Genomic DNA, 144179 nt, shown 5'->3' with positions numbered 1-144179 from the left:
AAAGAAGGAGAAGAGTTATTTTACGGCCCAGTAAATCTACCCACACGAGGCTGACGGATCTGAGTACCTTCGAATGCTACCGGACTGAGCCAGGATGGAACCTGCCAAGTTGGGGCCAGAAAGGCAGCGCCTCAAATGTCTGAGCCACTCAACCCGGCATTCTATACTACAAACCAGTCAACTCTTAATTTTCGCTTGTCATCATTTGTGTAGATTTTGGTTTCTGGCAAGCATCACCAGAAAATATAATACCTTATACTGGAATTTTGAAAACGCAATAGTATTCAACACATTCAACAAATAACTTAAAAAACGCTCTGTAACAATTCGATTGCGTCCAGAAGTGAGCATACAATCGTTCTATTTTTAGAACCGAGAATAATGTTAAGTTACCTCCGAAGAGTATATGGACGATCATTTCCATTTGCTGGCGACAGAAAAGGTTATCGTCAATTGCTAAAAGGTCAAATCGCTTTATACGGCCGGCGGAAAGATAAAATCCCTCCTCTCAGAGACCTTCACCACGGACATTGGCTTCACAACTACCTACTCAATGAAAGCTAACGACTGCCCTTTGCTTCTCCTGCCTCTCTCATCCATAATCAAGTAGACGAATTGTTAAGAACAAATTAGAATAAAGTTTCATAAACTACTGTCTAAAATTAGCTTCCCAGCAAGATAAAGGAGCAGACTCCGTACTCAACCTTGACCCAAGATGCGATGTTAAAAGAAATGCTGAAATACACAATTTGAGTCGACTCTGCCGTCACCAACGGTGAATCCAAGATGGGTGAGCCAACACAATCCCTCATATTAGTCATAAAGTCATTTCGAGACGAAATATCTGAGATAGATGTATAAAACTCAAAGTGCATCAGATTCTATCTTCAATAAAGTTTTCATAACTGGTGCATACTGTTTAATTCTTGTGTTAGCAGAATCTGATTACATGATACGGTAAAGTAAACTCGTGTCCTCATCTCGAGGTAGTGCAACTCTTTTCGGGCACACGCCCCATGGAGGCGAGCTGCATGTATCATTTCAAGCACGTACAAGCCTTCCGCCTCTGTTGTTAGTGTGATTAGCTACCACCTCCGGAGGCCCCGGTTCGATTCACGGCTCTGCCACGAAATTTGAAAACTGGTACGATGGCTGGAACGGGGTCCCTTCAGTCTCAGGAGGTCAACTGATTAGACGTGGGTCGATTCCCACCTCACCCATTCAGGAAGTGGTTTTCCGTGGTTTCCCCCACTTCTCCTCCAGGCAAATGCTGGGATGGTACCTAACTTAAGGCCACGGCCGCTTCCTTCCCTCTTCCTTGCCTATCCGTTCCAATATACCCATCACCCCGCGTCTGCATAGCAGGTGAGGCCGCCTGGGCGAGGTACTGTACTTGTCATCCTCCCCAGTTGTATCCCCGACCCAGAGTCTGAAGCTCCAGGACACTGCCCTTGAGGCGGTAGAGGTGGGATCCCTCGCCGAGTTCAAGGGAAAAACCGACCCTGGAGGGTAAACAGATGAACTACTAGAAGAAGAAGAAGACGTTTTATTCATTGTTCTTTCACTTATGTTTTTATGTTTGCATTGTGCTGCTCCATTGTAAATGGATTTTTTATTGCGGAACTCTGTAATTTGGCTTCTCGCTGTTTTGGTTTCCCAAATAAATAAATAAATAAATAAATAAATAAATAAATAAATAAATAAATAAATAAATAAATAAATAAATAAATAAATAAATAAATGTACCATTTTAACCACCTTTCTTAAATCTCTGGCCGTACCGGGAATCGAACCCGGGCCACCAAGCACGGCAACTAAGAGTGCCCGCTAAGGAAGCGCATATTTATTAAAATAACAATCTGCCTTTAAGAATTGATTTTCTTTATTTGTACTGCTTTTACGTCGTATCGGCTCGGACAGGTCTTTTGGCGACGATGGGACAGGACAGGGCTAGGAGTGGGAAGGAAGCAACCGTGGACTTAATGAAGGTACAGCCTCAGCATTTGCTTGGTGTGAAAACGGGAAACCACGTAAAACCATATTTGAGACTGTCGACAGTTCCGCGTTCACCATCTCCGGAATAAAAGCAAACATTACAATAGTCGAAATTGCTAGGAAGGTCGCCTAGATGGCACCACTCAAGGAGGCCTGCAAACTCTGTAGCTGAGGCCGTAGGCTACCAGGTCTGCTCCTAGCAGAAAAAAAACCTCTTTAGATAACGCAGAAAGAGGGAATTTTGATAGGGCCGAAATGTTTAAAACCGAGCTGTGAATTTCCTCAGTCTTCAAAAATCAACTGACCTCAGCCGAGATTGAATCTGTGCCATTAAGCAAACGAAGACAGCTCTCTTTCTACTCGGCTGTCACAGGAACAAACAATCAAATTAACAAGTCGTCAATTTTCATTAATAAAGGGTTGGTAGACTTTTTCCTAGTGCCAAGGCCAATACCAATCAATAACACATCAGTTTACTTAACAGCACCTCGGTCTGCCTGTCACGACAATCAAATATTTTCGCAACATAAAGCGAACTTACTCACTACTTCTTTCCTTCCTGATGGCAACCCTATGTGGGGGAACGTATTCACTATTGTGTGTTTCTGAAGAGGTTGGTGGTGTGATTGTAGTATGCAAACTACAAGAAATAAATTTCATAATGAATCCGTATTGTCAAGACTCACAAGATAGAAGGTCTTAATGGTTGAGTGACCCCTTTACAATACAGTACAATGTTCTCTTTTTTACTTTTTTTTTTAAAGGACATGTTTCGTAATTTCTTTGTGAGACATCTTCAGCCTAAAATATGATGATGATGATAAACACATGAAATTCTTAACACTGAAAAACAATGAAATATCCTAAAATGTGAGTCAAGCTGACTCAATCTGTCGTATGTAAATAGTTTTAGAAACAGTTAATGTTGTTTAAAATTGTCTTAAGACCAATTACTAAATTATGAAAGCCCCATTGAGTTTTGACACTCAAAATAAAAATTACTATGATGATCACAGTGTTCTAAAACCGGAAGTAAATCTTGAAATTAGGTCGATGGCATCTCAAGTTGGAAGCTTGAATAACACTGTATTGTAAAGGTGGAGTCACTCAATCATTGTCCGACTCATTGCCTGAACTGGCCCCGGGTTCGATTCCCGGCCGGGCCGGGGATTTTAACCGTCATTGGTTAATTCCAATGGCCCGGGGGCTGGGTGTTTGTGCTGTCCCCAACATCCCTGCAACTCACACACCACTAACCTACACATGGCAGATGCCGCCCATCCTCATCGAAGAGTCTGCCTTACAAGGGCTGCACTCGGCTAGAAATAGCGAAATTATTATTACACTAAATCATTAAGACCTTCCATCTTGTTGTAGTATGTAAATGTTAACATGTATTAAGACTATCACCCTTATACTTTCTACGGGCTAAGACACACTTTGTTCAGTTGCTGGATCCTGCACCTCGATGCGTACTTGCGGGGTGATTCATATGAATATCTCACAGCCTGTTTCAAGTCATCTGACCGGGTCAGGAATGGAATGAATGAATAAATGAATGAATGAATGAATGAAAGAATGAATGAAGCTCCCATGTAGCAGCGAGGACAGAAACTGTGTCGGCTGCCGAGGCCTGTCGCACTCCTCTGGGGCAATGATTAATGACTGACAGATGAAATGAAATGATACTGGAGATTGTTGCTGGAATGAACGACGATAGGAAAACCTGAGTACAAGGAGAGAAAAATGTCCCACCTCCGGGATTTGAACCATAGAACCCAGCGGTGTAAGCGCATTGCTGCTTGAGCCACGGAGACTCATCAGTGATTCACTTACAATACCCTAGAAACACCAACACTTACTTATGGGCGCAAGACTTAGAATACTTATAGAAGACACGTTAAAATGCCTGGAATAAATATCACCAGCAGAAGCATTCTTAATAGTAAAATGCCTGGGTCCGCCTCTGTTGTGTTCTGGTTAGCGTGGTCAGCTGCCACCCCCAGAGGGCCGGGTGCTATTTCGTGGCAGAGCCAGGAATCGAACCCGGGCCTCCGGGGGTGGCAGCTAATCACACTAACCACCACACCACAGAGGCGGTCAGGCAGTTTCTAACAAACGAATACACAGGGCCAGTGTCTGAAAAAATGTCCCTAGCCCACTCCATACATCACCATTAATAACATCGAACTGAAAGGCATCCTTTTTAATAGTTTAAATCCTATAGTCTAATAGAAACACACATGTACCGAGCTAGCTATCTACGCGGTGCCAATCGTTTTCATTCGGTAGATGATGAGTTCGAACTCCCCTGTCAAAAGCTCACCAGGTAACCTCAAGGCCACGGCCGGCCCAAGCGTTTTTCTTTTTTTTGCTAGTGGCTTTACGTCGCACCGACACACATAGGTCTTATGGCGACCATGGGACAGGAAAGGCTTAGGGGTTGGAAGGAACCGGCCGTGACCTTAATTAAGGTACAGCCCCAGTATTTGCCTGGTGTGAAAAAGGGAAACCACAAAAAATCATCTTCAGGGCTGCTGACAGTGGGATTCGAACCCACTATCTCTCGGATGCAAGCTCACAGCCGCGCGCTCCTAACCGCACGGGCAACTCGCCCGGTAGGACCGAGTGTATCAGACTAGTGATGGAATAATCGAATACAAAATAATCGCTCATTAGATTATTCGATTGTATTTCCCATTCGATTATTTTTCGGTTATTCATTCGAATGAATGAGGCAATCGTATAGTGAACATTTTTTTCCATCCGATTATTTTTTCGAATAAGGCAATCGAATAGTGAACTTTTGCATTCAATTTTTTTTTCGATTATTCATTCGAAGCTCCATTCGAAACAATTAGGCAATGGAATAGTGAACTTTTCCATTCGATTATTTTTTGATTATTCATTCGAAACTCCATTCGAAACAATTAGGCAATCGAATAGTGAACTTTTCCTCTCGATTAATTTTCAATTATTCACTCGAAACTCCATTCGAAACAATTAGGCAATCGAATAGCGAACTTTTCCATTCGATTATTTCTTCTATTATTCATTCAGAACTGCATTCGAATGAATGAGGCAACTGAACAGTGAATGTTTTCGAAATAATCGAATGGAAAGAGATGTTAGTAAGACAGTTAATTCGCTCATTTAGTTTCAACATTTGGAGATACATTACGAAAAAGGCGTAATTCTATTTTTCTAATAAGAGTTCATCTATTCGGCTTATTTCAATTGATTATCCATCCGACATACTTAAACCGAAAAACTGATTCCTGACGCATCCGAATATTCTACGCGATACAACTGAATGATATTTGAAACTCATTCGATTATTAAAAGTATTCAATTATTCCATCACTATATCAGACTTCTTCTCCAATTATTTCTATGTTACGAACACCGAGAAAACTATGGTTTTCCTGGAGAAGCACCATTCTGCGAAGAATTAATTATAGAACAGAGGCGGCACGAATTTGTGAATAGTAACGTTTCGCAACTGCGCTGATAAATTAAACATAAAATACGTTTTAAAAATGAGGTAAAATAAAATTTTTGACGCAGAATGTTAGATGTTGTCAGCTAGTTATGAGCAAGTAATGAGGAGTGATCCAGCCCCTTGGGTAGCCCAATGCGTGAGTCTGCACTTGGAATGGCTCCCCAGAGACTTGCAAGTCCACAGAATATATTAAATGTATTTTGTGAATGTACCGCTACCATTAATGTCCCGTGTGCTATTGTAGGCGTGGTCCGTCATTAGGTAACTAATGTTATTTGCCTGATATAATGGCTCGCAGGCACGAACATAAGACCGAAGGAAAAACGTATTCTCGTGAGAATGGAAGAACTGTCATGAAAAGAGAAATGACTCCCTAAAACATTATTTAATGAACCCCGGATTCTACTTTTTAGAATGTTTGTGGAGAGTAACTTAGAAGATGGATAGCAGACAATGTTATGAATGTAAATGGGATAAAAAGTTAAGTTGTACGTTTCACCATCAAGAAAAGTCTGATTGGTTTTAATCATTGTGTTGATGGGGTGATAGTACCTCATGGGAAACACTGGGTTTTTTTAAATTGGCTTTACGACGCGCCGACACAGATAGGTCTTATGGCGATGATGGGATAGAAAATGCCTAGGAATGGGAAGGAAGCGGCCGTGGCCTTAATTAAGGTACAGCCCCAGCATTTGCCTGGAGTGAAAATGGGAAACAACGGAAAACCATCTTCAGGGATGCCGACAGTGGGGCTCGAACCCACTATCGCCCGGATGCGAGCTCACAGCTGCGCGCCCTTAACCGCACGGCCAATTCGTCCGGTAGGGGAACACTGTAAATACGAAGGTGTTAATACAAGGAATGATCAATAGGGGTAAACATATTAACGCGGTTATTAAGAATGGTTACAGATCTCTTCACGTGGTTATGAGAGTATTTAGGGATTGTAGGAATGTTGTAAAGGAGAGGGCGTATAAGTCTCTAGTAAGACCGCAGTTAGAGTACGGCTCTAGTGTATGGGACCCTCACCACGACTACTTGATACGAGAACAGGGAAAAATTCGGAGCAAAGCAGCACGGTTTGTTCTAGGTGACTTCCGACCAAGAAGTAGTATTACGAAAATGATGCAAACTTTGTGCCGGCAAGACTTGGGAGTAAGGAGACGAGCTGCTCGACTATGTGGTATGTTTCGAGCTGTCAGTGGAGAGCTGGAGTGGAATGACATTAGAAGACGCATAAACTTGAGTGGAGCTTTTAAAAGTGGGAATTCAAGAAGACAGATTGGGGCAAATATTCATTTATAGGACAAGGAGTAAGGGATTGGAATAAATTATCAAGGAAAATGTTCGATAAATTTCGAAGTTCCTTGAGAATGTTTAATAGGTTGACAACTGATAGGGGATCCGTCACCTTGGCGACAACCCTAAATGCAGATCATTGATGGATTGAATGATTAATTGATTGATTGATTGATTGATTGATTGATTGATGTACTGTAATCTGTATGTGTGCATGGGTGGTACAGTTATGAAAGTGATGATAATGGGGATTGTTTTACGGGACAAATCATTGAAGTAATATGGCATAAGTATCACAACAGAGCCGAGTTTGAAGTCTAGACTCCATATAAAAATAATAACCGAACGCCTATACATTAATCACGTCATGACTGGAAGTTTACATCGTAAATAATTTGAGCAATATTTATGGAATGAGAGATAATACATACTTTACAGGATTATTAATAAATCCGATCATTGAACTCTACATCATGTACACCACACGACTACACTTTGAAGAATTCCATATAAGTAGTACAACTTCATGTTAGAGTTCAAGAGGAACTGTGAAAATCCTTGACCTTGGAAATGAGAGCCAATGTCACGTCAAGATCACAAGAATAGCTCAAAGCAACACGTCTCGCACACAGTCCCAGTTTTATTTACATGTAACACAACCGCAACTGACCACAGACAAGGAAATGTCCTTTAACCTGGGAAGTAGTCATGGATCTTATGTTAGTTCAACATCCCACCTCATCATTACGATGGAGGAATCCTAATAGCTATATCGAGGAAGTGATTTCTCAATCATAATCATTTTATATTATCCTACAGACAAGTTCACAGACTTTCCTTTCATTAGTGATTAAAGGGGGCACACAATGGCCTCGGAAAGTTTTCTCAGAACCTACTGAAGTTCGGCGATTTGTACTGACCATTTATGAATGTCTTGGCCCGTAACCGAAAGGACTGATTTTTTAAAAAAGTTTTTAATTCGTGATTTTTGTGAATATCTATATTTTTAAATATACTCAGGTTTCTGTCAGACTATTAGCTCATGGTTCCCACGACCGATCCAGTATAAGAATACAAAGAACTTCAACCAATCAACAGCTGTCTAGCGCAACAATTCCATCGTTTTCGGTTCATCACGATCATTTTCTTGTACCTAGATGAACTTGTTTATAAATAAATAAATAAATAAATAAATAAATAAATGTCTGTGAGGTCATCAGCCCAGAGGCTGGTAGGATCCTCAAATAGCACCACCAAAGGTTATGCGGTTATAAGGAAACCGCAAAAACCAATGGCAGCACCAAAATGAGGCGTACTAGGCAAGACGAGGAGTGAGGTAGTTTTCCATTGCTTTCCTCACTGGGTCAGAAAGTGCTATTGCAGCACGACTGACCCTATGAGCAACACCTTTCATAACACTCAGATGCACTAGTCGTGCTCTGAATGTCAATACTCAGCACCACCCATACCCCAGCAGCGTCCATAATGTCACAGCCATGGGTGAGACTGGGACTTCGGTGGAAGCTACACTTTGCTCTGGCCTGTGCCAAGGGATGGATACAGAAGTACTGTATCCATCAAGAAATGGCAGCAGGCAACAATAAATAAATAAATAAATAAATAAATAAATAAATAAATAAATAAATAAATAAATAAATAAATAAATAAATAAATAAATAAATAAATAAATAAATAAATAGGCCTATTTCAGAAAGGGGAACTTAGAGCACATTCAGTAATACGCTTGTCCACAGTCCAGACAATCAACAGGACCCAATTATTGTGTTAATCTGATGACGACACCGACATATTGAGAGACAGCCACACAGAGTTTAAATCCAAAATAATATATATATATATATATATATATATATATATATATATATATATATATATATATACAGTACAAATGTATTCTACACTGGTTACAAAGTGGAATCGGTATATATACACGTGCTGAAAGTTGTGTTCTCTGTACAGGTTATAGTATTTACGTACTTTCTTTCTTTCTTTCTTAACCAGTTTACCCTCCAGGGTTGGTTTTCTCTCGGACTCAGCGAGGGACTCCACCTCTACCGCCTCAAGGGCAGTGTCCTGGAGCGTGAGACTTTGGGTCGGGGATACAACTGGGCAGGAGGACCCGTGCTCGCCCAGGCGGTCTCGCCTGCTACGCTGAACATGGGCCTTGTGGCGGAGGGGTGGGGGGGGGGAGATTGGAAGGGATAGAGGAAGAGGGAAGGAAGCGGCTAGGGCCTTAGGTTAGGTACCATCCCAGCATTTGCCTGGCGGAGAAATGGGAAAACCACTTCGAGGATGACTGAGACGGGATTCAAACCCCACTCTACTCAGTTGACTTAACGAGGCTGAGTGGATTCCGTTCCAACCCTCACACCACTTTTAAAATGTCGTGGCAGAGCCAGGAATCGAAACCGGGCCTCCTAGCATATGTCACCATTCACACGAAACAGACAGCGGTATACATAAATGATACAAATATCCTAAATTTAAAAGGTGGAATTATTCTTTACGTTGATGATACAGTACAAATGTATTCTACACTGGTTACAAAGTCGACTCGGTAATCAATATGCAAAGAAGACATAATAGCAATAAACAAGTGACTCATAATCGATAAATTAACTACGAATGTCAATAAAACTAAATATATGATAATAAATAAGCTGAGTATAAAAACTGTTAATCATTCAAAGATATATATTAATAACACAAGGTTATCAGTGTATGTGCATTAGTGTTACTAAGGAGAGACCTATTCCATAACAGCGCTTGTGTGCGAGTGATACTAAAGGTTGTTGGAAACATAAAACTATACTGACCAACCTAAACAAAGTTAAGTTACCTTAAGTTCTATACACTTACAATATTTCTCGATTTAATGAACTGAATTACATTAGTTTAAAAATGCTGAGTTTGTAAACAAACGTGCGTGTCAGTATTTCATTTAATTTGCTGAGTTCGTAAAAAAAAAAAAAACGTACACTGATGTAAACAACGCGATGGACCCAGTTCACCACTTTATAAACGTGATTATATAATACGATTAGTTCCATTTAAAACACAGAAATAGGCAATGTCGATCACTTTAAATATTTGGGTCTAATAATAGATCAAGATCTAAGGTGGGTAGAGCATGTTGATCAATATGTGAAAAAGACAGCTCCGGTATCTGGGCTTAGTCCACAGAAAAGTTCTACTCACAGTATTATTACTCACTCATTCACAGTCACCTAAACGTAGTTTGGTCTCGTTGCAGAAAAACATGAACTTCATGAACTTATGGTAATACAAAATAGAGCAATCAGAAATATCTATAATCTTCCTTTCGACACACACACACTCTCGAGTTCTATACGCTAATAGTAAAATTATGCCTTCATCTACGTGCACTGCTTTTAGATCATCAATATTAATTCACAAAATTAAACTAAACAGTGTCCTGCACGATAGTAACTACACTTTAAATTCAGACATTCATGATTACAACACATAACAAACAGGTGACATACAGCAGCTCTCTTTCAAATACACTCATATTAGAATGGAAACTGTTGTTTTAAGTTCTCAACCATTCAATCATATACTGTAATCATCTTCCAAGAGATGTAAAATCAATTTCTAAGCTGTCATCTTTCAAACTGAAATTAAAGAAATCAGTCCTAAGTAAGTAGACGAATGCTTTGAGAAGACTTTTTGTAATTGTAACGTAAAGGAAATATTGGAATATTTAGAGTAACGTTCATTATAAGAAATGTATTTATTTACAGTCAATGTATACATATTATATTAATTTTAGACGCTAAACAAACTGTATTGTATAATTCCTGTATGTGAGCCTTTGGCTCGTTGGAATGAATTAATAAAGATTTTTTTTTTTTTTTAATGTCCGCATGCAGACTTAAAGAATTTAAGAATTCCTGACGGCAGCTGGAAGTGAATTCCAAAGCCGTGACCCAGCCACAACGAAGAATCTATTAGACATTAAAGAGTGGGCGACGGGAAGAGCAAGGAAAGTGCCAGATCTAGTGTTATAATTATGGAATGAGGATAATAAATGGAATTTTGAAGAGATTTATTTGGATAGAGTTCGATATATCAACGTAACTATATGAATCTCTTGTCGCCTGCCGGGTTTCATCCAGGAAAGAGCTCTGTAGCTAGGGGTTGTGTGAGCATCATAACTCAAGTTGAAAGAAAATTGAAGACCAGAGTCGAACCGACCATCTCCCGAATGCGAGCCAACAGCTACACGGCCCAAACCGCGCAGCCAACTCGCTCGGTCCAAAGGATTAAAGATTCCGTAAAACTCTTACAGCAGTTTTAAAAAAACCCACTGATTAAGCCCACATGAAACTAATCTGACGACTAAGTGCGCTGGCTTTCTGTACCCATGCAGCGGGTTCGATCAGGGCTACAGGTATGCCCTGTAGTATTTGAAGATTCTCAAATACGCCAGACTCCAGAGGGTAAATATACCGACACGTAAAATAATTAATGTGGGGCAAAATTCTGGCACCACGGCGTCTCCGAAAACTGTACAATTGTTACTCAATGCCTGAAAGAAGGGTGTGAGGTTATGAATTCAGTTCAAAGTACGAATAACACCACGTTTTATAGCGAATGCCACAGAATGACTGATAGGTGGCTTCCAGCGTGTGTCAGGTGTAAGGCACGGAAGTTGAGTAGTGGGTTTTATTAGTCTTTTATTGCCTTTTTCGGTGTTTCTTGGATGTTTGGTCCTAGTTTAGGTTTCTTTTCGGTCTAAACGGCTTATATTGCGCCTTCACCTTGTTTCGACTACATTTTTACTAGCCATTCTCAATTAGAAGTGGCTGTCTGTCCGAGGCGGTAAAAGCGTGCTCGGTTCGATCGGAAGGACGTGGGTTCGAATCCCCATCAGGAATTCGTAAACTTTAAGAAACGAGATTTCCACTTCCGGAGGTGCACATGGCCCTGAGGTTCACGCAGCCTACACCAAAAACGAGTACCAGGTTAATTCCTGAGGGTAAAGGCATCCGGGCGTGGAGCTAACCAGTCTACCCCATCAAGTGCCGAGGTTACGGATAGTAGAAGCCTTTATATTCCACCCCTCCAAGGGCCTTCATGGACTGTACGGAGATGACTTTGCTTTGCTTTTATTCTCAATTCATCCATCACCTCTTAAACATAATTTCTCTAGTAAATACATATATTTGAAACGAAACGAAATGAAAAAATGAAACAAACTAGTTCTTGCAAAAAAAAAGCAACAGAAGTATCAAATTATGTGCAAGATACGTGAAATATTGAGAAAAGAAAATTTTGATGTGTGTGTGTTTGAAGAGGAAGATTTAACTTGCTTCAAGTATGAACGCTAAGCATCCGTTGATGTGGAGAGACGTTTCTCGATGATTCTCAACGTGCTGTCTGAAAACAGACGATCCTTTACAGCTAAGAACCTGGAGATGAATACTGTCATATATAGCTGAGCCAACTGACGTAAGGTCTCTGAATTCCAATTTCTGTAACCCCAGTGTGGTTGAGCCAAATATGATTCAAGTTATACTAACTTCAATGTCTTTCTACAGGTTGTGGGTTAACTGAATTCATTCCAGGAGGAAAAAATATATATTTCATACTAAATTCTTTAACAAACCCGTAATTCCTTTCTTTAAATTTTGTTAATCTAAAAATATAAACTGCCTGAAATAAGTAGTATTTCCCTCGTATACTTTTGCACTGTAGGCTAAGTTGCAAACCACCAGAATTTTGCATTTTTAAAATGTTATATTCCTTTAGTAAATACGTAATTGAAACCAAAATTATGAATGAATTTGGATCACACTTAACGTCCTTTTTGCCAGTCTTAGGTCCTTTTTCGGATGTTTTTAGTTATTTCTTTCTATAAGTCTTTTTAGGGACTTTATAGATCTTCAACTTTCGAGCTGGGCACAAGTGGAATACATTTATCTGGAAATTAGCAGTTCTTGAGTCTTTCAAATTAGATTATCAGCGATAACCAAATGCAGCAAGCAGTAAAATACTTGTTTCGATAATTTTTGTAGTTTAATATTCAACTTTCGAGCTAGGCACAAGTGGAATACATTTATCTGGAAATTAGGAATTCTTGGAGTTTTTCAAATTAGATTATCAGCGACAACCAAATGGAGCAAGCAGTAAAATACTTGTTTCGATAATTTTTGTAGTTTAATCTTCACATTTCGACCCCTTTGAAAGAATCATAAAAGGTGCGGAGTGGACCGAAGTACCAGTGTTGCCAACTTAGCGGATTCTCCGCTAATTCTGGCGGAATTAGAAGACTGTCGGAAGAGAAATATATCACTTAGCGGACAGCGGATTTTTTGTGGCGAAATTCCAGATTTATTATAGCGGAATTTAGTGTTTTATCCATTTTACTCTTTTTCTTAAATTTGTACTCCAGTCTGTCTTCGAGCTATTCTGAATTTCTTGTCAGGGGCTAGCAGTCACATGAGGAAAACATGTTATTTGGATTTGATGTTATGAGATCGTGGTATCATAAATCTGTAATGCGTGGGGAAAGAGTGGACGAATGACGACAGATAATGACTGTGAGAGAGTAGCATTTATATTTATGCTATGAAGAAGACCGTTTAATGAACTGGCCTGTTCTGTGTGTGACCCTTGAGTTAGTGGATTCACCTAGTTTGCACCTGGCAGTAAAACGCCTTCAAGGCGAATTGGCCGTACGGTTAGGGGGGCGCGGCTGTGAGTTTGCATCCGGGAGATAGTGGGTTCAAATCCCACTGTCGGCAGCCCTGAAGATGGATTTCCGTGGTTTCCCATTTTCACACCCGGCAAATGTTGGGGCTGTACCTAAATTAAGTCCACAGCCGCTTCCTTCCAACTCCTAGGCCTTTCCTATCCCATCGTCGCCATAAGACCTATCTGTGTCGGTGCGACGTAAAGCCACTAGCAAAATTTAAAAAAAAGACACATACTTGTACTATTATTGTTGTTATTATTATTATTGCTCATTATTTAAGATCGGATTTCTTGACGGAATTTTAGCGGATTTTTAGTAGTATTTAGCGGATATTGAAAATATAAGTTGGCAACACTGCGAAGGAGGTCTGTTTTGCGACGAACTTTGCTATACGGGAGTGAAAGCTGGGTTGACTCCGGATATCTTATTCATAAGTTAGAAGTATCAGACATGGAAGCCTGGTAACATAGCAGGTGGGGTGCGTGATGATGCGTGAGCTCCAAAGCAAGTCCATATATGGATTAAAACTGAAGAAGTTTTTACTTACTAAATAGTCTGGAGAGTTCTTTCCCATAAATCCAACATACCTGGAAAAAGAGAATTCCAAAATTAGAACCATGATTTTAGTATCAACAAAGAATACAGATGTAATACAGATTTATATTTAACTCTCCATCCAAGAGTGATGTACAGTGCTAGAAATAGGTAATGGCCTATCTCTTGTAGTCGCAAAAGTTAGTCCCATGGCGCACGTAACAAAAGGTGTTACAGCCACCACGTGGAGGTGATTTTACACTAAAGCTACGCATAATTTTGGTATACCCACTCCTACTAGCATGGTTAGCCTCTGTTGGAGAGACCTAGTAGTAACCCAGTACACTGTCTCCTGGTATGGGCGAGAACAATAATTTTGTTACTGTCATTGATCTGTCTCAGTCTTATCCTTGGCTTTGACAATATGAAAGTGACTGAGGTATGAGCGATGCTAGTGATGCCATTCCTTATGCAGCCAGTCCCTGCTAAGAATGGTGTGAAAATGTTGCTACTGCATGCATTTCAGTAGGCTTGGCAGACTGGTATGTATAGGCAAATACAGTAGAGACAATACGCGACACTCAGCGAGATATCGAGGGACAGCTGTTAGAGCTCTCTCTAGCGGATGGACCTGAGAACTACTGATTCTGTCATAAGGGCACGTGTATTTGTGTGTGGAGTTTTTGGTGTTATTTATGCGTTTTCTGTGAGTTGACATAATAAAATAGTAGCAGGCGTCATTCCTTGATATCTCCTCTCAGCATGAGGGGAAAGGTATGTGCTGTGTTTGGCTGCAGTAACTATGCAGTAGAGAAGAATGCGCGGTCTTTCTTTCGTTTACCTCGTGACAAGAAAATGTAAGTAATATTGTGTTTGCATATATATTCTTCCAGTGACAAAGATATTTTTATAGTACTTCATAATCTCCTGACCTGCTCGACCCATATTTTAACTGGCTTAAAATATAATACGCATATTTTATTGTATAGTGCAGCTGTTAACCTTCAATACCGATGTGTTGTTGTAGGTGTGATCTGTGGGTTTTGAAATCTCACAGAAGTGATTTGGATAAGGTATACAAGAAAGCAGGGACGTTACGCTTATATAAGAATTAAGAGGAAAATTGTCCTGCTTTTAAATGGTAATTCATTGCATCACGTGTATAAGGAATGTGCCGACATTTTTATTGACAAGTGTCTTAATGTGATGATAAAATGTTTTTTAAACGAGAAAAAAGACAAATATAACCGTAAACGTTCAGTCAGGAATACAAAAGCAAAAAAAGTAATGCATAAATGCAAGATCAAGCCATTTCACAGCAGTTCATTTCACATCTCGTTTATGTCTAATTTCAGTCTTTAAATAATAACCTTTTAAATAATTCTTCATTCATTTATCCAGAATTGCTTTAGCAACTTCGAAGTTCATATCTCAATAACACTTTCTTTCTAGACGTAATTTATTTATCCATTTTCGTATAAGCATTTCCATTGATACCTGAATTTAGCGCGAATTTTCAGGTCAAGTCACTAGGAGCGCCAGCGTCGAATTATCTCCCATTTTAACAAGGCTAAATACGTAAGTGTTGCGTATTCTCTCTTAGAGCTCTACGCAGATATACAAAATATTATCCACATCCGCTCCGCAGCCGCACTTCCTTCATCCGCACCCGCATCCGCGATTGGTTATCCGCGGATATTGTAAATATTTAACTACAGTATATTACACCCAAGGTATTGAAACGGATAGATCTGTTAACATAATAAAATAGGCCTGACACCTGGCACCAGAACCACTACAGTCACAGATTTATGAGAGATTTTCTCTTGCGACATCTACCGACATGCTGGCCCTTCTTCCTTCCTTCCTTCCATTAACTGCGGACAGGAGCCAGTTAGGCTTAGGTCATATTTACGGCTTTATGGTCTATCGCCATTCTCCCATAACACTGTTAACGATCTCCTAACCACAAACAAAAATAAGAGTATACCTGAGTGAAAAATCAATGAACTTCATTATTTTAGAAATTATCAGCAAAATTAACCGCAGTGCCATACAGTTTGCATCCGCTAAGACACTAACATCGCGGATATCCGCATCCATGTATGGCTCTGTGTATAGGAACTTCTGGCTCAATAAAGAAAGCAACGGGACTCTACCTTACTCCACATTTCCCTGTTACGCCTCTGCAGTGATGCCTAGGCCATCCATGACAGTTAATAGTGGAGATGTTGAGGATCCAACCAACCTTCGGGCTGAGGACCGAACGAACGAACGAACGAACGAACAAACAAACAAACAAACATACAGTAGCCTACATTAGCATAGTAATAACGATTTTCACATCCCATCATTACATTCTAAAACCGGCTAGTAAAATGCGAAGGCCAATCGTCACAACGAATGCTGAATAGATTAGATCTCGTCGAAAGATGTCAAAGTACCGTCTAGTAAGAAAGCGAGACACTGACAAGTCATTGGTTCAGCTCCTGAACCCCGAGGTCGAAGATTCGAACCTCGCCGCGACGGTGTCATTATTTATAAGGTACTTATTTTTCACCTAATATTCCACTATCACAAGATTTTACTATTACTAACAATTAAATTACCTTCTTAAGAACATTTAAGCTCTTTCGGGTTTTCCAATCGTAAAATTTTTGAAATCATCTTCTTGTCCACTTTTCACGTGCATTTCGATGCGAGTAGCGATCACGGTCGAAGGTGCTCAAATACGTCAGCCTCGTGTCGGTACATTCACTGGTACGTAAAGGAAACTCTTGCGCGACAAAATTCTGGCACCTCGGCGCCTCCGAAAACCGTAAAACAGAACATCAGTAGCACCTTCTATTTCTGAAACATTTAGGGTGCACGTTGGAGGTGATTCGACCAGTAAATATATATATTTGGACAATAATAATAATAATAATAATAATAATAATAATAATAATAATAATAATAATAATAATAATAATAATAAACTTGAACTGGCCTTGCAACTAACAAAATATACATATAACAAGAAATCCCCTTCATGGGGGGTCCAAAACTAAACATTATAAAACAGTGATTAAACCGAAAGCATTATACGCACCAGAAACACTAAACATGAATTTTAAAGGCCAGGTTATGTAGACGAAAAGTATCAACGAAATGTCACTGTAATATTTATCCCAAATGAAATATAATAATTCATTTTATTCAAATATAGTGTAAAATCGGCGGTAATTTAAGAAATAGTACGAAATATCTTACTTGCACGGGATAGTATGTATACATACTTTACTTCCTTACAACTATTTTTTTCTGCTACGTCGCAGCAGTTCCGTATGTATTTTGTTTGTCTAACACTTTCGTGTGTGATGTCTTTATTTGCTGAAGTTGTTTGAGTTAATTAGGTGTCGTTTTCTTCATGTTGCTCATTCGTTTTGTGTCCTAACTCATTCAATATTATTGGTCCAGGGATCATGCTATTTTGCTGTTTGAACTGCCCGCGCTAGTCATATGGACAAAGATAATGACAATTCACAGTCATAACACTCCCATTCATCGGTGCAAGTCCTGGACCTCAAGAAAGAAACAAAAGACGGCACGAGCAGCGGAATACACCATAAAGGAGTCCTGTCTGCGGCCCGTAAGTACGTATACATATTTCTCTAGTTACAACGGTATTTCTTAATTTACCGTGGATTTTTCACTTTATTAGCGTAAAAGCAATTATATATGTTCCATCTGGGACAAATATTACAGTGACATTTCGTGGATACCTTTGGTCTACATAACCAGATAATATACATCAAGAATGAAACACAACTAAGTAGAAAAAGTCTCGGATACTGTCCGAAAATAAGAATAATTTTTACGGCCATCTTCTCAGAATGAATTCTAATAGATTAACCAAACATCTTTGACTTCTTCCGTAAACGCAAAACAAAACCCAGCTCGTTTAAAGAAATGGAAAAAACCTAGTAGAATTAACAATTACTGAAAATCCACTATTTGATCGAACAGCTGAAATCATAACTAAAGACGAATATATGAGGCCCCATGGCTATCTCAGAAAGATCAGAAAGAATGAAGAAATACTGGGCACTAAGAAAAGAACAACGCACAGAGAAATGATTGATTCAACGTCTCCCAAAGAGGGTGAAACGAAAGGAGAATAATAATAATAATAATAATAATAATAATAATAATAATAATAATAATAATAATATGTTTAACGTCACGCTACCTACTTGTACGGTGCCGGAATTTTGCCCAACAAAAGTTTCTTAACATGCCGATGAATCTATCTACACGAGGCTGGCTGGCGTCTTTGAGCACCTTCAATTACCAATGAACTGAGAAAGGATAGAACTTGCGAACTTCATTTCTTTGTATGATCATAACGTAGGTCTGTAAAGAAATACTGTGAGACAACACACGAATACACAAGGATGCCTTAAGTGGCGACTCAACACTGACCCTGAGCTATGTCTGCTGCCGTTGTTTTCCTCGCCGTTCCCTTCTCTCCGAGCAGGCAGACATAGCCATGGGCATAAGCCAACACGCATGACTGTGCAAACTCACACATGGTAATGGATATGCATATTAAAGTTAGGAGATTCCCAAGCCTATTCGATCGTTCCGTCACTGCTATGTTGCCAGCATGTGGTTTAACCTTGAGCGAGGATAGCAGCAGGCAGATGCAAACTGATCGCCTACATAGGTCTGAGAATATACCAGGAAGAGAAAAAGATTTAAGAGGAGCCTTGATCCTGACACCCAGCAGGCTTCAACAAATGCATAATACTTGTAATTTATTACAATGAAAGCTAATGATGCCATTAACCGACGCAAAAGAAAACAACACTCACAGCACAGAACATAAGTGGCTCTTACGCAAGCGATCAAGCGCCCGGGATTGAAACAAGAAATGATCATAACCAAAGCAAAGAAAACAACACTCAACAGTGCAGAACAGAAGTAGCTTTAATGCAAGTGATTAAACACTCAGTAGTGAAACAGACATGATCAAAAAGACATATAATATATAAGTTTAAAATAACATTATCACACGCCAGGTCGGAATAGTCTCGTATTAATAAACATCGATATTTCATTTGAAAGTGGCCATTGAGCGAAGGACTTCCGGCCACTGGCGTACAAAGTTGAAAAATGGCGGGATTTGAAAACAAATGTTTCAAGTTCACAAAAAGAAAGCTAAAATCGTGAGAAACAATAGAATAATCGGGAGGCGGGAAAAACCGTCGACAATCGGGAGTCTCCCGCCTAAATCCGGAAAGTTGGCAGGTATGTAAATTTACCTTGCTGTAGGCCTATGCAGTGCATAAGAGAAAGACATCTAAATGCGTAATTTACAGTCCAGGGCAGTTTTAAAGCAGGTATGTAATTGCTTTTATCCACCTTAACACTCTTTTAAGTTCTTTGCCGTGCATAAAATGCTCCTTGCGATAGAGTTCTTTTCGGATTCACCAACAATTTTCAGAGTATGTCTCAATATTTACAGGAATTAAAAATAGTCCTGCACTTGATTAACAGTTGAATATTATCTTCATATTTATACCCCTGAAATGGCATGAAATGAGATTTTTGTCTACTAAATTAATAATGAAAAACTGAAAAAGCTGTACCTCCTATACTTTATATCAGACTGTAAAACCCGGAGCTATTCTTAAATTGATGGATATTTTTGACAATTCTGCCAAAAATATAGCCCAAAAATAATGAAAACTGTGACGCAAAGAGCGTTTTCCATGCATTATATAAAAATAATAATAATTTGTCAATAACTTTGCAAACAATTAACTAATCAACTCCGAATTTTGCGTGGGGCTATATCATATTAAAATGTGCTTGTGTTTTAAATTGGTTTTAATAAGTGTTGAAGTGAAGAAGTTCAAAATGACTCCCCTTAAAAACACATTTGGTAAAGAGATCGCCCCTGTTTTCAAGACTGCAAGAACAAGTCTCAGTGCAGATGACTGGCATTTAGAAATACCTGAACATACGTAAGAGATCAGACCTTTTTCAGGGAAGAATTACAGCACGTCTGGTAAAAAATTAATCTCGTGTCCTCGCCCTGAAGTAGTGCAGTTCTTTTCAGGCACACCCCCAATGGAAATGACCTGCATATATCATTTTCATCACACATACGCCCTCTTGCCATCCTTAAATTTATGGCAGTACCGGGAATAGAACACAGGCCCCCAACGACGGCAGCTGATAGTGCTGGACAATGTTAAGACTGACGTTAGTTGGAAGAACGACACGCAAAACCTCCAAACTTAATGGCGCTACAACCCCGGTGGGGCTTGTCATGCCAAGCAAGCGTTGTTCAATCCGAAGGCCTGCAGATTATGCGGTAACGCGTGGTCAGTGCCACAAATCCTCTCAGCTGTTATTCTTGGGTTTTCTAGGCGGGGCCTCTGACTAAGTGATAGACTCGCTAACCCTTGACCGTGGACCGTAGGAACGAGAAACATAGTATAATTACACATTAACCTAAGGATCGATGCTTCATTTCGCCACTCAGCTCGAGAATATGCCACAATGAATTAAAAAAGTACACTTTAATTTTAAATCACGTAAAAGCAAGAAGGAATTTATAGACATGATATAGGCTTTTTGGGCTTATGCCGTGTCAAGAAAATAAGGTGAAATTATTGACGTTTCGCAGAGAACTGTGCTTTGCGTCATCAGAAGAAAATCTCGACTGTCCACGAGAAAGGTTTCTTGAACAATTTCGACGTTATAATAGAAATGGCAAGAAGGAATTTGTAACCCGAAAACTTGATTCTATTGTTTTTAATTAAACCGCTTCTTCCTAACAGGTCCAAGTTCGATTCCTGGATCTGACTTTAATTCAATACTGGTTAGATGGTCTTGAAGGGGGTGCACTTAGCCTCAGATGATATCACTGGGTATAGAAATAGGTTAAACCTCATCGGAGGGGAATAAGGCGAGTGACATCGCACCGGCTTCTAACCAAGGCTTCCATACTTTGAATTCCGGCCAATCCAAGAGAGATTAAAAAAGTTAACTCACAGTGATCTGGATTGCTGAGACCATGTTCATGACATCATAACAGTTACACTTTTTTTAAGTTTCCTTGTGTCGCACCGACACAGATATGTCTTACGGCGACGATGGGATAGGAAAAGGCTAAGAGAAGGAAGGAGGCAGGTACGTACATCCCCAGCTTTTGCCTGGTGTGAAAATGGGAAACCGCGGAAAACCATCTTCAGAGCTGCCGACACTGGGGTTCGAACCCACTATCTCCCGAATACTCGTCGTGCCCGGTCATAACAGTTACGGAAAACTGTAAACTTCATTGCATTTATAAACATCCAACCTAGGCCATCCTAGTAATAGCCTTCTGCGTTTCCCCACTTCAATTATATCCGAATGTTGGGATGATACTAAACAAGTTCCTTCTCGAACCGAGCCTCAGTTAATTACGAATACAAATGTCAATGCAGATGCGTTCGTTCTTTCTTTCTTCATCCCTTTACCCACCAAGGTTGGATTTTCCCTCGGACTCGGCGAGAGATTCCACCTCTACCGCCTCAATAGCAGTGTCCTAGAATGTGAGGCTTCGGGTTGGGGGATACAACAGGAGAGTAGGACTAGTATCTCGCCCAGGCGGCCTCACGTGCTATGATCAACAGGCGCCTTGTGTGGGGATGGAATCATTGGAAGGGATAGACAAGGAACAGGGAAGGAAGCGGCCGTGACCTCAAGTTAGGTACTATGCCGGCATTTGCTTGGAGGAGAAGTGAGAAACCATGGAAAACCACTTCGAAGATGGCTGAGGAGGGAATCAGACCGACTGCGATACAACTCAGTTAACCTCCCGAGGCTGACTGGACCCCGTACCAGCCTTCGTACAACTTTTCAAATTTCGCAGCTGAACCGGGATACGAACTCGGACCTTCGGGGGTGGCAGCTATTCACACTAACCACTGTAGCACAGAGGCGGACATGGGAACATGTTATCAGATAAAATTTCTCCACCTACGCTACACTAACGAGGGAGCTTTCTGGGTTGGATTAGACCGACTGCAATAAAACGTGGTAGGATGATCAACGTTAAGACAATGGCAATAGTTATTTCGTCGCGTAATAATATTTACATACTAAAAAATAATAATCTGCTGTTGCAATTTTAAACACTTTTTTTACAAGTGGCTTTACGTCGCTCACAAAGCTGTTATGGCGACGATGGGATAGTAAAAGGCTAGGAGTGGGAAGAAAGCGGCCGTGGCCTCAATTAAGGTACAGCGTGGTGTGTGAACGGGTAACCACAGAAAATCATCTTCAGGGCTAAGTATCATTTAAATATGTCTGGTCCGACTCAATTGCCTTGTAGTAAGACAAAAGGGGAATGATAAAGCAATTCCTAATGTTACATGGAACTACAAGGGAGTATATTCCTCCCTTCTTTACACGGAGTATTTGTAAGAAACTTGAACATGCATGTGTTACAAAGTTTTTCGTTTCAATTTCAATGAGCATAGAACATTCCCGTCAGGTCCGACCTACTTGTTTTAATTAATCGTTTGAACACAAGTGTGTTGTCAAGACGTGTGATCTGTCCGGAGGCTTACGCAAGCTGGCGAGCGAGTCAGGTCTGTCTGTCTGTCGCCGAACAGACTGGGTCAGTCTGCACAGCCCGAAGCACTGCCAGGCGCCCACCGCTTATTTACATCTTCTCTACAACAACCTACATGCTTCCAGCTGTAAATCTCGAAACGTCAAATTTCCTCGTCTACAGTATACTTGTACTCCTTTCTGAACAGAGTTTCAGTTCCACTTTTCAAATGTTCAGGCTACCTTGCAGACTTTTAGGAAATTAGATACTAAAACATCTAACAGAGCCCAGATATTAGGCAAAAGTTTTTTAATATGGGTGGATATAACGAAGTGTCAAGCAGAGATAAATTAGGAGCCTTCAGAGAACAAGGAAATCAAGTCACCATACAACAGTTTTGAGAAAAATAGACGTAAAGTTTTAGCCTATTAGTTAATTACGGGGAAAAGCCTACAGATACAGGAGTAAATTTTTGTCGGGCATTTGCCAAACTTGTATAATTCTGTCCTGAAGTAAGCTGGGTCGAAGAAGACCATGTCTGATAATGATGGACGATCATATAGTATTTCCTTTTTCATCGTTTTTCGACCATCTGCAGATTGATGACATCATCTCTCTATGAACATCACATCCGCTCAAGAAACAATCTGAAATGGATGTCTGCTCGGAGCACACGCCTCTTTCCCCTCTGCCTGCCACTGCCTTCGGCAGTCTCTTCCGCTCGCTATGGTTACGATTGTTGCAATGGTCATCGTATGTGTACGCGCCATCTAATACCGGAATCACGTATCAGAGGATACACAACTTGCAGCTAGATACGTGTCTCTGTTTCAGAACAATAAAAGAGAAACTTGCTTTCGGTATATTATTTACTCACATGCTGCCAGCAAGAGTCGTGTTTGTTAATTTTCCCTTTCTGCGCCATTTGCCTTCGCTAGGCAAGGGTTAATTAGAATCCGCCGTGTCTACTCGTTTTATTAATCTTTGCTCTCTGGGGGAATATTCATCCTGTAACATAGATAACTAACCATGTTTTACTGCGGTTTCAGGTAACCTAGTCGAAAACTGCCTCGGTGGATTAGTTGTAGAGTATATCTTCGAACTCCAGGTAATTTTTGATGGCCCGTTAATTATCTCTGATTGAGTACCTAGTGTCGCCTGAAAAAATCAAATTAACTGAACCATAGGAACCGTCAGAAGAATTCCTCTTTCATTACTAGACAACAGCAAACTGAAGTTGGCGTAGTTCAGGGTAGCGTTCTAGCACCACCACTATTTTCACTGTACTTAAATGGCCTACCAGAATACACACAAACTTGTAAATACCATTACGCAGATGATATTCAGTTATATATACGTACAAGCCGGAAAGACATCCAACTAAACATTAACAAACTAAACGATGATCTGGAAAATATAAAAGACTGGACTAAAATAATTCTCTTAAAGTCAGTCCGTTAAAATCGAAAGAAAACAATAGAATCTAACAATAATCATACCAAACTGAAAAGCGTTAAAATTCCTCCATTCCTATTCCACGCAACACCAATAAAAATAAACGAAACTGCAAAGAACCTTGGTCTCCTTTTTTATAAGTATTTAAACTGGACATAGCACACCACGAAAATTTGTCAACGATTATTCTTTACTTTGCACTCCCTTAAAAGTTTACGAGATCTCCTTCCACTAAATACGAGGAAGTTACTTGTTCAGAGCATAATTCTTTGAAAATCTTTGAAAATTGTGACGTAATATAAAACAACTTGAACAGCACACGCTAAACTTCAGCGGGCTTATAATACATGCGTCCGTTTTGTATTACCAAGCGTAAATACGCCCAGGTATTGCCATATATCACCCTGTATTGAACTGCTGTCGCGGTTATGTTTGGCAGAGAGATGAAACCTTCACTCGGTCTCGCTAGACCACAACATCCTCCCTACGACCGTACAGACACTCCAAGTTATCTGAGAACGGGTCTTAAATGCTTGTCATCCCCAAACAGTATGCCCACCAGGTCAGAAACCTCTTTCCTGCTGAGCTTCCCGATTTACCGCACAAGTTACGTCCACTCATTCATACCTGCAACCATACGCTCCTGGAATCCCCTTCCGGCTGTAATGTATTTAAAAATATATGTTGTAAATGGTACATGGACTTAAGGAATTAGTATATATGTAATATGTTTTATAGTAACTCTCAGAAATTCACCTTCGTTTGTAACTATTATATAATTAGGGACCCTAAGTCACCGTAGTTTGTACAATGTAGCATACCAGCAGGCTTCCTAGCCTGAGCCACGCCATATAAAAAAAGCCAATAAATAATAATACCAAGCAGGCTTCAGACCTGGAAGATCTTGTGCTGAACAGATACTCAATCTGAAAACAATTCTGAGATATCATGCAATGAGAAGCAAAGATATCGTTTGTACTTTCGTAGACTTCAAGAAAGCTTATGATTCTGTAGAGAGACAATCGCTGACACAAGAACTACAGGAGAGAGGCCTTGACGAGAAGACACTAACGGACACTCAATCGAAAATCAAATTCACGGGGGACCTATCACAGTCATTTGGAATTAGAATAAGGTGACAAAGTGATGGTCTATCACCTATCCTTTTCAACATAATACCGGACAAAGTAAACAGCGAACGGAAAAAGGAACTAGGCACAGGGACTTCACTAACCCATCAGGTTAGGAAGAAAGAACAAGGGAATAGATATCAGATGTCTAGCATTTGCCGATGATTTAGCAACACCTGCAGATACCATAGAAACAGCAACAAAACAAATCGAAATTCTGAAAGAGATGGCTGGGAAAGTGGGACTACAGACTTCCGTCGAGAAAACACAATATCTGTCGAACCTGAAAGACGCACCGGAGGAAATTACTACAAAATACGGGAATATTAAGAGGGTTCACACATTCAAGTACCTCGGAGGGATGATATAGGCCAATGGGATGGAGAAATCAGCTTACGAGCAGAGGAGACAAAAGATGACCAGAGCATTCTGGAAGACCGGAAACATCTACAATAAATCATATCTATCACATAACACCAAAGTGAGACATTATAACACGGTCATCAAACCTGAAACCCTATACGCATCTGAAACATTGGTCTTGAATCGAAAAGGTGAACTAGAAAACATCAAGAAACTAGAGACTATTGTCAGAAATATTCTCGGATCCAAACAGACACAAGAAGGATACCGGTTGCGAAGTAGACAGGAGACTGTGCAGATATCCAACATAGTACACGACATGAAGAAACGTCGACTGAAATTCTATGGTCACATCAAGAGAATGCCGGACAGCCGACTGACTAAACAGATCTTGGAATACACCGAGAGCATAAAAAAACATGAAGTGGATCGCCGAAGTTAGAGAAGACTTGGACATAGACGGCAGACGGATATTCGGACAAAAAGTAAATACGTGGAAAGTGGGCCGGGAGGTCAAGAAATTAAAGACTGGAACAACTTGGTCTGAAGAAAGGAAGCACACAGTGAGAAGATGAAAGAAGTGTGGCGCCTAAGGAAATCTCACATCAAGTAGACGCTTTACGTGGTCCATTAGTGGCCTATACGAATAATTGAATGAATGAATAAATTACTATAATAATAATAATAATAATAATAATCATAATAATAATAATAATAATAATAATAATAATAATCAAAATAATAATAAAAGACAAGAAGATGGACTCTCACCTTTATTCTTCAACTGCGTCCTTGAAAAAGTGATACAAAGATGGCGCAAACAGAAATTGGTCCTCAAAATTTACCAACCAATCACTTTAGGCAGAAGAAAACTAGCGATAGATTGTCAATTGGTCCTCAAAATTTACCAACCAATCAATTTAGGCAAAAGAAAATTAGCGATAGATTGTCTAGCATTTGCAGACGACCTAGCAATATTAACCCGAGACATTTCAACAGCCCAAAATCAGATTGAACACATGAAAGAAGTTGCGGAAAAAGTCTGCTTCAGCTATATTTTGAAAAGACGGAATACGTGACCTGTAACAAGCATGCACCAAAATTCATGCGAGACGAAATATGGCAAAAGTAAACGAGTATCACAATTTAAGTATATTTATGAAACAATTCAGGAAAATGGACTCGAAACAAAAGCCAATGAAATTAGATGCCTAAAGATGGAAATTGCATATCAACGAAACCAAAATATCTATATCTAAATAACAAAAAATGTATCTCCAAAATATCTCCAAACACACAAAACTAAGACAGTACAGAACAATCATTAAACCAGAATGTCTTTAAGGATCAGAGACACTATTTTTGAACAAGAAAGCAGACATTGAAAAAAGTGAGGAAAAGGTACACAAAATCATAAGAAAATTGTCTAGGCCCAAAATTCACCAACGGACAATACCAACTTAGAGGTAGACAGGGAATCAAACATTACACAAATATTCAGCCTGACATTAGAAAACGCAGGCTAAGATTCTATGGACACAGTAAAAGAATGCAGCCAGTCCAGACAGACTTACCAAACAAATAGTTGAATTCAATGAGTATATGAGAAAAGCTAAAACAGACACAATGAAATGGATTGCCGAAATAAAAAACGATTTGAAACAGGCAGGAATTACACCAGCATATGTCCAAAACAGGGTAATCTTCATATCCAAATTTCACAAATGGTAAGTTTAACAAGAGGAAAGACCAAAGAAGAAGACTGGAACAACCTGGTCTCTATGCATAAAGGAAGCCTACAATAAAAGAAAGAAAGATATACGGGCACGCCTCTTAAGCAGTTTGTGTAGTCCTAATAGGCGTATTCACATATATATTGTCAAAACTGGTAGGTAAGCCTCATAGATGGCACTAATTCAACTTGGTAGCCGAGGTCATACGATTATGGTGATAAATCTGGGCGTGAAAGATGAGCTATCGTTCGTGACACTAAATTTACAGGAGAGCAGAAAGAAGCTGCTAAGGCGTGCGGTGAAGGGTATAAGGTACGATCAGTTAACATTGTTATCGCTGGGTTCTCCTTGTACATACGATAGTATTCACTCCTGCGAAACATAACATAGTATAACCATAACAAAACACGACCAAAACTAGTCGCATACGATGAAAGACTGAAAATCGTCGTTTATGGTTCACGATAGTTTACCCATGACGACCAGAATTACTTTTATTATCGTTATTATTACTGATTCGTTATGCCCAACTAAGGAGTGCGTTTGAACTTATTAGTACTTCACTGGTTTTTCTTCTTCTCTTTATCTCATCACTGTGATACTTTCTGCGTTGTTCAGTACAGCCTGTATTTAGTCGAGTGGGCTGTACAGAAAATTTGTGTTTGCGAATGAAGGTTCTGAGTGGTTTCTTCATTAATGACAATATAACCTAGGTCTTCACTGATTTCCTTTAGCCAATTATTGTGATTTCTCATTGATAAGGCTAAGTTTAAAATTTTCTTTGTGAGCCTGTTATTATCCATTCTATGTACGTGACCATAAAATTGCATTTACTGTTTTCTGTATCTGTGATTTTTTCTGTAACTTGATAGATATCATGTGATTTCTCTTTCATCCAAATTCCATTTTTCGCAGTTTGGTCCTAAGATTTTCCTGAAGATGTTTCTTTCTCGTTTCTCGATCACTTTATTCGAGATCTGCCACCAATTATAATAGTTTAACAAAGTGCTACTGTTTTAATTACTGTGTTATAACGTCGTTATTTTGCCTTTTTTGATATCGCTGTTTGCTGTATCTGTTCCAAGTAATTTTGTATGCTCTTTGAAGTTTTGTAATTACTTCTTTGTTAACTTGCTGATTTAATCCTGATGTTTCAATAATTTCACCCAGATACTTGAATTTGTCTACTTGAGCCATATTTCCATATTCGGTGATTAACGGTTGACTGATGAACCTGATCTAGTCCCTTCCATATACTTTGTCTTATCATAAGAAATGCGGAATCTTGTTTTGGCTGCTATTTCATTATTATTATTATTATTATTATTATCTTCTACAATCCTACTCTCGGCTAAAATTTCTCCACTTAGACTGCAGGTGAACGCATGAAAGATTCCTCATATTAAGACCGTGATCACTTCCAAGCGGATCCTAGTCCCAGTTAATTACAATTACACACGTCAGCACAGTGACCAAAGCCATACACGTAAGACTTTACAAATATACTAACTGCATTGAAATGCTGATCACGATATCTCAAGTCCCTTGCACAGAGGAACAACAAAAACAGATTGATAGTTTTACATGAGCATCAAACCGTACAAATCTCACCCTATCTATTTGATAATCTCATGAATTACTGACGCTTCCCCATTAATTAATTTTAATTAATTAACTTTCTGAATGTAAGCATTCCCAGTTAATTAAGAATTGTGTCACTAATTAGGTGAAGAACAACTCTCACAGATTTAAGGGTAAGATATTTTAGTGTCAAATTTCATCAAATGACAAAATCAAAAGTTAAACAGCATTTTTTCGTTTACTTTCCGTTTATTTTCTAATTCTCTCCGATGTTGAACACTTACAAAACAAAATGTAACAAGGATAACGAAAGGTTAATTACGTAACAAAGACATTTATTTCACAGTATTTCAACCATGAAATAAAATGAAGAAATGCTCAGAAGAAACCTTATAGAAAAAGAAAAAAATGAAATACAAGCTAGTCTTAATGAGAGATCCTAAAGATACCAAAGGAGTAAATTAAAACTAGTAATAATATTCCGTTACCGTAACTAAAATATCAGTGCAAGCATTAAATATCCGTTCGCTGAAGGAGTGTTGAATCAATGCCTCATCGAACCTTAAATGTCAGAACTTCCAATCCCTTACGAGTTGCTGAAAATAATCCCAGTACTATGCGTCAAACCAATAGAACATTAAAACAATTAACATTGTTAGTTCCCTCTGTGGATCAGAGGCAGATTGTGGCTACGTGGTTCTAAGATCATTGGTTCATACCCGGTAAATCAAAAGAGGGACACAGCGAATATGGATGCCTTCCCCTCCCCTAAATGAATCAAATGAAAAGGCCAAAGTTGAGTACGTAATTTTAATGTCTTAAAAAAGTAAACTATGGGGTATTTTTTGAACAAGTATTGGTGATTTAATACCAACACACTTTATGGATACAAATTTACAAAGTTCACTAAATAACACTAAGAATTTCTTCCGCACATTTTGCAAGTCTTTTGGATAATTTGTCGTCATGCCATGTTTCTCTCATTACGTGTAATTTTCAGGATGTTCCACCTAAATCGGGACAGGTGGCAAGCCTACCGGCCGATGTAATCAGAAGTTTGTATTTGAAGATAAAGAAAAGAAACAAAACATTCGATACTTCATGTTTGTACGATCTCGGCATGTAAACACATACGGTGTTACCCGACAAAATGAACCAAAACTCAAAAATAGGTCACCCAACGAAGTTCCAGTTTCCCTGCCATCTAGTAAAGAAAAATGAAGTGCCGAAATTGATACGCAGGCAGCTTTGATGGCGTCAAATCAGAGTGCCTGGAAATATGAAATGAGGCCATACAATTATTAGTATTAATTAAAGAAGTATTGAGCAGACATGTAAATATAAAGTTAATTTCTTCGAAAAACTGCCTGAATACGGAAGGAGGAAAATTTATCGGGAAAATATTAAATCATATTATTATTATTATTATTATTATTATTATTATTATTATTATTATTATTATTATTATTATTATTATTATCTAATGTTAGTCTGTCCATCTCGCTGCCACTCGTCTCCACTACATAACAGAACTGTTGCGAATGCAACCTGTCACGTACGAGCACAGCAGCTAGTTAGATAATAAATACGGGAATGTTACGAACATAATGGTTAGGATCTATTGCTCTATTTTAAGTTAGAAACATGATCGACATACAAATGCCTGAATGCCATTTCCCATACAGAATCGCGTGATGGCGACAAAGAGATACAATTTTTAAACTGCAGGTAGTAAGGTCACGTGACACGTGCTAACATCGCCAGCAATATACTTTTCATACGAGTGCGTGCTGACCTGCGTACTCACTCGTTATGTTTTGTGTGTATTTATATTGCGCATATTACAAATGTTGCGCATATGTGTGCGTGCACCGTAATGTGAATACACTGCCATTTCGGGTCACAGAGTTCGTATTTACACACATAACAGAGCACGGAATATTATTGAATTTAACATGAAATGGGCTTAGGTCGACTGAACGAATAAATACTAACACGATGATATGGCGTTTAATAATTTGCTATGGCACAAAACAGGTAGCAGTGGTATAACGGTGGGTGAAATGGAACTGGTTACACTTGTTGATAACTTTTAAATATTCCCTTCCCATAAAAGCTGTTTTGTTTTCATTTACCCCATCAATGCAAGGATAATGAAGTCACTAACCTCACACACACCCCTTACTCCCAGTTCTGTTATATATAGATCGTTTCTCGCACCGCGCTGGGCTTCTGTTTAATTATCCTTACTGTGCCCCTCCCCACCCTCTCTACCACTACACACTACTAACGTTTCTGGAATGATGACATTAAAATTTGAATATTCAAATCGGATGGCTGGAGTATATGAGAGAGAGAAAATTTACGGGCAAAGGAAAAGAACGGTTGCTAATTTCATCGAAACAAAAGCCTCTTGAGGGACGGAGGAAGCGAAATTACATAGAATGAGAAGAAAATTGGGAACTGTTTCAGCTAATTAAGCCCTGATGAGCTATCCCTATCTCTGTCGCTTGTTAGCGGTAGATAACTTCTTTTTATTTTTATTTTATCTCATTTTATTTTATCTTCTCTTCTGGGTCGGGTGTGGCAATATCGATTAAAATAACTCGATACTGTACAACATACAGAACGGAAGAAGCAATTTCGTTATGAGGGAGGGTACGATTATCTTCCCCTTATTGGGTTATCAGATAATGAGTAGTGTGACTGAGGAAGGGGCGGCCTTAACTAATTTCATCGTAAAAGAGCAAGCCTGTTCCTTGGAGACTACTGCAAAATCCTGCAGCCAGCTTCAATCCCTCTCTCCTCTGTCAAGCTCGGATCTCTATGGACGGCAAAAGCCCGGGTTGTAGCGGGAACGGACAAACGTGCTTAGAAGGAGCACACGTTTAAGGTTTTAAAAATCTTTTCTGTCGTTTAGCACCTGCTTTCCCGGTTGGCAGGTCATTCAGAAGTTCATGTTGGTTGTTTTCGGATAGTTCCGTGTGTGTGTGTGTGCGTGTGTGTGCGTGTGCGTGTGTGCGCGCGCGCGCGCGCGCGCGCGTGTGTGTGTGTGTGTACACAATCTGTACCCATATTAACCATTCTGGTAGTGAAGTAAACTTCTCTATATTGTGTAGTAAGATTGTCGTTCCTCTTCTAGGAAATTGCATGTAGTATTTGTAATAAGTAAGTGTATAAGTAGAAGGCAACATGAGGAAAATCGACAACAATGTTGAAATTTGATTCCGAACATCACTCTTTACTGAAACACTTTTACAACTACAAATTATGAAGAGTTTAAAGGTCATCACACACAGCAAGCTAAGATAAGCTATACTAGCTATGCTAAGTAATGCCAAGTTAGGTTGCGCTATGTCACGAATAAAAAGCCAACTATACTAGGCAGCCGTTTGAAGATGGCGGATTAATTGAAGAGGAGTTTTTTTTAATTGTCCGCTGTCGTGGAAAGATGAACAAAGAGGAAGAAAGAGAAAGGGGAAGAAATTCTGTATAGGTGAAATTGAAAGTGAATAATGCATTGCGAACCGCATAATTTGATTCAAGCATTGCACGGAAATGAATAATTAAACAAACATTGTTTTCATCTAAATCAGGAACAGTTTCATGAACTTCCCTCAGTTACTGAGGATATATTAAGAAATAATTACTATGAAGTACTCAAATTAAATAATAAACGGTAAGAATGTATGCAAAAGCAAGAAATTATACGTAAAATAATTGTCCCAGACTTTCATTTATTTCTTGCCGACAGTTGTCTTTCATGGTTATCTTTATAATTTGACAGACAAGTATATTTTTCTCTTCAATCAGTTTTTTATCCTTTCGTCTGCCTTCCTTGACAATTAACAAACACAGAAACAATAAAGCAATATAACAGCTACTGTATTGAGGTAGTTCAGGAAAGCCACACACAGAAAACAACTTTTTGTTAGATGCCGGGCAAGGAAATGATCTTGCGTATGCGCGAAGCCAGCTACAGCTATGAAAATCGCATCCTAGGTGATCTGTAAGATTTACCTCAGCATAGCAGTCTGTGTGTGCCATTCCATGAAACTTCATTGCAGCGATTTTTTTCCTTGGGTTGGGTAGCATAGCGTGGTTCAGCTTAGCTTTGTGTGTGTGGTGGACGTAACGTGATAGAAAAACATTCAGGAAATGGAAAAGTATTTTTCAGAAGTAGAAAAAAAAGTTATGCATTATTTATCGGCAGTTTCATCTTCAGCTAGCACAGAATATATTCTATTTTCAAATTTTGGTTTAGTGCATTCGAAAATCAGCATTCGCCGCGGGACAGAAAAGGGAAGCGAAACTAGTGGTCGAACGTAAGAAATTAAACCCCAAAATCTAAATACAAATTTATCAAACATTTCTAAATTACTAAACACTTTTAGAATGTTGATACATAAATGTTCGTTCAGTGTTGAACGTTTTAATATTTGCACTCCATAAGTAAATAATTGGGATATTATTTAATGTAGTTATATTATTCAAAACCTTCTAAAATGTCAACAATTGCCTAGAATTTTAACAAATATATTTAAATTTATGTATGTTGAGGGCGGAGGCTGGTTTGGACCTCAGCAGCTCCGCCATCGGCTGTTAGGTGGCCTATGCGTCACCGAAGAGCTGTACTAGAAAATGAGTGAGGTAGTTTCCCGTTGCTTTCCCCACTGAGCCAGAAGTTGTTATTAAATCTCAAGTCTGCCAAGCCCACTGAAATACCCGCACCAACCGACCCTGTGTGCAACATTTTCACAGCAATCATAGCAGGGACTGGCGGCAGAAGGAATGGCATTACCAGCATAACTCATACCTGTCACTTTTATGTTGTCAAAGCCAAAGGTAAGACAGAGGCAGGTCAATGAAAGTAACAAATTTGTTCTAGTCTACACCAGAAGACATAGTGCACTGTAAACACTAGACCTTGCCAGAGCTATACGAAAATTGATACAGTTGTATTTTTCTAATTTCTAAAACTTAGAAAGTATATATTTTGATATCAATCAAAGACTTTAAAAATCATTTGGGTTCGTAGATTTTCCGATGATCAGAAATTTTAGTTTTTCAATTCCCGTCATATTAACTCCCGGCATCGCTGTAATCCTTTCTTTATTTGTTAACTGTTCCTCACAAACCACAAATGCCGTATTGCACAGTTAATGTTGAAAAAAAAAAAATTCAAGTTACAGTGTATTTTTGGCTTCAAGAGAGGAAATGTTTAGTTCGAGAAACCGAGAAATTCGCGTTACCGAATTTCGAGTAATAGAGAAATAAATAAGCATGAAGAATAGAATAAACGGCCGGGAAATTTAAGTTACTTCGGCTCGACTGTACTTACTCAACTATAATGTGAAATTGCATTTCCGCTGACGGGAGTACTAGTGTGTGAGCATTCTGGACGCCTTGTTTGGTCTGTTACTTAATCTCAACTCCCCACTAATTGCATTTCTTCTGGATGAGACCTCGACGTAGTTTGCTTAGCAACCTTGTTTTCTTCCTTTTTTACTCTTTGGATGTTCTGGACTGACGGAGGAGTTGTAGCAGATGCTAAGCTTATAAACGGAACGAGTTATAAATAACATATTAGCATAACAAGAGACAACAGATAGCATAGAATGATAAGATCTTTTTTTTCTTCCTCAACATTTTTGTGAACTGAAGACTGGTTGACCAGCGTGTTGACTAGCTCCCGGTTGTACAGGATTAAAAGTAGGGTTTCGATGATCTGAATCAAACCGGGCGAGTTGGCCGTGCGGTTGGAGGCGCGCGGCTGTGAGCTTGCATCCGGGAGATAGTGGGTTCGAATTCCACTGTCAGCAGCCCTGAAGATAGTGTTCCGTGGTTTTCCATTTTCACACCAGGCAAATGCTGAGGCTGTACCTTAATTAAGGCCACGGCCACTTCTTTCCAACTCCTAGGTCTTTCCTATCCCATCGTCGCCATAAGACCTATCTGTGTCGGTGCGACGTAAAGCCGCTAGCTAAAAAATAATAATAATTCATCAAAGGTAGGGCCCCATGCTCAGACATGCAGGTCGCTTATAGGTACCAGGCCTCTCCGGAGGCCATACCCCATCGTCACTTTTGGATAACAATGGTTTCTCCGCAGCATTGTTATACAGCTCACATCAGAAACCGATCGTTGTCGAACAGAAGTAATTCGTAATGGACGACTCGTCACGCTTCTTGACGTCACGCCGTCACGTAACAGTTTATTTCAACAAATTGCAGGATTCTACGTGCTGTGATTGTGGATTGTAAACTGTATTAAATGCAAAATGCGATGTTTCACGGTCGGACTGTTCCACAATTTGAAAAGAGACAGCGTGTTTTGCATTCGATTCCCAGCCGAATACCATTAACTGCCGTCTCGATAATCGAGTTTGGGAGAACTTATTTTTGCCGAAACGACAGTTAACAAACGAAAGCCAGACGAGGATAGAAAATGAGAGCAAACCAATAATAATTAAGGTATACATCACTATTTCTGGGTAGTGTGAAAACTACCGCACCATTAGTTTAGATACAATATCACGCCTGCAAATTTCTAACACGTATTATTCACAGAAGAATGGGGAGACAAGTTGAAACGAGTTGGGCTAAGATCAGTCTGGCTTCAGAAGAAATGTACGAACACGTGAAGCAATACTGACTTTACGACTGATCTTGGAGGATCGAATTAAGAAAGACAAGCCCACGTACTTGGCGTTCGTAGATCTAGAAAAGGCATTCGATAATGCCGATTGGACCAAACTATTTGAGATTCTGAAGGTGACCGGGATCAGATACCGAGACAGAAGAATTATCTTCGTACAACCTGTATAAAAATCAATCTGCAGCGATAAGAATCGAGGGCTTTGAAAGGAAAGCAGCAAACCAGAAAGGAGTGAGGTAAGGTAGCAGTTTGTCCCTTCTTCTTTTCGATGCTTATATAGAACAGACAGTAAAGGAAATCAAAGACGAATTGGGAATAATGAAATCACACTCCAAGGAGAGGAAATCAAAGCCCTGAGATTTGCTGATGATATTGTTCATATATCTGAAACAGCAAAAGGTCTAGATAAATTGCTGAATATTATGGATGGAATCTTCGATAAGGAATACGTACATACATACATACATACATACATACATACATACATGCCTGCCTTTTAGTGTTCAGTCTGCAAGCCTCTGAGAATTTACTAAACATCGCCACAATCCTCGATAAATAAAAACGAAGTCAGGTGATGCAGGCAATATTAGATTAGGAAATGAAGTCTTAAAGGAAGTAGATACATATTGTTACTTGGATAATAAAATAACTAACGATGACAGAAGTAAGGAGGACATAAAATGCAGATTAGCGCAAGCAAAGATGGCTCAGGTTCACAAATTGTTGTGGCGGCGGCGGTGGTGGTGGTGGTGGTTATCGTTTTAATAGGAAGTACAACTGGGCAACCATCCTATATTAAAACTAATCAGAGGGGAAAAGTGCAAGGGGCCCGACATTTCAAAAAAGGAAGAGAGCCAAGGGCCTCGAAAGGCGATAAATTGGAAGACTCCCTAGATCGTCGGGGTTGGAAAAGAAATCACACTCCAAGGAGAGGAAATCAAAGTCCTGAGATTTGCTGATGATATTGTTATTATATCTGAAACAGCAGAAGTTCTAGATAAATTGCTCGACTTGTTCTGGGTGATTTCCGACAAATGTGAAGTGGGCAGCAATTATGGTACGTACTTTCCTACAGCAGCAGTATTTGCAAATCGCACACTTCGTACAATTTTTAAAAACTATTTTTAAAAGCCCAATGGGGGTCGGACAGGATAGATAAAAGTGAGGAGCCTGGCACAAGTGAGTGAAAGCAATGCCAGGACTCAACTAAGGGCCCTATGATCGCCAACCCACGCTCCACAGTTAAGAGCCCCTGGGGCCCGTTCTAGTCGCCTTTTACGACACGCAGGGGATTCAGTGAATGTTATTTTATCACCCACAAGGGTATCATACGGCGCAAGGGCTGCGACTGAAGGTATGTGAGTGAGAAAAGTAAGTTCCAATCTCATGAATTTAGGAAAGCTCGTAAAGAACTGTGCTCTTAAAGAAAATTACTTACGTCTTGAAAGCTTTACGTGCAGCAAGCAATTCCAGAAACAGTTTCATTTGACTGGCTGTATAATTCGTTAAGGCAGAGAGACCGCTTAGCTCATTTCCAAGAACATAGGGGTCGCAATGACTCTGAACTTGGACCATATAAAATTTTACTACTTGCAGTAAGTTAATGGGCAGGCGCGGCGTGGTGGTCCGTCCTGGTCTCCTACATAAAGCACGCTATTCATCACTTAATAATTGCGATGCATCTCTTCCAGGAATACACACCAACGAACTTTATGAATGATAAGGCGAACAAAATTTAACTAGCTTGTTACACATCACATCACACATACAGCTGTTTTCATACACACAGGTCCATGAAATGAAGGAAAGATAAGGAAAGACCTTCATTGGGATAATCACATAAATGGGATGAGGGTATTTAGGGATTGTAATAAAGATGTAAAGGAGAGGGCATACACGTCTCTGGTTAAGACCCCAACTATAGTGTGGTTCTCGTGTATGGGACCCTCACCAGGATTACTTGATTCAAGAACTGGAAAAAATCGAAAGAAAAGCTGTTCGATTTGTTCTGGGTGATTTCCGACAAAAGCGGCCGAAATGTGAAGTGGGCAGCAATGATGGTACGTACTTTCCTACAGCAGCAGTATTTGCAAATCGCACACTTCGTACAATTTTTTGAAACTATTTTAAAAAGAAATTGTAGATATTTATGAAATTAGAGTGTAATTCGTCACTGGTAATGTCTATTCTGTTTCTTCTGAATGGTTATTTGTCATGATCGGTTACTTGTGAGCGCCGAAAAAGGGATATATATATACTACTGATATAATATATATGATTAGTTAGACTTGTTCCCCACAAAATATTCTACGATTTCCTGAATCAGCTGAGGTATCATCTATTATTGAAATCGAGCCAGAAATTAGTTTTGATGTTCATTAAATTATGGTTAAAATTACTCCGTTCTTCAGATGCTTCTCTTGGAACGTCTGCATTTCCAAAACCGAGAGACATGTAAGGATGTGGTTTTCACTAGTAAACAAAATGACAGATGGCGATTCATACGATACATAAGCAATAATTATCATAACAATACCTGTAGTCGAGAGACAATGTTGTGAACAGCACTGTACAGCATAGAGTAGGTATGGTGAAAAAATCCCGGCGGATGTTGTTTTTTAGCATCCTTAATGAGATCGAACGATCGCGTTAGACTTGCGACTTATTTGGTATTTTATTTTGGTGTCAATAAAACCCCAAGTCATGTCAATCATGTGTGTCAATTATTACCTCTCTACCTGAAATATTCCGTGAAGTATTGACTCGTCAAATGATAAAGGACTTTTGGGTCACCATGTACTTAGTGCCGACGTTACGGATACTTAAAACATTTATCTTCCACGCTGTCAATCAATCAATCAATCAATCAATCAATCAATCAATCAATCAATCAATGATCTGCATTTAGGGCGGTCGCCCAGGTGGCAGATTCCGTATCAGCTGTTTACTGTAACCTCTATTTACATTTATTTATAATTGTTTAACCAGCTTTTCCCGAAACATTTTCCAAGAACTTGGAAATTTATCGAACATTACCCTAGAAAGTTTATTCCAATCCCTTACTACTCCTCCTCTTATAAATGAATATTTGCACAAATTTGTCCTTTTGCATTCAAACCTCATCTTCGTATTATAATCTTTACTACTTGTAGGGCCTCCATGACCTATACGGAGATGGCTGGCCATAAATGTGTAAAGAAATATACATTTTTACTCATAACAAGGGATCGGAAGTTGATGGGGTGAAAGTTCCTTATGGGGATCACTGTAAGTATATAGGTGTTAATATAAGGAAAGATCTTAATTGGGGTAATAACATAAATGTAATTTAGGGGTTGTAGTAAGGATGTAAAGGAGGCCCCAACTAGCATATGGTTCCAGTGAATACAAAGAGAAGCTGCTCGATTAATTCTCGGTGATTTCCGACAAAATAGTAGCGTTACGAAAATGTTGCAAAGTTTGGGCTGGGAAGACTTGGGAGAAAAGAGACGAGCTGCTCGACTAAGCGGTTTGTTTCGAGCTGTCAGTGGAGAGATGACGTGGAATGACATTAGTAGACGAATAAGTCTGAGTGGTGTCTTTAAAAGTAGGAAAGATCACAATATGAAGATAAAGTTGCAATTCTACACGGAAAAATTGGGAAGTTAGGGATTGGAATAACTTACCAAGGGAGATGTTCAATAAATTACCAATTTCTTTGAAATTATTTAAGAAAAGGCTATGCAACAGATAGGGAATCTGCCACCTAGGTGACTGCCTTAAATCCAGATCACTAGTGATTGATTGATTGATTGATTGATTGATTGATTGAGGAAAAGTTCCTTTTTTTGTGTGTCCGAAAACTGGGCCCTACATAATACATGTTCATTCTGGGCGATTGTAGGCCAGAAAATGGTGTGTTTTATTTGTCCTTTTTTTTGCCTTTTTATGCCTTTCTTAGCTGATAGATCCTTTTTAGCCCCTTTTTAGGTCTTAAAACCTTTTTTGCAACTTGGCGGGTTTTTTTGCTACATTTGTACAGCGCATTCTCAATTTTAATCATTAGTTCATCCATCACGTCCTAAACGTATCTTCTGTAGGATGAGACAAAATTAAATGAAATGCAATAAAAAGTGAAACTAATACCTGAATAAACCATGGTTATCAAATTATGAGCAAAATGCAAAGCAAAGCCATCTCGGTGAGGGCCATGAAGGCCCTTGGAGGGGTGGAAGGCAAAGGCTTCCACCATTCGTAACCTCGGCACTTGATGGGGGTAGAGTGGTCAGCTCTACGCCCGGCCGCCTTTGCCCCCATGAATTAACTTGGTACTCATTTCTGGTGTAGGCTGAGTGAACTTCAGGGCGAATTATGTGCAAGATAAATGGAATATTGAAAGGAGAAAATGCTGATGTGAGTGTTTTAGAAGACACTTGCTTCAAGTATGAACCCTTAAAATCGATCAATGTGGAAAGACGTTTCTCGATGTTTCTCGACGTGCTGTCTGAAAATCGACGATCATTTATACCTAAGAACTTGGAGATGACTGTTGTGATATAGTGCAAAGCCTAGTGATGTAAGACTCACGAATTCTAATTTCCGTAACCCTAGTGTGCTTAAGCCCAATATGATTGCAGTTATTCTAATTTCAATTTCTTTCCTCAGGATGTCCATTGCGGGTTCGTTGAATTCATTCTAGGCGGAAAAAAACAACAACATTTCATTCTGAATTCTTGAACACTAGTGATGACTAGTGGATCGACATAGCATCACGCCAGCGCACCAACGGCAGAATTTAAACGAGGGTTTTATTCTTATGCCTACGTCTAACTGGCATTAGTGCACCTGTTTGGTTAGAAAATATACATATACAGAAAATAGACACAAAATAAAAGACACAATGCGCTGCATCAGAGGGATTGTGAAATAAACTCTGTTGCCGGGGATAAATATCATTGGATAGCGCTAGCAGTTTAGCCCATATTACAGACTAAGCAAGAATTTTCGTTCGAAGATGAAAACAGGGCCAAAGAGTGCAGTGGCTTTATTGTACATGGGTAACGATGCGTCAGGCGGGGGTGGAGGTGCCGGCGCCACCGGGGGACAGGCTGTATTGATTTTAACTGCCGCCGCAGCGTCACCCCAGACACAGGAAAGGTGTCACCTCCCTCAAACATTGCTGCAGTAGTCTCACTTCATTAACTGACCCCGCCTGCTTATGACCTACTTCCCGGGCCCACCGTCCACCAAGTGAACAGTTGGACGCAAGAGGATTCTACTAAGCACACACCTGAGATTAAAGGCTAGGTAGGATTTAGCGATGGCTAGTGGATCAGGTGGGGACGTAGCTTCAGGCCAGAGCACCAACGGCAGAATTTAAATGAGGGTTTTATTATTATGCCTACGTCTAACTGGCATAAGTCTTGTCTACTCAGCTGCCGAGTTCAGTGCTCCTGTTTGGTACACGCATGCACAGAAATGGAGGCCCGACGTAAATAATAGACACTGCCCCACTCCAGTGCCAACGGCCGTAGCCGTGTTGAAACACCGGATCCCGTGAGATATCCGAAGTTAAGCAACATTGGGCGTGGTCAGGAGTTGGATGGGTTGCCACGCGCTGTTGGTGGGGGGTAAGGGAATGTAGGAGCGGAAAGGAACTGGCCACCCTACCGCACGTAAACTTCGGCTCAGGAACACCTCTGCGGAGGTTCGGACCTGCCTTCGGGCAGAATAACCCTTACCTTACCTACCACTCCAGTGATGAAAATGGGGGGAAGGACGTGAATGGGTAGTGACAGTGTGAGTATATTGCTATGTGTACATCCACCGCCGCGCCCATTTCAATCACAACAGTCCTGTAGCGGGCTGTCTACCTGCAGCAATTCGTTCAGAGAGACGGCCGGGGGAGGCCATGCTTTGTTTATATCGGGACACCATTTCTGTGCATGCGTGTACAAAGAAATAGACACAAAACAAAATGACACAATGCGTTGCATCACTGGGACTGTGAAATCAACTCCATGTTACTGATTGCCTGTGTTAAGTCACAAGCTATTCTGAGGGAGGCTAAGAAAATCCTCGCATCGCCTTCTCTACCACTGCATGAGGAATTCTGCCGTCCGCCACAGAAACGATTGCGATCAAGATGACCAGCTAGTGTCATCGCAGGGAAACTTATTGCGCATCGATTTTATTTAAATGACAGGGTTTTATTTTACACGTTGCTTTATGTCGCACCGACACAGATAGGACTTACAGCGACGATAAGACAAGATAGGGCTAGAGGTTGGAAGGAAGCGTCCATGGCCTTAATTAAGGTACAGCGTTTGGTGTGAAAATGCGAAACCACGGAAAAACATCTTTAGGGCTGCCGACAGTGGGGTTCGAACCCACTATCTCCCGAATATTGGATACTGGCCGCACATAAGCGACTACAGCTGTCGAGCTCGGTAAATGATAGTTGGAAAGAGTGGTCATTTAAAACACTGGGAACAAATATCCACCGTCGTGATCCCGCTAAGAAGCCAAACGGTCTCGACCTACCAACAGAGTGAGGGCTGAACATGGCTGTTGTAAAGTGGTGATTGGTGGTGATTGTTTTTTTTTTGCTAGGGGCTTTACGTCGCACCGACACAGATAGGTCTTATGGCGACGATGGGATAGGAAAGGCCTAGGAGTTGGAAGGAAGCGGCCGTGGCCTTAATTAAGGTACAGCCCCAGCATTTGCCTGGTGTGAAAATGGGAAACCACGGAAAACCATCTTCAGGGCTGCCGATAGTGGGATTCGAACCTACTATCTCCCGGATGCAAGCTCACAGCCGCGCGCCTCTACGCGCACGGCCAACTCGCCCGGTAATTATTGTTTTAAGAGGAAGTACAACTAGGCAACCATCCTCTATATAACGCTAATCAGAGAGAGAAAATGGAAGGGGTCCGACACTTCGAAAAATGAAGGTATCGGCCAAAGGATGACAAGGGCCACGAAGGGCGTGAAAATGAAAGCCTCCCTAGGCCTCCATACATAATACTGTCGGGGTCGGAAAAGAACAAGAGTTGACCAAGGAAGGTCAGATAGGATAGATGAAAGTGAGCAGTCTGGCACAAGTAAGTGGAAGCAATGCCAGAACTAGCAAAGGGCCCCGTGGTCGCCAACCCACGCTCCAAAGTTCAGAGCCCCTGGGCCCCTTTTAGTCACCTCTTACGACAGGCGGGGGATACCATGGGTGTTATTTTATCGCCCCCACCCACAGGGGGATGGCTGCTGTAATTACTTTCTGTAAAAATGGGGTTGGATCAGCTCACCAATGTGCGAATGCAGTTTAGAAGAACATACGATTGAACATCTCGTCCAACGCTGCCCTCTTCATTCATACTCTGGATTTCCTGATGACCTGTTCAGTCTCTCTCCGAATTTAATTAAGTGGCTGGAAAGCCCGGACTTGAAAGTATAATTTGTTGTTTAAAGGGGCCTAACATCTAGGTCATCCGCCCCTAATGGTACGAAATGTGACGAAATGTTATGACAATTGAAAAATCTATAATTCTCCACTGACTAGAATTCGAAAAAGGTCAGTACGAAGAATGAATGGATATGAGGTTAAAACAATCAGTGGATCCTACCCGCAATGCCCCACATTCCCACAAACTAGCGTTGAACAATAGTATTACTGACCAAGAGACTGTTTCTAAAGCACAATACTGAATCGATGATGCTTGTAGTCGAAACGGGTCCAAAATCCACGTCATCGGCCCCTCATAATTGTACTTATCGCTAGGAAAATAGAACCATGCTATTTGTCATGTTGCGGTACTAATCAAAAGTAGCGTAGACTCGCGGTATTCCACACATTATGGTACTACTCACAGGTAATGAAATTTGCACATCTAACACAGATTTGAGGTGTTTCGCACAGTGCGGCGCTATTTACAGGCAACGCAAACGTACGGCGTTCCCTACATAAGTGGACCGACCACAGGGACCCGCACTATCCCGGGGTGTTCCTCACATAGTGGGTACTAAGAAGCATAGGTACGGCAGAACCATGGCGTTGCTCATATAGGGGTACGAATCACAGGCACTGTAAAATGCATCCTGAGCCACACACTGTCGCTACTAATCACTAATCTATTTTGTACCTAACATAGTGGTACTACGCGTAAGTAAAAGCAACCCATGGTGTTCCCTGCGTGATGGTACTAATTACAAGTAGTCTCATGGTTCTAACTTGATCATCCCTTGGTCGCCCCCTTTTAGTCTCCGACAAGGGGTAAAGTGTTAATTCAGTCCCTTCAACAATCGCACTATATTTCAGAAAGATTTTAACCTCCTACAATTTCCAATAATATTTTTACAAGAAGCCATCACTATAAGTGAAGCAGACATTTAAAATGGTTTGGTCGGTGCACTGAAGGCTTGCTACAATACATCAAATCCTGAATGGACAACCGGACGGGTCGAGATTCTTAACAAATGATACATCCACAATATTGTCAAGGAACTTTAAATACTTATGTGGAAAGAAAATCTACTAAGAAGAGTCAAAGTTTTCCATTTTTAGGACTCCTCCTCCATGTTGATTTAATGGAATGCTCAAATAGGGGCAAGTTCCACAAATCATCTTCGAATGTTCCAACATGCTTTGTATATTCCTATAAATTCATCAAAGATGGATTGCTCAAACCTCAGTCAACCAAGGTCAAAGGGTGTTTCCCACTTTCCAATAATTATTTCATTTTTATAGCTAGTGCTTATGCGTGTACAAACATGCCCATATACATTCTAGCTAAACATTCAAAGAACATATTTCATTCCATTTTGGAACATCTTCAGCTTTAAAAAACGTATATTAAGCGCAATATTGGCACATATAAACTAATGAGGACACTAAAGGTGATAATGAAGTTAAAATGCTCCCCCGTAGAGAGTTAAAACACTGAACACCTCATTGCTCGTATTGATAATATAGTTCGTTGTGGCATTAGTCTTCAAAGGGAAGAGAATCTTCTTTTTTCAAAATATATGTGCCAATGTTTGTACGTAATATACATTTTTATAAGCTGAAGAAGTTCCAAAACGGAATTAAACATTTTCTTGTAATGTTAGCTAGAACTTAAGCTGGCCCATGTTTGTAGCTATAAAAATAAATATTGGAAGGTGGAAAAAATCATTTGACCTTAGTTCGTACAAAATAACTACAGCGAATTATTTGCTTCGTAGCAAATATGTCAACTTCAAACCATAGGTCGTTTTCTGCGATACGCGTCACACACCACGCATTCCAATGTTGCAGTTGTTAACAGATGGCGTATTATTCCACAAAACAAAAAAGAAAGATGAAAACAATGCATCAACTTAAAGACGCTCACGAGGTAGGTTGAAATATTACCATTCCAAGGCTACGCATGCATGCATAAGAAGACAGGTTAGATACAATTAAAATAGCCGGAACTCAACACCTCCTCCTATTGTTTAATTAAAATGAAACCACTTGTAGTGGAATCAAAACATTTTCCCTACGTAGCAAGCCGTCCTTGTAAACAGCAAAGGCTTCCTCCATCCATAAGAAGAATTACAAAAAACCAAGAAATGATTTAGAAAAAATATAAAATAACAAAGGCGAAATAGTACTATTATTCTACTCTGAATACATAGGCCTATAACGAGAATGGCTGTATTAGTTGCACCACCATACCTGCCAACTTAACAAAACCGAAACTCAGGAAATTTTGATACGAAAATTAGGAAAAATCGGGGGATACAACTGGTCAAAACTGCTTATTGTAAATGTCTTGCGCAATGTAGGAGTGCTATGGTATAAATTATAACACTTATTGTCTCAAAACCCGACTGTTGCTGTTCGAGGCTACAGGGCTAAAAAATTACACATCCCTATTCCCTCACAGGAAGTATGCGAGTGAGATGATCGTCTCTTATGCGAAGCGCAATACTATTTTTTATCAATAATAAATTAAAATTCGCCAGAATTGTCTCCACATGGCTCCTAATATCTCTGGAAAAGTCACTAGCCACGCTATCTTTGAAATTCTGTCTCTAAATTAAAAAAAATAGTGACTAGTCTCTAGAATCAACTAGAATGATGTGAACGAACACGAACATAGCACGCTAGAACGAGAGATTGACAATCGATTCACGCATCGCCATATACAGGTTTCAATAAACATCGCACATTCGCGCGCATTTCTCGTAGTGATAAAGGTCGATATTTCTTTTGAAAGTGGCCATGAGCAAAGGACTTAAGGCCACTGGCGTACGAAGCTGAAGTGGTGGGATTTGGAAACAGATGTTTGATGTTAACCAAAACAAATAAGCTAAAATCGGGAAAAAATAATAGAATAATCGGGAGGCGGGAAAAACTGTCGAAAATCGGGAGTCTCCCGCCTAAATCGGGACAGTTGGCAGGCATACACTACGGTTAACACGAAGCCACTCTGAATACAATGCTTCCTAAGCAACAAGACATAGTAAAGATGTTTTAAATGGTCGGTGATTAAAAAAAACTCCATGGCACAACAGCCCTGAAGGGCCAAATTAAATGCTGACCCTAGTAAATTGGGGTAAAAGGCCAGGAAGAAGAAGTCGAAATAAGTCAAATGTACTGCCGTTAGCATGGATGAAAAATAACAAACAATAGTGACTATTATTACTATCTTATTATTCATACTGTAATTTAAGGATGTGGAAACATCCTCTGAAATACTAAATACCGAGCGAGGTGGCCGTGCGGCTATGGGCGCGCAGCTGTGACCTTGCATCCGGGAGATAGTGGTTTCGAACCTCACTGCCAGCAGCCCTGAATATGGTTTCCCATTTCACACCAAGAAAATGCTGGGATTGTACCTTAATTCAGGCCACGGCCACTCCCTTCGCATTCCTAGCCCTTTCCTACCCCATCATCGCCATAAGACCTCTGTGTGTCGGTGCGACATCAAGCAAATTCTGAAATACTAAAAGAAGAAATGTTTGATGGTATGAAATATAAACAGTGGGTGAACACGGACCGCTCGAAATCATCTGTCTCCGGAAACAACCGCCAGTCGGAAACATGTTGAAGAAACAAATGACAATTTCACATACCATTATATACTATCTGCGCACTTTTTAGCGATAGATTTACACCCTAGTGCTGAATCGATCGACTTCGGTTATCTTCGAGATTCGTATTGGCAACTTTTAAAACACAAACTAAGAATCGCTTATCATCGCTGTGCGACATCTGGCGTACACTTTCAGTACTCGTACTGTTGTTGTTTACACAGCAAAGCCAAACTATAGAATTCATGCTAGGAACAAGATTCGCATCGGGAAATATTATATAGTATTATATATTGTGTGTGTGACACAGTTGTTGTCGTTAAGATAATAAAGGTTTAGAAAATTCATATCGATCGATCATATTATCGATTCAATTCATATTTCATTTCCATTCAGTTGGCAGTATTTACCGGAACCGGATGTGCTTCCTTCTTACCCCTCACAGAGTACAAAAATCTATCACTAAAAAGTGCGCGTACAGTACATGATCTTTGACAATCTGCTGATTATTATTTTTAACGCTTGGCAAAGTCTAACAGTATCTGACTGTAACAAAAAAAAGTAATCCACTCGGCTAAATTAAAATGTGTTGATTTATACAAGCTGGCAAGTCACATAAATTCATTTAATTAATGATCTAAAATACAGTAATTGTTTTTGTGCTGAAATTAATTACAGTTTTGGCAAGCCCTGTAAATACACATTAAAGTTACAATTTTGCTATATTGTGAGAATATACGTAATTATTTGCTTGTATTATAGTATGCAGTGTTTATATATAATTACCGTTTTGGAAATGGTATTTCATAACGAGAATTAAAATGTATTTAATACTGGAATGTATTATCTTCACTGCTGCGAAAATCGACCACGCGACGACACTGTCGGCATTAGGTTGCATTTCATAACAAAAATTTGGTGGTAAGCATCTTACCTCATCGGAATTCTACTACCGGGATTTAAACCACGGAACCCAGTGGTGAGAGGTCGGTGCGCTACGCTAGAGTCACGGAGGTTTGACTGGTATCATAGAGACCTTGAAAATTCTGTCAGTTTCATATATTTTATCATCTCCCACACCACAGTTCCTACGTTCCAAATATTGGAACTTTAGGAAAGAAGCTTTGAACACAAGAGTGATTTCCCTCAAAAGAGTAGCGTTTCAAAAATGTTGCAAAGTTTCACTGGGAAGACTTGGGAGAAAATAGACGAGCTGTTCGACTGGAAGTGTGGTATGTTCCGAGCTGTCAGCGGAGAGATGGCCTGGAATGGCATCAGTTGACGAATATATGTTTGAGTGGTGTCTTTAAAAGTAGGAAAAATCACAATATGAAGATAAAGCTTGAATTCAAGCGGAAAAATTGGGCCAAATATTCGTTTATAGGAAAGGGAGTTAGGGATTGGAATAACTTACCAAGGGAGTTGTACAATAAATTTCCAATTTTTTTGCAATCATTTAAAAAAATGCTAGGAAAACAACAGATAGGGAATCTGCCACCTTGGCGACTGCGCTAAATGCAGATCAGTAGTGATTGCTTGATTATTGAGGGGTGCATCTATAGATTATAATTTTTTATTAACGTACAGTAAGGGAGGATATGTACTTGTGATAAAAGTTTGAAGGCCAGGATTAAAGTGGTGGCGATTAAATTTTAAGAGAAAAGATGAGCATTATTTAATTTGTGGAAAAAAGAGTTGTTATCTCGACGTGAGGTTCTCTTAACCCTCTCGTGCATCCATTGCTTTTCCATTTGCGTCTGGTGACGAAATTTTTAAGCTTTAAATCTGACTAGCGTTCAGTGTCTTAGATGTACCAACAGTTCACTGGAGCTAATACCTTAACATTCGCACGTGATGTGATTTGACATTATGGAATATATGTACGATTTTTTGCGAACAGTATCAAGAGAAACCTTTATTAAGCATGTATCAGGTCCATCCTGCTATACGGCCGTGAGGCCTGTTGCTATATTCCGAAAACTCTCATGTCAAAACTACAGCCTTTTCAAAACAAAATCCTCCGAAGAATGACAAATTCCCACTCCTGAGATCGAACAAAAGATACGAACCGAACTTCGTATTCCGCTCGTTAGATCTCAGGTAGATGGCCTAGTCTAGAATCTACCTTAGTCAATCTATCGACCCGGGTATCGTACTCCTAAAACGAGTCATGAGAACAAAGAAGCCGAATACTCGTTTCAGACATCGCGGCCCTAGGCTAACTTACGACCTGTTTTAACTTGAGACCTCCCCACTTTTCGGCCCATTCTGAATAACATCAAACTACTAAAAATTTAAATTAAATACACCCCCCTGCCCCCGATGAAATGGCCCTTTTGTTAAGAAGGTAAGCTTTCCACCATCTATATATTCTTCTCCTAAATTACTCCCGACCCCAAAATTAGATTTTTAACAGTTTAGCGAAGAGGGGGTTTCACTCCTGACATGTCCGACTCGTTGGCTGAATGGTCAGCGTACTGGCCTTCGGTACAGAGGGTCCCGGGTTCGATTCCCGGCCGGGTCGGGGATTTTAACCTTCATTGGTTAATTCCAATGGCTCGGGGGCTGGGTGTTTGTACTGTCCCCAACATCCCTGCAAGTCACACACCACACATAACACTATCCTCCACCACAATAACACGCAGTTACGTACCCATGGCAGATGCCGCCCACCCTCATCGGAGGGTATGCCTAACAAGGGCTGCACTCGGCTAAAATAGCCACACGAAATTATATATACTCCTGACATGGGAGAAAATTTTCTCCCCTATGACAGATCGCTTCTCCCCGCCATTGTACGTGATGGAGATTTTCCGACTCATCGGCACATCGCGGAAACGGATGAGTAGAAGCATACTTGCCAACTTTACAAAACCAAAAATCATGAGAATTTGATATGAAAATCAGGAAAAATCGAGAGATACCCAGTACTTAGCAAATGCATAGATTAATATATTCCAGCACGCACCCGCGCGATTATGCGAGGCGTAATGCTATTTTTATCACGTAATAAATTAGAATTCGCCAGAATTGTCTCCAAATGGCTCTTAAAATCTCCAGAAAAGTCACTGGTAGCTATCTTTGAAGTTCGTCAATAAATTACTAAAATAGACTTCAAATCTAGCGACTCGTCCCTAGAATCGACTAGACTGATGTGAACGAATACGAACATAGCACGCGATATACAGGTTTCAATAAACACTGGGCATTCGCGCGCATTTCTCGTATTAATACATGTCAATATTTCATTTGAAAGCGGCTACTGGCCATGGGTACGTATTACAAGGCACAATTATACCTGCACGACCGTAAGTCGGTAATGTCTGTGTGGTTGAGTCAGAGGTACTCCTGAAGCCTGTGATAGCTTGATGGGGAGGGCCCACGGAAAATAAACGGTGGTTAGTACGCGTGGATGTTGACGGGGTAAAGTTTTTAAGGCGGCTCTGGTATATCTGTTATATTGACTGTGCAGCCGAATAGGTCATAGTGAAAATTTAATAAAATAATGCATAAAAATGCACGAGGACTTAGCTGCAAATCATGAATCATAATAAATTAGAAATATTATAAACTGAAGAGTTAAACATCAGTCAGTTATTGGTATATTTGCAATGAAAGATAACTATGCAATTAATAATAATAATAATAATAATAGTGCCAAAATGAGTGGCTCAGACGGCTGAGGCGCTGGCCTTCTGACCCCAACCTGGCTCAGTACGGTGGTATTTGAAGGTGTTCAAATACTTCAGCCTCGTGTCGGTAGATTTACTGGCACGTAAAAGAATGTGGGACAAAATTCCGACATCTCGGCTAATCCGAAAATCGTCAAAATTAGTTAGCTGGACACATTAATAATAATAATAATAATAATAATAATAATAATAATAATAATAATAATAATAATAATCTTTCTTAATCCGTTTGCCCTCCAGGGTTGGTTTTTCCCTCTTACTCAGCGAGGGATCTTACCTCTACCGCCTCAAGGGTAGTTTTCTGGAGCGTGAGACTTTGGGTCTGGGGATACAACCAGGAAAGAGGCCCAGTACCTCGCCCAGGCGGCCTCACCTGCTATGCTGAATAGGGGCCATGTTGGGAGATAGGAACATTGGAAGGGATATACAAGGACGAGGGAAGGAAGCGGCCGTGCCCTTAAGCTAGGAACCATTCCGGCATTTGCCTGCAGAAGTGAGAAACCATGGAAAACCACTTCGAGGATGGCTGAGGTGGGAATCGAACCCCCTCTACTCTGTTGACCTCCCGACACAGAGTGGGCCTCGTTCCAGCCCTCGTACCACTTATCAAACAATGGTATTGGTCTTTTTTTAAAAGATGCTATTTGTTCGGGGCATGGACCTATGAAGATTTTTTGCCCTTACTTGCACCATATATGAGGAACCTGCGTGGATTATGTAAATAACGGAAGTGTAAAGTGTTGAATGTGAGGAAAGGAACGTTAAGGACGATACAACATCCGGTCTCCAGGTCACGTATATTAATCATTTACAATTAAAAAACCCTGACCCGGAGGGGAATCGAACCAGGGGCCGCCGAGTGACAAGCGAACGTGTTGCCTCCTACACCGCGAGGCCGGACGTTATTAGTCTTACGTCCCAAGAACTACGTTTACAATTTACACGAGGCTGACAATTCCGGGACCGACCCCGCTAACATGAGCTCAGAAGGCCAACATTTTACTGTCTGAGCTATTCGGAATGGCTAATTCTGTTAATCTGTACGTCTTTGCCTTAAGGTTTCATGTCGCTGTAGTTGTTGTTATCTTGTTATTGTATCTGTAGGGACTGCGATATGGGCGGGAGTAATGTCCCGAATGCATAACTCATTACTGTTACGTCACTTGTCACTGCTGTTAGACGATTCCTCAGACAAATTTACGTGCTGTCGTTTGCCTTGTCGCCAATGCTGTGTACGAGTTCAATGCCCGCCCTCATATGCCCCTTGTGATAATGTAAGCTCTACACATGTGCTTGTATGAACAATAATAACATTACACGTGACTTTCCGGATTAGGTTTATAAAGCTTCACGGTACTGGTGAGGTCGCGATGTGTGTGTAGTACACGTGTAACTGCCCCAGTATTACGGTCGATGCCCCTCCCGACGCCACCATATCTGGAGAGATTTAGTTACTATTACGTATCTGTGGTGATTAGCAGTGTGGTGTGTTGTGTTGTGTGTGAATCAAGACGTGTGTCTTAAGCTGAACATAAACGCACAATCCCTGAGCCAGAAGAATTATCAAGAGGCAGCTAAAGTTCCCAGCCGGGAACAGAACACGGGATCCTCTGAACACGATATCTCAATAATGCAGAACATTCGACTAAAGAACCAGACTTTAAAAAGAATGCATCTCATACATTAATAACAACGTTCGACTCCTTGGCTGGGGGTTTTAATTGCGTCTGATCAGTTCTTCTGGTTCGGGGACTGGGCTTTTGCGTTTGTCCTAACATTCTCCTATTCGTAGTCAACACTACCAACCACCACATAGGGTTTGCGACAGGAAGGGCTCCGGCCGTCAAACATGGCCAAAACCACATGTACGTACAGTCTCACCCGCGATCCCACAGGTGTGCGAAAAGCTGTAGAAGAAGAAGAAGAAGAAGAAGAGTACATCAATGACAAAGTTTACCACTATCAAGGAACGCTACGGAAAAATCCCCTGTAAAGTAGTGGTAGTAATTGTGGTGGTGATTATTATTTTGAGTGAAAAGAACGAAGCATGTCACAGAATGAATTGTGTACATCAACTAAGTTTAAAGGTATGGTGAAATAATGGAAGAAATCACACTGAACAGTGTGACCTTCTGAACTGAATCGCATTAGTATTTCAGGTCCCAGTCCTTCATGACTGAAATAGTCCGGCTCCATGGCTAAACGGTTAGCGTGCTGGCCTTTGGTCGCAGGGGTCCCGGGTTCGATTCCCTTCAGGGTCGGGAATTTTAGCCTTAATTGGTTAATTTCGCTGGCACGGGGGCTGGGTGTATGTGTTGTCTTCACCATCATTTCATCCTCATCACGACGCGCAGGTCACCTACGGGTGTCAAATCAAAAGACCTGCATCTCGTAAGCCGAACTTACCCTCGGACACTCCCGGCACTAAAAGCCATACGCCATTTCATTTCATGACTGAAATGCAGGTTTAAATCTCTTGCCTCTGGATATGGAATTTGTACAACGCGATGCTCCAATGCACTGCCCGTAGAAGTCTTTCGTGGAATCCAAACCACAAAGACGTGACGTTTCATAATGAAAATTCCCAGTGGTCCGCTTCTGTGGTGTAGGGGTTAGTGTAATTGGCTCCAATCCCCGAAGGCCCGGGTTCGATTCCTGGCTCTACCACAAAATTTGAAAAGTGGTACGAGGGCTGGAAAGAAGTCCACTTAGCCTCGGGAGGTCAACTGAGTAGAGTAGGACAGCGGGTAAGCTACTACGACCAGAATAGTGAAAGGATTACTGTCGTCAAGATAGACACTAACACAAAGCCCACCGCAATAATGCAGGTCTATTTGCCTACGAGTTCAGCGGATGATGAGGAAATCGAAAGAATATATCAAGAGATTGAAGATTTAATACAATATGTAAAAGGTGACGAGAATCTAATTGTGATGGGAGACTGGAATGCAGTGGTAGGCCAAGGAAGAGAAGGTAATACGGTGGGAGAATTTGGATTGGGACAAAGGAACGAAAGAGTAAGTCGGCTAGTTGAATTCTGTACTGATTATAATTCGTCCTAGCCAATACTTGGTTCAAACACCACAAACGACGGCTGTATCGAGACCTGGAGACACTGGAAGGTATCAAATAGACTTCATTATGATTAGGCAGAGAATCAGAAACCAGGTGTTGGATTGCAAAACTTTCCCAGGAGCAGAAATGGACTCTGACCACAACTTGTTGGTCATGAAATGCCATCTGAAGTTGAAGAAATTGATGAAAGGAAAGAATGCAAGGAGATGGGAACTAGACAAGTTGAAAGAAAAGTGTGAGGGTTTGTTCCAAAAAACATGTTGCACAAAGACAATGAAATGGCTGAAGGAAACACAATAGAGGAAGAGTGGATAGCCATGAAAATTAACGTCAGTAGGGGTGCTGAAGAAATGTTAGGAAGGAAGGAAAGATCAACTAAGAATCAGTGGATAACTCACGAGATACTAGACCTGATTGATGAACGACGAAAATACAAGAATGCTAGAAATGAAGAGGCCAGAAAAGAATATAGGCGATTAACGAATCAAGTGGATAGAAAGTGCAAGGTAGCTAAGGAAGAATGGCTGAAAGAGAAGAACAAGGATGTCGAAGGTTTTATGGTCCAAGGAAAGGTAGATGCTGCATACAGGAAATTCAATGAAATCTTCGGAGAAAGGAAATCTAGATGTATGAATATCAAGAGCTCAGATGGAAAGCCACTTCTAGGGAAAGAAGTTAAAGTAGAAAGATGGCAGGAACATATTCAGCAGTTGTATCAAGGTAAATATGGAGAGGATTTGGTTCTGGAATAAGATGATGCTGTTGATGCTGATGAAATGTGAGACCCAATTTTGAGGTAAGAGTTTGACGGAGCTGTGAGAGACCTAAATAGCAACAAGGTAACTGAAATTGATGACATTCCCTCAGAATTCCTGACTTCCTTAGGAGAAACCAGCCTGGCAAGTGTGTAAGATGTGTGAGATAGGGGAAAAGTGCCATCCGATTTTCGGCAGAAAGTTGTTATACCTATTCCCAAGAAATCCGGTGCTGACAAGTGTGAAAACTACCGCACCATTAGTTTAGTATCTCATGCTTGCAAACATATAACACGTATTATTTACAGAAGAATGGAAAGACAAGTTGAAGCTGAGTTCGGAGAAGATCAATTTGGCTTCAGAAGAGATGTAGGAACACGTGACGCAATCATGACTTACGTTTGATCTTAAGAGGATCGAACTGAGAAGGAAAAGACCACGCACATGGCATTCGTAGATCTAGAAAAGGCATTCGATAATGTGATTGGACCAAGATATTTAAGATTCTGAAGGTGATTGGGATCAGATACCGAGAACGAAGAATTATCTACAATCTGTATAAAAATCAGTCTGCAGTGTTAAGAATTGAGGGCTTTGAAAAAAAAGCAGCAATCCAGAAAGGAGTGATGCAAGGCTGCAATTTGTCCCGCCACCTTTTCAATGTTTATATAGAACACGCAGTAAAGGAAATCAAAGAGAAATTTGGAAAGGGAATTACAATCCAAGCAGAAGAAGAAGAAATCAAAACCTTGAGATGTGCCGGTGATATTTTTATTTTATCTGAGACTGCGGAAGATCTGGAGAAGACGCTGAATCGTATGGACGAAGTCTTGGGTAAGGAGTACAATATGAAAAAAATTAAGTCCAAAACATAAGTAATGGAGTGCAGTCGAACGAAGGCAGGAGATGCAGGAAATATTAGATTAGGAAATGAAGTTTTAAAGGAACTAGATGAATATTGTTACTTGGGTAGTAAAATAATTAACGATGGCAGAAGTAAGGAGGACATTAAATGCAGATTAGCACAAGAAAGGAAGAGCTTTCTTAAGAAAAGAAATTTGCTCACTTCAAACATTGATATAGGAATTAGAAAGATAACGACTGGCCTGGAGCGAGGCATTGTATGGAAGTGACACATGGACGATAACTAGCTCGGAAAAAAAAAGAGAATAGAAGCTTTTGAAATGTGGTGTTACATAAGAATGCTGAAGGTGAGGTGGGTAGATCGAATCACGAATTAAGAGATACTGAATCGAACTGCTGAGAGGAGATCGATTCGACTAAATTTGACGAGAAGAAGAGATAGAATGACAGGACACATCTTAAGACACCCAGGACTTGTTCAGTTGGTTTTTGAAGGAATTGGGGGCGGTAAGAACGGTAGGGGTAGACCAAGGTATGAATATGACAAGCAGATTAGAGCAGATGTAGGATGCAGCAGTTATGCAGAAATGAAAATGTTAGCACGGTATAGGGTGGCATGGGGAGCTGCATCAACCAGTCTGTGGACTAACGACTCACACATCAGAATTTCTTAAATGAGAATCCAACCGAACTCCAGGCTGATTGTAGTGCTCACTAAAGTGGCGAGAACTTGCAGAGCCGCATTATCACTGGTTTTTCACCCAAGCGGCCGCGGTTCGAATCCCGTGAAATGCACGTGGGATTTTTGAAATGAGAAGCCACGTCGCATCCACGTAAAACTGAAGGTCCCATTTTTTGGTCACGTTATCAACAGCTAAATCGCTGAAGAAAACAGGTGATAACAGATAATCAAGGATAGGGCTACCTTTCGTAAATTCCCGTGCCAAATAAGTCAACGCGTGCAACTGTAAAAGATCGATACTTCGTTAGGAAGTTGAACGAGACGTCCTTAACGAAAGCTTAGTTACAACTTCCAGAATGGGCAAGTGAAAGGGTGTCTGTGACGAAAGGAGGGGGCGATATAGGCCACTCACACTTCTCAAGGCCTTATCATCAACGATCGTTGACCTCTGGGCCCTTCTATTTAAATGCAATGACCTTGCAGCCCGGCACACAGACTACACGGAACGTTCTGTATTTTCAACACGGCGGATGAACATAGGCCAATTATAACCGCATTGCTCTTTTCTTAGCACGCCCGAGACTGGGTTAAATACGTCAGCAAGAAGAAAATAAGCCCTGTTCAAGCGCAATATTTCAGTATGCAGGTCTATTTCGAGAAGGGAAGGCATGACTCATTTACTTTACTAGAAGGGCAAAAACATCAATGAGTCTGTCCCAGGCAATCACGGCGGCGTCCTCTCAAAATCGTAATTCCAATGAAAGTGGATGAAAGTAGCCTCGGCTTGCCAAGACGAGCGTGTTCCCCTGCCACTAAATGGGCCGCAGAGAGTGTATGTCACCTGGCCAATTTTTGTGACCTTGTTCATTACCTCTCGTATCACAGGTCTCATGAGGCCGAGAGAACACCCTCCCAACTAACAGTCTAGAAATAAAAACTTTGCTTTGGCCGGGATTCGAGAGACAAGACACGCTACCCACAGAGCCGCTGCAAGGTGGTGGTGGGGGGGAGAGGGAACAAATGCCAATAGGAATACATAAATACGAAGAAAACTGCAAGAAGTGTCCATTAAAATGCCACCAAGGTGATTCCACAAACGCAACCAAATCCTTGGTGTAACGTCGGAGCATTTTTGAAACAAATTTGGTTCAACAATGGTGTTCACAATAAAGAAGGTTGAAAGATAAACTTTGGCGTATTTTTGGCGCAAACTTAATGAAGCAACTGTCTGATTAATGTACAGTCGAACCTCAATATCTCGAACCTCCTACTCGAATTTTCAGTATCTCGAAGTAACCTCAATTTCCCGGCCGTTTGTCCCATTCGTCACGAGTATTAATTTCTCTATTACTCGAAATTCGGTTACACGTTTCCTCCCTTGAAGCAAAAAATAATCTGTAACTCGAATTATGTACAACATTGACTGTGCAATACAGCATTTGTTGTTTGCGAGGAACAGTTAACAAGTAAAGAAAGGGTTACAGTGATGCTGGGAGCTAATGATCGGAAAATCGGCGAAGCCTCGTTTTTCGGGCGTGGATTCATTACCGGTCACGTACGAAAGCAACCCCGGAAGTCGTCGATGACAAGCTCCACTTACGAATCTTGGTTGCGTGTTTCGAACCTACATACAGAGTCAGTCGAATATAAATGGCAATGTTTCTCACAGCAATGCATATTGTTGAAACGTATGAGGAAGAAAAGAAGATAAAACAGTAAAAGAAAACAGAAGAGACTAACGATTTTTTCCAAAGGTGTTAAGGGAGGTACATTCCTTGCCTGTACTGTATTCTATCTTCTAAAAACTGACTTTAATAAGGGTCATAATTAAAGGGATGCCGTAAAATATGAGTTTGATAGTATATTTTTAATACTGTAAAAAATACTGTATTTAGTATAAGCCCGTAGATACATATGATTCAATTATGCGCTATATATGCTTAAAAACGTTATTCTCTATATCGGGAAATTTCAATAACACAAAGTAAAATTTAGCTTCCGAGGTGATTCGATATATCGACGTTCCACTGGTGTAAGTATGGTGTAAAATGGTGCGAATTAAATGTGAACAATTATGTGGTGTAATTAAGGCGCGGTTTAGGTGCATTTTTCATTGATGTTAAATCAGTGCATCCAGTGTCGTTATTAATCCAAATTCGCACCACAAATACACCACGTTTGGTGGGGGGACAGAGGAGAATCGAAGGAGTGGAGAGGGAAGACGAGGCAAGACAGTCGCTGGCTGTGAGCGCTGACGTATGCCGGCGTGTACTGTAGAATTCAGGGCGCGCACCGCCAACTTGGAACTCCCAAATGCCCCCTAAAAAAGGACCAGCGAAATATTAGTCTTCAACTACCCGTTTCAGCTTAAAAAGACTTTCAGGAATATGTAAAAATTAAATCGAAATTCGCCGTCCAACTCGTACCGTTCCCTTGTAAGAGACTGTGAGACGTGGTTAACAACCACAGGGATCGAAACCTGACATTCCTTCCAATTACCTATGTAGATACACCGGCTTCATCTTTTATCATGATGCTGGATTTAGAATGTTAAACTAGTAGTATTTCTCGTAATATTTTCTTTCCATGGATTTGCTTGACGTAGTAGTTGTTGTTTTTGTCGTTGTGTAATTATATTTTAACTTCATTATCACTGTAATGCCTTTGCTGGCAGGACCTTGTGTTTACAGTGCACTATGTCTTCTGGTATGGGCTAGAGCAATTTTTATTACTTCCATTGATCTATCTCTGTCTTATCCTTGGCTTTGAAAATAGGAAAGTGACTGAGGTATGAGCGATGCTACTAATGCCATTCCTTCTGCAGCCAGTCCCTGCTATAAATGGTGTGAAAATATTCCTCATACGGTCGGTTGATGCATGCATTTCAGACTGATATGTAATAGCAACTTCTAGCTCTGTGAGGAAAGCAACGTGAAACTACCACATTCCTCATTTCCCTAGTACGCCTTAGGGCTGAAGACTGAACAAACATACATACTGTAATGTTAAGCTCAACCTATAGTATTGTAAGTCTTAGTCTTAAGCACTGGAAATACTTAAGTTGTGTGTGAAATTGTATGTGATGATTGTCAATTTAGAATGTTAAACTAGTAGCATTTGTTGGAAAATTTTCTTTCCATGGAATTGCTTCTTGTTGTTGTTGTTGTTGTTGTTGTTGTTTGGGTAGTTATGTTTTAAATTTAGTTTAATATCGCGCTACTCTAAGTAATCATTGCCACCGGGACATATCCCAATTACCTTTGCAGATGACTTGGCAATCCTCTCTAACAACAAACAAGAAGCACTCCAGTCCGTAGCAAAACTTCATGAAATAGCGGCAAGAACAGGTCTGTGAACTTCATATTAAAATACAAAATATATGGAAGGTACAAAATCAGAATTTAACAACCATCCTGTAATCACTAGATATGGCAAAAACTCCCAACTAGATGAATTCATATACCTAGGCGAAATTATACAACTAAACGGGATAAATCAGCAAGCAAAGAAAGAATTACGAAATTACAAAAAAATTGTATGGATTAGATACAACAAAAAAATCTATATCCCAAAACGCAAAATTATGACACTACAACACAATTGTCAAACCAGAAGCCCTTTATGCATCAGAAACAAATAAAACACATCAAAAAACAAGAGACGGAAATTCTCAGGAAAATTCTAGAACCTAAATGCGAAAATAGTATTTGGATGAAAGGGAATGCACACGAAATCTATCAAATCAAATAACATACACCATTAGAAAAAGAAGATTAAAATTCTATGGTCACCCGATCAGGATGGATAACAATAGAAAATACTAAATATCGTAGTATCTCTAAAAAATCACAACTGGCTTACAGAAATAAACAATCTTGCAAGACAAAAAAAAAATCAGAAATCTCATAAACAAACACCAATTTGCTGATAAACCTAAAAGACAAGCTACAGGATGGACGGAAGAACACAAAAGAATGCACAGCGAAAGGATGAAGAGATTTTGGGAAGACAAGAAGGAGCTTTGTGCTAAATCAGTTCACACGCGCTCCTTGGTTCGGCATAACGAATCAAAAAATTAAAAAAATAATAATAATACTTCTCCTATCAGACATCTCCCGGTCAGACTTACCTCGTCCAAGCACGTCGTACCTCGTAAATGAATGTGATTGGTCTCCCAAGGGCAATACTAAGTCATCATCGCCTTCCAGCCTTTTCTTCAACGAACTGAGAAACCTTGTTCGTACTGAAAACATGAGGTAAGTCGCCTTGATGTCAAATCTCTTACACCTATATCAGACAACACAATTAAGGCAAATGCACTCTCACGAAGTTTACCGAGAAGCCTTGTCCTCCTTTCCTGCAAAATACTGAGGTGCCATTAAAACCGAGAAACTCCTGGACACAAGCCACCACAAGAGACTGAATCGAAAATAGTCCAACCGCGGACCCCGAAAATAAACCGATACGGTTATATTTAAACCTACACACTAGTAAAAAGAGTCGCTAAAAACAAACGATAATTATTTCCACTGACCGCAGTGACTTTACTTACGTTCGGCTCTCATACGCAATATTCCAACGTTACGTGCGGCTCGCGGGAGAAAAGAAATATTTGTAATATGAAAAGCACTCATGCCGTTGGCAAAAGCCATAACTGTTCGCTGGAAGTGTGTAATTACCTTCCTCGTTTAAAATTTAATTGAATAGTTACAATATGACTAGGATATTTTCTACGGAAGGAATAAATCACGGCAAATAAGATAGAGTTCTTACTGTTTCTCGTACATTATATACTCCCTGACACGTAAGAATGTACACTAAGGGTACAACCTGCGATAATGGTCGCGCAGCTGTGAGCTTGCATCCGGGAGATAGTGAGTTCGAATCCCACTGTCGGCAACCCTGAATAAAGTTTTCCGTGTTTTTCACACCCAACATATGCTGGGGCTGTACCTTAATCAAGGCCACGGCCGCTTCCATTTTGCAGTTGCTCACAATCTTGTAACTTATTTATTACTCTGTACAGAAAAACATCATCAGCAAAAATCTTATCTGATTCCACTTCTTTGAACCTATCATTGATATATATAAGGAAACATAAAGGTCAAATAATACTTTCTTTTCCTGCCGCTTTTTCCCACACCTGTGGGGTCGCGGGTGCGAACTGCATCGCACATGTGGATTTGGCCCTGTTTTTACGGCCGGATGCCCTTCCTGACGCCAACCCTCTATGGAGGGATGTAAGCACTATTGCGTGTTTCTGTAGTGGTTGGTAGTGTAGTGTGTTGTCTGAATATGATGAGGAGAGTGTTGGGACGGACATATACACCCAGTCCCCGAGCCAGAAGAATTAATCAGAAGCGATTAAAATCCCCGACCCGGCCGGGAATCGAACCCGGGACCCTCTGAACCGAAGGCCAGTACGCTGACCATTCAGCCAACGAGTCGGACAAAAGGTCAAATAATACTGCCTTGAGGAAATCCCCCTCTTAATTATTACAGGGACAGATAAAGCTTCGCCTACTCTGAGTTCTATTTTCTAGCCACCCATTTAGTCACTTTTGTCAAGTCCAATTGCACTCATTTTTGTCAGTAGTCCCCCCAATCACATACAGTCCATTTGACCTCCTGAATTTTTTTTTTTTTTTTTGCTATTTGCTTTACGTCGCACCGACACAGATAGGTCTTTTGGCGACGATGGGATAGGAAAGGCCTATGAATGGGAAGGAAGCGGCCGTGGCCTTAATCAAGGTACAACCCCAGCATTTTCCTGCTGCGAAAATAGGAAACCACGGAAAACTATCTTCAAGGCTACCGACAGTGGTGTTCTAACACACACTCTCTCGATTACTGGATACTGGCCGCACTTAAGCGACAGCAGCTATCGAGCTCGGTCCTCCTGAATCCAAGATATCTGCTGCATCTTGTTGGAATCCTACAAGTTGAGCTTCAGTGGAATAACCTTTCCTAAACCCAAACTGCCTTCTATCAAACCAGTTATTAATTTCACAAACATGTCTAATGTTATCAGAATAAATGCTTTCCCAAAGCTTGTCAAGCATGTCAAGCTGACTGGTCTGTGAGTTTCAGCTTTATGTCTTTCACGCTTTCCTCTATACACAGGGCTACTATAACAACTCTATTCATTTGGTGTAGCTCCTTCATGCAACAATAATCAAATAAGTACTTCAGATATGGTACTATACCCCAACTAATTGTCTTTAGTATATCCCGCGAAACCTGATCAATTCCAGCTACTTTTCTAGTTTTCAACTTTTGTATCTTACTGTAGATGTCATTGTTGTTGTAGGTAAATTTTAATACTTCTTTAGCATTAGTCACCTCTTCTATCTCGACATTATCCTTGTAACCAACAATCTTTACATGCTGCTGACTGAATACTTCTGCCTTTAGAAGATCCTCGCATTACACTCCCCTTGTTCATTAATGATTCCTAGAATATCTTTCTTGGAACCTATTTCTTCCTTAAAGTACCTATACATACTCTTCCATTTTTCACTAAAATTTGTATGACCGCCAATTATGCTTACCACCATGTTATCCTTAGCTGACGTCTTTGCTAGATTCATTTTCCTAGTAAGTTCCTTCAACTTCTCCTTACTTCCACAGCCATTTCTAACTCTATTTCTTTCCGACCTGCACTTCCTTCTTAGACTCTTTACTTCTCTGTTATTATGTAGTGGATCTTTACCATTCCTTACCACCTTTAAAGGTACAAACCTATTTTCACTTTCCTCAACAGTTGCTTTAAACGCATCCCAGAGTCTGTTTGCATTTTCATTTACAGTTTTTCACCGATCATAGTTACTTTTTTTAAACTCCCTCATGCCTGTTTTATCAGCCATATGGTACTGCCTAATAGTCCTAATTTTTATACCTTCCTTTCTTTCACATTTATTTTTAACAACCACAAAAACAGCTTAGTGATCACTAATACCATCTATTACTTCGGTTTCTCTATAGAGCTCATCTGGTTTAACCAGCACCACATCCAGAATATTCTTCCCTCTAGTTGGTTCCATCACTTTCTAAATCAGATGTCCTTCCCATATTAATTTATTTGCCATTTGTTGGTCATGCTTCCTGCCGTTCGCATTACCTTCCCAATAAATTGAGATCACCCACTACAATCACGTTCCTTTCCTTATCGTTTCCCACATAGCTGATTATCTTATCAAATAATTCTGAATCAGCGTCAGCGCTACCCTTTCCCGGTCTGTACACTCCAGAGACATCAAGTTGCCTATTATTTTTAGAGATGAACCTTACACTTAGAATTTCATGTTTGTCATCTTAAACTTTTTCGTAGCTTAACAAATTCTTCTTTCACCAGAATTAATGCTCCCCCTCCTACCATTCCTATCCTATCTCTGCGATACACACTCCAGGTCCGTGAGATAATTTCTGCATCCATTGTATCATTTCTCAGTCATGATTCAACTCCTATTACAATATCTGGTAAGTATATAGCTATTAAATTACTTAATTCTATTCCTTTATGTATCACTTCTAAGACCGTTCTTATACAGTCAACATTTTAACGTCATTTTTTTACTTATTTGCCGGCCTCGCGGTGTAAGGGTAGCGGAAGACCCGGGTTCGATTTTCGGCCAGGGCAGGTATTTTTACCTGGTTCGAAGTCCACTCAGCCAACGTGATTACAATTGAGGAGCTATCTGACTGTGAGATGGCGGCCCCGATCTAGAAAATCAAGAATAACGGCCGAGAGGATTCGTACTGCTGACCTCACGACACCTCACAATCCGCATGCCTTCGGTCTGAACAGTGGTTGCTTGGGAGGCCAAGGCGTTTCGGGGCTGTTGTGCCATGGTTTTTTAAAAACTTATTTTACAGCATTTTCCATAAATTTAAGAGCATTTCATTGATCATAATTAGTGACTTTCTTAGGGCATCAACTACTTATTATACTCACTGCAACTCTTTCAAGCTCCTAGATACTGTATTAATGCCTGTTGCCATTTCTTGATGGATGCAGTATTTTTGTATCCATCTCTTGGCACAGGCCAGAGTAAAGTGTAGCTTCCACCGAAGTCCCAGTCTCATCCATGGCTGTGACAATATGGAAGGTGCTGGGGTATGAGTGGTGCTGAGTAATGACATTTGGAGCACAAATAGTGTCCGAGTGTTCTGAAAGGTGTTGCTCATAGGCTCAGTCGTGCTGCAGTGGCACCTTCTGGTTCAGTGAGGAAAGCAATGGCAAACTACCTCACTCCTCATCTTGCCTAGTACGCCTCATTTGGGCTCTGCCATTGGGTTTTGTGGTTTTCCTATAACTGCATAACCTTTGAAGGTGCTATCTGAGGATCCAACCAGCCTCTGGGCTGATGACCTAACAGAGATACTGTATTAGATGGTAGGCTTTCAGCTCAATCTGCCATGCTTGATTAACATACATAAGAAATAAATAAGGTAACTGAATGCAAAAGACATGTTAAAACAGTCTGCTCAAATATGAGTAATCTCAAAAGGGAAAGCCATGAGGCGAGGTTTAAATGATACAAGGAGAGAACGTTTAGCCAACCGCACGAGCACGGGAGGCCGCCTTCTGTTACCCAGCTGCGATAAGCATGACCTTGGCAATGATGAAACAGTTAGTAGTTCCTTCAGACTGTATAAACAGAATGACACCAAGCTTCTTTGAACTGTTCTTTAAATAGTGGAGTGCATTTCCTGCAGAAAACAGACGTTCAACTTGGCTACACCGCTGGACGTATTTCGTTTGGTCTATCACAATGAAGAGGCAGAGAAATAACATCAGCTAACACAATGGAACATTTCGTACACAATACTTACATTCTTAGGAAACATCTCATCATAGCCTGCACTGACATGATGGAGAAGTATTAGAAAACTTGAAATAAGGAAAAAAGGTGAGTTGTATTGTATTGTTAAGCAATGCAAATTACTCCACCACATCGGAGTGAGTACCTCGAACGTTTGCCCATATGGCTATTACGCTGATGCGGATCTGAATCATAGTATTTTCTTGTTCCAGGTGTGAGAAACACCGAACAAAGTTACTCGCACCGCTTCGGTCACAACGTAACCCATTCCCCACAAATGTCAACATCAAGACCACGATAATTAAATCTACAGAGCACTGATCCAGTTTCTACAAAACACCAATATAGCTATATAAACCATGACGCAGAAGCCACCAACTGAAATAGTTAATAATCTCCTAACTGTTACTCCCCATTAACCACCATCTTTCTACCATGGCCTTTCCACCCTGTAGTAGTGCCATGACTGGCCTCATGGCGAGAAGACATAGCATCATCGCTATCCTTATCACTACCAGCTGGTCAAATGGTGTATAACCAAAGGCCATTGTTGTAAAGCAAATCTATCGCGATCGTCCGACCTCATTAGGGAAGACAACATTCGACGGCAATTTCTCATCATACCTACGGATATACCGTACAGTGCTGTTCACAACCTTGTCCCTCGACTACAGGTATTATTGAGTGACTGCAGACATGTTGAGCGTGTGTTATAAAGAACATCGTCTTTGATAAATCTCGATTGTTATGCGAATTATTGCTAGTGTATCCTATGAAGTGCCATCTATTGGTCATTTTGCGTACTTTATTTTGGTGTCAATAAAACACCATGTCATGCCAATCATGTGTGTCAATTAAGTATTACCTCTCACCGAGCTCGGTAGCTGCAGTCGCTTAAGTGCGGCCAGTATCCAGTATTCGGGAGATAGTGGGTTCGAACCCCACTGTCGGCAGCTCTGAATATAGTTTTCCGTGGTTTCCCATTTTCACATCAGGCAAATTCACGGGCTGTACATTAATTAAGGCCACGGAAGCTTCCTTCCCGCTCCTAGCCCTTTCCTATCCAATCGTCCCCATAAGACCTATCTGTGACGGTGCGACGTAAAGCAGCTTGCAAAAAAAATATATTACCTCTCTGCTTCCAATATTCCGCGAAGTATTGCCTCGCCAAATGTTAACAGCTTTTTCGGTCACCCGGCACCTGTAACCATTATTATTATTATTATTATTATTATTATTATTATTATTATTATTATTATTATTATTATTATTATTATTATTATTATTATTATTATTATTATTATTATTATTATTATTATTATTATTTCAGCAATAAGTCTTACTGCAGTCATACCAGTTTTGTAATTCAGATTATAGTGTATCCCAGTTTTTATTAATCACACCAGGACACCTTGATATATTTATTATTATTCAATATTATTTTCTTGCTTATATAGAAGCTGGTAAGGAAAGCAATGGGAAACTACCTCACTCCTAATTACCTTAGTACGCCTCTTCAGTAACGCCCAGACAATTTAAGAAAGCTGTTGGTGGAGCTGTGGAGGATCAAACCAGCCTTCGGACTGAATACCCAACATACAACACACATACAAGCTGAACATATTATACTTGACTTGGCTCACCTTGAGGCGCAGTCATCTATGATCACTATCACTTCTGGAGTGGTGAAAGGACTTGGCAGAGATACAATCGCAACAATTTAGATGCATCTGTTAAGATTTCCAGACCGGAAAGTGTCCTTTTAATATGACTCTTCTAGAAGCGTGTACAGGTGTCGAGGATAAGAAAACGTCAATCTTGAGGCTTGAAACAACACACTGTCTCATCAGCAGCTTAGAGCGATTTCCGACAAAAGAGTAGCGTTACAAAAATATTGCAAAGTTTGGGCTGGGAAGACTTGGGAAAAAGGAGACGAGTGGTATGTTCCGAGCTGTCAGTGGAGAGATGGTATGGGAGGACATCAGTAGACGAATAAGTTTGAGAGGTGTCTTTAAAAGTAGGAAAGATCACAATATGAAGATAAAGTTGGAATTCAAGAGGACAAATTGGAGCAAATATTCGTTTATAGGAAGGGGGGTTAGGGATTGGAATAACCAAGGGACATGTTCAATAAATTTCCAATGTCATTGAAATCATTTAAGAAGAGGCTAGGAAAACAACAGATAGAAAATCTGCCATCTGAGCGACTGCCCTAAATGCAGATCAGTAGTGACTGATGGAGTTCTCATTAAATAACGTTCACAATATTAACCGTCAGGATCAAAATATTAAATTTGTCTTCTATCGTCAAACTTATTATTATTATTATTATTATTATTATTATTATTATTATTATTATTATTATTATTATTATTATTATTATTATTATTATTAAGAAATACATTGCAATTAGGAAACATGCCGGTGGCAATGATTACTTACAGCAATGTGATAATAAAGTAACGTTAAAACATATCTATCCAACAACAACAACAACAACAACAACGAGTACACCAAGCAATTCCATGGAAAGAAAGAATTACAAGAAATACTAGAAGTTTAACATTCTAACTCTAGCATCATCAAATACAAATTCCCAACCAACCGAAGTATTTCCACTGCTTAACTCTACGGCTTACAATTCTATAAGTTGAGCTTACTACTAGCTTAACATTACAACACCGTCATATACAAATTCACACGTACCTAAAATATTTCAACCGGGCGAGTTGGCCGTGCGGTTACAGGCGTGCGGCTGTGAGCTTGCATCCGAGAGATAGCGAGTTCGAATGCCACTGTCGGCTGCCCTGAAGATGATTTTCCGTGGTTTCCCATTTTCACACCAGGCAAATGCTGAGGCTGTACCTTAATTAAGGCCACGGCCACTTCCTTCCCCACTCTTAGGCCTTTCCTATCCCATCGTCGCCATAAGACCTATCTGTGTCGGTGCGACGTAAAGCCACTAGCAAAAAAAAAAATCAAAATTTATTTGACTAATTTGTGTAGGAAATGAAGTTGGGTGTGCTAAGAAAGCAAAAATAACGAAAAATATTATTTGTTATCGAATCAGTATTGTACCTGAAATAATACAGGAAATAGCTATTATTTTTTAAATAGGAAATCATAATCTTCTTCTCCTTCTTATTCTTCTTCTTCCTTCCAATTCATTGCGATGAATACTTGATGGATCTGGTTCCGTTTTACAGCCTGGTGTCCTGCCCCCAAACTTACATGGAGGGACGTGTTCACAAAGCGCATGGATGGTAGTGTGTTATGTTAAGTGTAAATGAAGAGTAGTGTATTAAGACGAACACATACATACAGTCCCGAACCAGAGGAAATAATGATATGCAATTAAATTCCTTGGCCTGGTCAGGAACTGAACCCGGGTATCTCTGAACCGATGGCTAGTAAGCTGATCACTTAGATAAGGAGCCTGATATACATACACAGGAAGTATCCGCTACAATAATACCGACACACAAGACTTCCACATTTCATATAGGCCTACAAAACCGGTAAACATGGAAGAATGTGAAAGATTAAGACTACACTCATTCTTGACGTCTAGAGCAGAGTAGGGCAATACATATGGACCGAAGTGGTGGTGGTGGTCATTGTTTTAAGAGCGAGTAAAACTAGGCAACCATCCTCTATCTATATATATAAAACTAGCTGATGTACCCGTGCTTCGCTACGGGATTCTCAGAAAGACTGACTTGGTGGTTTTCCTAACTGAATTCAACATAGGTCATTACAAAAACGTCAGTAGGAGTGTAGCAATTGAAAGCAATGTTATCATATAACATACTCGATCAAATGAAAAAACCGCACACTTTCAACGAACAGTACTACGGTGCCGATCTAAGAGTCCAAAGTTCCAGAGCTGGAATAACCAGGTCGCAGACTGCCGTGAACACTTCTCTGTCATTATTCCGTTAAATATACACACTACTCATTCCAATCAGTGCCTCAGAGTAGGGATTGAATAGCTCGAATACTATGATAAACCAGTGTGTTACGTACCAGATATATCAGAAAATGTGTGAACCAGAGGAATGGCATGCTAAAGAAGAAAGTTATCTTCCTCCCCAGTTACTTCCCGCCAATTTACAGGCAGGCTGTTACAGTCGGTACGACCAGGCGAGTTGCCCGTGAGATTAGGAGCGCGCCGCTGTGAGCTTGCATCCGGGAGATAGTGGATTCGAACCCCACTGCCGGCAACCCTGAAGATGGTATTCCGTGGTTTCCCATTTTCACACCAGTCACACCAAGCTGTGCCTTAAAGCAAAGGCCGCTTCCTTCACACCACTATTCATTTCCTATCCCATCGTCGCCATAAGACCTACCTGTGTCGGTGCGACGTCAAGCAAATTAAAAAACCTCGGTACGCTGCAGTAATCCTATCTTTCGGGAATGAGAGGAAACAAAAGACAAAAAGCACATCACAACAAACAATGGTCAATGTAATGTTATTGTTGATAAAGTTTATGAGCTTTCTATATTGCAGGCCTTCACATTAGTTCTCTTTCGACTCTGTGATATTAGGGTGTCTTACAAAATTATTTATATCGTAGACTGTAGTTACTTATTCTCAGACTTTACATACCGATTTTCACTAAATTCCGATTACCCATTTTCTCGTGACTCGGCGCTGATATGGACTTAGTAACTAAAATTCAAATTTACGAATATCTCTGATTATATGCGGTACGGTAACAATGTATAACACATAAGTGATCGGAAAATTAATAATTTCTTACATAACTACTACTAACTTACGACATAACTAAAGTTATGTTAGTTATGTAGTATTTATCGATACGACCACTAATAACATAAATAACTTATTTGAGAATTACATTTCAGGCCTTCCCCTAAACTACCATTTCACTCAACGGAATAAAATAATTTGTAGCCTAGATTGCAGTGGTTCATCACCCGACATTACATACCGATTTTCATTAAATTCTCTTCAACCGTTTTCTATTGATGCTTGTACAGACAGACAGACAGACAGACAGACAGACAGACAGACAGACAGACAGACAGACAGACAGACAGACAGACAGACAGACAGACAGACAGACAGACAGACAGACAGACATTACGGAAAAGTAAAAAAATGCATTTCCTTGTTACTGTGGACATGACAGATACAGAAATATCATTCATTTCAAATTCTGAGCAATGCACGGGCAAAACACTTATTTTATATATAGATTACATTTCAGGCCTTCCCCTAAACTACCATTTCACTCAGTGCGAATAACATTATTGATAGCCCAGATTATAGCGACCTATTCCCCGACTTTGCATACCAATTTTCGTGAAGATACGACCACTAATAAAATAAATATTTGACAGTAAAATTTTAGGCCTTCCCCTAAACTACCATTTTTCTCAGCGTGTATAGCCTATATTGTAGCGAATTATTTCCCATCTTTGTCTAGCGATTTTCATTAAGACACGGCCACTAATAACATAAATATTTGAGAATAAAATTTCAGGCCTTCCCCTAAACTACCATTTCACTCAGCGTGATTAAAATAATTTATAGCCTAGATTGTAGCGGTTCATCACCCCACTTTACATTCCGATTTTCATTAAATTCTCTTCAGCCGTTTTCTCGTGATGCGTGTACATACATACATACATACATACATACATACATACATACATACATACATACATACATACATACATACATACAGACAGACAGACAGACAGACAGAAATTACGGAAAAGTAAAAAATGCATTTTCTTGTTACTGTGGACATGACCGATACAGAAATACCATTCTTTTCAAATTCTAAGCAATGTACAGACAAAACTCTTATTTTGTATATATAGATAAGAGTTTTGTCTGTACATAGCTCAGAATTTAAAAATAATTGTATTTCTGTATCGCTCGTGTCCACAGTAACAAGGAAATGCACTATTTAATTTCTCGTAATTTCTGCCTGTCTTTATGTATGTAGCCTATGTATGTATGTATGTATGTATGTATGTATGTATGTATGCATGTATGTATGTATGTATGTATGTATGTATGTATGTATGTATGTACGCGCATCACGAGAAAACGGCTTAAGATAATTTAATGAAAATCGGTATGTAAAGTCAGGAAATAAGTCGCTACAATCTAGGCCATAAAAGATTTTATTCACGCTGAGTGAAATGGTAGTTTAGGGGAAGGCCTAAAATGTAATTCTCAAATATTTATTTTATGAATGGTTCTATCGATAAATACTACATACCGTAACTAAAGTTATACAGAATTAAATTTCCGATCATTTATGTGTGATACATTTTTACCGTACCCGCAAAGTTAACAGAGATATTGATGAATTTGGATTTTTCCTGCCAAGTCTGTATCAGCGCCGAGTCACGAGAAAATGGGTACAATGATGTTAATGAAAATCGGTATTTGAAGTCGGGGAATAAGGAGCTACATTCTACGCTTTAAATATATATTTTAAGACGCCCCCATATCACAGAGTCGGAAGAAAACTAAATGTGAAGGCCTACAATATAGAAAGCTCATAACGTTGATCAACAATACATTGACCATTGCTTCTTGTGATGTGCTTTGTGTCTTCTGCTGCCACTCATCTCTGATGGATGGGATTACTGCTACATACCAAGTATAACAGCCTGCCTGAATATTGGCGGGTAGTATCTAGGGTGTTAGATCTCTCTCTTCTTTAGCATGCCATACCTCCGGTTCATAAATTTTCTGATACTACTGGTACGTAACACACTGGTTCATCATAGTATTCCAGCTATTTAATCCCTACTCTGAGGCACCGATTAGAATGAGCAGTGTGCACATTTAGCGGAATAATGGCAGATGATGTTCGCGGCTGTCTGCAGTCTGGTCATTCCAGCAAAGTTTGGACTGTTAGATCGGCAGCGTAGTTCGTTAAAAGTGAGAAAATGGACGGTTTGTTATTTGACCGAGTATGTTATGATAACACGGATGGGTACCTAATATCGTCGGGGTCGGAAAAGAACAAGAGTTGATGAAGGGAGGTCGGAAAGGATAGATGAAAGTGAGGAGCCTGGAACAAGTTGAAGCAATGTGGACTCAGCTAAGGGTCCCATCGTAACCAACCCAAGCTCCAAAGTTAAGAGCCCGAATATGACTCACTGAGAGAATCTGGTAATTATGGAATTTCGATTAGTACTCACTTGGATAGCCCTGTCAGATGACGAGAATTCGATTCATCTGAAAAACGAACAAACAAATAAAATGAGCCTATTTCCAAGTTAATGTATGCGTAATTCCAGCGAGATAGAAGTCAAATGTGGACAACAAATCCAGAATTTCTACGGATACTCTCCAACTGTACATACTTCTACCAAAATATTGGTTTAGCGAGGCCGAGATTTAAAAAAAAAATGTTCATACCATTTATTGACCCTCCGTTTTTTTTGCCGATAACTACGTTCTTCTAAAGTTCAGACCTCTCCCTCCTGTGATAAAAGAGGAAATATTTATCTTGATCAAAAATTAAGTTTCCATACGGATGAACCCGAGTCACACTATGACGAGGCAATGGTACTCTCAAATAAATTCAGGTAGCTCAATAATGCTCGTCGTATTTGCCCTTAAAACAACTACCACCACCGCCTCATCACAATGTTAAAATACTCTTCAATTGTACATACTTCCACCAAAATATATTTCGAAAGATGAACACTCACATGTTCACTCGCATATTTTGAGAATGAAGTGCTTTAGATTCAACTCAACGAGGTCTAATTTTAAACCCAGAAGAGAAAAAGCCCTCTTGAAAATTGTAAGGAATTTCATTTGTTGGTATTCAGTCCAATGATGTGAGCTCACAGGCTTGTTGCTTGTTTTATTGCAGGCACGAGATCCAAACCATGAACAGACAGGCGTCAAGCGGCCACTCTACGAGGAGAAAATAATCACCTCTTCATTGACGAACCGTTGCCAGAATAGCACCAGTGAGAGGCACTTCCAAAAAAAAAAGAAAAAAACAACTCTGTAAGTACTCAGTGCAGACACGGTAATGCTAATGAGAAAAAGTCAACTACGTAATAAATGCATTTCAATCGCAGGGGTAGAGTTAGGTTACTTGAAGCATTCATCAATATTTATAACAATAAGTTAGTTATGAATGAGAGTGCCGCCTCTGTGGTGTAGTGGTTAGCGTGATTAGCTGCCACCCCCGGAGGTCCGGGTTCGATTCCCGGCTCTGCCACGAAATTTGAAAAGTGGTACGAGGGCTGGAACGGGGTCCACTCAGCCTCGGGTGGTCAACTGAGTAGAGGTGGGTTCGATTCCCACCTCAGCCATCCTGGAAGTGGCTTTCCGTGGTTTCCCACTTCTCCTCCAGGCGAATGCCGGGATGGTACCTAACTTACGGCCACGGCCGCTTCCTTCCCTCTTCCTTGCCTATCCCTTCCAATCTTCCCATCCCTCCACAAGGCCCCTGTTCAGCATAGCAGGTGAGGCCGCCTGGGCGAGGTACTGGTCATACTCCCCAGTTGTATCCCCTGACCAAGAGTCTGAAGCTCCGGAACACTGTCCTTGGGGCGGTAGAGGTGGGATCCCTCGCTAAGTCCGAGGGAAAAACCGAACCTGGAGGGTAAACAGATGATGAATGATGATGATGAATGAGAGTTGGTTTGACAGAAATCTTCATTTTTTACAGCGAGTTGATTGAGCGGTACGAGCTGTTGTAAAATTATTTATAGCGTAGACTGTAGGTCCTTATTCTCCGACTTTACGTACAGATTTTCATTAAATTCTGTTTACCTACTTCCTCGTGACTCGGCGCTGATATGGACTTGGTAACAAAAATCCAAATTCATGAATATCTTTGTGATCATAGCCGGTACGGTAACAATGTATAAGACATAAATGATCGGAAATTGAATACTATATATCTTCAGTTGTGTAGTATTTATCGATACGACCACTAATAACATAAATATTTGAGAATTAAATTTTAGGCCTTCCCCTAAATTACCATTTCACTCAGCGCGAATAAAATTATTTATGGTCTAGATTATAGCGACCGGGCGAGTTGGCCGTGCGGTTAGGAGCGAGCAACTGTGAGCACCCATCTGGGAGATAGTGGGTTCGAATCCCACTATCGGCAATCCTGAAGATAGTTTTCCGTGGTTTCCCATTTTCACACCAGGCAAATGCTGTACCTTAATTAAGGCCATGGCCGCTTCCTTCCCATTCCTAGGCCTTTCCTGTCCCATCGTCGCCCTTAAGACCTATCTGTGTAGGTGCGACGTAAAAAACAACAAAATAGCAGATTATAGCGACTTATTCCCCGACTTTGCATACCGATTTTCATTAAATTCTCTTCAGCCGTTTTCTCGTGATGCGTATACATACATACATACATACATACATACATACATACATACATACATACATACATACATACATAAAGGATTTACGGAAAATTAAAAAGTGCATTTTCTTTTTACTGTGGACATGACTGATACATAAATGCCATCCTTTTAAAATTCTGAGCAATGCACAGACAAAACTCTTATATATATAGTGTCGAATCCATACAACAGATTTTTAGTATCAGGAGACAAACCACGTGGGAGTAATACACCCCAGGAACCCTTAGAGTCAGGGGGCGAGGGGGCTGATATATAAAAATCATCGAAAGTAGTGTCGAATCCATACTTTTCGGGCTCGCTGAAATTAATAGTGACACTCCGGAATTTTTTAACGTCCAAGTTCAGCCCTCTTCGGGGTGGGGGCGATGGGGGGTTATATATAAAAATAATAGAAAATAGTGTCGAGTCCATAATTTTCTGGGTCGCTGCGATAATTGCGTGGGGGTAATACGCCCCAGGAACCTTTAGGGTCAGGCGGGGCGAGGAGGCTGAGATATAAAATTCATCGAAAGTAGTGTCAAATCCATACTTTTCGAGGTCGCTGAGATGAATACTGACACACCCGATTTTAAAAAAATTAATGTTTAGCCCCATTTAGGGTGAGGGAGGGGGTAGTGAGATATAAAAATAATCGAATATACTGCCGAGTCCATAGTTTTCCGGGTCGTTGAGATGAATAGTAACATTCCGGATTTTTAAGTCCAACTTCAGCCCCCTCTGGCATAGGGGTGAGAAGGTTACAAAATAAATTGTCAAAAATGACCGAGATAGTGGACGTGTGTATGTTCCAGTGTGACTTTCAAGTATGACTTACTACCTGGAAAACATACTTGGGGAGTAAGACGCCCCTAGAACCACTAGGGAAGCGGGTGAAATATAATCTGTATTAATGAATGGAAGTCAATTTGGAACGATCTATATATACTGTACTATATATATACATATATATAAATTAAGGCATTAAGATGAAAACAGACGTGATTTAATGAGACCATTCTAGGCATCTTTGAAACTTAAAACTTGGTACCAGACAAGCTGATGACTTCAGGATCCCTAGAAAAATCTAAAATTCTCAGAGGGGGATACGCTGGGAGTTTCAAATCTGCATAAGAACACAGTCGGTGATATTTATCCAAAACGATAACTTATAGGTTTCATGGGCTTAAAAGTTTCCTGAAAGTCCTAATTTTTAACCCTCTCCCCCATTAGAAGATGGCGGCACAATCTCCCAGACAAGTTAGAAAATTGAAATTTGGCAAAATTATAGCTTTTCTGTACGTTAAATTTGGCTGTATTTCTGGATTTATCTAAATTTTCCACTTTGTACACGTAGGCTATAATTGATGGTTTGATTCACTTATGGGAAAGACGGGATCATCAACTTCTATACGAATATTGGCCCATCCAGTACCCATATGTGGGCCAAATTCTATGTTTGAAGCTGTCTGAAAAGTAATTCACTGTGTGAAAATCTTACACAAAATTTCACCCTATTCAACGTTTCTGCTCAATCATACCTTTAAAATAGATGAGATACGAGGAAATATCATAGGGCCAGCCATTTAGATTGCTAAATGAGGCCAGAGGTGTCTTACCGTACAATCTGCTTTTCGATATCATGCACCGTTTAGCAGCAGATATTCTCTGAATGTAGGTGAACATGCAAACACTTCCGTATGTCGATCTACGTTTATTGACTGAAGTCGATTTGTAGCGATCTAGAAGGGGGTGTGTCTGACATTGTAATTAATACTTTACAAATCAATAGTGACTGTCAGCTGGAGGACGTCTGCTGTTGTAATCAGTACTCCCCACATCGACTTTAACTGGCAGTAGGAATGGGGACCTCCAACGCCTGTGTACAATTGTAATGTATAATTCCCTTCTCGATTTGGCTAGCAGACAGCAAGGGAGCGTGCATTTTTCAAAACTCTTTTAGTTGATTTTCTTTATCGTTAGGAATAGGTGCCCCCTTGCAAGGGTGCCACCGATTATAAAAATAATTACCCATCAAAATGTGACTAACGTTACGCATAGTGAATTGCGGTAGACAACTGGACCTGTCATTATCATCACAACTCCTCAACTCGCACTTTACATTGGAAATAACGTCTGCGGACCTTCCTATGCTGTTTCGCGGATAACGTCAAGAGACATGCAGTTTAAATAATCTTATTCACTTCATGTACAGTAATTAACTTCGATATCCGTATACAATGTAGAATACCGTAGGGAAGCACGGGTACATTTGCTAGCATATATATATACAGAGATTGGCTTCGGTAAGAGAACCTCCATTATTGATACTGACATTAGGTTAGTTTATGTCTCGTGATTTCAATATGTAACTAGTCAAGTTGGCAGCAGTGATGAGCCATTAAGGAAAAAGGAGACTATGGTGGCGATATTTGCCCTTTGGCGTATAGCTTTTCGTGACGAGTATTCTAGTGTAGTAATAGTCAAATAATTATAAGAGGAAAATGTAATCCATGTGTTAAAATTTAATGAATTACAATATATAAGAGTGCTCTCTCCTCAGTTTCAGGCGTATCTGTGACACAAAAATATCTGTAACTTTTATCTGTGATTCACTCAAAGGGAGCACCAGAATATGATTATCGTTACGGGTCACGGTAGAGATGAGCTTAAATGATATTTCAGATTATCGGTGACAGGCGTATCTGTGACACAAAAATATCTGTGACTTTTATCTGTGATTTAGTCACAAGAAGCACCCGAATATGATTATCGTCACGGGTCACGGCTAGAGATGAGCTTAAATGATATTTCAGATTATCGGTGACAGGCGTATCTGTGACACAAAAATATCTGACTTTTATCTGTGATTTAGTCACAGGAAGCATGAGAATATGATTATCGTCACGGGTCACGGACATTAGAAATGAGCTTAAAAGATATTTCAGAATATCGGTGACAGGCGTATCTGTGACACAAAAATATCTGTGACTTTTATCTGTGATTCAGTCACAAGAAGCACGAGCATTTGATTATCGTCACGGGTCACGGATGGGAGTAATCTATTCTATTCTATTTGATTGTATTACATCGAAAGTATTGAAACTGATAGATCTTTTCACATAATACAATGGGTCCGGTACCTGGCACCAGACCACCGACAATCACAGGTTTATGACGGATTTCCTCTCGCGATAACTACGGACGTATCGAGCGGTTCTCATTTGGAACCTTGGTTCCATCCTTCCAGTACCTGCGGGCAGGAGTCAGTCAGGCTTAGGTCAGATTTACGCCTTTATGGTCTCAAGGTTCTTTATATATCACAACTTTCCCATAACAATGTCAAGACTCGCCTAACCACAAGCAAAAATAAGAGTATACCTGAGTGAAAATCAATAAATTTCATTATTTAGAAATTATCAGCAAAATTATCCGCTTTGCCACACAGTTTGCATGTGCCAGGACACAAACTTCGCGGATATCCATATCCGTAGAAGGCTTTCACTTTAACTACTATGGGCCGATTGCAGAAACGATGACTAGTTTTAAGTCTTAGACATCGTCTACCCAAACAACGTCTAAATCATTCACGATCTTCCATTGCATAAACAATGTTCAGTCGATGTTTAACTAGACATCCCTTCAAGTTTCAATTTTGGTTTGAAAATGGAGACAGAAGTATCTTTCATGCAACTCTTTGCTTGTCGCAACCAATGAAATTCGTCGGTGCGCGCGCCGAACGCCAGTCAGCTGTTTGTCTTCCTACACATTACTCAAATATGGCTGAGCATGACTTGCCCGCAGATAGGAGTATCGCTTTCGGTGCAAATTAAATCTCATAATAATATCGACACTAAAGCGACACGCCACCGTACGGAGAAGTGTAGCTTTCATTATAGCGTTGTTACAATGAGTGTAATTTACTCACAAATACAGTAGCTTCGACGAAAAGAAGATGAAGCAATAGTAATGTGTAACCGAGTGTGTTGTACGGGCCATATAGATGTAGCTTGCATTCTGGAGATCGTAGATTCGAAACGCATCATCGGCAGCCGTGAAGACTGTTTTCCGTAGTTTCCCTATTTTTACACCAGGCAAATACTAGGGCTGTTATAATGGCCACGGCTCTTCTTCCCCAGTCCTCTTTAAACGATAATCACCACCACTTGTCTTTTCCTATCTGACAGTTGCCGAAAACCTATGCGATTATATATACAAAAATCCCATACAACCTACTTTTTAGTTTTCACTATTACCGGTATGTGTGATTACTTGGCAGTAAATATAAGTGAATCTCTCCCGGTTGATGTATGTGACAGCCCTCAGACGATCGGGACACGTAATTCTGATATGTATGTAGTCGAAGTGACCTATAATTCCATGGAAATTACCCCATGTATATAATAAAATATATCAATTGCCAAGAATTGTATTCAAGTTGACAGTTACCGGACTGTCACTTTGTCAGTCTCAAGAAACAAGTCTCTCGTAAAGCGAAACCTTATTTTATGATTATCTCCCCGTGCATGTTAAACGAATTGCTGCGATTTAGCAGCGGGCGACCCACAGCGAGGCGGTCGGACTAACCTTTCTTCCCGAAATCGTCTCAACATGATAATACAAATTACATATTTCACGGTACATAACCTCTGACTGTGATTAACTCCTGTCATTTGAGGTTAAACAGTGCTCTCGGCAGTGTTTAAACATGACCGGTTGAACATCGGTTTTAGACAGTGTCTAAGTGATAAATAAGGTATCTGCAATGCGGCAGCCATACTTAAGCATTGTTTAACCGTAGACATCGTCTAAATGCTGTTTCTGCAATCGGCCCTATAGGTCTTAGGGGACACCATCACGCGTGAATATGACCTTGAAATGGGTTCTTTACTGTAACAGGTGAGACAGTGATACAACCATGAGACATAAGCTCACCCAAAAAAAAAAAGGGTCACCCTAGCGCTCACGCACAGATGGATCGTTAAGCCTGTACAGATGGCGCATGTGCACTGCCTCTACGTAGGCATAAGGCAGTAGCGATCAGTGAGACATTGATGTTCCATGCGGAAAGTGTACGTCAACATGGCTAGATGTAAGGATGTGACAGAGTGATAAAAAGGGGCAATCGTGTTTGGCCGTGCCCATGGCTATACGTTGGTGAAGTTGCTGGATTTGTTGGTGTTTCACAGCGGACTGTTCAACATGTCTACAAACAATGGTGTATAATTCGGCGTCAGAATACTGTTGTCGGAAAATGATCCTGACTGTGATGGACCGGAGACGCGTATCACGGCTTGTGATTCAAAATCGCTTCGAAACCCGACAGGAATTCCTGCAGTCAGTGAATTAAGGTCCATCCCAATCTTCTCGCAAGAGGACATTGTTCATACAGGCACATAAAGTTGCAAGTCTTCAATGGGCTAGAAATTATCGAACGTGGACAATAGCTGACTGGTGGAACGTAATGTGGTCTGACGAATCACGTTTCAGCCTGTATTCCAATGATGCACGTCGCAGTGCACCGAGGCCAAATGAAGCATTTCATCCTGGATGCGTGAAAGATCAGATCCAAGCCGAAGGTGGGTCTGTGATGTTTTGGGGGTGTTTTTCGTATAATGGATTGGGCCCGCTCACTGAGGTGACCACTAATATGAACCACTATGTTTATTTAAACATTGTTGATGATCAGGTGTTGCCTTTCACTCAACATCTGCATGAGGAGTAAGCTATTGATACCCGATTTTTGAAGATGACAACAGTAAAGTTCATCGGGCTTGATGCATATGTGACTGGTTTTAATAATACTCCACCACCCTATTACATCTCGATTGGCCTGCAAAATCACCTGACTTGAACCTCATTGAGAATTTGTGGGCAGTGTTGCCAACTTATATTTACACGATCCGCTAAATACTACTAAAAATCCGCTAAAATTCCGCCAAGAAATCCGATCTCAAATAATAAGCAATAAAAACGAGCAATAGTAATAACAGTACGCCTCTGTGGTGTAGTGGTTAGTGTGATTAGCTGCCACCCCCGGAGGCCCGGGTTCGATTACCGGCTCTGCCACGAAATTTGAAAAGTGGTACGAGGGCTGGAACGGGGTCCACTCAGCCTCGGGAGATCATCTGAGTAGAGGTGGGTTCGATTCCCACCTCAGCCATCCTGGAAGTGTTTTTCCGTGGTTTCCCACTTCTACTCCAGGCAAATGCCAGGATGGTACCTAACTTAAGGCCACGGCCGATTCCTTCCCTCTTCCTTGTCTATCCCTTCCAATATTCCCATCCCCCACCAAGGCCCCTGTTCAGCATAGCAGGTGAGGCCTCCTGAGCGAGGTACTGATCATCCTCCCCAGTTGTATCCCCCAACCCAGAGTCTGAAGCTCCAGGACACTGTCCTTGAGGCGGTAGAGGTTGGATTCCTCGCTGAGTCCGAGGGAAAACCAACCCTTGAGGGTAAGCAGATTAAGAAAGAAAGAAAGAATAATAATAATAATACTAATAGTAATAGAAGTAAATGTCTGCACTCATCTGATATGTGAGTTTCACTGGGATTAACTCCCTGCTTGCGAGCCGGCGAGCTAAAACTTGTAGGCGTTTTACTGCCGGGTGCGAACTAGGTGAATCCCCTACCTCGAGGGCCACACACAGAAGTAGCCAGTTCATTAAATGGTCTTCCTTCATAGCATAATAATATAAATGCTACTCTCTCACAGTTTCAGTATCTGTCGTCATTCGTCAACTAAGAGATAAGTAACTTTTCCCCACGCGTTACAGATTTATGATAACATGATCTCATAACATCAAATCCAAATAACATGTTTTCCTCATGTGACTGCTAGCTCCTGACAAGAAATACGCAATAGCTCGGAGACAGACTGGAGTAAAAAAATTTTTAAAACGTAAAATGGATAAAACACTAAATTCCGCTATAATAGATCTAGAATTCCGCCAATAAATCCGCTGTCCGCTAAATGATATATTTCTCCGCTGACAGTCTTCTAATTCCGCCAAATTTAGCGGAAAATCCGCTAAGTTGGCAACACTGTTTGTAGGACACGTGGGAGAGCTTCGCCGCAATTTGGTGGAAATCTTGAACGAGTGTCTTAATCTGGATGCGACGTACCTTGACAACCTTGTGGACATACTCACAGAATCCAGGCGGTTATCAAGTCCAGAGGCGGAGTTACGCGGTGTTAAATGCTGCTTGTAACAATTTCTCCAGGGGTGCCTAGACTTTTGTCCGGTGAGTTTACAGCGTTATAAGGAAACTAGGTGCAAACCGTGGCCAATGCATCAACGTGACGGTAAATTTACTGGTCTTGCATATAAACACTCTTAAATGGCAACCGTGAGTGTGTCACTGTACACTGCTGACGACTATTATTTACTTCACTACACAGATAATTGAAATATGCATTGTATTCAGTGGCACATGAAACGCTAAACCAGGGCCTCTCAAACTCCCAAAATCTCACGCGAGCAGACAGCGGCGCAGAGTTCCTGTGCACAGTGCATCGGTCTCGCTCGGCTCGGAGCAACGCTTCGTCTCTGGGCTACTCGTTTAAGCTCGGCTCAACTCGGCTCGGATTTGGAGCGCTACGGAGCAAGCGAGGAAGAGGGAGACAGGCGTGCGGAAAGAGAGAGAGAGAGCGCTATTGCTGCGAATCGAGGAGTGGGGGTCTGCACTCAAGCGAAGTCGTCTTTTGCACCGTGCACAGTGCATGCACCAGGCGCATGCACCCTGAGAGGCCCTGCGCTGAACAGTAAAAACAAGTAGCAGTAATTATTACAATCAGCACATGTGCCCCTTCTTCGCAAGGCCATTGGTAATGGATTTCACGATTCCTTCATGAATGTATGTGTTCAAACGTTTAATACGGCATGTTAAACTGATATTTTTCTACGACAGCATGTGGTAGTAACGTGAAGTACCATAAAGCTGAACAAAGCGGAGACAAAACGGGGTAGATCACAGAGTTTATTGAACGATACAGTTCCTAGTCCGAAGTTGTGCGTAATTCTCCCTATTTTCCGCTTATATATTGTTGTTCATCTGAAACCGGGAGTGACGCGTGGCTGAAGACTCATGAAACCAATCGTTGACGATCACCTCTCGCATTATCTGTTCTATGGGAAAGAGTAAAATGCCTCCTTAGTTAACCATTCAACCCAACTTGAAATTACACGTCAGCCTGTAAAAGAGGCCTTCTTATCCTCCAATCAAAAAGGTGCACATGAGGAGAAAACATTGTAGAAATTGATTTCCATTAAGGCTGGTATGTATATTTTGTGCGAGGGTAAAATCACTGTTTCGACTTCCTATAAATCACCAAACCAATCTCGGATTTAAAAATAATATTGACCCTAATACACCGCAAGGACAGATGTAAAGTTTGGTAGAAATATATAGAGCAGTTTCCCAGTTATAAGAACTCAAACGGACTAACAGACAAATCGCAAAATTAAACACCTTTAAAAAAGTCCGCTTCGAAGTTAGACTGAAAAACATTCCGTTAATGATATCTTCCTTTTTAATCCTATCGAAATGATGCACATGAGAAAAAAAATTGAAATTGATTTCCATTAAGGCAGGTAGATTTACATTACGATTTTGTATATTTTGTGGGAGTGCAAAATCACTGTTTCGGTTTCGTATAATCCCGCAGTCAATTCAGGGATTTAGAAACAATATTCACCTTAGAACCTACCCAAGGACTGGTGGATTCTAAATCTGAAGTTTGGTAGAAATATATCCAGTAGTTTTCAAGTTATAAGAACTCAAACAGAACACCAAAGCTAATAAATATGCATATGCATAACTGAATGAAAATTTCGCCAAATTAACAATCTACAGAAACACGGTCGTTACGAATTCATTTATACAGATAACAATAGTTACAGCTACCATATTTATTACGATTCGCAATGCTCAGCCATAAAATTCAAAGAAACATCCGTAACCTACTCTCAGCGGTAACATTTCTGTGGTAATGGCCAACTCACCTCAGGCAAGTAGACATGCGATTATTCTTTAAAAATCTATTAAAAAATTATAGAACGGCATATTTATAACCTTACCTTGATCTTGAATACGGGGAAACAGGCGGAGCGACGTCAATAACAAAGAGAGAGAAGAGGAACATGTGAACAAGAAAAGGCACGAGGTTAAAGGTTAACCAAGCGATAAGAGCTTCTGTGTGTTACGGGATCCCTTTCAGAGTAAATATAACTATCTAAATAAGTCTGGAGTGTCAGTTTACAGAGGGACACAAACAGCCTTCTCACAGCCAACATTTCACTAAATTACCGACAGCATCACCAAATCTCAACCTTAAAATATTAATTTCAGGCCTATTTCGATAAGAAGAGATCCACCCATGCCAACATGTATTTATCAACACCAAGTTAATAAAGAACTTGTAATAATTATCAACGAAATTAATTAACCATCTGGATCTTTTGTTGATAAGACGAAATTTGGTTAGCATTTGTTAAATCGATAAGGCGAAAAAATTCATACGCCACCAAATTAAAGGATGTTTTTTGAAAGTCGCGGTGTAGCTTGGCATGTAGATGTCGCGCAGAGGCGAGATTTGATTTGCCTCGATGAAATGTTAAAAAAAAAAAATCATCAGAAACATTACTATGTGACCGTAAATAAATACAGAAGGTTTTGTTGACTGAAATACGACAAATTTTGGCGTTCTTCACAAAAATGTGCAAATATAAGACTAATACGCGGATAAAAGCGTAGCCCTACATAAAATACGTACGTGAGACTTATCATCAGCGCACATTAAAAGGTTGATCGCAGAAAACTAACTATGGTAAATATTCGTTTGTAAATCGGGGAATTGATGATTGGAATGCATTAACTGGAGCTGTCTTGGAGCTTTTTCATAAAAATGTAAGATGATTCACGAATAGACTCCAGCATTCTGTAAACTGTGTGTAAATGTCTATGTGATTGTGTCATATTTTAATACAGCGCTCAACCCATTGTAAATTGTAGTATTAAGGCATTAAGGTATGTGTGAATTTGTATATGACGGTGTTGTAATGTTAAACTAAAAGTAAGTTCAACTTATAGTATTGTACGCCGTATTGAATGAGAAGATGCACACAAAGACAATTCAAATGTGACAGCGTTTTTGATCGTACGTATTAATTATATTCTTGCTATCCTTGATAATTATTATTCTCGCACACCGCGAGTTACAGAGAGAGATGATAAAAATACTCAAGTACGTGGGTTTCTTTTTGGACACACACATAACACACATGTTGGCAGAATACTTAAGTTGTGTATGGATATGTATATGATGGTGCTGGATTTAGAATGTTAAACTAGCCGTATTTCTTGCAATATCCTTCTTTCCATGGAACTGCTTGTTGTACTCTTGATGTAATGGTTGTTGTTGTTGGGTAATTACTTTTCAACTTTACTTTATTATCACACCACTGTAAGTGACCATTGCCATTGGGATATTTCCCAATTGCGATCTATTTGCTGTTGTTAATAATAATAATAATAATAATAATAATAATAATAATAATAATAATAATAATAATAATGCATTCACTTTATTTAAAAGTAATTTTACAAAATTTCCGTGAATGAGAAGATGCACACAAAGACACTTCAAATGTGACAGCGTTTTTGATCGTAGGTATTAATTATATTCTTGCTATCCTTGATAATTATTATTCTCGCACACCGCGAGTTAGAGAGAGAGATGATAAAAATACTCAAGTATGTGGGTTTCTTTTTGGACACACACATAACACACATGTTGGCAGAATATGCTGGCAAACATCAGAGTAGAAGGAATGCATTACTGAGAGCCTCGCGTGCTATCAGGAAGTGAAGACTCTTCAATCTGCTTCAAGTGCTGCGTTCTACACAACCTATTCAACAAGTTCCTATGCACCTATAGATAGACTGTCTATAATAATTCTTATAGACATTAAAATAGCAACAGAGGTCGGCCTCCAAATCCCAGGAACGCGGCTTCGAACCCGGTAGCGGTAGTCGGTATTTTGAAGAGCAGAAAAAAAGGTCAGTTCGATACTCCAAGTAGTACGTCAGCATGTAAACATCGAATGTGTTTACTCGACAAAATAAATTGAAACTCGGGTCACTGATCGCTCAACGAAAAAATACCGTTAGCTCTGCTATCTGGTGAACTAAAACGGAACGTCATAATGGACACAGAAGCAGCCTGGATGGCACCTGCAGACGGTAGCCGAAGCCGTACAATTTTTAATTTTTTAAATGTTTTACAAGTTGCTTTACGTCGCACCGACGCAGATAGGTCTTATGGCGACGATGCGACAGGAGAGGTCTAAGAGCGGGAAGGAAAGGGCCCTGGCCTTAATTAAGGTGTAGACTCAGCATTTGCCTGGTGTGAAAATAGGAAACCACGGAAAACCATCTTCAGGGTTGCCGACAGTGGGGTTCTAACCCACTATCTCCCGCATACAGGATACTGGTCGCGCTCAATCGACTGCAGCTACCGAGCTCTGTTTATTTTATTCCAAAAAGGCCATTCAAAAGATAAATTGCACGCATGCAGCACGATACGATCGTACTCTTCCCCAGCCTTTCTAGTACCGTACATCACGGAGAAGAATCTATCAACCCCGACTTCGGTAACATAAAAGTGTTATACTATCGGTGTACATTTACCAATATCGTAAAATATATCGATCCCGTGTACCGATATTGTACCCCCAACGAAGGCAGAATAACGGATTTAATTAAATACCTAATTACGAGGAGAAACAGGGTACAAAATACAAGGCCAGAGAAGAAAAGTTCACCGACAAGTATTCTGTATATCTAGAAAGTTTTACCATTACTGAATTTCCTTCTAGCGGTAAATACTTTTATAGGAAAAAAAAATGTTTCTTGTCATCTGTCTATCTATCCATCCGTTCTTTCTAGTAAACTATCCAAGTTAAACTTTATCTTCAGACCTCGCCACAGGTAAGTACTCGTTTACTTCCTGGATGAAACAAATAAGTACTACCTTGGCCCAATCGACTTACTTTCTAATGCAACTACGGTACCGTTTAAATTTGTATACCACAAAACATCATCGGTTTCCGGCTCCATGGCTAAATACACTAACCGGCAAAATTGTAAAACGAGAGGGCGTGTAAGTCCCTGCTAAGACCGCGGTTAGAGTATGGCTCCAGTGTATGTGACCCTCACCAGGGCTACTTGATACGAGTACTGGAGAAAATTCGAAGGAAAGCATCAAGATATGTTCTGGGTGATTTCGGACAAAGGAGTAGTGTTACTAAAATGTTCCAAACTTTGAACTGGGGAGATTTCGGAGTAAGGACACGAGATGATCGACTATCTGGTATGTTTCGAACTGTTAGTGGTGAGTTGGCGTGGAATGACAGAAGTAGAAGAATAAGTGAGCAGTGTCTTTAAGGGAAGGAAATATAATATAAAGATAAAATTGGAATTCAAGAGGACAGATTGGGGCAAATATTCATTTATAAGACGAGGATTAGGGGATTGGGTTAAATTATGAATATAAATTTATGGTAAATTTCCAAATTCGTTGAAAATAATTGCGAAAAACCTAGGTAAAGAATTATAAATATATGTAAATATGAGGTAAAATATTGATAGGGAATCTACCACCTGGGCGACCGTCCTTAATGCAGACCAGTGACGACTGAATGATTGAATTAATGCATCACTTGAATTTTCAAAGGAAAACAGCATGTTAAATTGTGAAACATTTTTAAAATGATTAGGACTGATTATTTTTCACGGAAAAATTATCTAGCTAAGGGTAGCAATAACAGATATTAAACAAACCCCATGGCACTACAGCCCTTGACGGGTCTTGGCCTACCAAGCGACCGCTGCTCAGCCCGAAGAGAGATGACATTACTTAGATTTAGTCATGGATATAATCAATGTCTTCTTCTTTTTTATCTAGTTTTTCCCTCGGGGTCAGTGAGGGATCCCACCTCTACCGCCTCAAGGCAGTGTCCTGGAGCTTCAGACTCTGGGTCGGGGATAGTGTACAACTGGGGAGCATGACCAGAACCTCGCTTAGGAGGTGACAGCTAATCACACTAACCACCGCGGAGGCGAAAATCAATGTAAGCAATAAAATAAATGTTTCACAATTTAACGTGTCTTTTCCTCTGAATATTCAAGTGATCCATTAATTTTACCCGTCAGTGTAGTGCTCGCGTTTGGTCCAAGGGGTTCCAGGTGCGATTTCCGGGCCGGGTCAGGGATTGGTTAATTCCTATCCCATCGTCGTCATATGACCTATCAGTGCCTGCGCAATGTAAGACAAATTGTAAAAAAAGGAAAAAGGTTGCAGAAAACAAAACACGGATTGTCCAAAAAAACTTCTCAAGGATTATAAAGAAGTTAATGTAAGAAAATAAAAGTGCTTTAATATTCTTTTTTCTACAATTATACGGCAATAAATGGTACAACTGAATGTGTCTGTCCTATATACATTAATATCTCAGACGCATCTCATTCATGTGCTTCAAACACCGTCAATTTGACATACCAGAAGCACAATGATGCTCAAAATAACAATATTAGAATGGCCACATATCATTCCTTTCTTCGTTGTCACAGAGAGCCACTAACACAGAACGTGTTTGATGTTCAATTCTTCTCCACATATATTTATTATGCATGATCCAAACCTCGTCAAGTTTATCTCAGGACTGTTCGGCGAATTTTGCTTTAATACGGACATAAGGATGCATCCAAAGTACAGTGTATGGTGGCCGTGAGAGCTGAATGCACAAACGTGCCGGATGTGAACACAGCCTGGCACAGCTTACAGTTTAATGCACGGTGCATTATGAAGAGGCTGCATTAGCAGCAATTAGTCTTCCGCCCCCTTCCTTCTTCCTTCGCTTGTATGCAGAACCTTTCAATGGCCTTCCTTAGGGTAGGGGAAGGGCGTACACAACAGGCTCACAAGTGGATTGGCTTCTGGAGTGTTTACCGCAATTTCTCTCTCCGAGTTCATATAATGGTGCATGCCCTATACTTTACCAGTGCACTCAAATCTATCGTAAGTCTACTTGCAGAAATGCATTGTCTCGAAAGTTTTCAAGGACATGTTAAAAGAGTCGAACCAAGTCCCATAATATACGGTTCTGCATAGATCTCTTAAGATGTACTGTACTTGTTGATCCAATGCTCTCAGAGTACTTACATGAAGCTGTGCAGCATTTGGACACATTGTTAACAACGAATCAACAACCCTTGTAGTTTTCACTGCACTATATCGAATGTTGGAAACTACTAGACAACAATAAACATGTTCAAATGTAAGTCGATGAAGAGGAGGTAAGATACCTAACTTTACATAAGCAGGCACATGTGAACGAATACAATGCAGCATTTGCAGACCAAAGGCATATTTGGCTTCAACTCCCCAAAATCATTATATCAACAGAGAATAATAAAGAAAGCCATCGACTGCGAAGGAAAATACATGATACAGCTCAGCTGCATGGAGATCTTCAAAACATGATTCCAAATGAGGCACAGCTGCGATCAGATACAAATCTGAGGACAGTAGGTCCCCGTCAACTCTTCGTAACAATAACTAAAAGACGAATCCTCTAGAACAGGTTAAAGAAAAGAAATGATTAGGAAGGAAGAAGGAAAATAATTCTTATCCTTAAAAAACCTAATACTAGTATAATAATAATCTTGAATATTTATGGCATATTTTGTTCCTTGCCTCTATTTTCATGACTAACTGTTCTAATGCAAATATGGTGATTCTCCTCACGATTACGTGATATTTATATGCCATAAAAATTAATACCCGACAAATTAATAGCTAATTTGAATTTATTCGTAATTAGAGAGTTTCGTTTTACTAAATGCGTCATATTCTGACCATCTGGGCCAGTTCTAGTTGAGAATTTACAGTTTCATAATTTTATCCCATTGAAGTTCATATAAAGTACCAGAAACCAAGGATATGGAATTGTCGCATTAGAATATTCTCTAATGCCACCGACCGGAACTGATGATGATGATGATTATTATTATTATTATTATTATTATTGTTGTTGTTGTTGTTGTTGTTTAAAGGGGTCTAACATATATGTCCTCGGTCCCTAATGCCTGTTGCTCACGGTAAAATATTCTGTCAAATTTATTGTGCAATAATTTAATTTTATAAAATTTCTGTTGCTCACGGTCAAATTTAAGTTTTATAAAACCTTTGATAAAACTTTTCATAAAATAGGACATGTTCTATTCCGTAAAATTAATTTTACGAAACGAACCAATCAGCGAAACTGACATCACGATGATGCTGGCGCTACCTTGTGAGAAGATTGCGAAGCTCTATTGTAACAAACACTTCTTTCTAAAATGGCAGGATCCGGGTGGACTAAGGAAGCTGTTACTGTTTTACTGACGAATACCAGAAATATCCTTGTTTGTACTAAGTTAAAACGCCACTTTACCACAGCAGAAATGCAAGAAGAGAGGCAAAAACACAATCGCCGAATTCCTATATGAATACTGGTCTTCTAACCTCAACTAATTTTCGACCAAGGACAGCAATCCTCTACCTTCTTCTCTTCTTTTGATCCAATCCCGCGTCCAGCATTTCCTGGCATTTGTTTTCTTCCTTTTTACCACTGTACAACATATAATTGCAGCTAAAGCAGGAACTTATGCTTTGTTTATTGGAGCCATACTCTCAAACACATTGTAAGTTGAACAGCTGATTCTTGGTTTAAAAGTTTGTCGATAGATAGCAGCACATACACATCTTAGTTCAAAAGTCGGTTCATAGATGGCCATCCTGATGTTTCCACGGATTTTATAAAATCATTTTACCGTGAGCAACACAACTTGTTTTCACAAAATTTTTATAAAATTAATTGTACAACAAATTTCACGAAACATTTTACCGTGAGCAATAGGCATAATGGTGATGAAGAATGAATGGACGAATGAAAAATGAAAATTAAATAATAATTCCTACTTTTTCCTAGTTTTACTGCTCCCTACTCTTGGAATTAATTTAATTCAATTGTTTTCTTGGAATACTTCGAATTGAATAATGTAGAAACAAAGTCTTTATGATTCAAACAACACATGAATCATGCCAAAGCTAAACAGTCCTGATCCAAACCAAATGTTAATAATGGCCCCACAATGCAATTCTGGAGGGAGACCGAATTTAATCACTACCGCACAATGACGCACGCGTACTTCTGTTCCTCTCTTATTTCCTTTTTATGGCACTACACAAGTTGTCCCAAATCTGGCTGGGGTATCACCACCGAACATATGGACAGGCTCAGACAATCAATTCTGGGATGAATAAATAACACGGCGACAGTTCAACCCCTGGTCGCAGGTAGAAGAGGGTTCAAGGGAGGGAAGTAGACAGGGAGGGCGGAAAGCTTGAAGCTAAATCAGCCCGTATACAGCTGACGCAGATAACGAACGGGGTGCCAGTGATTCTGTGGCAACCAGACCAGACCGACCACCCGATGTTCTTTCCCTTCCCCTCACACCATCAGCTGGTATTTAATTCTCGCTTGCTTAAAATTCTTTATTCAGCATAATTGTTTCTGTACCTACGAACGTCTTCTTCTTCTCCTCGAAGTGTCATCTCCTCTTAGAAGGTCGGCTACCCTCATAGAGATTTTTGCTTAGAAGATGCAGCGCGAAACAACTCAAGAGGGGAATAGTGGGAATGTTTTCAGATTATCAATCCGAGAAATGTGTCTTCTTCCTGGTCTGCTTTGGCCTTGTATTTTCCTTGAATGACCAGCTGCAGTAAATGATATTTCTCTCCTCACATCAGATGACCGACATACTGCAGATTTTGACAGTACAGTATTTAACATTTCCTTACGCTTTCCCATTCGCCTCATTACCTCATCGTTTCATCACCTTATCTATCCAACTCAACCACAGTACCCTTCTGTACGTCCATAACTCAAAGGCCTCTAATCTGTCCATTTCTCTTTTCTTTATGGTCCAGGTCTGAATTGGGAAGGCATTCTTTCTGATTATATTAGACATGATTGCGAAATTAATAACTGGTTCGATAGAAGGCAGTTCGGGTTTAGGAAAGGTTATTCCACTGAAGCTCAACTTACAGCAAGATACAGCAGATGTTTTGGATTCAGGTGAAATGGACTGCATCGCGATTGACCTGTCTAAAGCATTTCATAGGGTGGATCATGCGAGACTACTAGCAAAAATGAGTGCAATTGGACTAGACAAAAGAGTGACTGAATGGGTTGCTATATTTCTAGAAAATAGATCTCAGAGGATTAGAGTAGGCGAAGGTTTATCTGACCCTGTAATAATTAAGAGGGGAACACCTCAAGGCAGTGTTATTGGACCTTTATGTCTTCTTATATATATAAACTAGCAAGATACCCGTGCTTCGCTACGGTATTATACTGAAATTTATAATTGAATGCTTATTGTTTTAGATATATAATCCGCCGAAATTCGCGGTCTGACTCGTTTTCTGCGAGAACCCACCAAAATTCCCTATCTGACTCGTTTTCTATTAGATTACGGCATGTTTCCTCCCATTTTTCAATCTTCTTTTCCAGCAATCGATTTCGTACTTCCCGGGCTAGGCTCAGGTATTCCTCCCGGTCAGTTGGGTCCGTAAATCTTTGCCATCTTTTCCTATAATCATTTTTAATATGGATAAAATCCTTCAGGAGATCCGGCGTGGTGTCATATTGGGTGCCTAGAAGGCACTGAACACGCGGGCGGACTGCATTCTTAGTCATTACCCGTCCAGGAGCCGTTTCCAGCGCGGTCCGCACATTTGACGACGGTCCGGAACATTATTATTATTATTATTATTATTATTATTATTATTATTATTATTATTATTATTATTATGTGTTGCTGGAATAGATGATGACAGGAAAACCGGAGTATCCGGAGAAAAACCTGTCCCGCCTCCGTTTTGTCCAGCACGAATATCACATGGAGTGAACGGGATTTGAATCACGGAACCCAGCTGTGAGAGGCCGGGGCGCTGCCGAGGATCCTTATAAGTACATTAAGAACAGTAAAATCAATTGGCCTCACCTCCTTCTACACCCCACCGCCGTTAAGTTTATTTACCGGCACCCCCCCCCCCCCCCAAAAAAAATATTAAAAGAAGGCTTGTTTCTTGTGTTTAAAGAAGATTTCAAACACCAATGTTCACGTCTATTACCTTCAGTTTTGAGATATAAGTATCCCCATAAAAATAATTTACTTTTTTCACTTCATTTCACACTACTCTCCCCCCCCCCAAGTGAATTTTCCCGCAAAAAATACTTGTTTCTTTAATAGTAAAGGATCTTCTAAATACCTATTATCACGACTCTAACTTCTTCAGTTTTTGATTTATGTGTCCTCATGAAAGGAATTCAACTCCTTTACACTCCCGCCCTCCAAGATGGTTTCCCCCCAAAACGCGTTTTTCTTTGTTTTTAAAGGAGATCCAAATACGAATTTTCACGTCTGTAACAACTTTAGTTTTTATTACATGTATGTATTCAACTTTAGTTTTTATTACATGTATGTATTCTCATTCAATTAATTTTTCAATTCTTTCACCCCCCCCCCCCTCCACCTTCATTGGATTTTCCGAGAATACGTGTTTCTTTATTTTTAAAGCAGATTGCAAATATCAAATTTCACGTCTGTAACATCTTCATCTTTGAGATACCAGTAGCCTAATTAAAAGAATTCAACACCATTTTCAGTCACTTTTACCCCCCTCCACCCAAGTGGTATTTCGGAAAGCTAAAAATACACGTTTCTTTATGTTTAATAGAGATAAAAAATACCATTTTCACTTCTGTAACATGTTAAGTTTTTTGAGATAAACTGTAAAAATTCTCATCTTAAAATTTCACCCCTTTTGAGTTCCCCTTAAGTGGAGTTTCCAAACACAAATCACCTATGTTTCTTTAGATTTACAGGATATTACAAACACCCACTTTTTACGTCTGTAACATTTTACGTTTCCAAGATATTCTGTAGATATAGTCTTTCAAAAATTCACCCAACTTGTCACTCCTGTTTAACCGCCATTAATTGGATTTTCCAAAACTAAAAAATACGTGTTTCTTTATTTTTAAAGGAGATCCCATATACAAATTTTCAGTTCTGTAATATCTTTCGTTTCTGAGATATATGTATCCTCATTAAAGGCATTCAACCCATTTTTCACCCTTTTACACCCCTCCTATTGGGATTTACAGGAAACAAAAAATACGTTTTCCTTTATTTTTAGAGGAGATTCTAACTACCAATTTTTACATCTGTAAATTTTTAAGTTTTAAGATGTATACACACTCATTTTTAAAAACTTTCCCTCCCCCGTTTTTACCCCCCAATATTTGGATCTTCCAAAAACGAAAAAATACGTGTGTTTATTTATTTTTAAAGGAGATTCTAAATACCAATTTTCACATATATAACCTTTAAAAATTTTGAGATAGATACACTCATTTTAAAATATTACTCCCTTTTCACCCCCCCTAAAATTGGATTTTCCAGAAACAAAAAAATACGTGTTTCTTTATTTTTAACGGAGATCCCAAACACCAATTTTCAGGTCTGTAATATCTTCAGTTTCTGATATATAAGTAGCCTCATTAAAGGCATTCAACCACTTTTTAGCCCCTTTTCACTCCTCCTATTGCGATTTTCCGAAAAAAAAAAAGTGTTCCTTTATTTTTAATGAAGGTTCTAAATACCAATTTTTACATCTGCAAACTTTAAAAGTTTGGAGATATACATTCACTCATTTTAAAAATTCAGCCCCCTTTCACCCTCCTATTAATTTCTTTATTTTTAAAAGAGATCAAAAGTACCAATTTTCAGGTCTGTAATATCTTTAGTTTCTGAGATATAGGTACCGGTATCCTGATTAAAGGCATTCAACCCATTTTTCCCCATTTTCACCCTTTTTCACCCCTCCTATTGGGATTTTCTGGAAACCAAAAAATACGTATTTCCTTATTTTTAAAGAAGATTCTAAATACCAATTTTTACATCTGTAAACTTTTAAAGTTTTGAGATATAGAGCAACTCATTTTAAAATTTCACCCCCGTTTTCACCCCCTTAGCGAAGGAATATCCAAAAATCCTCTCTTAGCGAGCACCTACGTCTTAATATGAATATATCCCCAAAATTTCATCTCTTTATGTCCAGTAGTTTTGGCTCGGCGATGATGAATCAGTCAGTCAGTCAGTCAGTCAGTCAGTCAGTCAGTCAGTCAGTCAGTCAGTCAGTCAGTCAGGACAAGTTATTTTATATATATATATATGATATGAGTAAAGGAGTGGAATCAGAGGTAAGGCATTTTGCGGATGATGTTATTCTCTATAGAGTAATAAATAAGTTACAAGGTTGAGAGCAACTGCAAAATGACCTCGATAATGTTGTGAGATGGACAGTAGGCAATGGTATGATGATAAACGGGGTTAAAAGTCAGGTTGTGGGTTTCACAAATAGGAAAAGTCCTCTCAGGTTTAATTGCTGCATTGATGGGGTGAAAGTTCCTTTTGGAGATCGTAGTAAGTATCTAGGTGTTCATATAAGGAAAGATCTTCATCGGGTAATCACATAAATGGGATTGTAAATAAAGGATACAGATCTCTGCACATGGTTATGAGGGTGTTTAGGGGTTATAGTAAGGATGTAAAGGAGAGGGCATATAAGTCTCTGGTAAGACCCCAACAATAGTTTGGTTCCAGTGTATGGGACCGTCACCAGGGTTCAAGAACTGGAAAAAATCCAAATAAAAGCAGCTCGATTTATTCTGAGTGATTTCCGACAAAAAAATAGCGTTACAAAAATTTTGAAAAGTTTGGGCTGGGAAGAACTGAGATAAAGAAGACTGAGCTGCTGGACTAAGTGGTATGTTCCGAGCTGTCAGTGGAGAGATGGCGTGGAATGACATTAGTAGACGAATAAGTTTGAGTGGCGTCTTTAAAAGTAGGGAAGATCACAATATGAAGGTAATGTTGGAATTCAAGAGGACAAATTGGGGCAAATATTCATTTATAGGAAGGGGAGTTAGGGATTGGAATAACTTACCAAGGGACATGTTCAATAAATTTCCAATGTCATTGAAATCATTTAAGAAAAGGCTAGGAAAACAACAAATAGGGAATCTGCCACCTGTGCGACTGCCCAAATGCAGATCAGTATTGACTTATTGAACTCCACAGAACAACGTGGAGAAGACGTAACATCTCAGAAGTCTAATTTTTAGATGTAAACTAAGGTCTCTAATACAGAACACTCTCTTCATTTTATTGAATGCATTTCCGGCTTGGCCAATCCTGGACTTTATTTCCTCAGTACAGTCAATGTCGTAGTTCACATTTGTTCCTAAATACTTGTATTTTATCATTTGCTGTACTGTCTCTCCACTGATGATCAAGATCTCTTCGTGTTGTATTCGGGATACTACCATAAAACGTGTCTTACTTACATGAAGTCTTAAGCCCGATTGGTCACTTACCTCCACGACTCGGTTGGTCAGTCGTTGTAAATCTTGTAGGCTTTCTACCTACAACAATGTGTCATCTGCAAATCTCAAGTTGCCGATTGTTTTTCCATTGACTTTAATTCCTGCCGTTTCTTCTGCTAAAGCTGCTTGTATTATTTACTCTGAACATTGGTTAAACAGCAAAGGAGACAGGACATAACCCTCTCTAACGCCACGTTTTATTACCACCTCCTCAGAGGTTCAAATATACAGACAGCGGTGTTCAAAAATATAATGCAACAGGCTTTAGAAATTTTGGAAGACAATTTCGTATACCAAGAACGTTTGAAGTCTCCCTGATGACCTGAGTGATTGTGATGTCTGCACAATATATAACTAATTAATTGGGTTCAGGAATATATAGGAAACGGCTATGGAATAAGACCCTGCAAAGTGGGAAGTTACAGAATAAGATACGCGAAAGTAGGACGAGAACGTCCCTTGTGCTTGTGGTAAAGTTAGTCAAGAAAACACAGTTGGACATTATGATTTATGACTACAAGAACAATAATTGGCATGTTCCACTGAAACGAAACTTTGGGATGTAAACAAGCATGAAAAATATCAGAAATGTGTGCTATAATACGAGAACAGCATAACATAAAGGGATCTGACATTTTGCTCCGCGGAAAAGATCACCTTTCTCAAAGCTGCAACAGTAAATAACGAATCATAACGAATAATTCTGCCTTTGCTGGCAAGATGTAGTGTTTACAGTGCACTATGTCTTCTGGTATGGGCTAGAGCAATTTTGTTACTTTCATTGATCTGTCTCAGCTTTATCCTTGGCTTTGACAAAATGAAAGTGACTGAGGCATGAGTCATGCTAGTAATACCATTCCTTCTGCAGCCAGTCCCTGCTATGAATGGTGTGAACATATTACTCATAGGGTCGGTTGGTGCATGCATTTCAGTGGGCTTGGCAGACTGATATGTAATAGCAACTTCTGGCTCGGTGAGGAAAGCAACGGGAAACTACCTCACTCCTCATTTCCCTAGTACGCCTCTTCAGTGATGCCCAGGCCATCTATGACAGCTGATGGCGGAGCTGTTGAGGATCCAACCAGCCTTCGGGCTGAGGACTAAACATACACATACAACGAATAATTCTTATATCTTCGGCTCCATGGCTAAATAGTTAGCATGCTGGCCTTTGGTTCAGAAGACCCCGGGTTCGATTCCCGGCCGGATCGGGGATGGTTAATTCCGATGGCTCAGACGCGCAGGTCGCTTATACGGCGTCAACTCAAAAGACCTGCATCAGGCCTCTTTGGAGACCACACGCCATTATTATTATTATTATTATTATTATTATTATTATTATTATTATTATTATTATTATTACATGATTTCACCAGACAACGAAGATTTGCAAATACTGACGGTATTCTTTCTGCATCGCATAATATGAAAAAAAAAGCAAAGAAGCCATGTTAATACAGGTCACGGCGGCTTAGGAGGAGGAGTGGTAGTGAAGGATGGAAGGTGAAAACTTCCACCATGTGTAACTTCGCCACCAATGCGGATAGAATTAGCTCTATACTCGGCCGCCTTTCTCTCAGGAATTAATCTGGAACTAATTTCTGGGCTCTGCACACAATACTGGACGGCTGAGTGGAAGGAAAGAACTGTAGAGGTAGACCACGTCTAGGATATATAAAACAAATCATTCACGACAAGGGTTGTGATAATTACTTGGACTTGAAGAGATTATCCACAGACCGGAGTTCATGAAAAGCCGCTACAAACCAATCTTTGGATTGAACACCACAACAATTTCTGGACCAGGTTCAGTGAACCTCAGTGCCATGGGCCTCTCCCCAGAAGTGGAAGTTTTGTTTCTAAATTTTCAGGTTTCCTGGCGGGAATTCGAGCCTACGTCATTCCGGGTGAACGGAGTAGCCTACACCCTTACCATCTCGACCAGACAGTCTCTTGCATAATAAAAAAAGAAAAAAAGTATCTTTCGTATACTTCCTTCCACACTTCCATTCCTTAATCTTACAGCATTATGGGATTTCATAGGATCGTTTTACAGGCTGATTCAACCTAATACCCAATCTATTTCAACGCGATTTAAGCAATACTACGAGTTACAGAATCCTGTATTACTGAAAACTAGTCCAGTAGAGACAGCGTTGTAAGCAACGACATCAGGCTTGCAGTCGTCATAATTTCATGGAATTTTAATATAAGGTTATGCAAGAATCGAGCATTTTTTCTGGATGCGACCTTGCTATCGCAATAGAGATAAAAGTGGTAAGTAACGGCAAAGGTCCAATATATTATAACAGAGAAATAAAGTGGAGGTGCGGGATGGAAAGAAAGTTAGGAAATGTTGTGGAAATCAGGAGAAATTGAAGGGACTTACCAGAAAAATAAAATTAACGAAGAAGTCAGCCAAGGATAACATGATGGCAAGCAAAAATTAGTAGTCATATGAGTTTTAGTGAAAAATGGAAGGGGATGTATAGGTATTTCAAGACAGAAACGGGTTCCAAAAAGGACATTCCGGGAATTATAAATGCCCACGGGAAGTGTATGTGAGGATTTATAGAAGACAAAAGTATTTAGTCAGCAGTATGTAAAGATAATTGGATATAAAGATAATGTCCATATAGAGGTGGTGACTAATAGCAGCGAAGTAGTCAAATTTACTTACGATAACAAGGATATTTTTCAAAAACATACAAAAGTTGAAAACTACAGTAAAAAGCAGCAGGAATTGGTAAGGTTTCTGGGGATATACTAAAGGCTATGGGTTGGCATGTAGTACCGCATCTGAAGTACATATTTAATAAATATATGAAGGAGCGAAATAGCACCAGTGTAAAAAGGGTGACAACATAAAGCTGATAACTACAGGCCAGTCAATCTTACATGTGTTGCACATAAGCAGCTCTGGGAAAACATTATTTCTGTATTATATCAGACATGTTGGTGAAAGACATAGCCTGCACGGTTGCTAGGTAACAATGTCTGACCATCCATCCACACCTTACATCACTGCCTGCACGGTTGCTAGGTAATATTTCTGACCATCCACCCACACCTTACATCACTGACTGCACGGTTGCTAGGGTTACAGTTCCGTCACACATTTTGTCGCGTCACGTAACACATATTTTCGGATGCCCTCCAGCCATGAAACATATTTATGTTAAAAAGTTATCAAAAATATTGCAGTTAGTATTTTAACGCTGTATGTAAGCCGAGATACTATTCTGTATTTGTACTTTTAAAAGAAAGCTATATTTCAGCAGCAAGCCGGCCTTCTGATTCGTTCGTATACGTACATTAGCGACACAAAAGGGGCCGAGGACAATAGGTATAGGTTCAATGAAGGGCTTCAGCTGGTGTGAAAGGGCTATGTTCTAACATACGGGAAGTGTTCCCCGAACACACACACACACACACATACTCTGTCAAGGCCGATACGCCGGCATAGAAGCCAAATACCGTCGGCCCAGGAAGGGGAATGGAGATGGGATCTAAATTTGGCAACACAGCGCCTGTTTAAGCTGTCGACGCGTGGGCCCGTCGTTTTGACATGAACAGATGTCCGTCGTGTTTTAGTTTAGTTCCTCAGACCCTTAGGCTAGCAGGGATAGCCTCGCGTCATATGTACTTATTTTGTAAGTTTGTAAGCATGAGGGAGAAATAATATCGATGAATGGTTCATTTAACATTATATCATTTCAAGAATTAAGATTTTATTGACCAAAAAAGCCACACTATTAGCAAATACTTCAGTGTATGCATTTGCTGACGAGATCTAGTGTTTACAGTACTCTATGTCTTCTGGTATGGGCTAGAGCAATTTTGTTACTTTCCCTGACCTGTCTCAGTCTCTCCTTGGCTTTGACAATATGAAAGTGACTGAGGTACGAACGATGCTATAATAATGCCACGCCTTTTGCAGCCAGAGCCTGCTATTAATGGTGTGAAAATGTTTCTCGTGGGGTCGGATGGCGCATGCATTGTTGTGGGTTTGGCAGACAGATCTGTAATAGCAACGTCGAGTTCAGTGAGGAAAGCAACGGGAAACTACCTCACTCCTCATTTCTCCAGTACGCCTCTTCAGTGATATCTAGGCCATCTATGACAGCTAATGGTGGAGCTGTTGAGGATCCAACCAGCCTTCGGGTTGAGGACTGAATATACATACATACATACATACATACATACATACATACATACACACACACACACATACACACATACATACATACATACATACATACAATCAATCAATCAATACTGATCTGCATTTAGGGCAGTCGCTCAGGTGACAGATTCCCTAACTCTTGTTTTCCTAGCCTTTTCTTAAATAATCTCAAAGAAATTGGAAATTTATTGAACATCTCCTTTGGTAAGTTATTTCAATCCCTAAGTCCCCTTCCTATAAATGAAGTTACTTTAAAAGGAATAACAAGGAGTTTCTAATTAGGTTTCTAACTATATATTAAAAGAGTTTACTACAAACTGCTTTGGCAAATCCGTCCGTCCGTTCAACCGGACCGACATATTCGGCTCACCAGATGCGACCTGCGCGTGGTGATGAGGATGAAATGATGGTGAAGACAGCACATACACCCAGCCCACCGTGCCAGCGAAGTTAACCAATGATGGTTAAAATTCTGGCCAAAGGCCAGCACGCTAACCATTCAGCCATGAAGCCGGGCCAATACATTCGGTAATTAGCAGATTGCTACACGATTTACATTTTTATTAATATTCTGATATGTGTGATTTTCATTTTCATCCTTAGTAATGTACTGTAATTGCACGCAGTCATGTTTACTACCTGCCAAGCCAGAGAGTACGCACTTCTTCTGACCAGGGAAGAATGCTATCCCCTGTAGATACTCTTTTATGATTTTTTAATCTTTCCCAGCTTCCAAATATACTGAACAGATGCCAGAGCGTTCCTAATAACTTAGGCTACATGCTGCTACGATAAAAAAGTCTACGTACAAACAGACCTACGCCTTAGACATTATCACCTATCGAAGGATAACCTAGCTAGACTAGAAAGAGTGCAGGCCGTGGATCTTAAAAAGTTCTCTGCCTAGCAAATAAACGCTCTTTCGAGACGAACCTATGAGCTCACAAAACAACCGTTCAATATAGAAAAACTGTCATTGCCTTCTTCGACACAATACCAAAATTTACATCAAGGAATTCAGGATTTAAAAAAGCTAATACATGGATAGATTTTTCCCCAGAAAGCTAATATATGGATAGATTTTTCCAAACAGACGGCTAAAGTGCGGACAGTATCCAGTATTCGGGAGATAGTGGGTTCGAACCCCACTGTCGGCAGCCCTGAAGATGGTTTTCCATGGTTTTCCATTTTCACACCAGGCAAATGCTGGATCTTTATCTTAATTAAGGCCACGGACGATTCCTTCCCAGTTAATGTACTTTTAACAAAACGTCATGATGTAGGTACAATCAAGTGATTATTTTAAAATTAATGAAAAATGAATTAGTCGATAATTTATTTAATCATCATCATCACTGGTGGTCTGCCATGCTGTTCTGTCTTCAGCCATTCTCTCAGTCTTCGAATATCTTCTATTCACCTTTACACTGTCCACTAACTGATACCTCTTCCTTCCTCTCTTCAGTTTCCCTTGTATCTTCCCTTCCAATGCTTCAGTTTTTAAACAATTTCGTCGCAAGCAGTGGCCTAACCAATTTTTCTTCCATCATTCAATGCATTCCAATATCGTTCTCCTTCCTTCACCCACTCTTGTTAATACTTCCTCATTCCTTACTCTTTCCTCTCAGCTGATTTTATCCATCTTCCGCCAGATCCACATTTCAAATGCTTCTAGTCTTCTTTCATCCCCTTTTCTCAACGCCCAAGTCTCAGCCCCATAAAGCGCCACACTCCACACACAAATCACTTCACTAACCTCTTCTTAAGGTCCCTAAAGTGACTGATGACTACCAAATTCCCTAGAAAATTACGAATTCAAGTCAATATATCTGGGCAATTTGACAGCAACTTCCGAATCGTTCTGAGATATTGGTCCGCTAAAGCAACGAAATAATAATAAATAATAATGTTAATTGCTTTACGTCCCACTAACTACTTTCACGGTTTTCGGAGGCTAACGCAACGAAAAACCGTCCCATCTTATTCCTTGTTTCTCTAATACGCGCTTCGAATGACACCTAGACTTTCTATAACAGCTAAAGGCGAAGCTATTTGGGATCCAACCAGCATTCGAACTCGGTACTAAAAGCATAACATTAGCTAACTTGGCAGTATTAAGTTCGCAATCTATATTTCCACCCACCTGTACAACACTGCACTCTCCAGCATAGTTTTGTCCATTTCATATCATATTTTTTCACTATTAAATTAATTCATTTACTTTCATTTAAAATATATAAAACTCAAAGAATGTTACAAATCATGAATGACAAGTTACATACAACGATAACAGAGAGACAAATAAATATATTAAATATGTGAATCATTCTCTGCTTTCTTTCCTCTCACTTAATATTCAGGGGTCGCTGACCTTCCGTCTGCTTCTAAGTTCTTCCACACAAGATAAGCCTGTGTACTCCCAAACAAAGCGAAAATCTTCCCGCTAAGCCCAAGCTTGGTATGAAATATCAACGAAGAACGCCTTTCGTAAGAGGCAATACGAGATACAGCACCTTCTGAAACATGTGACCCGAAGGTTTACTATTCGAAAGAAAGCAAGCCTTATAAGGAAAAGAAATTTAATTGTTTTCCGTGTAAAATGTAACGAGTCCAGTATTTCAGATTAACTATTTTTAATAATAATCATCATCATAATGTCATTTGCTTTACGTCCCACTAACTACTCTTACGGTTTTCGGAGACGCCAAGGTGTCCTGCAGGAGTTCTTTTTCGTGCCAGTAAATCTACCGACACGAGGCTGACGTATCTGAGCACCTTCAAATACCACCGGACTAAGCCAGGATCGAACCTGCCAAGTGGGGGTCAGAAGGCCTCAACCGTCTGAGCCATTTAGCCCGGCTATTTTTTTTTTTTTCTTTTAACAGATGCTTCCGCTAGAACACTGAAGTGAAGGAAGGAAATATTTTACCGATAACCGAACACCTTTCCGCATTTTGGTGTTAGAATATATATATATATTTTTAAATTACAGTTCTAGCTCTTCAGACAAGGAACTCAATGCTGAAAACATCCTAGGGATATGAGCTACGAGTTTTAGGTAAATAAAATATAATAAAGTATAGCAATAATATACATTCCTTATTCCGAAAAATTACAATCCTTTTCTTAATCATCGTTATCCGGTCGATTAGAACTGTAGTTTGCATTTTTCTACCACTACGAGCGCTAATGTGAGTCAATCCATTGTTTCATTTAAGCACCACTAGAGCGCTAATGTGAGTCAATGCAGAGCTTCACTTAAGACCTTATAACTGCATTCGGTGTGGACATTTTCCAAAAATTTACCAAAACGGCTGAGGGTATTGAACCAAGGAACACATTACAGAAAGAATTATGTAAATAAGTTAATATGGCTAGGATCTGAATTTAAAAAAAGTAAAGAGTAAAGAAACAAGTGACATTGGGCTTCTTTCGGAACTGCATTTTGGGCGGAAGTGATTTTCTAATTTCTTTTTACTTTGATGGAGCTATCTAAGAATCACAATTTGAAACATTTTCGGGCCCTTTAGCCCTTCAACTTTCGGCACAATTGAGGAAATTGCTTAATTTTACGTTTTTCGTAGTAGCCTATGGGGACGCCTACCTTCTCTGTTTTTCAAATGTTTACAAAATTTAAATAACTGTAATTACGTTGTAGGCCGATCATTTATGTCTTATATATTTTTCCCGTAACAGTTATGATAACATGTTCATGAATTTTCGAATTTTCAACGCCGAACCACGAGAAAATGAGTAATAATAATTTCGTGTGGCAATTTCTAGCCGAGTGCAGCCCTAGTAAGGCAGACCCTCCCATGAAGGTGGACGGCATCTGCCATGTATCCCCGACCCGGCGACCCGGGACTCTCTGAACCGAAGGCCAGTACGATGACCATTCAGCCAAAGAGTCGGACGAGAAAATGAGTGAAGGGAATTTAATAAAAATCGGTGTGTAAACTCCAAGAATAAGATGCTACAGTGTAGGTTATAAATAATTTTTATTCACTCAGGATGCAATGGTAGTTTAGGAGGAGAGGCCTAAAATTTAATTGTTTTTGCACCGGGCGGTACACCCTACGCCGCAACTTTAAATCTTGGGCCAATAGAACCTCCTCTACAGGAGAAACTTGGAGCTTAAAACTGGAACAACTTATAAATTTACTCAGAAGATGTCACTACAGTAATTTTTTTTTTATGGTGAAGTTTCCTGAACTGTGTACATTTCTACTTGTTTGTTTTCCGTTCGGCAAGAAGTGTGGTCAGTCTCTCATAGATATGTCTGCCAAAAAAACTATGATCATGCACCCTGGTGCGAAGTTAAGGAACTTTTTTGAAGAAATTTTGTATTCCTAAGTTTTCTCTTTACTAAATTTCGTTCTTTCATTTGCTGGTTGGCAATATTGATCTTTTCTTTCCGCCAGTTTTGAACTTAGCCAATCCAGAATTTCTGTAATTAATTTTTGACCAATCGTGTCTTTCTTCTTCGATTTTGAGTGTACCTTCTATTCTGACCAATCAAATTGAGTGGGTGTGGCTGTTTTATTCATGAAAGGCCTCGAACTTTCCCCGAGGGTATAAAAACTGTTGATTTTCTTGTCTCTCGGCCACTTCATCAACATCTAACCTAGTGTATGGACGTGTAGCAGGAGGCGGGAAGCGCCTCTTTCATCTGGCAGCAACTCTTCTGTAAGGTAATGGCCGTTCAACATCTTTATTTTCTTGCTAGCTCAGCAGTTTAACCCGCGGGAAAGGTCCGAAACCTTTACTATGTAACCTATCTTTCAAACATGTAATTTTCTGTCGTTTTTGTAAAACTTCATAAATCCGTAACTGTAATTCGGGGATAGAGAGTGATTTAACCTCTCGAGCTCCCCTTCATATTGGTTTGAGGTGACTGTTTTGTAACTGGTTTTCTTCCTTTCTGTAATGTCTTAAAATTTTCTTATACGAGTCACCTCCATAGTTTGGGAATAGCCCCTGTTTCATCGGCCTAGTGCCTCTTAGGTTTTAAAAGGTTTCATGTAGGAGTGCAAGTACACGCCTCCATTCTACTTGGTGTTGCGGGCCATTTACTTAACCTGTTCTTTTCTGCTAAGGCCCAGAAGGTTGGGTACAAGATACCCCCGTTTCCTTGTAAGTTGTGCCTTGAGGGCAATTAATGGTAAAGTCTGTTATGGCCTTTAATAGGCTCAGAAAAATGAGAGCGGGTCAGCTCTTTAATGTATTGTAAATGTGCCTCTGGGAGGCCGGATAGTGTAATGAGGAGCAAGGGCTCCGCTCTTGAAACAAATTTTGGTTTTTGAGCTACCACTAAAAATTGTAAAACTAAGGGCTTGTAACCGAAATATGTTAAAGGATTTAAAATCTTGAATTCCTTTTTCTTTGACGAATCTTGAATTTTTTAATTGCTATTTTATTGTTATCTCATTAAGTGAGAATTTATTAACTTTTCTAAAATATAACCTTCCATTTCAGTTTAAATTCTTTCTTGTCAAAGTAGTTAGACCCATTCACCCCGGCATCTTCTTTCTCCTCTGCTGTTCCACAGAAACATCCGGAACAGTTTTAAATACCTATGTTGTGGTCCAATAGGAAAGTATTACCTGCCGTGACAAAAGTTATAAAGAATACAAGTTGCAATCATTTATATCTTCTACAGTTTTACCGTACCGACTATGATAAAATAGAATTCATGAATTTATACTTTTGTTGCTTAGTTAATATCAACGCCAAGCATTGCTAACATGGAAATGTTAACTGGCGATGGTTTATGTGAAGATTGTTTTAAAGCGTAAAACCGCGTGGTCGTTGCTCCGTATCGACAAAGAAAAATGTGAAGATGATTATAAAATATGACAAGAAATCGTGAAGGAACGATTGCTTGAAGAATGAGACAAGAGGGAAGAACTGCCTTTACCTTAGAGTCTCTAATATCGCAGAGTTGGAAGAAAACTAAATGTGAAGGCCTACAATATCGGAAGCTCATAACATTGATCAACAATAACATTACAATGACCGATGTTGTGATGTGATTTCTCTTTTTTTGCTGCCACTCATCTCCGACAGATGGGATTACATTTGCGCCATGGACGGGTACTGCAGCTAGTTTACGATAAAATACAGGAATTCGAAACAAAAAGAAAACCGGCACCATTCATATAACATTTCAAATTTAATCGCATTTCCAACTTAGTATGGAAATGCATTCGTCGAAATCCCTGAAAAGATCTTGACGACACGTCACACTGCCAGACTTTGAATGACATCACCTTCTTAGTGTTACGGACAGAAGGGGTTGTTCGTTATCCCAGTTCAGTTTCTCATTCCTTTCTTGTACTGAATGACAACCTAATCCTCGCCTCGACGAGAGCATCATCCACAGAAAACAGTAAATTAATCCGTATTTTCAAGTGCACATCACGGTGCTTTATAATTCATCTGGTACAAAGCGATCAGTTAGGTTCTAAGAAAGGAAAAAAAATTGCAGTGTGAGAGGACAGTTGTTCACAGAATCCACTTCACATTGATACTTTACAAGAGCGCAGTGCTGGGATTATACAACATTACATTTTCATTACAAAACAAATGAAAAGGAAAGGGGCCTCACAATCAGGGAAGAATTAACAACTCTTTACAATATTATACCCCTATGTTTGCTCTCTGGTGAAGAGCACCCAGCTCCCTAAATAACGGCTCGACCCTCATCTAGTATAACCAGAAGCTGTAAATGAGTGCATGTGTAGACAGAATACATTTTGTATTCAGCTACAGAAAATCTGTTCAAGATGAAACGAAAGATTAACAGCTAAACCAAAAACTACCCGCATGTCCAAGTCAGCAACTCTGTGTCCGACCACTTCCCCCCCGCCTTTAGCATGAAGGGTTAGGATTAAAATACACCAGCGTTGACAAGCCTTTACAGGTATTGTGTCGAAATAATACAACAGTCTCATTTTGCACTTCAACGTTATACTTTGAACTTTTGTTTTGCTCTGCAAGTTTCAGTACAAGTAAAGGATGCATTACATTTAGAATAAAGAAAGCGACTGGTTTATTAGTTTCAGGGAACGTTCACTATGTACTTGTCAAATTTTGGTAGAAACCAGCGGTTCCCAACCTTTTCAATCAATCAATCAATCAATCAAACAATCAATCAATCAATCAATCAATCAATCAATCAGTCAATACTGATATGCATTTAGGGCAGCCGCCCAGGTGAGATTCACTATCTGTTGTTTTCCTAGCCTTTTCTTAAATGATTGGAAAGGAATTGAAAACTTATTGTACATCTAGCGCTCTCCTTTGTAACCTCTGCAAATCCCCCCGTCCATATTGTTGATATTTTTCTTCAGAAACGCTTCTATTTCAGAATGATGTAGTTTACATGAGAAAACTCCAAAATTCACAATAGTATAGTAACTAATTTTAATGAACAAACAAAAATCGACGAAACTGTGTATACGACAAGGTCGCAAGTTTTAGGCGAGAAAACGCAATGGATGTATCAAATGTAAGCAAGTCATTGAATCAACTGAATAAAACGCAATGTTCGATCTGTATCGCCATATCGTACCGGCCGCACTGGACAAGCGAGGAGTCACAAGATAGCGGTGCGGGTGACGTTATACCAGCAATGAAATTGTTTAATAACCGAAGCACTGGGAGGGAAGATACAAGGGAGACTGAAAAGAGGAAGGAAGAGGTGTCAGTTACTGAACAGTGTAAAGGTGAATAGAAGATACTGGAAGACAAAGAGAATGGCTGAAGACAGAACAGCGTGGAGAATGCATGCCCCACCAGTGATGATGATTAAATAATTTATCGACTAATTAATTCATTTTTCAGTAAATTTAAAATAATCACTTGATATTAATAGATTGTACCTTCACCAGCCTCATCTTATTTGGGGCATGTTTCTTGAACAGATGGAGATATCTCGATGGTTCTTTCACCATAAGGTTTGGCTTGATGAGGTCAATCTATTATCGACATTGCAGCGATAACAGGAACGGAGACCCATATCTCGACGGTCACTTTTAACCTCACGCGGAATTAGTACCACAGTACTGTCACAGGTAATACGTTACCACCTCTTGTTGAGTTAATGTCTATTCATATATTCATGATACCAGAAACAAATCAAACAAACGATATGTCAGTTAGCAACAGTGAGTCAAATTTTACTGAACGCGAGCTCGGACGGTGCATCGCAAGCGCTGTGTTTCAAATGAGTGAGGCAAGTCAAGGACTGCTGCTACGTAACGACATGGGAACAATTGCTTTGTGGTTTATAGTCACAGAGCAGTAGGTTCTTATAGTGAGACCTATTTACGTTGCATAGTGTTTCAGTACATACAGCCCTTCAGTGAAGATTTATCACTTCAAATAAAGGATGGCATTGTAAATGTAAAGTTTCATTCATCAACCAAGTATCATTATTAAGCTGCTGCTGCTACAAATTGTAAGGTTTTGCCTGACGAAATATGTAAATACACCTGTAAACTAAATTAATTAATTTCACTCAAATAATTTACCTGAAAATTAAAACAACTACTGTATTTGTTTTTTAAGAATGATCTCTGTGTTTCAGTACATATACACACAGAACACTGGCGAAATAAACCCTACATTTGCCTAGCGGGAAAAATATCTACTGGACGTCCGAAGAAAAGATGGAATAAGATCATAACGGCCCACACAGTACGATACTTGACTGGAGGATGATGAATGCAAATATATAGGAACAACTCTTATACATCTCGGTAGTAATTTTTTGACTGTTTTTAATCTCACAAGAACTCAGAATATGAATGGGATGCATCGCAAGTTGAAATGAAGTATGCATATTAATTTCTCCAATTATCAGGTCAAATGCCGCCGTGGCTCAGACGGCAGCGCGTCGGCCTCTTACCGCTGGATACCGTGGTTCAAATCCTGGTCGTTCCATGTGAGATTTGTGCTGGACAAAACGGAGGCGGGACAGGTTTTTCTCCGGGTACTCCGGTTTTCCCTGTCATGTTTCATTCCAGCAACACTCTCCATTCTTATTTCATAGCATCTATCAGTCATTAATAAAAATCACTTTGGGAGTGGTGACCCCATCGTACATAGCCTATATCTGCTTCATTCATTCCATCCCTGACCCGGTCAATGACTGGAAAACAGGTTGTAGGTTTTTTCATCACGTCACATGTTTCTTTTATCTTCTGAGTAAGCCTTTGTCTCTGCCCCACCCCGTGCCATCCCTAACCTATCACGCTCCCCACCCCCACAAGGGCGCGCCACCCAGTTTGGGAACCAGTGTAGTCTTCGGTATGCGTTTGTTCGGGATAATACTGAGAACTACCGAACGGTTTTTAATGCAGTTTATCTACATATTAAAAGAGTTTGCTAAAAACAACTTTGGCAAATTCGTCCGTCCGATCTACTGGACAGATTTGCTTCATTTCTGTTTTATCCTGTCCGGGATTACCTGCCTGTGAATCATGAGACACTGATAGGTCTCTAAGGCTGATGACACATGGAGCGCTTTTTGCCGAGTCGGCGCATGTTTCTATTGTATCAAATGGGATGAAACAGACACAGCGGTGCTCGCCGATAGGCGGCAGATTTGCCGACTCGGCCTGTCATTTAGCTGGCGGTGCAGCGAGCGTTTTGAAGACTTTGTGCGCGCTCTAGCGCCACTGATTTAATACATTCAGCTGAATCACGGCCGACTTGATGCGCCGCTCTAGCGAGGGATCCAGTCGGCCGAGGCTGAATTTACGCGGCGATTGCATCATTGGTAGGTATTCCTGTATTAGTTAACATGAAGTATCTTTAAAAGGACTTTTGGAATAAGAATAAGAACAATAATTTATTTTTATATAATGTTGGCTAACTTCCTCACCTAACGTCACGCTCACTAATGTGTTTTGTCCACTGCCTGCTCGATACGCACCCGATGACTGCTTATAAGCAGTCATTTTAGATGCAGCTCGAGCAGGCAGTGGTTTCGTTACAATCGGCAAAAACCGCTCCGTGCGTCATCAGCCTAAGCTCAGCGAACTTAGAGTAATCCTATAATTAAATCATTAAATGATCACTCCAATAATTGCAGGCGAAGGTTTACTCTAACCCTCAATACATTCTGTACTTAGCAGGTTGCTAAGCGACTGACACTTTCATTAGTATTCTGATGCATGTAATGTCATTGCATGCAGCCATGTTCAATTACTACCTGTAAAGTCAGAGAGTATACACTTCCTCTGATGATGGAAGAATACTATTTTCTGCTAGATACACTTTGATTCTGACCTTCCACAGCTTCTGAATACAGTCCACAGATAGCAGAACGTTCCTAAGAACTTACAGGCTGTTTAGAGAGAACGGTCTACGTACGTACAGACGGGAAGATATCAAGTCGACTAGCCTTCTACAGTATATGACCATCAATAAACCGCAGGGAGAAACTATTGTAAAAGTGGGTGTCTACTTACTCGAACCAGCATTCCGCCTATCTCGGACAAGATCGTTTGAAAATTTGAAGATCCAGATACAGCTGAATGGTCGAAGCACAGGGAATATTGTATGGAAAGAACTGTTAGAAACTACATTACGAATAGATCCGTTATTACGTACCGGTATTAAATGTTCATAAAACTACTGAAAAGGGCAGGCAATATGACTGCGACGGGCATGTCAAAACAAGTTGTCTGATCTATTTATAAGGAATACCTTCACTAAACGATATCCTTAAAAACATCAAATGCCAACAATTTTATCCAAAACAGTCCTGTGTTTGTATTAGTCAAAGGTAGCGAAGATATAATATTACAACTCATTCAAAAATATAATGGTTGTATGTGCAGTACACCGATCTTAAATTTCACATCCTTCAAGCTGTCGTTGGCTAAAATGTCCAAGCATGTGATAGTTCCGGTTATTCACAAAAGTATTGTGAATGTCTACTTGCAGGTAATCGTCCTGCTATTTACGCACGTTGGTTTTTATTTTACACTTAACATTACTGGCGATAACAGAGTAAGTGTGGAAGATGATCATATTTCGACTAAATTCACATCTTGTACTAAATGTATTGGTTTAAAAAATTAAGAGGTACTCAAAGTTATAGTCGACAAAACATCACGATCTTACAATTTTCGACAATTATGCACATTCCGGTCATCACATTTCGGGCTGTCATGTTTATAGAAAAATGGTTATGCTATTTTATTTGTGGTCAACATGTCAAGGTGCTAACTGCACTCAGCATTTCTAATCATTTTACATTTTAAAATTAAGTGAACACATCACTATAAGCACTGTGGTAGTGTCTCATTTTGCTGACCTGCTTACAGTAAATTCCACACTGGTAAAAGAGGCTGATCACTGCTTCCTCTCCTTGCTTTTCGTGTCGGTCGCCAGATGTCTTCCTTTCAGGAACCATGAATTCACGTAATCCACAGGTTTGAAAATTCTTCGGAGAGGGTTAACCAACTTGATGAACATAAGATTTCCTACTGTATTCAGATGCAATGATGCTCTTGTTGGAGACATGACATAGTTCATTTATGTAAAGCCTTCTTCACATTCACTTGTCGAAATTGGGAAGCTGCTCATAGTGTTCATAAGGGGCAGGAGAGGCATTGGGCATTTCTCAAATCGTTTCTGTTCAGGTGTTCAGATTATCAACAGTCTAATACTTTCTTTGCATTCTTTAAAGTTATACACGCCGTTAAGAAATTCAAAATTTAATCACGGAAGACAATGCAAACCACACAATAAAAAACATACTCAAGAGAATTGGAAGGCACCAGTATCACATCAGACAAAATCCAGTGATCGTAAGTACTTACGTTAAGTGTACAACTAGCATACGGCACTAAAATACTGATTTCTGCCTAAAAGAGTAAAATTTCTTCCAATCAAGCAGCAGTTACAAAGCTTTAGTCGAGCAGATGATAATATGGCCTAATGTTTCGATTCTGCTGCTTAGTGCCGAGTTACAGATGAAGAGAAACTGATCCGGTAAGTCGTTTTAAAACGAATATTACTCGAAATCTTCTGCAGCTGTTGTGAACAGCGCGTTGACCCCAGCTAATCGATGAACTTTCAAGGCGGAATTTATATTTGTCGGACTAGATAGAAATGAACCAATATATTTTGTTAAACAGTCTTCAAATTTTTAAGGGGTACGCGTACCCTGTCTAAATGTATTCGATATTTTCAAGGGAGAATAGGCACTGATTGGGCAATACTATCATGGGATCGCATTTTTAACCTGTGAATCTGATGACATGAAACATATTTTAACCAGGTCTTCAACGATCTCTACGATCCTGCTAGTGACATGATCTACTAGCATGTGACACTGTATCAACAGCTCTTCATACCCGTTTTGTATCGCTTTGTGCTACACATTTTTCTCTTCAGAGCGAGCCAGGTTGAGACTGCCACCTAAACTTCCGCTGCTACACAGGCGCCGGCAGTCCGCCCGAATGCTTCGACGCTGATTGATACATCCGTGCACAGTGCTGCACTTATTCCCTCCAGGTCAGTAACTTCTGGACTTACATACCTGGAGTGTCAATCAATCAATCAATCAATCAATCAATCAATCAATCAATCAATCAATCAATCAATCAATCAATCAATCAATCAATCCTTATCTGCATTTAGGGCAGTCGCCCAGGTGGCAGATTCCCTGTTTTTTATTTTCATAGCATTTTTCTTAAATGATTGCAAAGAAGTTGTAAATTTATTGAACATCACCCTTGGTACGTTATTCCAATCCTTTAGTCCTCTTCCTATGAACGAATATTTGTGCTTTTGAATTCCAACTTTATCTTCATACTGTAGTATTTCCTACTTTTAAAGACACCACTCAAACTTATTCGTCTACTAAGGTCATTCCACGCCATCTCCCCACTGACAGCTCAGAACATACCACTTAGTCGAGAAACTCGTCTTCTTTCTCCCAAGTCTTCCCAGCCCAAACTTTGCAACATTTTTGTAACGCTGCTCTTTCCTCGGAAATCACCCAGAACAAATCGAGCTGCTTTTATTTTTATTTTTTCCAGTTCTTGAATTAAGTAATTCTGGTGAAATGAAATGGCGTATGGCTTTTAGTGCCGGGAGTGTCCGAGGACAAGTTCGGCTCGCCAGATGCAGGTCTTTCGATTTGACTCCTGAAGGCGACCTGCGTGTCATGATGAGGATGAAATGATGAAGACGACACATACACCCAGCCCCCGTGCCAGTGAAATTAACCAATTAAGGTTAAAAATTCCGACCCTGCCGGGAATCGAACCCGGGACCCCTGTGGCCAAAGGTCAGCACGCTAACCATTTAGCCATGGAGCCGGACAGTAATTCTGGTGAGGGTCCCATACACTGGAACCATACTCTAGTTGTGGTCTTACCAGAGACTTATATTCTCTCGCCTTTACTTCCTTACTGAAACCCTTAAATACCCTCATAGCCATGTGCACAGATCTGTACTGTTTATTTACAATCCCATTTATGTGATTACCCCAATGAAGACCTTTCCTTATATTAACACTTGGGTAGGGCCTACCTATAATGATCCCCCAAAATAACTTTCACCCCCATCAACGAAGTAATTAAAATTGAGAGAACTTTTCCTATTCGTGAAACTGACAACCTGACTTTTAACCCCGTTTATGATCATAGCATTGCCTCCTGTCCATCTCACAACAATATTGAGGTCATTTTGCAGTTTCACACAATAATATAACTTATTTATTGCTCTATACAGAATAACATCATCCGCAAAAGCTTTATCTCTTATTCCACTTCTTTACTCATATCATAAGTAAGCATTAGGGTCCAATAATACTGCCTTGAGGAATTCCCCTCTTAATTATTACAGAGTCAGATAAAGCTTCGCCTGCTCCAATTCTCTTGGGATCTATTTTCTAGAAATATAGCCACCCATTCAATGACTCTTTTTTCTAGTCCAATTGCACACGTTTTTGCCAGTAGTCTTCCATGACCCACCCTATCAAATGCCTTAGCCAGGTCAATAGCAATACAATGCATTTGACCTCGTGAATCTTGCTGGAATCGTGCAAGTTGAATATCACCCACAAATAAATGAAGCATCACAGATTTCCTTTGTGCGTCGACTGTTAAATAATAATGCGTACCAGTGCCCTCAGTGGCGGTGATTAGGGGCGGGGGGGGGGGGGGCATTGAGGGGGACACTCGCCCAAATTGTGTGGAGATAACATTATATTTTTATTCCATTTTAGTTGCCTGAAACTAGTAATTATTAATAAAAGAGATTTGCATAATCCCTGGTGTTTTGTCAGCTAATTATTTCCTTAATTATGAACAAAATTCATAGCGCATATACACAGGTCAGAATATGCTTCCATTACTCAAAGAATCTCATGGCACATTATGGGATTTGGTTTGCCGAGGCGACTGCTGCCCACCTAAATGACTCGCAGATACAGAGTGCTATGTGGTCAGCGCCTTTCATGGTCAAGAGGGAGAGATATTAATGGTATGCATGCCCGTAGCCATGAGGGAAATAGTGCTCTTAAAACGCTCAGTTTGAATGACATGATGTATACACAGTGATATTCTGATGCAGTATTTATGCAAGCCTTTTTTACATTGTTCTTGATGCTAATGTGTAGAGGACGGGTGTGTATACACAAAGCCAAACAGAGCACGCATTCAATATTGCTCTACTAGAACCACATAATAATAATAACACCGCCAAAATCGAGCATTATAAAACAGTTTTTTCAATGTCAAACGCTGCACGTTTCCTGTTACGATGGAGTATAGGCTAAGTAATAAATGGAACTGCCTGTGTTAAAATAGTATTTACAATTATCCTCAGAGTGTTTGCAGTGTCTTTCGTGAACACTGTTAGAACAGTAGTTTGTTAGTGATTCTCCAATCTATTGAAAAAGAATATTGGCAAATGGACATGTGTCGTGTGTACATACACATGTATTTTAATCCCAAAAGTGGTAAACAAAGCTTTCTACGTTAACTGAATATCAGGATGGCCAAGATCATGATCAACATCTTCTAATATATCATAATAGACTATTATGCCTTTCAGCATTCAGTCTGTAGCCTGGTTAGTTTCATATATCTTATCGTTAAATCATTAGAAAACGATTCTAACCGTTGTCGTCACCCTATATTTCTCTTACCCTCCATTATTCCCGTAGGTAACTTATCCTGTTCCATTCGCCACCAGCGAAGTCGGTTTATTCGAACAGCTATATCAATACAGTTCGTTCCTCACTTAGCCTTTATACCCTCATTCCGAATACCATCCTGTCATTGTTCCCACCTGCTTATAACAGCGATCATTCTCACTACTTTCATGTCCGTTACTTTTAATTTATTAGTAAGATATCGCCAGCCCACCCAGCTTTCATTTCCGTACAGCAAAACTGATCTGAATACAGACCGGTGTAAAGAAAGTTTCGACCTTGAGATGACTTCTTTCCTACAGAATACTGTTGATCACAACTGCAAGCTCACTGCATTTGCTTTACTGCACCTTGATTCAATCTCACTATTCTGAGAGAACACATCCCAAATACTTGTTATTATGGGTGATTATGTTTTAACTTTACTTTATTATCACTTGTAATGTTAAGCTAATAGTAAGCTGATTAGTTTTGACGGCAAGACCTGCCGCCGCTGCCTGTATCCAGTAGAGGCCGCTCGGACCCCTCAAGTACCCTGAGATACACCTCTCCCGCTACTATGAGAGGGGTAGTCGTGGTCCTATATTAATGTAAGCGGTAGTGTTAAGCACTGGAAATACTTAAATTGTGTGCGAAATTGTATATGATGATGCTGGATTTAGAATGTTAAACTAGTAGTGTTTCTTGTGATATTTTCTTTCCATGGAACTGCTTGTAGTAGTGGTAGTAGTTGGGTAATTGTGTTTTAACTTTATTATCACATTACTTTAAGTGATCACTGCCACTGGGATATTTCCCAATTGCTATGTATTAGTTGTTAATAATAACAATAATAATCATAATACTGCAGAAACTTGTCACAAAAGCCCAAGAGAGAAAAGTGGAAGTGAGAGAAATGAGACCGTTAAGATGGATGAGTGAAGTTACAAGAAAGGACAGAGTAAGGAATGATTACATCAGAGGATCAGTGAAAGTGGGACCCCATAGGAAAGAAGGTTCAAGATCGTGTAAAGAGAAGAGGACTATGTGGGGAATTTTAAAAATTTTTAATTATTCCAGCCGAACTGACCATTTAATGTGTGAAGTGCATGAATTTACAAATCTTATTTAAAGGCCTTATTCACTACAGAATTTCACCAGCGACTCTGTACTCATCTTAACACGTGGTATCTCACATTGGTCACCGCACCTTGCGCATGTACAGTTCGTGCCGACTCGTGAAAACTCTGAGTGTTGCACAGCTTGTGGGGAAATCCGTGCACTGGGGAGAAGAATTGGAAACCTGGAAATTGAAGGGTTAAGGAAGAGAGGAAGGCCAAAAATGAGATCGAAAGACAAGGTAGGAGGAGATCAAAGAGAAAAAGGTTGGAAGAGAGAAGAAGCAATAAACAGATATTTATGGAAGAGAGGTAAGGTAAGAGTGTGTTCTGCCCGAAGGCAGGTCCGAACCTCCGCAGAGGTGTATCTGAACCGGAGTTTACGTACGGTAGGGTGGCCAGTTCCTTTCCGCTCCTCCATTCCCTTACCCCCCACCAACAGCGCGTGGCAACCCATCCACTTCTCGACCACGCCCAATGTAGCTTAACTTCGGAGACATGGCGGGATCCGGTGTTTCAACACGGCTACGGCCGTTGGCTATGGAAGAGAAGAATCCACCAAAGCAACGCTGACCCTACGTGATGTGGGAAAAGGCTGAGATGATGATGATGATGATGATAATAACAATAAGAGGAAGAAGAAGAAGCATTTGACAAGTGGACAAGGAGAGATATATACACCTCTCAAACTACATGATTGTCTTTTTTCTAATCAGTAACGGGGTTTACATTATTTTAATGCAAGTGAAATCACGTTTAGAAAACAAAAGTGGCTAGACATAAACTGTAGTACATCTACAAGTCACATCAAAACGACACACGGAGTGAGAGAGAACAGATAGCAGTCTGGTACAGAAGCGACCGATCTAAAAATAGTGTATAGACTGCCTGCCTGCCTGCCTGCCTGCTCCAGGTGCAATCAATAATAACGAGAGAGGCACGGGACTGGACGAGACGGGGAAGAGTTTCAGAACAGTGTGGCTGGGTCTGGTCAGTAACCTCGACGACGCCCATCACCCAGCCAAGGTCACTCACCTGCTCTAATACACAATATGAACATAGTTCGCATTTGAAACCCCTCAATAAGGCCGGAAGTTATTCACCCCAGGGACAACGAGCCTACGGTCAGGTTCAATGGAATGAACTTCAGTCTGACTTAACTACTTTTCATCTTTACCGCCGTCAATGAAAGTCAATTTCCTTTACAGAACAAGCTCTTCACATCCAAGTGAAAGCATTTGACAAAGTAAATTCAAATGGAAACTCTTATCGTCATCCGGAGGAAGTGCAGCTCTTTTCAGGAGGTACCAGCCCTCCTGCCACTTACAATTTCTGGCAGTACCGGGAATTGAACCCGGGCCCCAAAGGACGGCAGCTAATAAACACTAACCGTTATCCTACGGAGGTGCACATTTGATAAAGTACAAAGGTATCATTTATTTCAAATGCTAAATAAACAGGAATCAAATATATGCTCGAAGTACTGGACAGTGCTTTTATATATGGATACAGCATGCAAATAAATTCAGACAAAACAAAAGTAATGGTGATAAGTAAGCAACAAAGAAAGAAAAGATAGCACTGCGTGGGAATCAGCTAAGTAACGATGGAGAGTTTTCTCACTTAGGAAGCACAATAACAGGTGATAACCGAAGGAAGAGAGATCTGGGGCCTGTTCCACGAACGAACTCTGCAACTTTTCAACTTTGCATTTTTCACTTTTCAAATTTTGCAAAGTGCAAAGTCTTTCTGTTCCACCATGGTCTACTGTCGGATTTTTTATTATGGACACTCGAGTTTAGGCTTTAATTACAAACGAACCAATAGGCCTATTGCAATGCGAGTTATACCAATATTTTCCTTGTTTAATTCTACATTAGCGTATATAAGACACATTGTTTTCGACGTGCATTAAATATTTTTTATTTGTGGTTATAATAAATATTGCCCGGGTTTTTGGCTTCTTCTCTAGGAAGCGCTCACTTAGGAATATATACAAGGAAAACTACCTGTCTGATGGTAATGAAATTTTTATATGTTATAACCACATGTATTTGTAGTGTAATACTCCCGTTGCAATTTTTTTCAACCACCCCGAAAAAAGTTCTTATCATTTTTCTAAAGCAACTCTTTCTCAGCCCAGGATAAACGTACAACAGCAAAGTTGGGCTTGTTTTGAAGCACTCAGTCATGGTTATCAGAAACTACAACAACTGTAACCGTACAGTTTGGTACCGAATTTATGAAGAGTAATATTGAAATGAGGTTTTGTGTACGCCGAACCGTGTGATTAACAGCAGGCCGGGTGGGGAAATCGGGCGCAGTGTTGCCGCGTTCAGTAGTAATCACGCGCGCAACGAACACAGCTTTTCGTTTACTTTCAACCTTAAATTTTATTTCCTCTTATAAATTCCACTTCCCATCACCTTTTCTCATACGGGCTTTGGACCTTCAAAGGCAGGTTTAAAAATGGTTGACTTATTTAGAAATATCACACTGTATAATTTTTACAAGAGTTATTTGCATTATTATTTACATATATTTACAATATTTAATTCTATCAATTTTCTTCGTCTGAAAAATCACTGTATTCCGATGAATCGGTGCTGCTGTCATTCATGTTGATTATGACTGGCTCGAAATAAGGGACGTTTTCAGACAGTCCATCTTTTTCCCAGTAGTGGTCTTCAATTTTCTTAGCGTGTTTAATGCATTGTTTCCAGAGTTCAGGGGTGACGGTACGTAAGGCTTCTCGGCATAAAGCGTTAATTGCTTCCATACCTCTACCATTTTCTAATGTGTTAGCCATATTTGTTTTTGCTATTTTCCCTTTTACGTAAGCCCAAATGAGCTCGATTGGATTAAGCTCGCAATGGGCCACTGGTAACCAAACAAGCTGTACATCTGGTCGAAGTCGTTTAGTCAGTTGTTCCAGCTTCTTTACCGGTGTTTGAAAATAAGGCCTGGCAAGGACAATCAGCTCTGATTTCGTTAATTTGTTATAATCGTCAACTCCAGGTGGTAGTGAAATATTCTTTGATGTTATCCAGGATATAATTTCAGGTTTCAGCCATGACATGTTCGGGTTTTTAGATGAAGGATCGACCATCGTATGATATGGAGCTTGATCTATAACGACAGCCGACTTTTGAGGCAATAAACTCAGGACTTTCGTGAACCATTCTTCATAATGAGTCGAGTACATCTCATTGTGGTAATCACCACTGCCTTTCTTGCCAATAAAACAAAGTTCTGCACCGTCAAGAAATCCTTCTTCACTTCCGATGTGTAAAATTATGATGCGTTTTTCAGCTCCAGACGGTGTTTTGAACCCTCCACGTCATCCATAAATTTGCTGAATGTACCCTCTGTACAGATTATAGTTGTCAAAGTTGTTTTCTAAAGCTTCAATCACGTTTTCTTGCCACCCATATTTCATAGTATGGTTCTGTCCGCACCACGTCTCGTCTGTAAAGAAGATCTTGTAGCCCTGTGCTCTTAAGTCTCTAATTCGTCTAAGGTAGGTATGTCGGGATGCAGCAACTGTCACAGATTCCATTAGCACTGGTTTCCTGTTTAGTTTTTTGAATCGGAATCCCAAGCTTCGAACTACTTTCAAAAGCGTAGAAATTGACATATCGGGAAAATCCAGCATATTTTCTAACAGTTTCATGCGGAGGCTTTTAATTGTGGGAAATATCTTATTCATATAAAAATCGTGCATATTTCTTCGTATTGTGCCCAAAGTAAAATCATCTAGATGGATTTTCGGACGCCCCGGTCTCACACACTGCTTCTTTCTTGACCTGGATGACGTATTTCCATCATTCTCCTTTGAAGCGGCTCCTACTCTCTTCACTGACGACAGCGATAATCCAAGACAATCTGCCACCTTCTTGTACACAGGGAACCTGTTGTCCCCTACTTTTTCCCCCTCACACTGAAAGAAACAAATAGCACTCAAAATCATTGCAAGTTCACCCTCTGATAACGGCGGTCTTGGAGGCATCTTGAAGTGACGTGGCCAACATGCAGAACATAGGAAACTGAAAATAGCTTGCGGATAAACCAAGGTCATGGGCATTCCGTTCCACAACTGCCCGGGGCGAGTGTACTGTGTTCGTTGCGCGCGTGATTACTACTGAACGCGGCAACACTGCGCCCGTTTTCCCCACCCGGCCTGCTGTTAATCGCACGGTCCGGCGTACACAAAACCTCCTTTCAATATTACTCTTCATAAATTCGGTACCAAACTGTACGGTTACAGTTGTTGTAGTTTCTGATAACCATGACTGAGTGCTTCAAAACAAGCCCAACTTTGCTGTTGTACGTTTATCCTGGGCTGAGAAAGAGTTGCTTTAGAAAAATGATAAGAACTTTTTTCGGGATGATTGAAAAAAATTATAACTTGAGTATTACACTACAAATACATGTGGTTATAACATATAAAAATTTCATTACCACCAGACAAGTAGTTTTCCTTGTATATATTCCTAAGTGAGCGCTTCCTAGAGAAGAAGCCAAAAACACGGGCAATATTTATTACAACCACAAATAAAAAATATTTAATGGACGTCAAAAACAATGTGTCTTATATACGCTAATGTAGAATTAAACAAGGAAAATACTGGTATAACTCGCATTGCAATAGGCCTATTGGTTCGTTTGTAATTAAAGCCTAAACTCGAGTGTCCATAATAAAAAATCCGACAGTTGGTTGTACTTTTCAATTTTTTCGCAAAGTGAAAAGTCTCTGCGAATGAGTGATCCGATCGAGTTTATTCCATGAGCAAACTATATAGCCCTAATACTCTACGATGTTAATGCTTTACTTTTCGCGGCGAATTTGACGATATAATTGTCGTACCGTTTAAAATTGTATCATGGGAAAAAAGGTTATTACAAGTAGCTGGCTGTGCTGGAAGTTGTCAAGGAGAAACGTGACATCCTTTTTCGACAACTTTAAAGATAACCTCTCAAATGATGAGACACATCAATATTAACGAGAGCAGGCTGCCGTCAACACATCCACACACAGAAGGAAATTCACCCTTCATTAGAAATCCCATCCCTATATTAAGTGGATTATCAGGCCAACGTACTCTTAGGAAATATTACATTTACTATAACATCTACGACTTTGGTAACAGTTCGCAAATAATTGATTTTGATGTCCCATGCATTGGTGTTGCACCGTGCAGCTGGGCACCATTTACTAACCAATGTAAGCATATAAGAATTTGTTCTTTTCCGGAAAGGGATTGACTTCTTTTTGTTACACGTTTCAATAAATGTCCGATCATCCAAGAATATAGTGAGCCTGTGTTGGGGTAATACGAAATCACTCGCGAAAGTCCGTCGAAGTGAGGTTACGAAAATTAATCTCGTCTTTGTACGTTCTTTTATTGGATTCTTCATCACTGTCCTCACTTGATGCTAATAAAAGCTCACGTCGTAACGTGTTTATATCACTAAACCAAATTCTACGCCGAGAAACTAGTGTACATACTTGTTAATTAACATTTGAAAAGGGAATCATCTCTTTGCAAGATTTATGAAAACTTTTCTCTTCATTTCTTTGCACTTTGCATTTCTGTACCAATGGAGGAACATAACAGGCTTGAAAAGTGAAAAGATTCCTAACTTTTCACTTTTCACTTTGCAAGCTAAATCTGAAAAGTGATGGTGGAACAAAATCTGAACTGAAAAGTGCAAAGTGAAAAGTAGCAAAGTTCGTTCGTGGAATAGGCCCCTGGTCAGCAGAATTAACGGGGGAAAGATAGCCTTCAATAAGAAGATAAAGCACATCTAAAAATATCAGCTTAAAACTGAGGAAACAGTCAGTTAAGACGTACGTAAGGAACGTATTTCTGTACGGAAGTGAGACCTGGACACCAAGGGTGGCTGAGAGGAATAGAGGAGAAGCCTTTGAATAATGCTGCTATAGACGAGTAGGAAGAAGTTGTAGTGGAAGGCTACATACTGGTCAACTGGTGGCGGAGCAGGGATGCCATTCCTATGTAGAACTGAAGAGAATGGAGCAGCTGCCAATCAACCTTAGAGTTGTAGTTATTAGTAGTCCATTTTTATTTGGTCAGGAAAGCACATGACAATATCCAAATGAAGAGTGACTTCAGAACTTGTCAATGGTGTGATGTTGCTTCATTTGTATAATTATTCAAGTATGTACTCTTGGCCCGGATGTAGTAGCTCCAGTCAGGTTGTCCCAAGTTCGATTACGAGATACTGGAATAGTGTGTACTCAGCTTCACGCGATTGCCGGATGTACCTGGGATATAGGAAGGGTTGTAGTGGAGGATACACGCCGTATGTTCTCTGGTTAACTGCACTCATTAGAGTATGCCTTGTGATTTCCTGCGTATACTTCAAATTTGGCTTCTTTTCTTTTAAATTTCTCCAGTGAGTTTTATCAACTCTCCAGCTACACTCGTAATCGTGAACATCGACGGTTCGGCATGACAAATACAGTCGAACCTCGATATCTCGAACCTCCATTACTCGGTTTTTCAGTATCTCGAAGTAACCCCCCGTTCGTCCTATTCTTCACGTGAATTTATTTCTCTCTTTCTCGTAATCCGGTTACACAAATTTCTCGATTTCTCGAAGCAAACGTTTCCTCCCTTAACTCGAATTTTGAACAACATTTACTGTACAGTACAGCATTTATAGTTTGCGAGGAACAGTAACAAGTAAAGAAACGTTTACAGTAACGCTGGGAGGTAGTATGGCGGGGACCGCAAAACAAACTTCTAGATCGAAAAATCTGCGAAGCCTCGCTGTTTCATTACCAGTCATGTACGAAGGCGTGGATGACAAGGGCCATTTACGTACCTTGGCTGCGTGGTTTCGAACCTACATACAGTCGGTCGAATATAAATGACAATGTTTCTCACAGCAATAAATGATGTGGAAGGAAAGAAGGTTAACTGTAAAAAGAAGAAGAGACTAATGGATATTTTTTTCCAAAAATGTTAACGGAGGTACGTTTCTAGTTTCACTACTGTATGTACTGTATTTATCTTCTAAAAAGCTACTTTAATAAATGTCGTAATTAAAGCGATGCCGTAAAATATGACTTTGTTAGTATATTTTTAAATATTGTAAAATATACTACAGGTATATTCAGTATAAGCCCGTAGATAGGTATGATTCAATTATGCGCTATATATGCTCAAAAACGGTATTCTCTATTTCTAGAAATTTCGGTAACTCGAAATAAAATTTAGCTCCCGAGGTGAATCGAGATATTGAGCTTCCACTGTAACATTATCAGCCATCACTCGTTTCGTTGCTTACGCCTCACCAGTTGACCAATTTAAGCCAGAGAAATATATATAGACGTGCCTGCAAAACTACCGTACCGCAACATACACGAATTCAAGAGTTTGTTCCAGTGAAGATCGTGATCGCAAATCAAAAGACACGCATTTCATTGCTTTTAACAAATGGCTGGAAGTAGGTCCAGAAAAAAAATATGATGTAAGCAAATTAAGATTTTCAAACCAGTGCATTCAAACATGGATTTTTTCTTTGCCATCATAAAATGTCATCTACATACCTGATTTATGCCAAACAGACAGTGTTGCCAGGTCTCCCGAAATGTCAGGATATCTCCAGAGCTTTCGCAACACACCAGAAAATTCAAAAAAAAAACCCAAAAAAATTCTTCTAATTCAAATTTAAGGAAAATAAATAATGATTAATGGTGCATAATATATTCGTGCCGTAAAACTCTTTCCTTGTCTCAATGCGAGACGTTTAACCGATAACATCACTCGTTAGATACTTCCCCGCATTCATTTTAGCTTCGATTTAGGTAATCTCTCCCCTCTTATTGAACTCAAAACTCACGCTTCACTGCATCATTCGAAGGGAAATCACCGACCCGCACATAGAATACAAAATCTGTACCCTGCTAAGACTTCAAAATTGGCACAAAATGTTTACGCCTGATGAATAACTACATTTCCAGGAATGTTGGGTAGAATAGAGTGGTCAGAGTACGGGTGAGTGAAACTGGTATTTTTCTCATAATGACTGCAAATGGTTATTGCATTCTTTAATCGAGTTATAATATAATATTTCAGTGTTTGAGAAACTACCGAAATTTTCATTAAAAAACTTCCGAAATTTTAATGCACAATCAACCGATTTTTTTATTTGTAGACGTGGGAACACTGAACTGAGAGAAGTTCGTCGTAACTATCTACGAATGCTTCCTTACTGTATCGTCTCCAGAATTAAAGACAGAATCAAATCTCCGAATCAATACAAGCACGAAAACCGAACAAGTCGCAAGTCGACTACAAATCACGAAATGGCAAGAAAGACAAAACCACAGACGAGGTGATTATATCCGTTGACGATTACTTCGATAGTAAAATGAAGATGCAATTTTAAATACCGAATCCGCAGTAGTTCACAGTTGCTAGTCGTCGAGCCTGATGGTCAGCCCACATATCAGCCGATCCGAACAGGGAAGGGATTGACTAAAATATAATTTTTCGTTCAGAAAAGCCGCTAGCAAAATCATTCTGGCAGCACTCGGGTACTTCTTAACTACACCAGAATATACTTCTTTTTGGGTGAAAATTACAACAAACTATGATTCATACAGGTACAATTGTCACAAAAATGTAATAAACGCATGACTAAAAACAAAAACGAACACAGTTAATTTGCAATTCGGAGTTCTGTAATTTTAACATAATACATGTAGTCGCAAAAATAGTATTTGCTTTACGTGCCACTTACAACTTTTACTGTTTTCGGAGACGCCTAGATGCCGGAATTTAGTCCGCAGGAGTTCGTTTACGTGCCAGTAAATCTATCGACAGGAGGCTGACGTATTTGAGCACCATCAAAGTCAGAAGCGCCTCAACCGTCTGATCCACTTAGGCCTATATGAAAAATAGATGCCGCTCCTAAGGGACTAATTTGTAGATTGTTAGGCCACCACCACCACCGTCGCTGCACTAACTTGACACATCAGAGAATTATGATCTAAATAACAGCTGAAAGAACTGAGCTCACAGGGAGGAAATAACAGATTAGACGTCAATATTGCTGGAAGATCAGAAAATGAATGACCATCCCTACGCTGGCTTTATTTTATTTCCCTCCAGGGAAATGGTAGGATAATCATATCAAGCCTCCGGACATCCTTCGCGGAACTAGACCCAAACCACATTTCCAACAATGTAAGGAAGTAAGTTTTACGTCGTAAACCACGGACCTACTATTTTACGAGGGATACCAACTTCTATATCAAAAACTTTGCTTACATCGGCCGAGATTCGAACCGCTGTTGATGCATAAGTGAGAAGATAGAGACAAAGTTGTAGAACCACCACGTGCGGCCTTACTCCTACAGATACACAGAATAACATCGTTAATCACTGTTCACATACGTAAGTCAACGAGGTCAATGACCGGACTTCTCTAGCCATATCATTCAAATGTTGAACTAGTAGTATTTCTTGTAATATTTATTTCCATGGAAATGCTTGTTGTACATTTGTCGTTGTACTCTTGTTGTTGTAGTTTCTTTTTGCTGTTTGCTTTACGTCGCACCGACACAGATAGGTCTTATGGCAACGATGGGATAGAAAAGACCTAGGGGTGGGAAGGAAGCGGCCGTGGCCTTAAGGTACAGCCCCAGCATTTGCCTGGTGTGAAAATGGGAAACCACGGAAAACCATATTCAGGGCTGCCAACAGTGGGATTCGAACACACTATCTCCCGGACGCAAGCCTACAGCCGCGCGCCCCTAACCGCACGACCAACTCGCCCAGTACTTTATTATGACTTGTAATGTTAAGCTAGTAATAAGCTCAACCTATAGTACTGTAAGCTGTAGTGTTAAGCACTGGAAATAAGTTAGTTGTGTGTGAAATTGTATATGATGCTGGATTTATAATATTAAACTAGTAGTAGGTTCTTGTAATATTTTCTTTCCATGGAATTGTTTGTTGTAGTCTTGTTGTAGTAGTTATTGTTGGCTAATTATGTTTTATTATTATTATTATTATTATTATTCTTATTATTATTATTATTATACCAGAATTCGACACAGTACTATTGCGTGAATGAAAGCTTTCCAACCGCAAGTTATTCAAGAATAAAGCCAAAGAATTGTCGTCGGAGGCAGGTCAAGGAAGAATCCACAATAATAACAACCAAACAGTGGATTCCCAACACACGGGAATTACAGCTTTCCCTGACCTTTCTAATACTACATCAATTCACAAACGGAACGCCTAACGCACGTTAAAATCACAACAAATAAACTATCACCGCTATCGTTGAAACATATGAGCAGATTCTCAATAAACAAAGACTAAATAAATTCCACATGGGAAACCGGCCAGAGATATCGCGCGGTCTCCGGAGTGAAAGTGTACCGTATGGAAAGCGAGACAAGTAACAGGCGAAAGATAAAAAGCAACGTTATAACACAAATAACCGATGTGTATACAGCATAATCAGAAGCAAACACATTGGTAGCTACTCCACGAGTCAGACTCGTCTTGAGCTGCTAATTTCATGGAACAATACACCGTGTACCGTTGCCAAGCGCGCTTCACCCATCTGTTGCTGTTTGGTCGCTGCTTATTCGGAACTAGGGTCAACGCTGTAACCAAACGTCTACACATCGTGGGAGTGAAACTACTGAAGTATTAGCAAATTATAAAAGCTTGCCGTTTAAGGAACACTGTTCTGGATGTGCAATTACCCCAACATGCTAATATTACGGCCGTAAGGAACACTTAGCGCTATTAGAAAAAGTTAAAGCGACGTTGAAGAAGGTTTTGTGTGTTTCAAAGTACACTCTTTCAAGACTGGTTTACGAGATGACACTGAGAAACTTCGTCTCCAAATGCCTCTATAGGCCGCTCCAGGATACGAACAACTATTGCAAGAACTACAATTAAAAAAGAACATAGGGAGAGACTTTTATGCCAGTGATGAGACTGGATGCGCGAAGGGTACGACTTAAGACATGCAGTCATTAGTTTCGCCGAACATCGTTTCCATAAGCCAGGACCGAATGTGTATGTGATCACTGTGGGAATCTTTGTGAACCATACCACGCTATGTAGGCTAACTGCAAACTCCAGTGTGAATCCTGGAAGAAATTATTTTCTGACAACTGTTAGATTGTGTAATTTAATACTGTATTATTTCGGAGATATAGAGTATTGAAATTGTAATGTGTGTAATTCTTTATTCACAATGGTCATTGGTTGCAATTAATGTTTCATTAATATTACGGCCTTACGACTTCAAGAATGATTGTTCAGCGGTAATATCACGGCAAGATACCCTAATGTGGAAAAACCACACTCGTGATAGGATTTACCTCAGACGTCCGAGCTGTGCAGAACATACAACCGTTGGTGGCAGATCTCGAAAAATGATGATCAAAAAACAAGAAAGAAAAATCCCCAAGAGAATCTTAGCACCAAAGTGCGAAAATGGAAATTGGAAGAAAAAACCCCGCATGAAATCTATCAGGTTACAGAAAAAATCACAGATACAATCAGGAAACGACTATTACAATTTGATGGTCACTTAGATAGAATGGCTAATAACAGGCTCACAAATAACATTTTAAACTTAGCCTTATCAATGAAAAATCACAATAATTGGCTAAAAGAAATCAGTGAAGACCTAAATGAAATTGGCATTAATGAAGAATCCATTCAAGATAGAATACAATTCAGAACCTTAATTCACAAACACAAATTTTCTGTAAAGCCCACCCGACTAAATACAGGATGGTGTTGAACAACGTGAAAAGGATATAACATATATAGTGGGCGAAATGAGTGCAATTGGACTAGACAAAACAGTGACTGAATAGGTTGTTATATTTCTGAGAAATATATCTCAGAAAATTAGAGTAGGCGAAGCTTTATCTGACCCTGTAATAATTAAGTGGAGAATTCCTCAAGGCAGTATTATTGGACCTTTATGTTTCCTTATATATATAAATGATATGAGTAAAGAAGTGGAATCAGAGGTAAGGCTTTTTGTAGATGATGTTATTCTGTATAGAGTAATAAATAAGTTACAAGATTGTGAGCAACTGCAACATGACCTCCATAATGTTGTGAGATGAACAGCACGCAATGGTATGATGATAAACGGGTTAAAAGTCAGGTTGTGAGTTTCACAAATTGGAAAAGATCACCCAGTTTTAATTACTGCGATGTTGGATGTGAAAGTTCTTTTTCAGCATCATTGTAAGTATCTAGGTGTTAATATGAAAATATTTTCATTGAGATAATCATATAAATATGATTGTAAATAAAGGATACGGTACATATCTGAGCGCATGGTTATGAGGGTGTTTAGGGGTTGTATTAAGGATGTAAAGGAGAGGGAATATAAGTCTCTACTAAGACCCCAATTAGAGTATGGTTCCAGTAAATGGGACCTTCACCAGGATTACTTAATTCAAGAACTGGAAAAAATACAAAGAAAAGCAGCTAGATTTGTTCTGGATGATTTTCGACAAACGAGTGGCATTACAAAAATGTAGCAAAGTTTGGGCTGGGAAGATTTGGGAGAAAGAAGAGTCTGGAACTGCGGGAAAACGATCTGTTGCGAGACGGAGAAATTCCTGGCTTAAAGAGCTGTGGCGCTGGTATGGACGAACTTCCATTGAAATCATTCCAGCTGCTGTTTCAAGTTATTATAAGGGAACAGATTTCTATTTAATTACATATTTATTTAGCAAACTAAAATTAATTATATTGTGTATAATCTTTACGAATCATGCAGTAGCGTAGTCCGGATCGACCTCTCAGTCGCTATAGTTACAAAATCATTACAGAACTTAATGAAGGTGCTTGCGCGCGAATCCACGAGTGTCATTATAAGGACACTCATACAAATGAAGTATGTTGATATTCAAGATTGCAGAACACTACAAAATCTTACATTAAAACACAGACAAAGAGTATTACAACTAACGGTATGTTCAGATTATAAATCCACATCCTGCTTCCAGTCACCTGGATGAAGCCCCCATCCAGCAGTGGGGATAGGAATTGTGCCGGCTGCCGAATCCTATCGCACTCCTCTGGGACAATGATTAATGACTGAAAAATGAAATTATGTGTTGCTGGAATTAAAAATGACAGGGAAAACCGGAGTACCGGGACAAAAACCTGCCCCGCCTCCGCTTTGTCCACTACAAATCTCATATGGCGTGACCTGGATTTGAACCATGGAACCCAGTGGTGAGAGGCCGGCGCGCTGCCGCCTGAGCCACGGAGGCTCTAATGGTACGGTAAGATTAGTCTAAAATCCAACTTCCGAGGCTTCTTAGAAAATAGATTAGAGAGATGTGTTAGTTTTACATTTATGTCTGTGAATGTGAATTGAGGCAACTTTCACTTCCTTATTGTAAGTTTATGTTCATTCTGTAAAAATTCCATGAGTGTTTTCTGACCCCCAGTACTGCCACCCTCCCTTGGTTACTCCCCTGGAATGTCCGGCTCCGTGGCTAAATGGTTAGCGTGCGGGCCTTTGGCCACACGTATCCCGGGTTCGATTCCCGGCAGGGTCGGGAATTTTAACCATAATTGGTTAATTTCGCTGCCAGGGGGACTGGGTGTATGTGTCGTCTTCATCATCATTTCATCCTCATCACGACACGCAGGTCGCCTACGGGAGTCAAATCGAAAGACCTGCATCTGGCGAGGCAAACTTCTCCTCGGACACTCCCGGCACTAAAAGCCATACGCCATTTCATTTTCCCCCTGGAATCATGACGTGTGGCATTGAGAAATGCTGTGTTTGTTTCCCATATTTTTGAGTTAGACACATATGTCCCATATTCTTCGTCATTAAAATCAATATAGTCCATTGTGTGAAATTAACGTTGGCCATCTTCTGAGGTTGAAAGCAGTTTCAGTCTATATAAATCTGTCCTTAGAAAACGGAAATTCACTTACAGCACTTAGGGGAACAATTTGTAAGCCATTATTTTTGTAACAGGGAGTGAAAGATTGTGTGTTCTTGGAAGTGCATATTAAAAAGCGAACATTGTCTTATGTGGGCTTCACTGAACTTTAATATTGGATATAAATCATAGTTTTTTGTAACTGTAAGTCCACATATAATTACGTATTTCAGTAAAAATAACTAAACATTTGATGAATTATTTTATCGGGCGAGTTGGCCGTGCGGTTACGAGCGCGCAGCTGTGAGCCTGCATCCGGGAGATAGTGAGTTCGAACCCCAATATCGGCAGCCCTGAATATGGCTTTCCATGGCTTCCCATTTTCACACCAGGCAAATGCTGGGGCTGTACCTTAATTAAGGCCACGGCCGGTTCATTTCCATTCTTAGGCCTTTTCTATCCCATCGTCGCTCTAAGACCTATCTGTGTCGGTGCGACGTAAAACAAATTGTAAAAAAAAAGATTAATTATTAGTACATATAAATCCGTCCGCCTCTGTGGTGTAGTGGTTAGTGTGATTAGTTGCCACCCCCAGAGGCCCGGGTTCAATTCCCGGCTCTGCCACGAAATTTGAAAAGCGGTACGAGGGTTGGAAGTGGGTGCACTCAGCCTCGGGAAGTCCACTGATTAGAGGTGGGTTCGATTCCCACCTCAGCCACCCTGTAAGTGGTTTTCCGTGGTTTCCCACTTCTCCTCCAAGTAAATGCCGGAATGGTACCTAACTTAAGGCCACGGCCGCTTCCTTCCCTCTTCCTTGTCTATCCCTTCCAATCTTCCCATCCCTCCGCAAGGCCCCTGTTCAGCATAGCAGGTGAGGCCGCCTGGGCGAGGTACGGTCACCCTCCCCAGTTGTATCCCCAGACCCAGAGTCTGAAGCTCCAGGGCACTGCCATTGAGGCGGTAGAGGTTTGATCCCTCGCTGAGTCCGAGGGAAAAACCGACGGCAAACAGAATACGAACATATAAATCCGTTCTCTAGTTATCATAATCAATTGGATCGCCAACCTTCGTAGGTAGACTGCTCCTAAGAAAAAGAAAAACTTTAACCGGTAAATCTACCGACAGGAGGCTGAACTACTCACCCCAGCCGTTCTACATAACTGGATACTGTAGGCCTACATTTCTATATCATAGGGCTCACTCAGAACATCACGTTTTTAGTCGAAAACTGAGCTCAACATCATGTTGATGAGAATGTGTGAAGTCATGATGAAACACAAGAGAACGTAAAATAGTTCTGCGTGAAAAGCGTAGATTTCATTAGGTCGTCCAGAGTATGTATTTCAATGCTAACCTTTAGTAATAAACAAATTAGGGGTATGAAATCCGTAACAAATTATCTGCCACGCCCTCCTCTACAAGCATTATTATATTATTCTTTGACCCTAGTTAGTAAACTAGCCGATCATGTGGAGTGCTTTAGAAGGGAAGGTACTAGAATTCAACAAAATTCTGTTCTTTCAGATTCGGCAGGAAGATACGGTAAGTAGAACGATCCTATAATTCCATGCCCCCGTGCAAGACTTAGCATTAGCCCACTTCCTGGGGCGATCGGAGGGATATCACTGAAGAATGCCTGAATGAGCACACATAAATTCAGATTATTTATTACAGTATTCGAGAACACAAGCTTCTAAATACGAACCATTACGTTTCCGAAACGAATAGGCCAAACACCGATTGAAAAATTAATTAGGAAAATCGTCAGAGGCATTCGATAATAAATAGAAAACAGGGTCACACACTACGATCAGAGCGCAATAAATACAACTACAGCAGAGACGGAAGGAAAAGGGCAAAAATAAATTACGAAACACGATTTCGACGAGATAGGAATATCTTGGGTATAAAGCTTCACATGAAATGAAATGGCGTATGCCTTTTAGTGCCGGGAGTGTCCGAGAACAAGTCCGGCTCGCCAGATGCAGGTCCTTTGATTTGACGCCCGTCGGCGATCTGCGCGTCGTGATGAGGATGAAATGATGATGAAGACGAGACACACACACACCCAGCCCCGTGCCAGAGAAATGAACCAATTATGGTTCAAATTCCCGACCCTGGCGGGAATCGAACCCGGGAACCCTGTGACCAAAGGCCAGCACGCAAACCATTTAGCCATGGAGCCGGACAAGCTTCAGATGTCAGAATTAAACGGAATTAGAATGGAGGCGGATGAATTACCGAAAATGATAAATGAACTACAGTGTAATCCATAAATAAATATGAATTAAATTCAGACAAAATCGGTGAAGTACAGCAGTAAGATACAATCAAGAAAGTTTAAGGATTTAGCAGTTCGAGACGAAAATTATACCAATAATTTTTAAATTTTTATTAAAAAAATATGTTTTCACAATAATAATAATAATAATAATAATAATAATAATAATAATAATAATAGAGAAATCCAGTCTTTTTTGTTGTTGCACGGTAATTATGTCTTAACTTTATTTTATTATCACTTGTAATATTAAGCTGGTAGTAAGATCAACCTATAGTATTGTAAGCCGCAGTGTTAAGCACAGGAAATACTTAAGTTGTGTGTGAATTTGTATATGATGATCCTGGATTCAGAATGTTAAACTAGTAGTAAACTTTTAATATTTTCTTTCCATGGAATTGCTTGTTGTTCTCTTGTTGTTGTGTAATTATGTTTAAACTTAATTATTACACTAGTGTTAAGTGACCATTCGGCACCGGAATATTTCCCAAATGCGATGTATTTTTTTAATAATAAAAGAAAGTAAAGCCTTTCAGAACTGCTATAATGAAACTTATAGGATTCAAAAAAGTTACAAATTGGGTGGGTACAGTTACAGTACGCGAACTGTAGCAAAAAAAAAAAATCATTGAAGTAATGCGTATCTCAACCTTCAACAAAAACTATGAATTCCCAAAAAACAGAATATAATTTTTTCGAGGTGAAACTCTTCAAAAATTTGTAAACAAAAGCGTGAGCTAAACACAACTTCACAGGAGTTCACTAACTAAGCGCATTGCATGTTTCCAGATACATACAATTCCCAGTATTATAGACGAAAAGAGAGTTTAAATTGCATGGATTTCGACCTAACAGGTGAAATTAACTTGAATACGAAAATTGAAATATAATACCCTGAAATCTTATCTGGTTCACAGGAATACAGGAGTTTCTCCACGTTGGCAAAATGTGTATAAAAGAAATTTTTAAAATGAACTGCATGAACTACAACACATTAATATCTGTTTAAGACAGAACAGAATACCAAAGAAATTACAGTGAATGGCGCTAGTGAGAACGAATGGAATAAAATAAATTCTACAAAATCCAACAAACTTTTTCTGGCGTTACTAAACATTCCAACAATATTCACACTCATTTTCTACCTGCTCTAGGCTAGGGGCATCTTGCATATTCAAGATGCCTCAGTATTTACCTAACGAATCTCACGATATAAACTTACACCGCTATCTAGATCTTATCATTATGTCCATATTGACCTACTTTCCGGTAACAGGGCAAAATTTTATACACATCAATTTTTAAAATCAAAGTATTATAGACACTAATAGATAACACAATGCACGATTAACAAACGCCAGAACTCGAAAGAAAAAATCAAATTTGTAAACAACCTACCACCCTAATGAAAACTCACGTCCCCGTGGTTCGGATTCCACATAAAACTTGATGTCCTGTGGCTGTGATGACTATATCAGCAGTCACGCACAACTACAAGTTTGCTTAAAAGCTTAACAATATTTTTCGACGGATGCATTTCGACCTCCCAACAAACCATAAACATCAGACTGCGGTAAGCAAGCTATGGTAATAAAAACATTATTCGCAATATAAGTAAAGAACTGAGCACACACCAGCAAAGTAACACGCAATGAAATATAGAACACACATCATTCACAATGGGCATGTCACTTTCAATAATTTAAGCTTTAAGCGGAATGAATGCACTCTTGTCAAGAAATATTAGAAAGAAAAGTAGGCAGTTACATAACCATAGAAAATCGTGTTCGGCCCTACCTGTTTCCGTTTGTGCGTCACGATCGCCGGCGCTGCGGCACTGTTGTTATGACTGGCAGTTGAACTGTTGTTATTGTTGCTGCAGTTGTTACTCAGTTGCTCCTTGAATACATCCAAGACCTTGGCTAGCTTCTCGTGCTCCGCTTGATCTTTGGAGATGAGGAGGTACGCCCTCCAATTACTAGAATCGAACCCCCAATGGCAAGTCCTATTCTCGAGAGCCCTATGGGCATGGCACACGAACCTTTGCGGTGTAAACATACCGTGACATTCCATGCACTCGATGCAATGCGCGTTGTTGTCAGTATATAATTCAGGAGTGCAGATACCCTTGCACTTTCCGAAACATTCGTGATACACTTTAAACGAAAGTGCACCTTTGTTAGGAGATTTGTGCGGGGGTGCACCAGGTTGATGTAACAAAGCACTGCATAACCTTTCAGCGTCCGTCTTTGTAATAAGTCCGCACGAAGGCGCTGACATGGGTAATATACCTGTCACTTTCAGCACTTCAAGCTGTTCAGGATTACACCGAGAACAGAAAATTTGTAGTTCATCACACACTTGATTAATCTGAGCCAAACTGAAGTCCCTCAAAACACTGTTAAGCACCTGAGGTAGGCACAAACGTTTTTCACCGCCAACCACAAAACAAGAAATAGTTTCTCCTTCGAGAACCGTCTCGGTACGTTCACTACGGGACTGATCTGGTGCTGTTAGGATAGGTAATTGTTGGATAGGGAATGGCGGGGGAGGAGGTGTCATATAAACATCACCATTAGAAATATTTTCACTAGCTGTTACACTCCCAACAACACTAGATTCAATTTCTTTTCTGGGCACCAATGTCACAGTTGTGGTCATAGTGACCCCTTTCTCAGGCGTCGCCGAACTTCCAAGTACGGTACTCGGGCCTTGTAAACTCTTCACCGCACTCAGCTGATAAGTTTTGAGCACTTTCTTCAGGTGCGGACTATACGTTTCTTGCTTGGGTACTACCGTCTCCATCATTTTCCCTACTCAAGTTGGTAAAAAACTTTAAATATGTACAAAAAAACTATTTAAAAACTCTTCTTATATTCTCCCCATTCACACTCTCGCGACAACACACGTCCGATAATACTACAACAATGGGCAGGCAGTAGGACCGAGCGCCAGGCACCCAGTCCACCACACACACATGTTATCTTCTTCCTTCTCACTAGCCTCCGTCTTTACTTGACGTCCAACCAAACATGTCTGCCGAGCGACCGGCTCTTCGAATGCGTACGAGGGTCTCAGCCGCTGTTACAGGCAGCGCTCGGGGCCAGTCTTCCTTGCGCAGCTCTTTGCCTGCACAAAGATACCGGACAGGAACACAATTACAGAGTAATATACGTTCAAATATGATTTATACCGTCGATGTAACTGATATAACCCACAATGATGTCTATTATTGTATCGCGATAGTGCTAGACAGTGTTAATGGCACGATGTACTGGGGGTATGTGCACTGAATGGAAGAGCCAGTCGCCGGCTCGTCATTCCACCGCGCGGTAGCAGCAGACATACACCATGTCACATGACCTTCCCGTCAAAATAGCCGGTCGCCGTGGTGGGGCTGGGAGAAGGCAAGGCTTGAGCCTCTCCCGAGAAAGGTCGGCTGAGCCGGCGGCGGTAGCACGCAGCTTACAGTACAGAGTTCGAGTGGAGTGTGTTGAAAGGAAAAACACGAATGGCTTCCTCGGGTTCATGTTCGTTTATGGAATGACTTACCTTCCCATATGTTCGCATGGAGCAGTGTGTTACAAAAGGAAGTAGAACATACGGCCTCTACATAAATAAACGAGAAGTCACGCACGTTGCACATATTTTCTCTACAGTTAAAGTTGTCTTTCCAACAGAAACGAGATGCAAACACTGACCCTGACAAGGTTTGTATAATCTAACATAAGTGTGTCATGAACTTTTTGAAAATCATTAAGAACATAAACTCGGTTATTTATATTTTATTCTGTTTGGCGTCAAATCCATAAGAATATTTTGGAGATAGGGACCATTATCCTTCAGAAAGCAATTCTAATGATGACATTGATTTTACGTCTACGGTTTTCTGTTTTGCGTTACGTCGCACCGACACAGATAGGTCTTATGGCGACGATGGGATAGGAAAGGTCTAGGAGTGGGAAGGAAGTGTCCGTGACCTTCATTAAGGTACAGCCCCAGCATTTTCCTGGTGTGAAAATAGGAAACCACGGAAAACCATCTTCAGGGCTGCCAACAGTTGGGGCTGTACCTTAATTAAGGCCACGGCCGCTTTCTTCCCATTCCTAGGCCTTTCCTCTCCCATCGTTGCCATAAGAGCTATCTGTGTCGGTGCGGCGTAAAGCAACTAGAAAAAAGAAAAGTTGCAAAGTTTGAGCTGGGATGAACTGGGAGAAAGAAGATGAGCTGCTCGACTAAGTGGTATGTTCCGAGCTGTCAGCGGAGAGATGGCGTGAAATGAAATTAGTAGACGAATAAGTTTGAGTGGCGTCTTTAAAATTAGGATGGATCACAATATGAAGGTAAGGTTGGAATTCAAGAGGACAAATTCGGGCAGATATTCATTTATCTGAAGGGGAGTTAGGGATTGGAATAACTTACCAAGGGAGATGTTCAATAAATTTTCAATCTCATTGAAATATTTTAAGAAAAGGCTAGGAAAACAACAGATAGGGAATCTGCTACCTGGGCGACTGCCAAAAATGCAGGTCAGTATTGATTGATTGATAGAGATAAAGCAAACCATGCTTGGAGTTTTAAGTAACTGTTGATGTCGTGGTTATGACCACGAGATCTCCAGTTGTTTTCTGAGGAATTCGAACCTCAGAACCGTGGCATCTTTTCAAAAATTGGCCATAATTCGAACCACCATCATTGCCTTGGTGAAAAGCTAACGACGATACCACTCGGTTACCACGCCCTCAAAACAGAACCGAGGCGAGGACGTCCTACGACAAATCCTGCGGTGGTCGAGCGCAGAGCTAACTACTCGATTTCACCGGGTGCAGATGTCAAATACAGTAGAAGACTTTATCCTGCATTTCTCCAGAAGCCTTCATGTATTATTATTATTATTATTATTATTATTATTATTATTATTATTATTATTATTATTATTACTATTACTATTATTATTAGCACTATGCAGTGTACTTAGAGACGTGCATTTTTCTTTTACTGTGGGCTTCCTTTCTGTCTTCAGACCAGGTTGTTCCGATCTTTCTTCTTTGGTTTTTCCTCTTGGTCAATTTGCCAATTGTGAATTTTGGATCTGAAGATTATCCGGCTCTGGACATCTGCTGGTGTAATTCCTGCCTGTTTAAGATCAGTTTTGATTTCATCAATCCATTTCATTGTGCCTGTTTTGGCTTTAATCCTGATTTCATAGAATTCGATTATTTGTGTCTTATTTAATTTCCTGTCTGTCTCTAAGTCGGCATTGTCCGTCGGCGAGTTTTGGCTCTAGAATTTTTCATATCAATTTGCGTTCCTTTTTCTCAATATTTTCAATGTCTACTTTCCTGTTCCAAATTAGCGTTCCTGATCCATGAGGACAGTCTGTATTAATGACTGTATTGTAATGTCTTAGATTTGTGTACTTGGAGAAACGTTTTCTTGTTCTGGATATTTTGGGTTAATCAATATGCAGTTTCCATCTTTTGGCATCTAATTTCATTTCTTGTAATTATTCTTATTCTTATTATTATTCCGCCTCTGTGGTGTAGTGATTAGTGTGATTACCTGCCACCCGCGGAGGACAGGGTTCGATTCCCGGCTCTGCCACGAAATTTGAAAAGTGGTACGAGGGCAGGAACGGGGTCCACTCAGCCTCGGGAGGTCACATGAGTAGAGGTGGGTTTGATTTCCACTTCAGCCATCCTGGAAGTGGTTTTCCGTGGTTTCCCACTTCTCCTCCAAGCAAATGCCGGGATGGTACCTAACTTAAGGCTACGGCCAATTCGTTCCCTCTTCCTTGTCTATCCCTCCCAATCTTCCCATCCACCCACAAGGACCCTCTTCAACATAGCAGGTGAGGCTGCCTGGGCGAGGTACTGTTCATTCTCCCCAGTTGTATCCCCCGACCCAATGTCTCACGCTCCAGGACACTGCCCTTGAATGGTACAGGCTGAAGAGTAAACATTAAGACAGAAACAAGAAAGACTATTATTATTCCTATTTATTAATCCGTTTACCTTCCAGGGTTGCTATTTCCCTTGGACTCAGGCAAGGATCCCACCTCTACCGCCCCAAGGATAGTGTCCTGGAGCGTGAGATTTGGGTCGAGGATACAACTGGGAAGGAGAAACAGTACCTTGCCTGCTATGCTGAACAGGGACCTTGTGTGGGATGGGAAGATTGGAAAGTGTTAGACAAGGAAGAGGAAAGGAAGCAACCGTGGCCTTAAGTTAGATACCATCCCAGCATTTGCCTGGAGGAGAAGTAGGAAACCATGGAAAACCACTTCTATTCAGTTGAACTCCCGAGGCTGAGGGGATTTCGTTCCAGCTCTCGTACCACTTCCATGGCAGAGCCGGGAATCGAACCCGGGCCTCCGGGGGTGGCAGATAATCATACTAACCACTACACCACAGAGGCGGACATTATGATTATTATTTGTAGTTTTACCGGACTGTTGATATCGTGAGGCAGTCTCATTCTGTAGGAACAGAGCCTGCCTCTTACCCGGGCGCCCTGGGCTCGATACCTGGCCAGTGCAAGAATTTTAATTCTGGACTGAGGGGCTCTGAGGAGCTGACTGATAAGAGAAGCAAAGGCCTCCTATCATGAAAGCGAAGCATTGCGACTAAGGATGTCGGCTCGGTTACTATGCGACACTAGATTGTCTGCATGCCATCCGGTTGGGCAGCAACCTTCTTGTCAGACCTAGGGCATGTATGTAACACGGTCTTGTTCACTATATATGGATTATAGCCACAGGAACTCCAGTTTTACATGGAATTCAAATCAGAGGGATGTGACATTACATTTTTAAAGTCCCACGTGATTTGACCGGTATTCGAACCAGAGCCATCTTGTGGAAAAGCCAGTATTTGAGTTTCATCCCCACTCCGTTATTTATTATTATTGTTATTATGTCCACCTCTGTACTGTAACGGTTAGCACTATTAGCCGCCGTCTTCGGGGGCCTGGGTTCGATTCCCAGTAGGGCATACTGTCTGAAATTTATGAATGGCAGGGGAACCGGTCTCACCTGCTATGCTGTACAGGGTTCTTGTGCGGACGATTGGAAGGGATAGACCAAGAGGATGGAAGGAAGCGGCCGTAGCCGGCATTTGCGTGGAGGAGAAGTGGGAAATCTCGGAAAACCGCTTCGATGATTGCTGAGGTGGGAATCGAATCCCTCTCCCGCCCCCTGTACTCATTTGACCTCCAGAGGTTGAGTGGACCCCGTTCCAGCCCTCATACCACTTTTCAAATTTGCGTGCAGAGCCGGGAATCAAACCCAAGCCTCCGAGGCTGGCATCTAATCACACTAACTACTACAGCACAGAGGTGGACTCGAAAATTTCGATTTACTATTCAAGTGTGAGTTTTAAAATGATAAATTAATAGGAGCAGGAATTCCATGGGAGGTGATACGATTTCTTTTCTTTCAATATAGTCGTGTAATATTTATGGCGACGATGGGATAGGAAAGGGCTACGAGAGGGAAGGAAAGGGGCCGTAGCCTTAATTAAGGTACAACCTCAGCATTTGCCTGGTGGGAAAATGGGGAAACACGGAAAACCATCTTCAGGGCTGCCGACAGTGGGGTTGGAATCCACCATCTCCCGAATGCAAGCTGACAGATGCTCGCCCCTATACTTGACTGTTCCTTTATTCAAAGCAATGGGATTTGGAGAAGACACAATAACTGTGTACTTGACAGTTATTCTGTATTTTAGTGTCTATTTAAGTGCTTAGTCTTGATGGTTATTTAACTGCCCAATTTAGATGACTTTAGTGTCCTTTTGCTTGCTCTTTTTATATTTTACTACCTCATATCGCAGGCCCTAATGATAACTGTTACCGAGACTACAGAACTGCCTATTGTGAGTGCATGACGGCCTCTAAAATTAATTTCTTGATATTGTAACCCTTCGAAGCAAACAGTCTGGACTTAGAATTAATTAAATCCCCTTCGAAAAATATCTCTTTCGATTTTGACAAATGAATGTTTACATTGTCTGCCAATGTAATAATAATAATAATAATAATAATAATAATAATAATAATAATAATAATAATAATAATAATAATAATAATAATAATAATAATAACTGTTACGGAGATACCCGTGGAGCAGAAAGATGTGAAAGAAGGTATGGGTTTGAATGGCTCTAACTACGACATCAAAAATTGAATTAAAACTTTAAAAGGTTATATTTCTTTTCAAAAAACAAACTTAACAATCTTTTTCACTGAGTGAACATAAGAACATTATAGGTACAAATAGCAATCTTGAAACAAGACTAGGAAAATCCAAGATTAGTGAATTTTAGAAATTTGAGGCTTCAAGCCCTTAGTTTACAAATTCTGAGATACTGGATCCAGTTTACAAAACTTTGCAAAATCTCAATGTTTAGACAAGAACAGATATATCCCAATTTAAGACCACTTTGCTCCAACAAATTTACAGCCTTCCAGATGCACTCCTCAATATTACAGAAATTTGGGAAAGAGCTTACATGCTCTCTAACATTGACCAAATTTCTTCCAGCCCGCTTAAGGCAACATTACAAAACCACATAATCTCTGGCCACTCTAGGCACAATTTACCATTGAAATTACTTTTACAGGGCCTTCATGGAAAAGAACAGGTTAGATTACTGGCCCAAACACAAAATGAATGGAGGCGTACACTTGCACTCCTAGATAATGAAGAATAAAATCCTAATGGGGCTCTTGGCCCAGTGATACAGGGGCTAATCCTAAGCTACTGAGGTGACACGAATAAAGGTTAATTTAATGCATTACAGTGTACCGTACCCAGGGGAAAATACCCTCTAGGACGATGCCTCCATTCCTGTATGAACATCCGACTAACTCAGGGTTGGGCAGAGTGTGGGTTGGTTGTCGATTGGGTCAGGATAAAAGTCGAAGTTCTACACTATAATAGCAATCAATGACAGGAAATGGAGGTATAACACGAATGAGAAACAATCATAGGGGGTAAGATGGATTTATTAACAAATATCCCCGATCAAATCACACGAAAATAATTGAACAAAAAAAATAATAACTTGTAAAAAATGAACTCAAAGTAATGAAATAAATCGAAATTAAAAACGTTAATGGAATGATTGTACAAATCTGACATTAAAAAAGAACAAGTTCACCAAAGAACATTTATATCAATCAAGACTGAGTATCTTCTAATAGTCCAATGTTTATGTTGTATGGCAACAAGTGTATGCAAACACTGCCATGAGGTATTTCGGTATGGAGTTTCACATTATCGCATCCCAACGATACGGTTTCAAAATTAAGTTACTCCCGAGAGTCATCAAACTATTTCCGTAAAATCAAAGTTACATTATAAGAAAATTTACGACGGAAAGAAAAATAATTAAGACGCACCGGACGCTATGTAAGTAATGCAAAATACTAGGGGCAAATCCTACACTATATTTACAATAATTCAAATAATCAAACTAAACATATATATCCATCGGAGACCGAGTAAAGTCTTAAATGCTACACTGCTTCTAATGTGAATCCCGGTTCACTACAAAAGATCTAGACAGAACTAGATAAACCAACGATACATCAGCACTCGGGCTGTTCCCTTTAAAAACAACGAGACAAGGTATGCAATCACAAAATAATAAGGTAAAGCCATCCTGTAAGAGAAAAACATATAAATAATCCTTGATATCATGAAGAAGGCAATGGACAACATTGCCTCCTTCTGCTGCGTTTGAGCGCTCAACAGCGCGGTCATCCGTCATGTACTTCCGGGTAGATTACGAGCTGTAAAGAAATATAGAACTCCACTACGCTAAAGATTGGATTTTGTCTCCCTAGGCCGCCACAAGGAAATACTGTCTCTTTTACACATGCCGATAACACAGGCCAGGAATCTGCTTGCCATGAGATAACGCCCATCATCAACTACACGGAAACTCCCGTATATTCATTGCTTCTTAGCATGCTTGGGCCATTTAACAACATCAGACTCAATAGTCTGGAATTAACACTGTCCATTCTGATCACAATATACACTCAGAAGACACTAAGCAGGCACACACATCTGCATAATACTCTATCTTGTCAGGCATACCATCAGCCTGCACCAATACATTATAATTCAGCATGCAATTATTATCTCATCATTCCTCATGAATCCTACTGGCCTTTCCACATAACGAGACGCTGTTCGAGTCCTTGGCAGATCATCAGGCAAACAAAATCCAACTTAACTTCAAAGATCTTAATTTAACAACGACGTTCTGCAGCTCCTTCTGGCAGCTTCTGTAAAACCATGCATCATGCAAAATAGCTATACCTGTCTCTCTGAATAACCGAAATAAAATGAATTGATACGTGTTTGATGTAATACAAAAATGAACCTGTCGATCTAGCCCTTCTAGCATATATTTAAGGAAAACTCGGAATATCCTACTCTAAGTACTATATTTACAACAATAACTGATCCTATCAATCCCTCATTTTCCCAAACATCTAATCATAAAGCAAAATAAGAATAAAATAAACATGCATTAATCTCGTATCCGAATCTACCATAGTAACCAAATTAAACAAATACATGCCGTCAGGCTTACTTTAAATGAAAATAAAAATTCTATCTACACTGCCCTAGTACCTTAACATAACTTACATATCATGCCATATATAATACGTGCGTCTTACTTTAGATGACTCTCGGGATACCAGGATAGCAGCTTACATCCCCACTAATTTTGGGATCTACACCATGTTGATCACAGCATTAACATGTGGGAATGCACTTCCTTCCTCTGCAGGCGTATCCATCATCTTGCTGGAAAACAATTCACTGGAACACAGAAGACTATAGTTGATAACCTCTTCGCTGCTTAATGCTGCGAGCCGAAATACCCTTTCTTTTACCAGATCAGCTAACACACTGATTCACATATATATAACACACTTCACTTAAAGGGTAAAAATAGTTTAAAAAGCAGCCCACGGTTCGGTACGGAAGTTCCACGCGAATACGCGCCCGTCGCGAAATAGTGAAACACTAGCACGTTTCCACAACACTTGTTACACAGCGGTCACTACACCGTCTTTATCGATTAAAAATAAACTCTGTCAAAGCACAGTAAATATTACGACTGCACAATTTGAAGTATCAATGAGAACCAGTGACAATTTCTGGAATATCGCCACGTTAATTACAATCACCAGTCACAGAGTTGGTACATCCGCACTGTTCAAACTTTAACTACAGAGTGCCGAGTTAGTACATCCGTACTGCTCAAATTTCAACTACAGAGTGCCGAGTTAGTACATCCGTACTGCTCAAATTTCAACTACAGAGTGACGCTCTCCAGAGCTTGGGTTACTGAGGAGGCTTCGGTGACGCTAATAATGTTGGGTTTCCCGGGTATCTGAACCAACCACCAATCAGAGAGTTCGTCATGTATGATGATACAATACTTATTGTGATATATTTATAAAACACAGCTCAAACACTAGCAAATCTCTTCCACCAATTTCTATAATACATTTCCAAATATATCTAACTTCAGAAACTGTGGAAAACCGATTGTCTACAGAAACTGACTTTATCCACAGAGCATGTTGGTCATCCTGGAATTAAGATATGGCGCGGTGTAGCCTCCATGTTTGCCAAGTCCTTAAGTTCCCATTGGCTGAAATATCTTGCTTGGTCAGCATGTAATACACGTGTCGATCCTTGCCAGCGCGTGGGTACGCTTACTTTCTCACGGTCATACGGAAATATGAAGCAATATCCAGCGACTTACAGTCTTGCTCAACATCCGGTATTAACTATCTTGGGATACGATACTTTAACATATTGGACTGTAACTTTTTATGAATAAAATTCACATATATGGTCAAATAATATTCCAATTATTATTATGGGCCGGTCGGATACGGCTCAACAGGAAGGAAAACAGTTACGAAAACGTAGTCACCTCAAACCAACTTGAAGGGGAACTCGAGAGGGTAACGCACTCTCTACCCCCGATTTACAGTTTTAAGAACTAA

At 40.1% G+C, this 144179-nt stretch overlaps 1 protein-coding gene across 1 annotated transcript; it reads right to left on the bottom strand.

Annotated features, from left to right (window-relative positions):
* Positions 1 to 133880: 133880 nt before the first annotated feature.
* Positions 133881 to 135115, bottom strand: Snoo (Sno oncogene). Its single transcript, XM_067141883.2, has one exon. The coding sequence runs from the start codon at positions 134943 to 134945 to the stop codon at positions 133881 to 133883; it is 1065 nt and encodes a 354-aa protein (XP_066997984.2). The 5' UTR covers positions 134946 to 135115.
* Between the last annotated feature and the right edge of the window lie 9064 nt (positions 135116 to 144179).

This window comes from Anabrus simplex, chromosome 1, assembly GCF_040414725.1.
Source record: "Anabrus simplex isolate iqAnaSimp1 chromosome 1, ASM4041472v1, whole genome shotgun sequence".
Lineage (NCBI taxonomy): Eukaryota > Metazoa > Arthropoda > Insecta > Orthoptera > Tettigoniidae > Anabrus > Anabrus simplex.
Note: the sequence above shows the minus strand (reverse complement) of the source record. Positions and strands in the feature narration are given on the sequence as shown.

Coding starts and splice junctions, on each gene's coding strand:
- Snoo (XM_067141883.2), bottom strand. CDS start 134,945: ATGATGGAGACGGTAGTACCCAAGCAAGAAACGTATAGTCCGCACCTG.